The 144,179-nt window shown below is 35.8% G+C and overlaps 2 protein-coding genes across 3 annotated transcripts in view; one reads left to right on the top strand and one right to left on the bottom strand.

The window, feature by feature from the left end:
- LOC121376247 (TBC1 domain family member 4-like) overlaps positions 1-57,235 on the bottom strand; it is an 80,203-nt gene extending 22,968 nt beyond the window's left edge. For both annotated transcript variants that reach the window (XM_041504070.1, XM_041504071.1), the window contains exons 1-9: positions 56,581-57,235; positions 25,466-26,251; positions 22,360-22,479; positions 10,481-10,637; positions 9,867-9,958; positions 7,170-7,295; positions 4,528-4,629; positions 2,114-2,197; positions 679-926 (exon numbers count right to left, since the gene is read on the bottom strand). In XM_041504070.1, coding sequence (XP_041360004.1) covers positions 679-926; positions 2,114-2,197; positions 4,528-4,629; positions 7,170-7,295; positions 9,867-9,958; positions 10,481-10,637; positions 22,360-22,479; positions 25,466-26,251; positions 56,581-56,967 — 2,102 coding nt within the window. In that variant the 5' untranslated portion in view covers positions 56,968-57,235. The remainder of the gene's footprint in view (positions 1-678; positions 927-2,113; positions 2,198-4,527; positions 4,630-7,169; positions 7,296-9,866; positions 9,959-10,480; positions 10,638-22,359; positions 22,480-25,465; positions 26,252-56,580) is intronic.
- A 5,282-nt stretch (positions 57,236-62,517) lies between these two features.
- On the top strand, positions 62,518-121,873 carry LOC121374949 (ubiquitin carboxyl-terminal hydrolase-like). The gene is made up of 9 exons (XM_041502092.1): positions 62,518-62,647; positions 75,208-75,219; positions 76,631-76,759; positions 77,741-77,882; positions 78,792-78,874; positions 80,465-80,512; positions 82,050-82,125; positions 97,129-97,187; positions 120,086-121,873. Exons 1-9 carry the CDS (start codon positions 62,606-62,608, stop codon positions 120,173-120,175), a joined length of 681 nt encoding a protein of 226 aa, XP_041358026.1. The 5' UTR covers positions 62,518-62,605; the 3' UTR covers positions 120,176-121,873.
- The last annotated feature ends 22,306 nt before the right edge of the window (positions 121,874-144,179 follow it).

Below are 144,179 nucleotides of genomic sequence, written 5' to 3'. Positions count from 1 at the left end.
GGTAGTACATACCACGGCCTTTGATACTGTAGAATACTTTATTTTCGCGTGGAATTTATTTTTGCGTTTTTCGCATGTGAATGAAATTCGTGAAAATATATTCCACGCGAAAATAAAGGCCAACAAAAAAATAAATAAATATGTAGCCTCGTTCAAATATACCACATTAGTTTCCAACGTACGAGGCTAGTAGTAACAAAGCGGTGCTCCCTCCTGTCACAGAACAAACCACAAAACACAAAAGCTGTTTAAAACTTTAAATCAAGAACACGATGATAAGTACATACATGATAATAAAACAATACTAACACTAAAAAGCTCAGGGTGCATCTTATTCAGCATCGCATTGCAATTCGCTACATAGACATTGCTACATAATTCTAAAACGTTAAATAGTAGTTGCTACTAAATTTTCAACTGATCTCCAACTATCGATAATCAGAGTTATACAGTGAAATCCCTCTAAACCGGATACACTCACCCATCTAAAACGGACACCCTCGGAACCAAGACAAATGTCTGGTTTTAAGAGGGATCCGGTTTAGAAAGGTTAAGTTCTGTCTTGGTTTTTAAAAAGGGACTCTGTAAACATCCGATTTTGACGGGAATTCCAGTTTATTGAGAGGTTTCACTGTAATCTGCTACAACCCACTCCCAAAACGTTTTGTCCTGTATTACATGTTTTTCAATGGACTCCGGAGGTGGTTGTTGTTATAGTTTTCAACAGACAGCTTGGCTTCTGTCTGACGCCGCTGTCCAATGTTTCTCCGACTAGCCGTGATTGCAGGATCGGGGATAGCACCGACGGTGGAACTGCGTTTGCGGTGTCCCTCGGGGGAGTGTGGAGGACTAGGAAACTGGTGGTGAAACTCCTTGACTACTGGGGACGACACAGGTGAAGCGTCTGGGGTCGACATCTGAGAATCCTGCGAAACAATCATTACAATAACCCGTTAATACCATCCAATTTGTTTTAAAGTTATGAACTGGCCTCAGTGGCACAGTGGTTAAGCCATCGGACTACAGGCTGGTAGGTACAGGGTTTGCAGCCCGGTACCGGCTCCAACCCAGAGTGGGTTCTTAAGGGCTCAATGGATAGGTGTAAGGCCACTACACTCTCTTCTCTCTCACTAACCACTAAAAAAATAACAACTAACCCACTGTCCTGGACAGACAGCCCAGATAGCTAAGGTATGTGCCCAGGACAGCGTGCTTGAACCTTAATTGGATACAAGCACGAAAATAAGTTAAAATGAAATGAAGTTATGCACTAGATTGATCAATGAGCAGTTAGTATAAAAACAACAAAACCATTATTCTGAACATTTGTTCATGCATATAGTGAAGTTTGGTTTGATGTAAGAAGAAAAGTAAAAGTGTTTTGGAATAACAAAAAACAAACCACAAATCTTTTTGTGTGCAATTTAGAAAACAATCTGCTCAGAAATAAGTAACTTGTAGTAAACTCCATAGTATGAAAAAAGCGTTCCCCGTGGAAAGGACTATAAGCAGTTGAATAAATAATGTTTGAATTAGTCAGCTTATAAATCTGCTACAATCACACCTAAGGTACCGGTACTCTCTCTTTTTTTAAATTAATTATTACTAGTTTGTATAGCAATTTAGTCAGGTTCTAGAAATCGAAGGTAGAGTTATTGAAGTTTGTCTGTATGGTTAATTGTTGTCTAACAAATGGTTATTGTGAAACTTGGTTGAGATAATGAGAGAAAACTTGTTGCTTCCATATAGGCTACTCCATACAAATGGCAACAAGAGATCTTTTACCAACACATTCCCACAGACAAGACAGCACAACCACGACCTTTGATATAGCAGTAATGGAGCACATTTTGTGACAGGGGACTTTAAATGAGAGCTCTACCACTGAGGTACATAACACACATTTCCCAATTAGAAAATCAGTAACATGTCCTACCTTCCTGCCCCAGAAGCAACCACTGACAAAGTCAGAGACTGGGTCCGGGGCAGGCATACCTGAACCCCTGTGGACATGCGCACGTTAATAATAGAGTTCTTGTTCCGTTCCCGGTAACATGTCTTTGTGAAATAGATTGCCAACAAATAGATGTATAGAAAAAAGTTAACAACAAACCATTGATCTGGACCAGCTGCCCTCACTTTCGTTGGTTCCGCTTCTGTGTCGAAAACCGTCCATGAAATCATCTTTTTTTCTGCCCTGAAAAACCCAGTGTCATGATTATTTTATAGCCATGACTAATGCGTAAAAAATTTAACTGTTTTAGCAACCTCAAGTGTTGAATATGTTAACATCAAAATTCAGAAATTGGCCTCAGCAAAAATAAATACTGAACTAACAGTAATTTGCTTCAGCTAAAATACTCGGCCTCAGAATATTTTTTAATGCCTATAAGAATAATAAATAATAATAATAATAATAAAATTCTTTATTTTCAGAGGGTAAACACATTCAGTACAAAGTGACTGGTATCCCATGAGACCCTCTCTAATCCACACACACACACACACACACACACACACACACACACATCAACATACATGTAATATGTATAACAATGCATGAGAAACACAGATACATAATAGAAGGAACAATAGCACATATGAATATTTATATAAATTTGTTAAGAAACTTGAATCAGTGATAACTCAATAATTCATAATTATTTTAACAAACAAACAAACAAACATACAATAACATCAACAACAAAGGTATACTAGTATCTTAAATGTTTATGCACTAGTTTAAAATTGATTTAAGAATTGACCGCAATTATTTTTTGATTCATGCAAGTATGAACCGAAAAAACTAATTGCACACTGTATGATCTCGCATAGAGGGTCATACAAAAGTGTGCACATCGCTTTTTCGGTTCATACTTGCATGAACCAAAAAATAATTGCGGTAAAATCTTATAATTAAATTTATATGCATACTTTAACAATACATAACTGAATTTATTTTGTTTAGCTTTAAATATGCCTGTAGTATTGTTTGTGCAAACTTCATTGATACTTATGTCGCATAAGAATGCGAACGTTCATTCACTATTATTTGAATCGTGATGTTTTTTTAAATGACGTCATTTCCTCTAACTGCTGTGCATTTTTACGGATCATTTAGTTGTATTGGAAGGAATTGTCCTATTCGTGTTTAGTTTATATTTTATGAAAGTGAATGAAGAGAACGTGTCTAACATTTATGCTGTTGGTGGAACCGTTTAATTTTCGCCAACAGCTGTAGAACATCACTTACAAGTAAGTTACAGGCGTGAAGTTTCCTACATGATTTCTTTGACCAATGACCGAGTCTCATGTAATGATTAGCGAAGAGGTTTTTTTTTTTTTTTTTTTTTTAAATCAATGCATATAGATCGATATGTCTACTCTGCTATAGCATTTTCCATTAATTTATCGTATACATTTTTTGTAGCTTTCAAGTGTTTTCTTCAAAATATTTAAATATGATTGCCAGAATAATCCGGCTTGTTGCACAAAAGTAGTGCGAGTGTGTGTGTGTGTGTGTGTGTGTGTGTGTGTGTGGTAGTAGGCGTGGCTTAAATTTGTTTGGTTCATCGAGATATGAACGAAAAAAAGCTGGACCAATCAGATTGCCGTAAAGTGTATAGACACAAAGAAAATTTAATTATTAACATTTGAACAGTGCTTAAAATAGCTGGATTTGAATGAGGCACAATAATATGATGATTAATCTACTGCTAAACATATGGTATACCACAAATGTTATTAGGGAATTTTTTTGGGTTGACACTTAAACTGAAGTGAATCAATTTTACTTCAGCTTTTACGTCAGCAAAGCTGAATGCTGAAGTGACATGGGAGTGCTGAATATAAATCAGCTGCATGATACATCATGAGATATGAGACGACCTCTCAATCAAGACAGTTAAAGTTGTTCAAAATCACGTGAAAAGCTCAGCGCAATAATGTAGATAAGCAAGCATTGCCAAACTATAGCGATGTGGTGGACATTATATGTACCAAACAGAACTGGATCATCCATTCTAAATGCTTAAATAATAAAAATATTCCAGGGACTGCAGCTTTAACAAACAAACATACAATAACATCAGCAACAAAGGTACATCTTAATCAAATGTTTATGCATTAGCTTAAAATTGGTTAACATATGAACTGTGCTTAAAATAGCTGGATTTGAATATGATGATTAATCTACTATTAAACATGTACCACAAATTTTATTAGAGATTTTTTTTGGTTGAAACTTAAACTGAAGTTGTGTCAGCATGAAAAATGCTGATGTGAATTTTATTTCAGCTTTTACGTCAGCAATGCTGAATGCTGAAATGACATGGGAGTGCTGAATATATATCAGCTGCATAATACATCAGAAATAGCATAATGCAGTTTCAGAAATGCCTCATTTTGGTCATTAACATGATTTAACATATATGTTTCTTTCTTTTTTAAGACACTGAGTTCACAAAACATCAACATTAAATAGGTTCAATGAAAATATTGGCATTAAGAGAACTATATAAATCTTACCCTGAGTAGACTTTCAAAGGAATTGGTCAAGCTCTTCTTGGCTCTGTTTCTCAAGTTGTCAAATTTGAACATCAAATTCCTGTCATTATCCATGATGTTAAACTGAAAAACACACACATTACAAAAATACAGCAGTGTACAAAGACAGGCAATTTCAGTGTGACTGGCTGATTTCAATGTTAACATGCATGATATTATAAATGAATGAAAACCCACATACAACTGAATGTAATGTCAAGATGGTATAAAGCAGTTTAATACTGTTTTAATGTTATTTTTAGATAGACTAATGACCTCAGAATGAACACAGTTCTTTCAAGTCATAGGAAAGACCAGGTTTATGTTATAATGCAATGCATCAATTGGAACTAAAGTACAATTTTGAAGAAAAAAAAATAAATAAAAAATAAATAAATAAATAAATAAATAAATAAATACCCACCTGAATTAAACCACACACACACACACACACACACACACACACACACACACACACACACACACACACACACACACACACACACACACACACACACACACACAAAAACAAACACCAAAATGACCACAAAATTAATTAGGATCTTCCTTACCCCAAATGGAACATATATGCCAATAAAATCCATTTAAAGAACTGAAGTTATTGTGCAGAAGCTAAAGTCAGAAAGTGTAACTCCCAATGACAAATAAAGAAATCCTTGTATGTGCCCTGGTGTGCAAGTGACACATGTGTGAATATCATAGACCGACATTCTTTCTTTCTTCACTTAGGAAGTAACACTGAAAGTCAACATGGACAGAATACAATTCTAGCTTTTATTACACTGTTAGTACACTGTCAGTTTAATATCACATGACTTTATGACACATACCGATTGATTTACTGGGAGACTTCATAATTTCTTGATGTATTTTTGGATATGTTAATGAATAACAGTCTTTTGCATTCTGAATTTGAAAGGTAGTAGGTGGACAATAATTAAATGCAAGATATGGCCTTAACCCCTGCATGTTAGGGTATCATTACAGAAGCAAAGTAATTACATTCACTGAAAATACCCCAAAGCCAATAACGGTAAAAGTAGGATCAAAGACAGAAACTAAATATGAACTCAATGAATCAACTGCCCACCTATTATACTAACTTGTAATGACAAAAGCTAGATTCAATACTGGTAATTACATTGTACATATAATGCATTTCATTTTTCAGTATTATTTTAAATGATAAGCATTTCAAATAATTTCTAAATCTTTGATAACATGGTAAGTACAATGAGTGTAAAAGTGGGGTTTTTTTGTGGTTATTTTTGTTAGCATTTTGTGCAGTTATAATTTAAAGATCTACTCTTTAAACCTAAAAAAACCTCACCCAACTAGATATATTTTTAGTGCAAAATTTAAATCTTGTTTACACTGTTTTTAGGGATTTATCCAGGATTTTTTGCCAGGGTCCCATGTCTTAATGGGCTGGGAAAATTAGCATAAGTATATAATATTTGGGATATTTTTTCAGGCCACTGCAATGCACCACTGTTAAATTAATTTATTAAAACAGATACACAAAAAACCCCGATAATCCAACTGAATATGGAATTATTTAAAAAGTTAAAATTTTAGACTCATAAGTGAAATAGTATTAAAATAGCAATAGATTTAAAATTGTAAGTAAAAAAAATGTGACGCCAGATAGAAGGGCAATAAGAGTCACGTTCCATATTAAGTAGGGTTACAACTTTTTGGGGGCCACCTAATGTATAGACACACACACACACAGAAACACAACTAGTAATTTTTAGTACAGAAACTGGGAATTTTCTATGCTACTTTCTTTTGGGAAGGAGCCTATTAGGACCCACAGAACACATGGATAAATCCCTACATTTAATTGTAATCATAATTAGTAGGGATTTTTAAACAGCATCCATTACACATAAACTCTCTCCTTAGCTAATGGTTTCTAGATACATGAAAATTAAAACTACTGGTACAAAAAAATGTCAGATAGAATACAAAGCTTCAGCATCTTCAGTGAAAAGGTGAAATAAGCAATATAGTATTTCCTAGCATGTTTTGTCTTACGGTTACACACCACCATTAATTACTCCATTCAGTTCAATACAATTTCTATGTCAGAATAGATTCTGTGAAAAATACAAAACTGTTAATTTTAGGGAGTGCTCTTAACTGACAAGTACCGTTTAAAAAATCAAGATAGGTTGACCACAAAATGTTTCAATTAATGGCCCCTATGCCTGACCACTGCCTCATGATGCTGTTATACAAGTGGCACTATACCACTTGTACAGTTGTTATCAGTTAGTACTACATATAACAAGTAACTTTAAACCAATGGGTTATTTAAATACTACAGAGGTCAATCTATGTGTAATCAGCAAAGAAAGATTTCAAAAAGCATATCAGAATTTTGTAGTATTTTTTTTATGAGGAACTATTTCCTAAACTGGACTATATTAAGCTGCTACAGCAAATAACGCCATGACAAAAGGTTGTGTGTTGTCTTAAGTCACAACAACCTCAACCATTTGTGGGGTAACATTACTTCAGTACCAATTTTTTTTTTAATCAAAGTTTACAGCTGTTACCCCCGACTGATACATACAGATTTATATCTGACAGCTTACCTCTGATTTAACATTTTTTCCACCTTCAGAAATGTGCACATGTTCCTTCTGCTTGCGTTCACACAATCTTCGAAGAGAGATCATTAAAACTTCCACTGTTTCATCATAGCTCTGAGGGTTTTCATTCTGATTGTTAAAAAAATAAAAAATTCCGATGATTCAATCAGAAAATGTCACTGCTCTAAAAAAAAAAAAAAAAATCTATCTGTAAAAACAAGTATAAAAGAAACTAGATGACCTTTTTTGCTAATTATAACATCTGCTTGTGTACTCAGCATGGAGTATTGGAATGAAAAGGAAACTAATTCATCAGTTCGCCTGTAATAAGACAATGATAGAATCAGACAATAATTTTAAGCAGTCTACAAAGAGATGGGCAACAAATAAATTTCATGATTTTCATCTAACAGGCAGAAGGCCGAGATGACATTTAACTTCTAAGGATGCGGTTAACATAAATACAGATAGGTCACACCGATAAAGAACAAACTAGAAAGTCAAAGAATTTTCTTGAGTAACAACAAGCAGAGTATTGTTTTCAAAGATGCTTTGTACAGGATGAAATTACTGTTTTTTAAGCAGTGGTAAAACTGAATTAAAACCTCTATAATGCAACCATGATACAATGAATGGTCAAAAGAAGAAAAGTATCTATGACAGTTGTAGAAGATAAAAAAACAGAAAATATAAATGCTTTATTTAACGACTCACTAAAATTTTTTTATTATATTTATATACTCTTCAAAAAAAGAAACGCAAAAGGGTACAAATGGGTTATAACTCCGATTTTATGTTTCCTACCGGTTCATGCTTTGTGAATATAAGGTCATTGCATGTCCCAAACACATTCCCACGGTTACTTTCGATAAAATGCAGCTACTGTACAATAAAGTTCCAAAATGTGAATATTCGTAAAAACGCAGCCACGTGCAAACCATGTCACCACTGCACGTGCGTTGTCTGCACGTGCAACATGAACACCGACAGTATAAAAGTGCAGGGTGTTCGCTTGCCTGGCCTCTGTATCTGGCCGACAGTTGACAATCCAGGACATGCCACGTCTCAGTGAACCGCAGAGAAACAATGCCATCGGCCGACTAGACGCAGGCGAATCCAGAACGGCCGTTGCCAGGGCATTCCATGTGTCCCCAAGCACCATCTCCAGACTGTGGGACCGTTACCAGCAACATGGATCAACACGTGACCTCCCTAGATCCGGTCGACCACGGGTCACTACCCCCGGGCAGGACCACTACATCCGGGTACGCCACCTTCGGGAACAATTGACTACTGCCACCTCCACAGCCGCAGCAATACCAGGTTTGCGCAGGATATCCGACCAGACCATACGGAACCGCCTACGTGAGGTAGGAATTCATGCCAGACGTCCAGTTCGAGGTGTCATCTTAACACCACAACACCGTCGACTCCGACTGCAGTGGTGCCAGATTCATCGACAATGGCCTCAACTGCGATGGAGACAGGTGTGGTTCAGTGACGAGTCCCGATTTCTGCTCCGACGTCATGATGGAAGATGTCACAGGTGTGGTTCAGTGACGAGTCCCGATTTCTGCTCCGACGTCATGATGGAAGATGTCACAGGTGTGGTTCAGTGACGAGTCCCGATTTCTGCTCCGACGTCATGATGGAAGATGTCGCGTGTATAGGCGTCGTGGTGAACGTTATGCGGCAAACTGCGTGCAGGAAGTGGACAGATTCGGCGGGGGTAGTGTCATGGTGTGGGCAGCCATCTCACACACTGGCAGAACTGACCTGGTCCACGTGCAGGGCAACCTGAATGCACAGGGCTACATTGACCAGATCCTCCGGCCACACATCGTTCCAGTTATGGCCAATGCCAACGCAGTGTTCCAACATGACAACGCCATGCCTCACACAGCACGTCTCACAACGGCTTTCCTACAGAACAACAACATTAATGTCCTTCCTTGGCCATCGATATCACCAGATTTGAACCCAATTGAGTTGGACCGACGCCTCCGACAGCGACAACCACAGCCCCAGACCCTGCCCGAGCTGGCAGCAGCCTTGCAGGCCGAGTGGGCCACCATCCCCCGGGACGTCATCCGTACTCTGGTTGCTTCAATGGGCAGGCGGTGCCAGGCAGTTGTCAACACACGCGGAGGCCACACCCGGTATTGACTCCAGATGACCTTGACCTTGGTGGTGTGTCCTATCACTTACTCACAATGGACTAGAGTGAATTGTGAACAATCCTGCAACATTTGGTAATTATCGGACTCGCCATTCAATAATTAAATCAATTCTCCAAATGTTACGACAATGTGGTTTTGCGTTTCTTCTTTTAAAGAGTATATGTTGTCAGACATGGTTTTAAAAAACCCACACATAATGAGAGAGAAAACTACTACCGCCACTTCATGGGCTACTCTTTTTGATTAGCAGCAAGGAATCTTTTATATGCACCATCCCATAGACAACATAATACAGACAACATAGTTCATACAACAACCTTTGTTGTAGAAACCTTTGTTGTAGCACTATAGCTGGAATGAGATTCTAGCCCAGTGACCCATCACACTGTGGTTAGTGCTCTACCATGAAGCTACATCCTGCCCCGTCTGGAGAGATTTGACAATGGTTGATGATAGAACATTTGAAATTGCATTCAATGTATGTCTCGACAAGTATAATTCTGAAAATAGTAAAACTAACCTTAAGTCGTTTAGCAATTTCAGAAGTGTCCTGATCAGACAAGTGCTGGATTCGTTTCAACAGGAAGTCGTATGCTGCATGTGGGCTCATACCTACGTAACAGGACAATACACACACTGACTATTTTATTATCATGTAAGGTCAAAAATATGATTACAATCAGACATTTACAATGAAATATTTCTGAATCTTACTCTACTTTCCTAGATGGAAACCAAAGCTACTACATAGTTTTAATAAATTTTAAGTTGTAGAGTAAATACAACTTTCATCAACATACTAAATATTTGTAGTATCTTTGCATAATTCTTTAAACCCTCAAAAAAAACCCCCAGGAACCATCCTTCATCTAAGTGACATAGAAAGTAACACATTTTGTGACAAACAAAAACCTTGCAAAAAAACACACTATACCGTAGAACACAAAACAAAATACAATGAAACCGCTCTTAACTAGATCCTGAACAATCTAGAATCCTGTCAAAACTGGATAAATATTATGTCACTCAGTGTGATCCATTTTAGACAGGTTTCACTATACCATTCAGTAAGATACTTAATGACTATACTTCCATGAATTATTTGTAAAATATTCAATGTAATGGGTGTTGTACCATTTATTTCGCGACAGAGTTTTTCGAGCTGGTGAAGTGGACACATGATACAAATCTGGTTCTGCGACTGTGGTTTTCCCGTCACCCACTTGGTGGCCTGACTCTGTTTAAATGCCATGGTGAATGCAGTCTGCAGATTGGACATTATATCCGAAACCTGCAAAATTAAAATAATATTACATGTAAAATTAAAATAACATTTGACATAATACAAATAACTTCATATTAAAAACCTGCAAAATTAAATTAGTAGTCAATTGACATTTAATAAATGTATCAGAAAATTGCAAAATTAAATTAATAAGACAAAATATTAGATATTATATGAGAAATGTACAAAATGTTATAATAAACAAACAATAATTATAAGGGGAATAATTGATTTCAAATTGTGATTCTGTCATAGTAAAATGCTTAAAGCATAATAACATTGTCAATTAAATTTGTTCTATAATGACAACCCAACAAATTTCCTGTTACAAGACTCTCATCAAAGAGGCTACATAACTACTGCTTGTAATATATAAATTAATTACAAAACACTGGCGTAGCAAGCGGGGGAGACAGGGCAGGGGCACTTTTTAGCAGTAGCTATGGTTTTTATATATTTATGTGTGTGTGCCCCCCCCCCCCCGCCCCCCACTATTTAGCACCTTCCTAAGCCCATGCATAAGTATCATATTTGTCATAATACCTCAGAGATAACTCAAACTGTATATCTGTATATATCATACCTTTTTAAAATTATAATTTCAATCAGTAAATGAACATGGCATCTTGAAGATACACTAAGTATGCAATTAATTCTTCAACAACACATTTGTTTGCAATGCAGGCCTTACAAAGCAGTTGCAATAGCATTCTTATCATTTTATTTACTTTGTTACTATTTGTAATAAATTACCATCGGACAACGATCTGAATTTCACGGACTGTTGAGGTTATGTGGCATAAGTACAGGTATTTTACACACATACATACTGTATTAAAATTTCACATTAAACATGCACACTTGATTCTTTATGCGTGGTATACATCTTCCAATTAATGCAGACTCGACAGTTGAGTCAGCGTCAATCGGTAGGTATGCGGGTCAATGATGCGACAGTCGTGTCAGCGTCAATCGGTAGGTATGCGGGTCAATGACGCGATAGTCACATCTAATCTCCTGTTTGCCCCGATTAGAATTTTGAATCGGGAGTCTGGTATAGTCAGCTAGTGTGCGTCAATCAAACATGTGAGTGTCAATGCTAATTCCTAGTGTGTTCGGGATCCCCGACCCGATGCAACAGTTGGTGCTAATATAGCCAATCACAGTACAGCATTTAATCATGTGACACGTAAATGGTTGATTGGTATATCGAAGATGACAAGCAGGATTTAATTGAAATGAGGATACAACACGTCTCAACCAGGATATATCAGATGAGGAAATAGGTATGAAATACTTACAAGTTTTGCAGAACATTTTAACTCAACTGTTATGAATATATCTGGGTTTGATTTTTCATTTTATTATTGTGAGCAACACATAAACATGCTCGATCTACAGGTTATTTTTTTTGAGAGTATTATGATGTTAACTTTGAATTAGTCACATTTTGTATGATTCCCAGTAAAAAAAAAAAAAAAACCCAAACATTTCTGAATTAAATTAAGTAAGTTTGCCACCAAAAATGTTTGAAAGTGGTTCGTTTCTGTACATATTTTTGAACTGTTGGCTCTTTTATGTAATAAACTACATTTCTTACACACCCGTTGGTGAGAACATCATTCATTACTTTTGTTAACACATACTTGTTAACATATGTACGTTTGTTAACAATTTCAAGACATATGACTAGCTGCTCCTAGGTGATGAGCAGGTCACTAATGCCATACATTCAATGAAAAAACAGCACGATCGAAACAGATTACACTGTGATGTATAGTTAACCTGACAATCATTTGTTTGTGACACGTAAGTTAGCTAGGTAGTCGAAAAAGATGTTAAAATTTGATTAACACCTGGTTTTTGAGGAAATGTAAGAAATAGAATACTACTACTAATAATAATAATAGAAATAGATACCATTTATCTTACAACTCGTTTTTTTTAAATGTATCCAACTTGCTTTCACTCGATGAATACATTTTAAAACAACTCGTTTAAGATAAATGGTATCTAATGGCCACTCATGTAATATTCTCTATTTATATAATGACTATCATTTTAATGATTGTATCATGTTCTTTCAGAAAGGAAATGTTTTTATTTAACGATGCACTAAACACATTTTATTTACGGTTATATGGCGTTGGACATATGGTTAAGGACCTCACAGATATTGAGAGAGGAAACCCGCTGTTACCGCTTCATGGACTACTCTTTTCGATTAGCAGCAAGGGATCTTTTATATGTACCATCCCAGACAGGGTAGTACATACCACGGCCTTTGATATACCAGTCATGGTGCACTGGCTGGAGCTAGAAATAACCCAATGTTGTTTAAGTTCAATCTTCTAATTTGTGGGTATAATTTTGTTGCTTTATCCTTTGTGGTTAATATGTTTTGCATTATTTAAAACATATATGATCATGTAAGTTAGTTTTTTTAAATAATAAATATTATGATAATAAATATCCTTTATGAATGTCACTATATTGCACATGACATATGGAGTTATTTTAGACTCGTAAACATAACAAGAATTGTTATATTGAAGTAAATATACAAGTATGTAATACATATGTACCTATTGCTTGTAGAGATCATTTTCTAGAATGTGAATCAATGTTTAAACATAACAAGAATTGTTATATTGAAGTGAATATACAAGTATGTAATACATATGTACCTATTGCTTGTAGAGATCATTTTCTAGAATGTGAATCAATGTTTAAACATAACAAGAATTGTTATATTGAAGTGAATATACAAGTATGTAATACATATGTACCTATTGCTTGTAGAGATCATTTTCTAGAATGTGAATCAATGTTTAAACATAACAAGAATTGTTATATTGAAGTGAATATACAAGTATGTAATACATATGTACCTATTGCTTGTAGAGATCATTTTCTAGAATGTGAATCAATGTTTAAACATAACAAGAATTGTTATATTGAAGTGAATATACAAGTATGTAATACATATGTACCTATTGCTTGTAGAGATCATTTTCTAGAATGTGAATCAATGTTTAAACATAACAAGAATTGTTATATTGAAGTGAATATACAAGTATGTAATACATATGTACCTATTGCTTGTAGAGATCATTTTCTAGAATGTGAATCAATGTTTAAACATAACAAGAATTGTTATATTGAAGTGAATATACAAGTATGTAATACATATGTACCTATTGCTTGTAGAGATCATTTTCTAGAATGTGAATCAATGTTTAAACATAACAAGAATTGTTATATTGAAGTGAATATACAAGTATGTAATACATATGTACCTATTGCTTGTAGAGATCATTTTCTAGAATGTGAATCAATGTTTAAACATAACAAGAATTGTTATATTGAAGTGAATATACAAGTATGTAATACATATGTACCTATTGCTTGTAGAGATCATTTTCTAGAATGTGAATCAATGTTTAAACATAACAAGAATTGTTATATTGAAGTGAATATACAAGTATGTAATACATATGTACCTATTGCTTGTAGAGATCATTTTCTAGAATGTGAATCAATGTTTAAACATAACAAGAATTGTTATATTGAAGTGAATATACAAGTATGTAATACATATGTACCTATTGCTTGTAGAGATCATTTTCTAGAATGTGAATCAATGTTTAAACATAACAAGAATTGTTATATTGAAGTGAATATACAAGTATGTAATACATATGTACCTATTGCTTGTAGAGATCATTTTCTAGAATGTGAATCAATGTTTAAAGGGACAGACCCTAGTTTCAACCGGGGGAAATTAATACTAAATTTAGTTAATCTACAAACCTGTAACACATTTGGATAAAGTTACAATCGAGTGAAACATGAGTCTGTGACTTTGAAATGGTGAAATACCCTCTAAAAATAGATTAATTGTTACTTCTCAGACGCACATGCGTTTTTAAAAATATGAGAAATGCATTTTGCGATATTAAAAGCACCAGGATGACCAAAAACACTTCGAATGTACGGACATTGATAATCTAAACCATATAATCTAAGTATTAATGTATGATTTCAATTATCAAAAGCAGTTATAATAGTAAAAAAAATATATGCTTTAGTGTTTAAAAACTAGGGTATGTCCCTTTAAGAACATCTCTTTCTTTTCTTTTAATCCTAATACTATCAAGTGAACACGTGTGCATGACCTTTAAAATCAATTCTGCTTTAACAATGTACATTTAAATCTCAAAATAACAACCCTTTGCAAAACAAACATACACATTATCTGACAATGAAAGACATTTTCTTTCATTATAATTCTCAATGACTTCCACGGAGACAAAACTGTTCCTTACATTGATTTTTACAGACCAACCAGAATACAAGCAAAGTAGATATTATAATATTATAAGAACTAAAAAATGAAATCCTGAAATCTGAAGGAAGCAGGTTTGGTTGCAAGAAATACTTTTTTTACCTTCCCCTGAAACATCCTGGATTTACATGTTATTAATTCAGCAACAAACCGATACGAAACTGCAAAATAATCTAAGAGTATTCCATTTACCACAGACCTCTAATCCCTAGATACCTTGGGATTTGAAGGGACTTAAGGGATTGTGTAGTCAAATTAGACTGACACATGTATCAGAGAGGGACAATAACACTCACAAACCATTCTGCTCAGAGTTGATAAAACAAAACCCCTCAAAATATTACTCTAAAGGTTTGTGATGGACTTATATTTGTTAGGTTTGTGATGTGTATATACGGTTATTTCAATATATATGTGTGCAAGAGAAAGAGGGAGGAAACCCACTTCTACCATATACATATAGGTGATCATTTTATCCATGCATTGTATATTGTATGTACAATCAAACCTGGTCTAACGGTCACTTGTCATAATGGTCACCTGCCTATAATGGCCACTATAAATCCCCCCAATGCATTTCCTTCTTTATTTGACCTGTACATAACGGTCACCTGTTCATAACGGCCAGCGGTCACCTGCTATAACAGTCACAAGAAGACGTTTTTGGGTTTATTTTTTGTTCCTGGTTATGTCTTTACTTTTTCAATCATCTTAAAAATTATAAATTAAATGTGTTTATATGGAGCTATGTCTGGATTCGCCTATCGTAATTGAAAAACAAACAGGCACTCAATAAAGTCCGTGACACGTAGTTACTGGTGGTGTAATTCGATTGGTTTTCAGTGTCCACATTAAACAGTAGACAACTTCCCATTGGATGTACATAATGTAATCTGTATGTATGGTCACTCTATTAAGTCTCGAGAAACAAAACAAATGAGGTGTTATGTTAGGTTTCTGATTGTTTCTAGCCAGAAATGATTGGTAAATAAACATGAATTGCTGAAGGCAGCAGTCATTAAAGATGTCCTGTGTTAGAAATATTTAATGACTCGTGATCTTATTCTGCTGTAATCAACGGTCATACTCCACTGAAGGATTAGCGGTGACATGAAACAAACAAATGAGTTAAACAGGCCACTGGGTAATAACCATCAATTAAACAAAATATCTTCTGCAAGTCAATGTTAGTATTTGCGAAATGTATTAATTTTGAACCTGTATATAAGGGCCACCTGTCTATAACAGCCACTTTTGTCAGGTCCCTTGGGTAGCCGTTATATACAGGTTTGACTGTATATAGAAGAGGGCCTCTAAGTTGTCAAATTTCTGCCTGATTTTTTGGTTCTTTGTATAATAAAATATGTTTTCAATCAATCAATCAATCAATCAGCAGCACTCACATTGCAACAGTAATTTAGTACAAATAATAACGAACTAAATATCCAATAATGATAAAAATGCCACCACAGATAAATTTTCTAACAACATTTTTCAATGGCACTACGGATTGCCATTGCGAATTTCGAGGGCTGGCACTGTAATTTTCAGTTGATTTATTGTGGTGGGACAAGTTGACTTGTTCTGGGCAAGTGTTAACAAGTGTTAACGGCTTTGTCAGCACCCTAGTAAGGGATTCCAGCACAACTAGACCAAAACCCCCACAAACAACCAAGCATTCTCGGAGTCCTTCTATAGCAATACCTGTCCCCTATCAGGCCCCACAAATTTCAATATATCCTAAGTTCAAGAGCCATAACTCTATCAAAAATGGGTAAATCACCATTAAAGTCCAACTTGATCTCTAACAGGTACCAGACGTTTCGCCCCCCCCCCCCCCCCCCAGCCAGTTCGCCCCCAGATCTGTTCGTCCCCAGTCAGTTCCCCCCAAATAGGATGTCAGTTCACCCCCACGTGCATAACCAGTTCGTCCCTACAAAGGTACCAGTTCGCCCCCAAATAGGATGTCAGCTCGCCCCCATGTGCATAACCAGTTCGCCCCTACAAAGGTACCAGTTTGCCCCCAGTCAGTTCGGGTCATGTTCCTGGCCTGGAAAGTCATGAAATTTTTATATTGGTCATGGAACGGCCTGAGGGTAATAAAGTTCTGTTCTGATATATCCATACATGTTTGATCTGTGTTGAATACGAATGCCAGGCTAGGCAGGTCAGGTCAGGTCATAGGGTTTTACGTGCACATTTAAAAGCTGTTGTACCGCACGTCTGTCATGACAGGCCAGGCTAGGCTGGTCATACGCGCTTTTATGGCGATTATCACATGTTAACCTGTTAACTGTAATCAGTCATAGTGTTTTTATAGTTACTAATTAGTGGCCAAAAGAACCCCCGTAATAATCCGTCAATTAGAATAATGCTCACCAGAAGAGGCCATATCGAATTGCTGTTCAAAGCCCTCTTAGGTGTTAGCCAAAGATGCATAATCAGCATCAAGGTTATGTAGCTGATTAACCATTGTTTTATTTCTTTCTTCTTAAAACAGATCATATCTGGCAGGAATGGATGTTTTAATAAATGTTGATGATGTGGTTTGTGAATTTGTGAAAAAATGTCAGTGTCTATGCTTATTTGGCACCCTACGTTTAATTACATCTGAAAAAAATATAACCCCGTATTACAATTCTCATGATTCATGATCAGTCCAAATTGTGGAAGGACAACAAACCCTCCCCTTTAAGAAAAGAAACACACACAACACACACAACACACACACACAGATACACTTTAATATCCTCTAAAGAAACAGTACAATAATTGTTTAAAAGTAACAAATAATTGGGGGCAAACTGACTAAAAGTTGGGGGCGAACTGACAAATATTTGGGGGCGAACAGGCAAACAGTTGGGGGCGAACTGACAAATATTTGGGGGCGAACAGGCAAACAGTTGGGGGCGAAACATCATGGATTCATCTCTAACAATACACGATAAAGCTACATACAAAATTTCAACTCAATATCTTGAGGCATTGTTTAAAAAAGTCCAAAAACCTATATGTGTGACAGATGGATGGACGGATAGACACACAGACAAACTGAAGGATGAAGACGAAACATATAGTAAGATCCAGTTAGACTGGTAGGAGCCTAATAATAACAAGCATTCTGAGAGTACTGCTAAAGCAATACAAGTTTCCTATTGGGCCCAACAAATCTTCATATCTCCTAAATTCAAGGAACATAACTGTAAAAAAATAGGTAAATTGCCATGAAAGTTGAACTTGATCTGTATCAGTTTATGATAAAGCTATGTAGAAAATTTCATCTCAGTATCTTCAGGTATTGCAAAAATAATGTCTGAAAAACTAATTTTCTTATCTCCTAAGTTCAAGTTCATAGGGCCATAAACCGGCCTCGGTGGCGTTGTGGCAGGTCATCGTCTACAGGCTGGTAGGTACTGGGTTCGGATCCCAGTCGAGGCATGGAATTTTTAATCCAGGTACCGACTCCAAACCCTGAGTGAGTGCTCCGCAAGGCTCAATGGGTAGGTGTAAACCACTTGCACCGACCAGTGATCCATAACTGGTTCAACAAAGGCCTGCCTGTGGGAAGCGCAAATAAAAGATCCCTTGCTGTCTGTCATAAAAGAGTAGCCTATGTGGCGACAGCGGGTTTCCTCTAAAAAAATCTGTGTGGTCCTTAACCATATGTCTGACGCCATATAACCGTAAATAAAATGTGTTGAGTGTGTCGTTAAATAAAACACTTCTTTCTTTCTTTTCAAGGGCCATAACTGTGTGTTAAAAATGGGTAAATTACCACAAAAGTCAAACATGATCTGTAACAGAACATGATAAAGCTATACACAAAATTTCAATATCTCGAGGCACTGTGAGAAAAACATCCTGAAAACTACATGTGGGACAGACGGACGGATGGACAGACGGACGGATGGACGGACAGTCAGACTGACAGACAGAAGGGCGGTAGAGAACTAATAATTCATCCATTACCATACTGCTCACATAGAAACACTCATAATTATTCATAACCACAGAATAGGTTCTTGACACGCTAGCATGCCATACTATCTTCACCCTCGCAAAAATCACATAAATGGACATGAGCTGTTCTTATTGATTAGACTAACACTGGGCTAACGCATTTATAAGAATTCACTTAGGTGAAAAACATCACTTTTTCCCCGTTAATCAAATGCTGGGACCAGAAATAGCACTTGTGCATAAATAATTCAGTGCAAAATATCTATTAGGTGTTAAAAAGTAGAAATTGCATATATTCTTTTCAAATAGCAAATAATACACATACATGTAAGAGGTTTCTGATGTGTTAAGAAATACATTAAATGTTGCCTACTGAGTATTATCATGTTTCAACTATAGATTGATATTTCACACCATTGCCAATCACTAACTACATTATTTAGTTATTTTTAACATAATTTTTATTTGAAATTAAAAAAAAAAATAAAAAAAATAGTTAGGATCAAATTCTAATCTTAAATTAAATTTTTTGTAAGTCTGTGATACGGCTATCTGGTTAACTGTTGTTTACATGGAAATTTCAAAATACAGCAATTAAGAGCAAATTCTATGGAGAGAAAAGAAAAAGGTTAACCCAAGTCTCAGAAAATTGCGAGAGCAATAGTTTTGGTCGCGCATCACTCACGTAAGCATAACACACATTTCTTTTGCACATTGAATTTATGACATCATTTACAAGTTCATGATGAATTATGTAAAAACAAAATGAGTTACCTGAATTTGTTTTTGCGTAACCCATAAATGGTGAACGCAAATTTACATTTCTCAGAGGCCTGTTAACCTCATTATGTATTTTGATATTTAAAACTAAAAGTCTCAATTTTTATAGAGTCAAGTCAAATTGCAGGAAAATAACTGCAATGAGAATGTTGTCACCTCTAATCAGTGTAAGTGCATATTATTTAAACAAAAAATTATTAATGTATTTGAGAAGGAATTGTGAGTAACGTTTTCCCCCGCATTTCAAGGGTACAATCTTCATTAGGCCTGTAATGTGTATTCATGTTAATTAAAAATTATATATATATGTATATCACTAAGAAGGTAAACAAAAAACGTTTGCTATGAAGCACATTGGTTTATTAATCATCAGCTACTGGATGTCAAACACTTGGTAATTCTGACAGTCTTAGATAGGAAACCTGTTACATTTTTCCATTAGAAGAAAGTGATCTTTTATAAACATCATCCTACACAGGATAGCACATACCATGGCCTTTGGTACACCAGTTGTGGTGCACTGGCTGGAATGAAATATAGCCCAATGGAGTCACCAACAGAAATCGATCATAGACCGACCGCACATGAGGTGAGCACTTTACCACTGGGCTACATCCTACTCAAGAATATGAACATGCCAAAACCGTTTAACAACATTGGGGACTGCAAAACAGGTGAGCGCTCCATGGTTAATGACCATTAGCCATGTCTGAAGAGTCACTGACAAAATCAATACACATCTCCCAAGCTGGGAAGGCAGATTAACCAGGAGAGATATATACCTGGCATCAGCGAGCAACAATTAGCATAGTTCATCGGCAACTCAACCGGATTCACATTCAACAATGCCAAGTCCGAACAATGCATGTCCACCACTAATTTGTAGTCACCGAGTACGAGAAGCGCATGCACACCGGTAATTTGTAGTCATCATGTATTGTAAGCGTCATTTGTTATTGATCAATACGAGGTGTATTTGTCATGAAGAAAGGTTATCACAATACAAATTGAGCTAATTAATCAAGGAATGGAGGCATGTATTACTTCCCAGCACACTGTATTATATTTCAAACAAATGATCCACTGGTATGACGGTATGTTAATTTCTGTATTATTAAAGTTAAAATTTGTTTTGTTTACTATCACCACTAGAACAAACTGATTTATTAACCCATTAGCATACTGGATGTTAATTATTTGATAATTTTGACATATAAAGTCTTATGAGGAAAAAATGCTGCATTTTTCCATTAGTAGTAAGGGATCTTTTATATGCACCATCCCATAGACAGGACAGCACATACCACGGCCTTTGATATACCAGTCGTGGTGATGTTTTGTACTTTCCCATAGACAAGAGAGCATATAATACAGCCTTTGATTTCAGTTATGGGGCATTGGCTGGGATGGGATAACCCAATGGAAAGAGAAATAGTCCAATGGGCCCACCAACGGGGATTGATCCCTGACTGACCATGCATCAAATGAGTGCTTTACCATACACAGGACTACATCCCACCCCTATATACTACAAGTATGTGATATATATATATATATATATATATATATATATATATATATATATATATATATATATATATATATATATATATACACATGTATACACAGCTATCTTTGTTATACCTGTACCATGAAATTAAAGTCAAACTAGGTCAATGAATTATTGGTATAAATATCAAACATAATGAAAGTAACTTAAATACAAGTTAATCAAATGACAAATTTAAAGGTAAAAAACCCTGATATATAATAGTTGTAGTTCAATGAAGTGTGTTATGCTTATGTTTGCATTTTTAATAGTTAACATGAATTCAATACAATTCCATGTAAATGTTTCGCCTACCATAAAAATTAACATTAGAGAGGAAACCTGCTACATTTTGTCATTAGTAGCAAGGGATCTTTTATGTGCACCATTCTACAGATAGGATAGCACATACCACAGCCTTTGATATACCAGCTGTATGGCTGGAATGAGAAATAGCCCAATGGGCCCACCGACAGGAGTCGATCCCAGACCAACCATGCATCAAACGAGTGCTTTACCACTGGGCTAAGAGTCACCTTTGAAAATTAAATACCTATATCTAGACTTTTTACTTCATAAAGGCGAGACAAAAAGCAGGGCCATAAAAACATTTATTTTGCTTCACGGTTTTTTCGTGGGGTTTTTTAACCCAAGAAATGTAGTTCAAAATTTTACTTTGAAGTCTGTTAACCCATTGAGGTATCTATAATTTGGGAATACACATAGCTCTAGAAAATATGTGAACAATATTCACAATTACATCTTACTGAGTATATAACTATGTAATGTAAAAAAAACAATTAATTAAAACTTTTCATTGACAGTAATGCTGATCATTTTAAAAAATTTATTAGCCAAATTCTAATTAATATTTTATAATGAAGTACTGATCTCCAAAACTCCAAACTAGCAACATGATACTGAACAAAATAATATTACCTATAACTCTAACTTAGGAATTCTAACAGAAAATATGTGAAAAATATTCATGATTACGTTTCCTTGGGAGAAGATGGATGACAGAGTAGCTATATTAAAGCAAGTTACAAAAGTGGCCACAGAACATAGATAAAGGTTAAAATCTCTCTCACCACCGACTCGGAATGACATCGGAAGATGTAGCAGACAAAGATATTTCCATCGGACTTGTGGTCAACATCACGACTAGGTTCTCGGCTGATCACACCAAACACATCTTGCTTGGAACTTCCCTAGGGTGGACAAGAGAAGATGACAGATAATTATACATACAAAATTGTCTTATACAGATCGGCACAGCATTGTGCTGAAACAAAACAGACAAGCATTTATATCGAAACCACTCCACAAATGACCATTATAGCATCTTATAGGATTTTCTTTTAATATTTCAAAATCTTGACAAACCAAAGGTCAGTCAACATGATTTTTATCTAGGTACATGTAACTGATTGTTCAGTTACGTGAATTATATTTGTGCAACCTAATTAATTAACTAAAAGTTACATAGAACAACATTTTAATGACAGTATTTCCTGCTGATACTGTAAGTTTGAGCAAAATAAGATATAAAATTAAATATATTACTGGTAATGAAAAATGTCTTTGATACTTGATGTTTAAGCAACTTTCAGAACTGTTCACTATATAACCTATTGGGGGTGCATGTCAATTTAAAGTTGCATAACTGACACACCGACTTTCAGAACGTTTAACCGTTCACTATATAATCCATTGGAGCATAACAAACATACAGATAGAACAATGGTTCATGTTAAATATTGTGCCCTGGATGGGGGCTGGGGGGTGGGGGGTGGGTGTGTGTGTTGGAGATGAAGTTTTCTTTTGTAATCAAGATCAAAATTTGGTGGCCTCAGGCCAGACCATCAATATTTTAGGACATAAAAATGTACAGCTAGTAATATATCCATGTCCAGAATAATACACAATACCAATCCATATGAACAGCAAGAAATTTCCGATAGCCCAAGAAATAAAAGTAAGAAAATGTGTATACATTCAGATCAAATGTAAAATAATAGCTTGGTGATTAAATTCCATTCTGCTATAAACATAAATGTACCTGTATAATAATATAATTTTAAAATGCCAGAGAGAGAGAGAGAGAGAGACAGACAGACAGACAGACATAGAGAGAGACAGAGAAAAAAAAGAGACAGAGAGAGGGAGAGAGGGAGAGGGAGAGAGGGAGAGGGAGAGAGAGAGAAACAGAGAGAAACAGAGAGACACAGAGAGAGATAGGAGAGAGATTTTAGATCAGCTAAAGTACATGTACACTGTCATATAGGTTACAAGCAGCTTTCACAAGTATGTCCAACAGAACAACATGGATATTATTAATTCAGAGGTGAGTTCTGTCTGAATGATTTAAATGAGCTTTTTAGTGGTAACAGCTGATGGTTTTGACACTGATGCAGTTTTGCCTCAAGGCAGCTGCACAGAATCATTCTGGACTCTATATTGTAATTACCTGCAAATTGGAGAAAATCAGTAGAACTGATGGATGATCCCCCGAGGAAAATCGGGACACTAGAGATATTCAGACGGAAATTATTTACTACACTGTCTTGTGGCTACATCCTGTTCTCCCGAGATTGTTTAAATGATTAACTGCATTACATTACACACATTCTGTGCATGTATTAATAGGAACAAAACCTTGTGTGCAGATTGAGATTTACTTTGGTGGAAAAACGTTTCTTTATTAAAGATCAATTCACTGTTTTTCACTTTAAAAACCAGAGATGAAAATGACCATCGACAAACAAAAATCTTGAAAACTTGTACAGTGAAACCTCTCAAGACCGGACCCTCTGTAAACCAGAATTCCCTCAAAACTGGACGTTTTACAGAGTCCCTTTTTAAAAACCAGGACAGAACTTAACCTCTCTAAACCAGATCCCTCTTAAAACCGAACATTTAACATGGTCCCAAGGGTGTCCGGTTTAGAGGGGTTTCACTGTAGTTTTTTTTCAAGTAGGGGTGAGTGTGATACTGTAATTCTATCAAAGAACAAGGACAGAAGCAGCTGTTGTGTATCACTAAAATCAGAAACTCCAGAATAATAGGGTCCTTCATGTTTGATTAATTAACAAACTTGTAATATTAGGCATGTGTTTGCACACATCAAGAAGATGCCCAAATCTTTGTTTGGTATACATGGCCAGACAGTTATTTTTACTGCAATTAATATAGCTGTAGGCAGAATACACAACTTCTAAGGAGCCTTCACAGAATAGGTCAATGACTTAATTAGTGAATACAGTCAGATAAAATGCCCTTAAGCCAAATTTCAAGTAGGTTCAGGTAATAGACAAATGGTGTCTTCTTCATTCAGGTGACCTTGACCTAGTCAAGAAAATCGAAGTCATGTAAGCAGCTCCAGTATCTACTTGCTCCATTGATTGGTTGTTACATGTAATTATCTCATCTGTGAACACCACGTAGGCTATCCTCCACTGTCTTGGACATACAGTATGCCCAGGTAGTTGAGGTGTGAGCAGCGATAGAAATAAGCAGAATTTTTCATTTGTCTACTGGACAAGTACATCGAAAAATCTACTTGTCCAGCAATGTTTTTACTTGTCCAAATAAATGTTTTGTTTTATTAAAGTAGAAGGACTGTATTTTGATTGCTCATAATTAAACTACATTAAAAAGGTTTACTTGTCCACTGGACAACCATTTAAGTACATTTTGCTTGTCTGAGCAGATTTTCACTTGTCTGTCAGGACAAACGGACAAGTGCTTATTTCAAACACTGGTGAGTCCAGGACAGCATGCTTGAACCATAATTGAAAATAAAATGAAATGACCACTTCTACATCTCTGTGGCAGATTTACGTATCAGAGCTGCTCAGTCAATATATTTACAGGACCAGTTGTTTTGCCACATGAGTTATTTATTGCACACGTTTATAGTGCACAGGAATATTATACCACGAAGCTTTAGTGAGATTAAATGGGTATGTAATAAACTATAGTAACATATGTGAAAATACTATCAGGAGACAACAGTTAACCATGCCAAATATTAAAATTTATTAAATTTAGGTCAAGATATTTAGGTCAACATTAGATTGTTACCATACACTAAGTAAAAAAAGTAAACTGAGACAATGAACATAACTTCTTTAAAGATGGTTGTAATAAGATGGTAATAAAGCATCACCTTGCAGTGTTGCAATGTGAACTTACCTGAGACACGAACGAAATGTCCTTGAACTTGCGCTCCATGATGATCTGTTTCTGGTCCAAGCTGATCAGAGAGATGTCCTGCCTTCCTATCTGGAACAGCATGATGCGGTTCGTTTCCGGCTTCACCTTGAGCACCGTGTCGCAGAATACCTCCCGGTCCTGGTCCCCATCATCAGATGTCAGATTCTCCTGACTGTCTCCACTCTCCATGTTGAAATCCACCTTACAGTCCTTCCCATTGCCACTGGTCGACAATCTGGTAGGACAGTAGCCGATAAACTCGGAAGAACTTCCATTTGTGTCTCTCTCCCTGGAGTTCTCGTGACTAGAGAAAGTTCCCGAACTTTCCATGAGGTTTTCCGAGGAGCTGGCCAGATTCACCAGCTCGTCGGTGCTGCTCTCGGTGCTGCCGTAGTCAATGTGAAGCCTCTGTTGCTGACACTCCAGGTTGTTCTCGGTTACTGTGACGGCGTCGTCCAGCGAGGCCGGGAGGCTCCGGACACTGGTTCCACTAGCGTGTCTCTGTCGGATCTCCATCTGCTGTGCCAACAGCTGTCTCTCCTCCTCCCGAGCATCAAAACGATCGACAAGGTCGTCAATGAACGAGGTCGGGACTTTGCGAGTGGTCACTCGAATCCGGCCCATGTATTTGACCTCAAAGAAGGCCTTCGACTGGTCGAAGTTTCCTTCACCCATGCTTGAATGGTTGACCACCTGTTCGCCACAGTGACCGTCTTTGTTCAGATCTTTGGTCGTCTCACGGATAGTGTTGAAAATCTCAGGCACCTGGAAGATTAAATTGAACCTCTCCAGTCACTGATACATGTATTTGCTCTACACTATTGCTGGAAATGAAATTTTAAAAATCTTATTATTATATCCAAGAGCAGCTTCTAAATGTAGTTATTACATGAATGTACCTTCTGCATTAATGGCATCATATGGTAAAATTATTATTTCTAAGGACAAAAGATTATCAACTACAGATTGTTTTTTCATTATTGAAACATATTTTATTGCTTTTTAAAAAGAATAAATGAATTAGGCACAAGTTATACAACTTACTAGGCCTTGTCCATAAAAAAAAAAAACCTACAGGGTATTATCTCGAGTAATTTTTAATGTTCCTTTTGTGGTGAATTGGGAAAATAGCTAGTTATCAGATCCATATATAGTAGCATGGGTTTTGTTCCCCCATAAAAAGTTGAAATGTTTTTTAAAAAAGATGGGGTTTTTTTAATGACAGCACTAGAGCATATTGATTTATTCATTATCAGCATTTGGATGTCAAGCATTTGACAATTCTGACAGTCTTAGAGGAAACCAGCCACATTTTTCCATTAGCAGCAATGGATGTTTTGAATGTAGTTTTTTACCACAGACAAAACAGCACACATTAAGGCCTGCGATATACTAGTCATGGACCACAGGTTGGGACAGAAAACAAACAGTCAAATCCACCAAAGGTTTTATTATGTGCTCTACTCATATGGAAATAGACTTGATGAATGTGTAACGACACCAAAGAACTCTGTATAGGTCTCCGAAAATATACTCCCCTCAAAGGAATTAAGCCATTTTGACAGACATGAAATATATTTCTAATTGAATTTACAGTGAGATGTCTGTTCTTGTTCAATTTATTGTGCTGACATCATGTAGGTGTTCTGGCACAGACACATGTGTTATATATTATTGATTTTGATGAGTTGACATAAAGCTGGAAAGATGTTTTATTAAAAAAAAAAAAAATTACATTTCAAAGCAAAAGTTAATTTAAAAATATGGAAGGAAACGGCCATTATGTAATTTTAAGATAACACCTTTATGGCTGAAGGCGTAACCTCTAAGACTATATTACCAAGGCTTATGAAGTTAATGAATATGTATTATGTAATAATAATAAAATCAAATGTTTTGGTAACACTCACATGTCTGTCAGCTTTAAATAACCCATCACAAAATTCATGCTTATGAACTACAATAGGTTTATGGTAGTCTGGCATGAGATGACCAACTAGACGGTGTTTTCAATTTCATTGATCAAATAATTCCACACTGTGAACATTAATAGCCTCCAGTGTATCAGAGAACAAATATCATTATTCAGTCCCTGTTATTATTTTATTAATACGATTACTTTTTCTAATCAATGGAAATAATTACACTTTCTATGATTGAATTGTTAATGGCAATACAAATACCATTCACTTTACTGTATATTAAAGACAGGATCAACTGAAATATGAACCCGATGTGTTGGAAAGATGCATACCCGGACGACATTTTAAGAAATGAAAAACATGTAATTTTAGAGTTAATAAAAAAACCCATGATTATTCCTGCTAACTGGGGGCAGCCATTTTGTATAGCTTGGGGCGAAGTGACATCAGCTCCATCCAACGCCTTTATGCACAGTGTAAACAAACGCTCTAATTTACGATAAGGCGCTTCACTTTTCATCAACCTGACTTGTAAAACAACATAAATGACTTGATAGTATAACTATTTAACTAAATATATTTCAATTTCAATAGAACGAAATGGGGTTATAGTACTTTACTCTTTTAAAAATCCAAAGAAGAAAATGCATATTATTAGGCCTATTGGTAGGGTATGTTCGAGCAAAAATGACCACTCACGATACCCAAATGATAATTTTCTTTTCTTTAGGACTATGTAAATTGTAATTGGTCAGTTTTGTGATTTTAGATGGGAAAGTCTACTTACTCAAGGGTTTTACAGAATTACTTACAGTAATAAAGCAGGATGGCTGATAATGTCCACTACGATTTGAGGGGTGTCTGCACGGTTATCACACAATACCCTGTGATCTTAATAAAAGAGGCACGTCTTTTTAGTGTCTAGACAGTGACTGGGGACTGTCAAAATATACACCTGCCAATCAGGAACCACAGGTACAGGCCACGGAAAGAAAAGACCAGTTAACAAAGAAAACACTCCGATTATTATTTCAGTAGCCTATATGGGTTAATTTATGTACAAAACATAAGACAGTTATTTCATCACTTTGACAATGGTGGTTTATTTTGTACTGAAAAATAATATATACTTGGCTTACTTGGATGGATATTATTACAGAACATTGTGATGCATCCGCAAAAATCAGATATGTTTTGTTTCTTCAGTTGCAAGACTAATTCCTGACGTGACACGTTAGGTATTACGTAACCACCAGCTCGCCAGAGGGCATATTCACTGGGATGGTACAAAATGGCTGCACCGTTATACATAATAGCCATCACACTTAAGCATTTTATTAATTAACTATATGATTATACTTGTTGATATTAAGCAATAATGTGCATTATATATCGCTGACTATGCATACCAGGCCAAATGCCTTAATTGTCCCCTCCTTTAAAATAAAAACAATATTCAAATTTAATGTTACTTTATATATTAAAAGAAAGAAAAAATGACTAAAATTTAATGTTAACGTGTTATGAAGTTAGATACAAAAAACAACAAACCGTGTATGCATTATAATAAACTTTATCCTGCAATCACTTTATGTATTTTCAAGATAAATTATTTTTGTCGGAGTAACCAAAAATATAGCTTTTGGAACTAGTTATGATCAGCAAAGGAATGTTGTATTGTTGAAAGTATCTTATTCTTTATTTTCCAGTCGATGTTTTTAAAAAACCATTTCGATGCATCCGCAACTAGGCATTACATATGTATGGACATACTAATCAGGAATATGGTAAAGTTATAACTTAAAACGGTTCATTTGAATAATTTTTAATTTCATGTGGATTGCAGGATAAATAAAATAGCTGGATACTGTCTTAAGATATCGGCTTTATCCTACTCAGGTTGAAAACCGTTTGGCAGACCCTCATGGCTATCGTCATTCTAATCTATGCATGATAAAGCCGATATCTTAAGACAGTAATCAGTTATTCTATGTAGTCTGTAAGAAGTTTAGACACATGAATTATGTACATATTGTCAAGACATTATATAGAAATCTATATACTCTGGTTAATCTGAAATTCAATCTCGGCTTGACCGCAGTGATAGGTGAGCGAGTCAGAAAATGTCAGCAAGAATTCAAATTAAATCAAGGATGATATTATTCACTACCACAAGACTTAGCCCTCTACAAATTGGTCACATATGCGACCTTTGTTTTCATTTGTCGACTAAAATATTTCATACTATCTACATAAAAAATAGAAGTAGGCACCATCTAAATAAATTAACGTAGAGCGACCGATAGCTTCTCTAAAAAGTTTTAAAGTTTGTTTTGTTAATGACACATCTAGAACACATTGATTATTTGGTAATTCTGACATGCAGTCATCAGAGTAAACCTAATGCAGCAAGGGATCTTTTATATGCACTTTCCCACAGACAGGAAAGCATATACCACAGCCTTTGACCAATTGTGGTGCACTGCTTGGAATGAGAAAAACCCCAATCAGTTGAATGGACCCACCAAGATGGTTCGATCCAGCGACACAAGCACATCAAGTAAGCACTCAACCGACTGAGCTAAATCCTGCACTGCTTCCTTAAAATTTAAGTAAATGTTAATCTATGATTAAGAACATTATAAACATATAAATTTTAGGTAATTAAGTTATGTTTAAAAGTAGTAATACATCAAAGTACGGGTACCTATTGTCAAGTTTTTTTAGTCACAGTGTCCTATATCAGTCAGTCTCAATACAAGACTTAACTGCTACTGGTAATAGTAAACATAGATACTGGAAATGACCCCACCTCTGTACATTGAGCCCTCTCCCCTTCCCACCTTTATTGCAAGGCAAATTAATATATTACTGGTTCCTCCAGTCGCTGGCATCTCGGTATCTACTGACACCTATGTAGTACAATGAAATGTGAAATTGGCTCTGTAGTATTATATCATTGATGTACAGTGAAACACTTCTAAACCAGACAACAACAGGTCTGGTGCTTATAAAACTTTTAGTCTAGAATCGAGACTAATAAGAGTCCGATACATGAACATCATGGCAACGCCATACAAATTGTATGTGTGTGATGTCATTTAAGATTGAGTCTGGACTCTAAAAGTTTTATAAGCATGGGTCCTGGACTCCAAAAAAAGAGGTTTGTTTTGTTTAACGACACCACTAATGCACATTTGATTTATTATAGTCAGGCTCACAGTCTCCGCGGGCTTAGCTATTTTTGGAATAAACATTTGGAAGCGCCATCTAGCGTTTATTGACATATGCAAATAGACAGAAGGAAGTATGTTTTTAACAAATGCGAACAAATCAGTGTGAAATGTTCCGTTCTTTTGCAAGTTATAAAAACAAATATAAATCATGCGCCATTTTCACAAACCTTGAAATAGTAATTTATTAACATTTTGTCCATAATGGGCCTCCATACTTAACAATAACAACACCCACGGTAACTGAGAGTTCCTTCCTTTTGCGTATGTACGCCACTGCATCAAAACTGGTAGATGTTTCTTACTAATTAATGACTTGGGTGGGATTTTTTTATTTCACTATATGCATGAAAGCATGAATAACAAAACAGCAAAAACAATTGTTAGATTAGACAGAAGTTTTTATTCAGAATCCCATTTTCCGATAAGCTACGCGGTAATAGGGCATGCTACGCTAATAATCGGCTGTTGGATTGGTCATTTTTGACACGTAGTCTCAGAGGAAAGCTGTTGTATTTTTGTAATTATAGCACCAAGGTAAATTGATCCTATGATGCAAACACCTCAGGCGAGCACTTTACCGATTGAGCTAGGTCCCACCTCTCCACAGTACCAATAAACAGTTGGCTTAGTTTGTTTTGTTTTGTTTAACAACACCACTATATCACATTGATTATTAATCATCAGCTATTGAATGTCAAACATTCGGTAATTCTGACATATAGTTATAGAGGAAACACACTACATTTTTCCATTAGTAGCAAGGGATATATGCATCATCCCACAGACAGGATAGCACATACCATAGTCTTTGATATTCCACCTCTGGGCTACATCCTGCCCCTTAATCGGCTTAGAGAGGTTCTGTTCTGATATTTAAAAAGTGACTGTGAAAAACGTCCAGATTTGAATAAATTCCAGTTTACCGACAGTTCGGTTTTCAGGGCTTTCACTGTACCTTGCAGTACACAATACCATATCACTTCATGCAACGTGACACTGACCAACGCATAAAATCTGCCTCTGGCCTTTTTTTTTAAACACCAATTATTTTTCTCCAACTCAAATATATTCCAAGTTGTTTTGCTCGATGAAAAAGAAACCTAAAACCTACTGACTGACACACTTTTTAAACAGAAGAAAAGAAAACAAAACAAAACTGAATTGCATTGGCAATATACCATAAACATAACATTAAGACTGTTAGTAAAAAAAGAAAGAAATGTTTTATTTAACGACATACTCAACACATTTTATTTACAGTTATATGGCGTTAGACATATAGTTAAGGACCACACAGATATTGACAGGAAACATGCTGTCGCCATTTCATGTGCTACTCTTTCTGATTAGCAGCAAGGGTTCTTTTATATGCATCATCCCACAGACAGGGTAGTACATACCATGGCCTTTGATATACCAGTCGTGGTGCACTGGCTGGAATGAAAAATAACCCAATGACGGGGATCGATCCTAGACCGACCGCGCATCGAGCAAGGACTATTAGTAAGGCTCAAGTATGGTGTTTTGTTTTTACTTATCTGTTTTTGATTTTACTCCATTGGGCTATTTCTCGTTTTAGCCAGTGCACCACAACTGGTATACCAATGGCCATGGTATGTGTTGTTCTGTCTGTGAGATGGTGCATACAAAAGATCCCTTGCTACTAATGGAAAAAAGGATAGAAGGTTTCCTAAGACTATATATCAAAATTACCAAATGTTTGACATCCAATAGGCAATGACTAATAAATCAATGTTCTCTAGTGGTGTCGTTAAACAAAGCAAACAGGACAGGAATGTAGCTCAGTGGTTAACAGCTCGCCTAATGTACAATAGGTCACATGCTCAATCATCCTCGATGGACTTGGGGTTTTCCCCCCATCCCAATCAGTGACACATAACTGGAACGTACTGTCCTACCTAAAAGATCCCTTGCTGCTTTATTAGTAGTCTATCTCTCTTGATCAAATGTCAAAACCAAATGTTAGACACCAAATACATGTAGCTGTCAATTGTTTAAAATGTTCTTTTCTTATCCCAGGGAAAGTGCCTATAAAAGTCCTCTTGCTGTGAAGTGGAAAGAATAGCTTACATACCAGCAGTAGGTTTATTATCTACTGTGGACAAGACCAAATATCACCATAACCACAATGGGCATGCAAAAGTAGCCTACAAAATATGTGCTGTAGTACTGTAAAAACATTCCTTTCCTTTCTTTTTGGCTTACCTGTACTGTTTAACATAACATACACCAACCTAAATAGTATATATAAAATCTATAGCACTGACATACAGATCGATCCACTGACAGAGTGGACAGATTGATCCACTATATTACTTTTAATATTAAATCCACCTACTCACTAGATGACTAAATTCACACCTTTGATTTACATGACAACAAACTGTCGTTCCTGCAACTTGGCATTAATGGTAAGGCATTTGAAGAATCGATCCGCTGTCCAACAATCCATTTAAACAAGTCCGTTTCTTTGGGATACACTGACATCATCAGCAGAACACACACAAAATATCGTTTCAGAGTCAACCATCCAAAATGGCAACAAAAAATACAATGCAACAAATACCCAATGCTGTTTCTCCACAAGGTTGTTTTGAATCAGTACCAAGTCTATTAAACAATAGAAAAATGCTAATTCAGTAAGTGGCTAAAATTAATGAAGTATAATTAATGTCAATCTCATGTTTGTTAAGTCTTAACAAGATCCTCGAAAGAAGAACTTGTTTAAGCTTTCAGAACAGAGAGTGATGTCACTCCCCTTCAAGTAGCACACTCACCCATCACATGTGCATCATATGGTGAACAGAGGCTTATCTGTAAACTAATCTTTTAACACTAACGATATCCACAACTCAAGTGCAGATCTATATATACAATGTACATGTGTATTCATATCTATATATGCAAATACTGTGACCATATGAAAGATAGAAACTCTATAAACTACACTTAAATGTAGTTATACACTTAAAACAACTGATTAAAACAGTATCTAAATTTCAAGTTTATATTTCACGTACTGTATGCATCATGCAAAAAAAAATCCTTAAAAACCCCCCACATAAGCTGAACAATAACATAGTTGATTACTTCAACATGAGAAAGATCCAACTCACATCAGAGCTGATAACAAGTGTGGTTTTGTATACAGCTCTACCTACCAGTATACTGCTTTATACTATCATCTAGATTCTAAGTGTCAGTCGGTGAACTAGTTAAAATTATTGTGATGAGGCATATCCAAGCACCCTGGGCACATTTAAACAAAGTGACCGTATTTGTTTATTTGCGCATTGCTAAAGGTTATATCAACTGTCAGCTACATACATGTATAAATATGCTGAAGTCGCTAAACACAACAAAAACAGGCTTCATAAATTTGGCCTGTCATGGTCATATTAGTTCATCACATCATTGTTACAATCCAGCTTAAAGGGACATTCCTGAGTTTGCTGCAATTTTTAAGATGTTATCGACTAACAGAGACTTTTTAACGATTGTAATTACATATTAAATATATTTTTCTGCATAATGTGTTAGTGACTATATATTAAACGTGTTTCTGATCGTTCTAATATTTGTACTAGGTTAAATTTCATTTTATTTCCTAAAAAAACAACATTTTTGTACATACGAAATTATTTGAAGACAAAATCCAGTTTGGGCTTCTTACAAATATTAAGACGACAATAAACTCATTGAATATACAGACAATGATATTCTAAACAAGAAAATGTATTTAATATGTAAGTTTAATCGTAGAAATATTTTATTAGTCGGAAACATCTTATAATGTAGCAAACTCAGGAATGTCCTTTTAATAAATCATGAGCTAGATACATATACATTATATCCAGTTAGGCTGTAAGAATACTGGCATTGAAACTGCATGTATTGCGGATGTGAATATCCTGACCCCCATGGATAAAATACATTAAAGGAAGTGGTCATATTAGTTTAAGTCCTCATTGTTAAAGGTTAGCTCAGTTATGATTTAGGTAAATGCACCAAGATATCAGGCTCAGGGTTAGCTCTGGGTGATCAGGAAAGGTCGCCAAATTATCTTTAAAAAATGCAAAACCTATAGCTATTTTCCAACAAAAAATATATAAATTATTACACATTTTTTGCCCGCCAAATTAAATTAAAATTGTTATCAAAATTTGCAATTGATTAATTTGGCGAGTGGCAGAGCTAGGCCCGAGGCTAGTGTTAAAGTATAGAGCACACTGATTAATTAATCATTTGCTACTGGATGTCAAACATTTGGATTTGTTTTGGGGTTTTTGTTGGGTTTTTTATCCCACCAAGAGAAAGGAAAAGGGAACATTTTGAAAATTTTGACATGTAGGAAATCCACCTCATTTTTCCTTTAGCAGAAATGGATCTTTTATATAAACAGCATATACTACCACCTATTTATACTTGTCATGGGCATGCATTATACTTGCCTAGGAATGTCTTCAAGCTCATCTTTTATTATTTAGCTTTCTACGTAAACATATTTTTTCTAATTTCTGGAACCGTTCACCTTATTAGTCCCCTATCAGTCCAACCCAGGGGACTATAGGTTTGATCTCCGTCCTTCTGCCTGTCTTGTCTGTTTGTCTGTCCATGCATCTGTCCCACATATACTATATACTATAATAGTTTTCCGGATGTTTTGTTACAATGCCTTGAGATATTGAGCTGAAATTTTGTTTTATAACTTTATCATATTACAGACCAAGTTTGATTTTCATGGCAATTTACCCATTTCTGACAGTTATGGTCCTTGAACGTAGGAAAAACAAAACAAATCCCAACTTTGTTTTGCAATGCCTCAAGATATTAAGCTGAAATTTTGTGTATAGCTTTATCATATACTGTTACAGATCTGGTTTAAACTTTCACGGAATTTACTGATTAGTCAGCATTATCACCTTTGAATTTAGGAGATACAAACTTGTTGAGCCAGATATTCATGTATTTTTAGCAGTACTCTCCGAGTGCTTGGTTGAATTTATCATCTACTGTCCGAACCAAAATGTTAACAACTACAAAAAATTACTCTCCTACCTTTAATTACCGTTACATTTCCCCCAAATTTTGTCCACACACAAGTTGTGAAAAATCCATTACAGTGACACAGATTCCACATATGAGACTGTAACGATGTTGCCAGTATCGACTTCACTGAGATAGCATAGGGCAAAATACATGCAGTTTTCTGCCGTCTGCCATTTTGCTTTTTAATGGAATACTCTTCAAGACGGGTGAAAGCCTCCAAAGTATGTGACATAATTAATATAAAATCAATGATATTTAGTGGTATATTTAAACAAACAAATTAAAAAAAAAAAAATTAATATGATGTCATCACGTTTGCTTTTATATCATAACATGTTATGACGTTGCTAGATTAAGTCATATCCTTTCACCCTTCTTGGAGAATATTCCATAAAAAGTCAAAATGGCAGCCAGCACAAAATTACATGCGATCTCAGCGAAGTCTATACTGGTGACATGGTTATCATATAGTATGTGGAATCTGTGTCATTGCAATGGTTTTTCATAGATTTCTGTCAGGACAAAATGTGAGTAAAATCTAACGAAAAATAAAGGTAGGAGAGCAATTTTTGGTAGTTAACATTTTGGTTCGGACATTAGATTGGATTGCTCTCCAGTTATTTCCAAACTGAAACACCTAAACTCGGGTGTGAGCACTTGTGACACAGTGGTTAGGTTATCTATCCTAAAGCCAGCAGGTACTGGGTTCACATACCAATACTAGATCCAACCTAGAGTAAGTTTTATTATTTTCAGAGGAGACCACCACACAGACCTCACTCACACTAAATACTAACAATTCAGTCCTTCACATCTGAGGACTGAGGTGTGCAATCGTGCTTGTGTGCCCATGTACACCTTAATTTTTTGTTCTCAGAAGCATTTTGTATCTTCCCCCGAAACTATGTTAACAGCACGTCTTCTGGTGACTGTTTGAAAAGAAGATGTTTTAACCCCAACCAGTTCCAGTGTTTGAATACCATTATACTGATTTAGTGATTGTTCATTGTACATGTGCTATTCAAAACTGATTTGAGTCAATATGTGCAAGGTTTACGTAAGCTTTTTTTTCAATGGAACACAAATCACTCACCTGGAGCCAAGACGAGAGTGATTTATCTGGTATTTTCAAACGTGAAGGACTGACTATTTTAACAATTAACCCGTCATGAACAGACAATCCAGACAGCTGAGATATATATGTACCCAGGATAGTGTACTTGGATTTTAAGAGGCCATATAATTAAGTACAAACATAAATTAAAATTATCTTAAGAATTTTGATAGCTGTTACATGAAAATGACACATGAATCGTTTATGACAATATTAAAATACACATAAAAATAAATTCCGCTCTACCATCTAGAAATTCCATGTACATGTCAGTATAATTCATGCATAAATAAATACCCTCCCACCAAAAAAACCCAACCCACCACCAACGACCCCCCCCCCCAAAAAAAGAAGAAAAAAGAAGAAGAAAGAAACAACATCAATATAATCTAAATTGCAATCACCGAATAAAAGACAGACAGGTACTTACTGTTACCATTACACATGTACATGTAGCTAATACTAACTTGCCAAATGGACAAAATACCAAAGTTCAAAGTGAAAATGTTGTTAACGCTGATTACATTCTGGAAAAACCAAACTGAATAAATCTGGTACTGATGTCATGATTGCAACCGTCAGTCTAGTCACTAATGCCATACATGTTAATAATAACCACTTACAAAGCTGTGCTGACTACTTAGTAAACAATTAGGGCCAAATTTACAGTCTTACATGCAGATGTGTAACTGCATACATGTTAATAATAACCACTTACAAAGCTGTGCTGACTACTTAGTAAACAATTAGGGCCAAATTTACAGTCTTACATGCAGATGTATAACTGCATACATTTACAATACTCAAAGGGACATACCCTAGTTTTTAGAGCCTTTTTGATAACTGAAATCATACTTAATTTACTTAGATTTTATTGTTTAGATTATCCATGTCCGTAAATCCAAAGTGTTTTTGGTCATCCTGGTGTTTTTAATATCACAAAATTCATTTCTTAAATTTTTTAAAATGCATGTGCGTGTGAGAGGTAACAGTTATGGAGTCGAGTTTTAGTCTTTTCACCATTTCAAAGTCACAGACTCACGTTTCACTAAATTGTAACTTTATTCAAATGTGTTACAGAATAGTAGATTAACTAAACTTAGTGTTAATTTCCATGGGTTCAAACTAGGGTCTGTCCCTTTAAACACTAGCTATGTTTTTTAAAAAAAACCAGGATTCATAAATTCAGCCCATAATGAATATTCGAGAGATTGCCCTCAAATGCTGATAAATTCTAAAAATACACATAGGTAGTTAATACTGAAAATATACAACAGTATATTTAATTACTACACGTAAGAATAAGACAGTGGGTGGATTTATTATTACTATTGTTATATAACTACACACATTACCAGTGTAGTGTTTCTAACAAGGCAGGAAATTAAGTTATAACTATAGGAATTACAACAAGCAAAGTGACCTACCCGGTACATAACCCTGCTTCATATATGTAATGACGTGACATCAAAAAGTGATTCCCAGCTATTACATGAACCTGATAATAAGTATTATTACAGCCCTTACAGTGTGCATGGTAAGTTAGTCAGGTATCAGGAGTCAGTACGGTATCAGATTGCTGTGTGTTGAACTCAAAAGATGACACCCAACTAACACAAACAGTATTTTAACAAAAGATTTACAAAAATTTACCCACGTGTACTTCTTATACTGCCTCCTCTTATAAACATTAATTAAAGTTTAAAATTAAAACCGGTTTTCTTTTTTACTAACTGAGATTTGATATCTCTTAAAAATAAACAGTTAAAATTTCTATACCATCTGGGGTCGAAATTTAAATTTGTTACCACTATCCCAAAGGACATAGTACATTTCAGAAAGCACTATTCTGTCTGAGACTGTACTATTCCATTAACAGTACTTGTAAACAATTGAAGTGTATTTTTACAAAACCTGTCCAGTCCAAACTTTGGAAAAAGAGCATCTCTCACATAAATTGCTTGTTTGATATACAATGGTTATTCCATTTTATGATAAAAAATTTAAAAAAATGAAATCAAGATAAAAAGCCAAAAGAACTCACCCCTGTACTAATTATTAAAATATTTCTTGCTGATAGAAAAATATAGCGTGTTTCCTCTCTAAGACTATGTCAGAATTACCAAACCTTAGACAAGGGATAATTAATAAATGATTGTAAACCTAGAGGTGTCATTAAACAAAACAAATTTTAACTTTAAATTATTATATTAAAATGTTACTCATTGAACTTTTAATTTTTGTTTTATTAATAACCTTTTTTTTTTAAATGTAAAATATAATGCTAAACTTTAGAAAGAAATTACTTACTATATAGTAAACTTACATCAAAACACTTCTTGTTCTTAACTCCAGAATTTTGTTTGAGTTTTCCTTTTCAAAGATACATGTGTATATTTATAATGAATATTGAAAAATGAAGAGTTAACAAAAGATGTTTCTTTATATACATGTACGAAGACACTTAATTAATTTGTCATGGCCACTTAGTTCATCTCAGAAGAGCTACTTACACACATACACAAAGAACATCAGTACTGGCACACGACATCCACTGTATAACTCCTTAAAAACCAAGTGTGCTGTACTTATCAACAAAAAGAAATAGTTCCTGAAATCTAGTAAGCTCTTCAAACATTTGATACAACAGAGATATGGGCACTAGAACCACTCACATACACAGATGACACACAATACTGTGAAAGGAATCGTTATCCATTACAGAATTAATTAATCTGTTTATTTTCAGCCATGCTGAACCTGAGATCAGATCAAATTCAAAACAGATTAGAATATTCAAAAGGTATGGGTTTGTCAGATACTGTTTACCCAGTAAATCTGCCACTGTTCAAAGAATACAGATTGTCATCAAAACACTACTTCATGCCACAAAATGACAATGAAGTGAAATTATTTAAATTCACTCTGCTGGTGGTAATAGTTTAAAAAATATCTTGTTTATTTCATCCTAGTTCTTCACGTGAGCAATGCAATCATGCTAGCACATCAAAATGCACCTCAGTTTCATCTTAGGAGGATTTTTTATCATCCATTTGAAAATATGGTAACAGCAAACCTCCAGCTGATTGTTTGAAAAGAAACGTTTTAACCCCTGCTGGCACCTGTGTTTGATACATCATTCACTTAATTCGGCTCCAGGCAAGCTGCATGGAGCTCTGTTGTTTTTGTTCCAGACAATTTCTTGAAAACTACAGATCTGAGATATCTGAAACCATGAGATCTGGTAGGGTTCAGCTGAATATGTGCCATAAATAAAGCAAAAACTGTTGGTGGCCATCTTGAATTGAAAAAACATTAAAAAAAAAAAAAATCTTTGAAATGCAATGATACTTGGTACACATAATGATCTGGAGGGGCAAAATGCAGATCATAAAAAGTGGCTCACAAATGGGTGGCCATCTTTGATTTATAGTGGTTATATTGGATCTCACTTGAACAAGCATATCTGGAAAACTGATGAGCCAATCAAACCAAAACCTGGTAAAAAAAAAAGTATAAGATACAAGAGATCATTTGAATGCATTGAAGACTTTTGGACATCTGAAACAAGATGGTCATCTTGGACCAATCAGAACTGAGCCCATGTAACAAATATGGCTTTTTGTAGTAAAAATGTAGCTACATGTTTTTTGGTATGCCCTGTTTATTTATGCCATTTGTAATTGCACAGGATAAGCATATAGCAATTGTTTTGGATTACACAAAATAATTCATGCCAACATACATTATAACATATTTCAGTATTTCAAAAACAAATGAATAAAAAGTTACAATAAAACAGAAACATTTCAGACTTATTTTGATTACATTTAAAATTTTCAGTTTCATAATATTAAACCTAATGAATAAATGGTTGGACATTACATGAAAAAAAGGAAATGGCTGTGCATTAACCACTGGTGATGTAATGCACACATTCAGAACAAGCTGTTCTAGCACATGTTCTAGCATGGGTGCAGGTGTTGGCTCTCACAAGCTCCTTGTCCAGGCTAGAAAAGGGTGGAGGGGTGGGGATTCTAATAGCAATAACAAAGCATAGAAATAAGCACTCCCTTAGGTTATGTACAGGTTACCACCAGACCTGTCAACCTTTAGTCAAGAGAAAGCAGGTGTGTTGAAAAAGCAGACTTTGTCAAAAAGCAGACTTTTTAAATGCATACGATTTAACACAAAATCACAAATTTTAAAAAGTATTACAATAAGTTATATGAAGACTACATAATGGCATTAATTTGTTTTTAATAAAAACAAATTATATATATATATATATATATATATATATATATATATATATATATATATATATATTATATATTATCTTTTTTTATAGTTTAATATTATTTAATACAGTTAATACATATTTTTAAAAATAACTCTTTTATCCAAAAATGTTAAGAACACGAACAAAAAATGTAAACATTAATTAGTACATCAATGGTATTACACTTACAGGTTACATTACATCACCATTTGTGGTTTATGTAACTATTAAGTACCTAAGACAAATTTATATCAATCTTATAAATTAATATTAAGTTTTTACTATAATGAGGAACGGTGGCGTGGTACTTATTTAAAATCATTAGAACAATGCAATAAACACTGTATTTCCACTAATCATAAGTAAAACCTTATTACTAACATCATGTGAAATATACCGGAATTATACCCATTTCCGTGAATAACTTAATTTTACGTCAAACATAACATTTATTAACTGTACAAAAATAATTCCTTGAAGTGTATCTTGTTAGCAACATTTTACTTCACAAACATATAAAACTAACGGAGACAAGTATAATTGTTTACATAGCTAATTGGTCTTTTGATTGTCTAGCTGTGACATGTGATTTTAACATCGTGTGTATTGCTGTCAACTCTGGACATAGATAAGCTGAAATGGGCCAGTCTGGTACTTCAGACCCGCCATAGTTGCATTATGTAATCTAGTCGGAAGACGTCTGACAAGTCACAGGCGTTATTAGGACTAAATTGCATTTTTTTATTTTATAAATGGCAACACTGAATGTCAATACACAGCCTGCTGAATCAGCAGCAACACGTTTCATAGCCATTTAATATGACAACAAACTTAACATTATAATAACACGTCATTTTATAACTCCATGTGCTTTTTTAACAATATATCTCACAACTTTCACTTCGGCAAATGTTAAACAGTTAGGACAATTTGGCCTGTTACTTTGTCGGAAAGACAAATTAGCCAAAGTTTTCCGAATGTAAAAAAAAGCAGTTACTTCCTTTATGTTATTTTAGCGAAAGTAGATAAAACATTTTTTTATGCTTACAAAAATGTCATTTACTGGGATAATTTTTTTCCCGCATAGGATATTGCAGCAGGTTTGATCAAATACCGGGAGAATCCCGTGGAATCTGGGAGGGTTGACAAGTCTGGTTACCACAAAATAATATCTGTTAACTCATAAGATGCATTATAACTTACGATTTCCACTATTTTACCATCAGTCATTCACATATATATACATATATATACACTAATACATGTACTGTGTTAATTATATCACATTCGAAATGCTCACTGTAAGGTTTATGACAATGGTTAATAAACCATGTTTTCCTTTTGCATCAAATGGCTAGAAGTAAAATACAGCTGACCAAGTTTACAAAAGGTCAATGACCTGTGCATGAAAAAGCATACACTGCATGTGCTGATCTGTGTGATGTGACCCGAAGAACAGGATGCAAAGCATGCTACCATGTGTACTGCCAAGGGACATTCAACCTTCCATCTCGAACATATTACCATATGAACAGGCAGTTGATATGTGGTCAGATTGTTGGTGAAAGTTAATTAAGGAAAAATATCAGGCCACAAGCAGAGCAGCACAGTGCCTGGAAACCCATGTAAAACAAAATACAGGAATGAATGAAGGAAATGGTTTATTTAACGACACACTCAACACATTTTATTTATGGTTATATGGCATCAGACACATGGGTAAGGACCACACATATATTATTGAAAGAGGAAATCTGCTGCCGCTATTTCATAGGCTACTATTTTTTTTCAATTAGCAGCAAGGGATCTTTTATATGCACTATCCCACAGACAGGACAACACATACCACTGCCTTTGTTACACCAGTTGTGGAGTACTGGCTGGAACGAGAAATAGCCGAATGGGTAACAAAATACAGATAATATAGGATACAATATATTTATCTAGCTGACAATTACCATTATTTTTATTTACTATTAAAGTTCTTCACATACACACTAATAATTTGTTATTCGTTGATATTATTTTTCTAATTGTACTGATAATTGTATACTGTTAGAAAGTTAGAACACTGGGTCTTGTACACCAACTAGGGGCGGGACGTAGCTCAGTCGGTTGAGTGCTCGCTTGAGGTGCTTGCGTCGCAGGATTGAACCGCCTCGGTGGATCTATTCAGCTGATTGGGTTTTTTCTCATTCAACTAGTGTACCACAACTGGACAAAGGCCGTGGTATGTGCTTTCCTGTCTATGGGAAAGTGCATATAAAAGATCCCTTGCTACATTAGAAAAAATGTAGCAGGTTTCCTCCGATGACTACGAGTCAGAATTACCAAATGTTTGACATCCAATAGCCGATGATTGATTAATCAATATGCTCCAGTGATGTCGTTAAACAAAACAAACTTCTGTACACCAACTACTAATGGAAAAATCTAGCAGTTTTCCTCTCTGAAACTGTACATCAAAATTACCAAATGTATGACATCCCAATAGCTGATAGAACAGGGTGGCATTAACATTTCAGGTTCGGCATCAGTATTTTGGGGTTAATTTACCTCTGTATCAGTGAGGTATTTGGTATTAACAAAACCTCAATACCAATACCAATATCGAGAGGGTTTTTTAAGGTATATCTGGCTCTAAACGCATGCTTGCATAATGTTCATATTATTTCATAATTCAATATAACCACATTGTTTATGTGAAAATGTGACATGCTGGATTTTCTGTGTTAAATTTCCTCCAACTTTTATTGGAAATATGATGCCCACACGCTCTTCTTGTCAGTCAGTTTGCATTAGAATAATGTCATCGGATATATTTTTATAGTGTTTTACTTAATTATGGCGAGAACATTTTTCAATTCCAAAATTTCTGTATTTTGAGGTTTACTCAGTAAGGTAAATCCAAATTGACATGATACCGATACCAAACAGTATCTATAGTATACCACCCAGCTCTAATAGCTGATGATTAACAAATCAATATGCTCTGGTGGTGTTAAACAAAACAAATTTAACTTTGTACACCACATTTTATTCACTACTAATGTATTAAGGTCTAAAATCTAAAAAAGGTTTATAAATGAAACGTGTGACAAATATGTAGATTCTTATTATGCAGTTCTACAGAACTGGTTACTATGGATATATGTGTAGTAACTTAAAAACTGTCAAAAATAGTAGACAGTAACACCTCGGCACATTTAAATTACAGATATTTGGTATCTAACATGGTTATTAGTCCCCTACCGGTCCAACCAGAGGGGACTATCAGTGTCGTGTCCATTCTTCTGTCTGTCCAGATGGGGTCAATTCACAATGCCTTCATATTAAGCTAAAATCTTGTGCATAGCTTTACAATGTACTTTACAGCTTTACAAAGCAAGTTAAACTTTCATGGGGTTTATATCCATTTTTTGACAGAGTTATGGCCCTGAAACATAGGAGATATGGGGGGGGGGGGGGGGGGGGGGGGGGGGATTCCGGACTTTTGTTTGTCAATGCCTAAAGATATTGAGATGTAATTTTGTATATCTAGCTTTGTAATATACTATTACTTTCATGGTGATTTACCCATTTTTCACAGAGTTATGGCCCTTGAATTTAGGAGAGACACGAACATTTCTTTGCCTTTTAAAAGAATGCTTGGCTGATAGAAATGGAGAGGAAACCTTCCGCAACCACACCTGTAGGCTACTCCTATCATAATGCAAGGGATCTTTTAATTGCCCAAAGACTGGACAGTACATACCAGCCCAGTCTTGAGGAACCAATTTAGATTGGGGGGGGGGGGGGGCCCGCAAATTTCATTATGGCTGATTAATCCTACAACACAGGCAAGTGTTCTATCACTGAGCTACATTCCATCCCTGTAATGTAAGATGAATTTTTTTTCTCAAATGCTTACGCTTGCCTCTTCTTCTTTTTTGTTGAAAATGGCCTGTGTGGCATTATAGTTGTCAGGAATTTATGTGTGTACAATGAAGCTTTGTTTATCCCACTTACATGTATATGAATTAATTAACATATATATGCAGGGCAAAAGGTGACAGAACATATTACATGTTCAGAATCCTATACAAAAACAATGTTACATAATAGTAAACAAAATCTCGGCAGGACATTTTAAAGTGGGTCACTTGGTATTCACCGATAGGAATTAGTTATTAAAGCTAAAGTTTGGTTTGTTCAAGGACACCACTAGATTGGTTAATTAATCATCAGCAAATGGATGTCAAACATTTGGTAATTCTGACACATAGTCATCAGAGGAAACCCGCTACATTTTCCCTAATGCAGCAAAGGATCTTTCATAATATAAATTATATGCACTTTCCTACAGACAAAAAAGCACATACCACATACGGCCTTTGACCAGCTGTGGTGCACTGGTTGGAACTTGAAAAAAACACAATTAGTTGAATGGATTCACCAAGGTGCTTTGATCCTGCGATGCAAGCACTTGAGGCAAGCACTCAACTGACAGAGCTAAATCCTGCCCTGAATTTGTTATTACAGCTACAATCTCAAGTAAGCTATATTTCCAATACTGAATACATTTAGATCATCCATTCTTGCCCACTGGACAGGGTTATCCAGCTTTTGCATGGTGCTAGAAAAATCTGTCTGGACCCTAGGGCTAGATAAATCTGTCCGACCCGAGGGCTAGACGATTTCTACATACGCGTGACATCATAACTCATGTTTTACGACTATTGACATCATAACTCATGGTTTTCAAAATTCTGTTTGCCATTTCATGTTGTATCATTGTTTTAAAAATATTTAAACAAATTAATATTTTCAACTTTATATTTATTGTAAGTTGAACATTACATATTTATGTCGTTGCATAAGGTGGACTATATTTTTCTGCGTATGATTAAATGAGTTGGCAGGTGAAATGTATACGAATGGTTCTACAATAAACAGACCGTAGCTTACAAAATTAATGTTTTGTTACTGTAATTAAATGGGAAAAATGTTTTTGTCCCTCGGGTTGGAATAGCCTTATCTATACCTCACAACGGTGATAGATTCTATTAATATCAGGCTAGCTCTGGGTAAACTAAATTTTTTGACAAATTATCTATTAAATATAAAAATTGCTTATATAAAATATCAATTATTAATAACCAGTACATACACATGTAAAATTATTTTGCCAAATTTAAATAAAATTTGATGAGTCCCAGAGATAGCACTGAATATAAAATAAAATAAAAGCCATGGTTTTGAGAAAACATGTTTTAGCATTTTAAAACCCCCCAGAAAAATCGAAAAAGAAAGTGCTCATTTTTGTTTTTTCCATTCAAATTATACAGCTTTGCATCACTTCTCTTACATGTACCTGCATGACCTCACAAAAACTAATGTACATGAAAAAAAGAGATCACTGTGAAATGTGGAATTTTTTATCACCACAAAAAGAGTTGACAGACATCTAACCAATCTGGTTCTTGATTCCAGGGCTTCTAGATTATGGTAGCCCCACTCCCATGGCTAGTGACATTCAGTGTTGGGCTAGTAAATAACTACTATTGCCATGCCCGACGGCTAGTGAATATTTTTTGGGTAAAATGTTGCAGTTAAGTCTATTTGGTAAATATGAATATCCTGACCCCAACTCCCACACCCAAGGTTAGTGTTTTGAGCTATATTTCTCTCTTTAGGTGACATATCCTATTTTTACTGTTATTTAGTAAAATTGTATTAACTTAAAAGTAAAGTAGGGCTAGTAAATTTTTAATCGTGGCTAGTAAAAAATTTAAATCACTGATCTCATGGCTAGTGGATTTTATAAAAATTAGAGAAGTCCTGTGATTCTCAGACACTAGTTTTCTATGTTAACTATTAAAACTAGGTTAACATAAAACTACATGTATAATGTAAGCCATTATCACACCATTCGGAGTATACCATTTTCACACCATACTCAAAGTATTTAACACTTGGAGCAAAATATTCTAGGAACACAGACATTGATTAGTAAATTGGAAAATTAAATAGGGTTCAAACACTTTATATCAACCAAATTTCATGATTTTCCATTATATTTTTCTTTCTCTCACTCTCTTTTTCTATCTTTTTTTTTTTTAAATCAACATTATAATCTCAACATGTTAATATTGCAATGTTATTACCGTACACAAATTGCCAATCTCTTCTTGTGTACAATTACTTTAAAAGGGAAAAAATATAAATTAGTAACCAACTTTAATTTTCCATGATGCAAATCAGAATTCTATGACTTTCCAGGTCTGGAAAATGACACATGAACGTTTATAAATACCATGACTTTCCAGGATTTCCATGACCCACATGAATTCTATAATTACACTTAATTTACTCAACACTAGATGATCATATGACATGCACACAATTCAATCACAATATACAATGTTTATATTTTCACATTATATTCCTTGTTTTGATCTGAATTTTTCTAAAGATTCAAGACTCATGTTGTCACAAAAGTCAATAATTTAATGAAAGCATCACTGAGCCACAACACTTGGTGAGAAATCTTGTTCTGATTGTAAAACTGACACACATAAGATAATTTTATTTTAAATCATTGAATTGTACAGATCGTCAATACCAAGGTGAATGCAGTCTATCAGGAAATGTTTTATTTAATGACGCACTCAACACATTTTAGTTATGTGCACCATCCCACAGACAGGGTAGTACGTACCACGGCCTTTGATAAACCAGTCATGGTGCACTGGCTGGAACAAGATATAGCCCAATGGCCCATCGACGGGGATCGATCCCAGACCGACCGTGTATCGAGCGAGCGCTTTAGAGCAGTCTATCAGAATCATTTACCGTTCTCCAGACACTGCTTTAATTTTTCAACCAGTGCCCCATGACTGGTACGTCAAAGCCATTTGTATATACTGTCTGTTCCTTGTCCTATGGGATGAATAGCCTATGTTAGACACCAAATAACAGAACTTTAAAATGTGCAGCTGAGGTGTCATTAAACAAACCTTCCTTTCCTTTGTTAACACAGGGCTTTAGATTGCAACAAAGTCGAGGAATAAATGGTGTGCCCAAAATATGTATGTGCCCAAAATAATTACGCCCAGATTACCTACAAACATACTGACCTCAAAATATTTCAATAGCCATACTACTTCTGTCACTATTGATTGCTCATGTATTACACATGTATATTGTTTGTACCAATAAGAAAATGCTTATGGTAATAAAGAACTAAATTAGATTAAAATAACTTGAAATGCATTTCTGAATACTGACAACTCTACAGCAGCTGTACTGAATTAAATTATCTTCCTGCACTCACAAAAGACAAAAGTCCCTGTTGTGCCCAAATTAGTGCGATCTAAAGCCTTGCATACACCAGTCGTCCTGGACTGAATGCGCATCTGGCTAGCATTTCGTCGCTGGGCTACATCCTGCCTGGCTGTCTATAGTAAGCAAACTGCCATATAAATGTACATGCAGAGTGGTACCAGTACATGTACATTCAACACATTTATTACTGTAATTCCATAATCAAAATATACAGGTACAAATTTAGCAGGATTCAGTGTTTCTGAAAATCCCAAAATATCTACATTAAGATTCCAGCAGAATCCTAAAAAAAAATCTTCAAATTTAATGCCTGAAAGACATGTGACATTCAAAGACTTGCAAAAGCTGCCTGTAAAATTGATTATCAGAAAGCATGTGTTTTGGATAGTAAATGCTTCTGAGCCTTGGGCCATCTAGTATCAATTGGTTACTGCAAAGCCATACAAAAAGAATCAATTTCAGTGTGTTCCGTCTTGTGTCGGTTTTCCAGAAACAGATGCCATATAAGGTATCATCTCCAATAATTATCAAATGTACTTTAATATAAAAATATATATGCAGTTTTCTTCATGGTTATGATTTATTACATTTAAAAGTAACTATGGTTTAGATGCGTCAGCAGCACCCACATGTAGCATATTTTTTACTAAAGTTATTTAGCATCTAACAGTAGTAACATTATTGCTATTTCGACATTTAAAATCTTAACAAATGAAAAAACCCAATACTGCCACAGACCACTAATACCAAAGAGTAACAAGTGACTGTTTTGCTTAATATGCTTAGACAGAAAAGGAATGTTTAAGAACACCTGAGCACATTTAAACTACAGCTATTTGGTGTTTAATATATGGTTATAACAACATTTGGACGAAGAAAAAAAAGAAAACAATCTCCTACAGATAAAATAGCAATAATCTTTTATATACACTTTCCCATAGGTATGCAGTACATACCATGTCCTTTGAAGTATTAGTCATGGGGAACTACGGCAGTCTTTGTCAGGATAGGCAAGTAATTGCTCCCACTCTCCTAGCTCAACACTTGCCTGGAAATTTTTTAGGATAGCTGCAAATTGATTACCTTGCAATAAACTTTTGTTTAATGAATTTCTTTTGAAACTTCATGTGATTGCTCACCTGGTATCATTTAAGGAGAGTGATCTTCAGCGTGTTCCTTGATTTTGTTCACGGCGCAGACTATGTGGCAATTTTAAAGGTTTTTGTCGTAGACAAAAATTCATCTTTGGCAATTTTGAATCTGCCTATATACAGCCGTTTTAAACAAGTAACAAATAAACACAAAATTAAAAACCAAAATTATTTCTTCAACTGAAAGTGCTCAATAATTCTTATCAATCAGCAAAAGGGTGGAATGTAGACCAGTGGTAAAGTGTTCGCTTGATGTGCAGTCGGTTTGGGGTCAATCCACATCGGTGGGCCCATTGGGCTATTTCTCGTTCCAGCCAGTACACAACGACTGGTATATCAAAGGCCATGGTATGTGCTATCCTGTCTGTGAGATGGTGCATATAAAAGATCCCTTAATTACTGCATTAGGAAAAAATGTAGCGAGTTTCCTCTGATGACTACAAGTCATAATTACCAAATGTTTGACATCCAATAACCAATGATTAATTAATTAATGTGCTCCAGTTAAACAAAACAGACATTCTTCTTCTTTTTTCAATCAGCAAAAAAACCTGCCATCGGTAAAACTTCTGGACCCTGTTCCATGAAGCAATCTTAGTGCTAAGATAACCCTAACAGCATAACTGCCGTATGCACTTAATGTGATCTTAGTAGCAATATCACTTTGTGGAACGGGGCCCTGGCCTATATGGCAATTCATATCGGAGCTACAGCAAATGTAAGTGGTGCTGACATTAAGTTCAAGCCCTGCACACACCACAGACACTGAGCTAAATCCTGCCAAGATCCAGTGATGATCAATGTTCATCTCTTTGTCAACTGCTGAATCACACCAAAGTGCTACCATGCAGTCATATTATACCCGTAATAAATATTTTTCTTGCAAATACTTAACACTATACAAAGTAATATTTCTTTTGCTATATAATCTTATGATATATTAATATTGATATTGCCCCATCCAGTAATTAATCACATTTTTCAATAGCCATCTTGACATTCACTCTATTTATAACATGTTCGTCGAATGTTCATCATACAAGAAATATTTAAATGTGTGCGTAACTATCATTTTCTGCAGAGCACAAAAGACACAAACATGACAGAGCTCTAAATAGTAATAAGTATCTTAAACCTATTTAATTACTTTATTTCAGTCCACAAGAGGATGAGCTTATCTTCTTGTTTTTTGTGTTGTTGCAGAATATATATTTACAGGTTGTGCTATTTCTGTAAATTTTATATAAGTCTTACTGGTTTCAGGACTTTTTAATTAGATCTTAAAATCCATGCTTGTGGCAAATAGCTTAAAGGGACCCTCTGGAGTTTGTAAATGTTTCCAACTAACATCTAGCCTTTTAATGACTGAAATTGCATATTAAAGACATCTTCTTGTTTGAAATATCAGTGTCTGTAAATTTAAGTGTGTTTCTGATAATCCTTATCTCTGTACATGCATTGCTCAAATTATATTTTATTTCCTAATATATATTTTTCTCATATCTACGTAACAATTTGGATGTAAAATTAATTTTAGGATACTAGAATCATTAGGAAGGTTTTCTGCCTGAAAATAATTTCAGGGTATGTATGTAAAAAAAAAAAAAAAAAAAAAAAAACCCAGATAATAAGTGTCCTTTAACTAGGTGTTATCGATTTGAAACCTTTTGAAACTGGATACTGTTCTTCATGTACTTTGACAAATTTTAAACAGCAGTTCTCTTACTATAATCTTTCTTAAAATTATACTAATAGACTCCAACATGTGTGGTCATGTCGGATAGAAAAAGTACACCCTAGGTAGTGGAAATTTCGACTTGGGACAAGGCTTGTTGAGTCCCAGAGTCAAAATTTCTACCACTGAGGGTGTACTTTTTCTATCCCACATGACTGCATATGATGAAGTCTTATAGGCTTGTAAAGGATACGACATCACTGCAGTATTACCTCTTCGATAATATATGACATCATATTAATGTGAGTTGAGTCTTTCTCTCTCATCCATTGGATAAATAAGCCATTATTTTACACAAACAAACAAAAGATAGCTGAAAAAGTAAAAATAAATATTTGACAATTTTATCATAAATAAACTACACTATTATATTTTCCATGTCTTTTTCATGTGTTAAATATAATTTAACACTACAAATTAACAAGATAGCTTTTATAATGAAGGTTTTAATAACAAAATATTGATCTAAAATTAACCAATTACTCACATTAATATGACGTCATATACTACCAATGATGTAATACTCCCCATGTTAAACAGAATGACGTTATATCCTATACAAGACTATAAGACTCCATCATATACAGTCATGTGGGATAATTAAAAAAAGTACACCCGAGGTGGTGAAATCATCCATTCAGTAAATAAACTATTACTGTACACAAACAGACAAAGATGGCTGAAAAAGTAAAGTTTTTTATTTAACCATTTTATCATAAATAAACTACATTATTGTATTTGCTGTGTTTGTTTCATGTGTAAAATACATTTAACACTACAAATTAACAAGATAGTTTTTATAATGAAGGTTTTTTAATAAAAAAATATTGATTTAAAATTGTTGTCTGATGACCAAACATCACCATCTCACTTTAATATGACATCATATTACCAACGTCATATTAGGCACAAGCACAAGCACGTGATATCCCATGTGGGATAAAAAAAAAAAAAAAAAAAAAAAATTATTTCATGGGATAGCTCTGTCCCATATACCTGAGGATGAGAAAAATATTTATTTTGTATGAGCTGATGTCATGGAATGGGTTTGTCTTGCATAGCAAGGGATGGGGGAATAACCTATCCATTAATTTCCAAGATTTTAGGGTATGTAATTTTACCCTTCATACCATCTGGCAGAATCCCTGCTATGTCAACCAAAAAAACATTGACTATCAAACACTAACGTTCTAAACAAGAAAATTATGTATATAATGTAGAGTTGTAGTAATTAAACTGACTCTATTAGTCTGAAACATGTTAAGATAGAAGCAAACTCAGGACATGCTATTTAATTCAATTCCTATCACAACCAAGTGATGTTCCAATACTGACCGGTACGTGGTATAACATGTCCATTGCCGAGCTCAACAAATGTTCGTATAAATTCCTAAAATCAAGGGCTGTAACTCAGTGAAAAATCTGTAAATTGCCATGATAGTTAAACTTGATCTTGTACTTACAAGATAATGCTACATGTATATACAAAATTTCAAACAAAAAACCATATATATATGTGGGACAGATGCACAAATAGACAGACAGATAGGATGGAGACGAAACCTATAGTCCCCTCCAAATGGAGACTAAAAATTATATTGCTGATAACCGAAAGTAGTAGTTCATTTCCATATAATATGATCAATATTAAACTTTAATTTAAAAATGTATTAAAAAAACCCCCAAAACCCTATGTTTGTTTTATTTAACGACACCAGTAAAGCACATTGATTTATTAATCATCGACTACTGAATATCACACATTTGGTAATTCTGACATCCAAATAGATTTGGATGTTTTATGCTTCCACGAATCCTGGCATGAATCTATTCAGAGATTCGCACAAATTTTTAGCCCTGCAGGGACTTTGGTTGCCACAAAGCTATAAGGCAGTGAAAGGTATGCCCAACATAAATATAACCAAATTAAACTTGTACAAACAAGCCAACCTCTTAACATTTCACCTCAAAATCAATGTAATGCTAAGCTGTAATTAAATTAAAATAACTTGAAATACATTTCTGATTATGTACAATTCTTTACCAGCTATTATTAATATTGATGCATACCAGTAGGTATCGAAAATAGGGGGGCACTGGCCCCCCAACTCTGAAACTGGGGGGGGGGGGGGGGGGGCCAATATATGCACAGTATAATCTTGCATTTAATAAGTGCCCCCCCCCCCCCCCCAAGTTGCTGCCATCTTCCGACACCTATGTAATGCTCAGAACAGACAAAAATGCCTGTTGTGCCCAAATGTGGTGGTAATGTTTTTCTTGACGTATTCTCTAGAAATGGATGGTGGGGGTGAGAGTGGGTGGTATAGTGGTGCGAGGGGTTCAGTGAGAAATGCTGGCATCAATACAAAATGTAAGTGTTTTATCTGTACACGCTTTCATCTTCTATCACTGCACAATTTTGTGGTGAAAAATGAAGTACCACAAACACTCACTGTTTGCAGATATTGTGAGCCTGACACCAATCCAGTGAGACCTACCACAATAAAAATGTTTCTTTTTGCAATCTATTGGGTGTTAAGGTTTTAATATCTTGAATCTTGCATTTTGTATTGTGATATATGACATGACTGTATATTATTTGACAGATTCAACCCCTGCAATTGCCCACGGCAATCGGCAATGATGTGGAGATTGCTGTGAAGTTTTTCATTCTCCACGGCTCATTTTTTGCAGTGGACTATATTTTACAAAACAATTCACTGCTTGTTTTTTGCCATGGTTGTTTTCTTAATTGCAGGGGTTGCAGATTACTAAATTTGTGATATAACAAAATTTACAAACATTTATACCATACTTAAAACCTTGAACCAATTCTAGTTAAAGTTTTTTGTTATTAACGACATCACTAGAACACATTATTTTTAATCAATGGCTACTGGATGTCAAATATTTGATAATTCTGAAATAGATAGAAGAAACCTGCTGCAATTATCCAAATGTTGTCAGCAGGAGATCTTTTAAGCACTTTCCCAGATAGAACAGCATATACCACAGCCTTTGATATACTGAATGGTCAGTCAAAAGATACTGATTGGGATGGAAAATATACAATCACAGAATGGGTACACCAAGAAGATTCGATCCTGTGACCAAAGCACCTCAGGCAATAATATGAATCAAACCTCAGTCAAAATTACATAAACGGTAGAAATAATAACTATTTCCTTTGTTTTGTTTTTTTTATCTGCTTATTTAGTGTCAGTCATGTGAAAAATTGCAGGACTTTAAAAAGAGACATATTACCATCAGTCATACTCAAGAAACCTTCGGACTCGAATACTATATATATATATATATATATATATATATATATATATAAAAGTTACAAATCTCCTGATGACCAAACACATTTCCTTTTTCATGAGGCAGGCTTTCTGCCAGAATATAATTTGAGTACCCTATTAATTGATAATATGTTTGAAATTATTGTGCTTTAACGCATTTTAAACAGCAGTTCTCTTAACATAATCTTTCTAAAAAAAGATAGAGACTGGCTCCTCAGTACCTCAAACACCTGTTTAATCCAATACTATTAATTTTATGAATTCCATGCGCTGCACATTGTGGATGGAAATGTTAAGTTTCTGACCAAAAATAGAGCATAAGAAAAGCTTTCAATTTTTTATGGTTGGTATCAGTAAGAGTTTACCTAATGATGCTATATATCCTTGAGTAACTGTGAACTGGTCTATTAATAAGAAATGGTTTCCATGCATGCGCACTGTAATGTAGGCCTACAATCTATTAAATTTGATCAAATAATGTTTTAAAAAACATGTTTAATTTACCATTGAAATCAACCAACAAATAATATTTAATGATGAATTCAGTTTATGTTGTAAAGAAATTGCATGCTGTAGACTAATGCTGACATTCTTTAGCTAGATCCTCCCATAAACCAGGCTATTATTTTACAAGAGTGACGCATGTCACAAGACTTCACCAAAATTCTTGTGCAATGAATCTGTGAAGCAGACGTGACTTTGACAATCAGTGTAAAATTGTCACTTTGTTTAATAGTTTAATAATACACATCAATCAATATAGTGATACAAAAAAAATGGCTGTATATACATTTTTCTCTGTGTATATATATATATATATATATACATATATATATATGTTTTCCCCAGCTTGTTTTAGCATGGTGCAGCACCATGCCTCACTTAGCACTAGTCTAGCATCATCCCCAAACAAAAATGCATGCTTGCGGCAAGGTTGTCGCCAGGTAGTTACAACCTTGTAACACGGTTGTACAACCTTGTAACAAGGTTGTACATTTAGCTCGCATAAGGTAGTCAGTAATTCTGCAAGCTTCCCGCAAGTATATTTTCATTTTGCAAGCTTGCTGCAAGGTAGTCACAAGTGTGTGGCAAGCTTGCTACAACCTAGTTGCAAGCATGTAAGAAAAGCTTGCAACAAGCTAGTTGCATGGTTGTAAAAAGGTTCCAAATACTAGCTCGAAACATGGTAGTTACGCGGCTGTCGCAAGGTTGTTACCAGCTATTTAATAAGCTTGCAATTTTTGTTTGGGTCTTGCCTTAATCAGTGCCATGATGCACTGAGATTCAAAAAGGTTTTTTCAATAATTAATTCTAAAATTGCCTTGATAAACACTAAAATAATGTATTATTAATTAATAAAAATCTCTCTGTTATATATTTTGCCATTCATTTATTAAAGCATGAACATTAATTATTCATGTTTATTTCAATTATTGTTTTTGTCTTTAATGCAAAAAAAAGTGCCTTGAAAATGGTCAAAATTGTCTCCAAAGTGTTTTGTCTACCATGCCTTGCCAAATTTCTAGGGAAAACACTAATATATATATTACTATTAAGACACCCCCCCCCCCCCCCCCCCCCCCACGTGTAGATTCTTAAAACCAAGTCATATCTAAATACAGCTCTAGGTTTTTGGGATAGCCCGGTTTTCACGATACCAGATAGGCTATCTGTTTTGCTTTATGAAATTTTATATATGGCTGAGGAAAGGGGTGTTTATTATGTGCTACAATAAAAAATTTAATATATCTTTATATAATATATTAATCATAAAAAATAAATTATTTATATTCAAACTAGGAATTTTTTAGTCGAAACTTGTGATTAAAAAATTAGATTTGTACTATGTACTTTGGGGAATGGTTGGGAATGATGCCGATTATTGGAGTTTAGAAACATAGGTGACAAAACAGTGCTGATATAACTATTAAATAAACAAGTTTTCATACATACCATATCGTCATGAGCTGTCAAAAAAACATGACATTCAAAATCATCATTATTTAGTTGCTGACGAGAAAGATATGCAAAACACCTCGGGTCTTGATGGAGTTTTGCAAATCGTGTCAGCTCTTGAAGTTTATGTTCAAACAGAATTTCAGCCAAACCATCAGCATCCCAGGCTGTTGCTCGGAGTGAGTTGGATAGCACGTCCAAGGTAACGTCTCTGAACCCCTCCTTTTTCCGCCTTATTTCTGCCATCACCCAAGGTTGAATACACTGGGTGTATCGTCTGTCCATGGAGGACGAACCCAAATAAATAACACGAAAGCGCTTCTTCATCGTGTCTAAGGTCTTGCCCGTTTCGACTCTACTCGGTTCTGGCTCGGAGTTAATCATTGTTTGTTCGTTTTACCGCAACAGCTGATCTACACTAGGGCACCTGCCAGACCATGCAGGCCCAGCCGGAAGAACTCGGTCACCACGACACAAGGTTTTCTCCAATAAACAACGCCATGGGGTATAACATCAAGGAAACTGGTAATGACATTTTGCTTTGGAAGCGTATGTCACTAATTAGCTCAGTCTTAAATGTCAAAGATGTTAAACAACAATGAAGACAACGAACGGAACGTACAATTTGACCACAGAACGTTCGTACGTTTGTTTTTCCGCCATGCTTGAATGACGTCACAGTTGATTAAAAAAAAAAATGAACAAAAAAACAAAACAAAGAACACTTTGTTTAAATGGTAAAATTAATTTGTAAAGAAATATATTACATGAGGAGTTGTGTCTTTGGTACCATTTGTGTGATGTGATACATACAAGTAAATCGCATGCAGTTTTATTTCAATCAACCCGTAATGGAATCATACATTTTGCCAAATGGGGCGTCCTCTCTTGGAATATACTACTAACAGGCGCTGATTGGTTCGACACAGTTTAAAGGGACACTCCCGAGTTTGCTACATTGTAAGATGTTTCCGACTAATAAAATAGTTCTACGATTAAACTTACATATTAAATATATTTTCTGGTTTAGAATATCAGTGTCTGTATATTCAATGCGTTTCTGGTCGTCTTAATATTTGTAAGAAGCCCAAACTGGATTTTGTCTTCAAAAAAGTTGGTGCGTACGAAAAAATATTTTTTAGGAAATATAATGAAAATTAACATAGTACAAATATTAGAACGATCAGAAACACGTTTAATATGCAGCCACTAATATTCTAAACAAGAAAATATATTTAATATGTAAGTTTTATCGTAGAAATATTTTATTAGTTACCAACGCAACGGCATATATATGGCAGAATGGCGTTAAATGGCGTTAGAATGAAGTCTAACTAGACTCGGTCCGTGCCAGAGAAGGCCAACGCGTGGAGACCTTACTCAGAAACGTATATTAATTGTTGAATATATAACTCGAGTCAACTCCTGCCCTCCCCTGCATATCATATATCAATATCAATAATATAAGGGGAGGGCTGGAGATGACACGAGCTATATTGTGCGGGAATGGTTTGGGGTTTTTTAAAGTCTTTAAAAAAAATTAAAGTTTGTTTTGTTTAACGACACCACTAGAGCACATTAATTTATTAGGCTAATCATAGGTAATAGGATGTCAAATATTTTTTTTAATTTTGACATATAGTCTTACAGTTGAACCCTCTGCATATTTGCATTAGTAACAAGGGATCTTGTATATGCACGATCCCACCGATACCATGGCCTGTGATATGCCGAGGAACACTGGCTGGAACGAGAAATAATCCAATGGGCCCACCGACGGGGATCGAACCTTGACTGACCGTGCATCGGATGAGCGCTTTACCACTGGGCTACATCATTGAAAAGGATACTTTAAACGGACAGGGGATCACGGAAAACCTTGTGACACCCCCACCCCCAGATCCGCCAATGGACTGTCTAACCAAAACATTTTTTTTAATAATAAATAAATAAAAATAAATAAATAAATAAATAATACATTAAAATAATTACTACATAGGGTCGAGTTCTCCAAAACACCCCTCTTTTCTACACTTTTTTTTTGGGGGGGGGGGGGGGGCAAGTTGCATTTTCAACAAACAGTAAATCACTATACGTTTTTTTATTTCAATGGGTACATAACTAATTTCTCTGCGAACAGAAATGTTGAAAGGGCGGATTGTTTAGGCCTAAGAAAAAAAGAAAAACGAACGAACGAACGAATTTTAAAGAAATGCTTTATTTAACGACTAGATGCATTCAGTAGGCCTATATTTTATTTATATTTAGGCCTACAGGTAAATGAGGCGTCTGATTTATACGATTAAAGGGACATTCCTGAGTTTGCTGCAATTTTGAAGATGTCATCAACTAACAGAGACTTTTTAACGATTGTAATTACATATCAAATATATTTTTCTGCGTAAAATATTAGTGGCTGTATATTAAACGAGTTTCTGATCGTTCTAATATTTGTATTAGGTTAAATTTCATCTTATTTCCTAAAATATAGTTTTTTCGTACGTACGAAATTATTTGAAGACAAAATCCTGTGTGGGCTTCTTACAAATATTAAGACGACCAGAAACACATTGAATATACAGACACTGATATTCTAAACAAGAAAATATATTTAATATATAAGTTTAATCGTAGAAATATTTTATTAGTCGGAAACATCTTACAATGCAGCAAACTCGGGAATGTCCCTTTAAGGACCACACAGATTACTCTTCGAAATCGAAGACTTCGATTAGCAGTCAGTGATCTTTAATAGGCAGCTTATAGACAGGATAGGACATACCATGGCCTTAAATTAATTAACGTTGCACCATCTGTGAAGCACTAACTGGAACGCGAAATAGCGTAATGAATAAGCCAGACGGGGATCGATCTTAGATCGATTGCATCAGGCGAACGCTTTAATTAGTCCCGTCCCAGCGACTTAATTAAATTGCGATATGTCTCTGTGAAGCACAAAAAAAAATCAATTAAACAGATTTAAAGCTGATTTGCTTTGATTTTCCCTTCCTCACCCCTGATGCAAATTCACCGACAACTTTTTTTTATTTTTATGTAGTTTCATAGCATTTGGGAGATGCCACCAATTCGATGAAGGGGAAGTTGGACAGAGCTTCGACTAGGCCTATATATAACCTTTTCTTTTCTTTTAATTTGCAACCATATAATATTTGTGGATTCGACAATCTGAACGCGACTCTGTTTACATGTGCATTATGTGCCAGCACATTAATTACAATTTTTTTTATATACCCGAGGTTTTTTTTAGGTAAATAGGCCTATTATGCGTGAGATCGATTAATTTGTAGACAAAAGTAGAATAATAACTCATATATTGAATACCGTGCCAATTTTAAACAAAGAGTAAATAACATATCGATATATTAATAACATTTCTACAGGACACCATCAACATTAACAACATATGCAAAGTCCAATTCATCAGTATTACAACATAATCTCTTTTTTGGTTTTACCGGTGGTGAAAAGCAGATTCAAAATCTGTATCATGTTTCGTCAGTCTTATTTTCATTAAATTCTGCAATCTATGGCCATTTTTATTATATGAGACTGATTCGACATTCACAGTCCACGATGGAAACCGGAGCTCAAAGTAGCTTCTGAGCAGCCGATGCCACAAGCGGATAGGTCGACCTACAGTCTTAATGCACAGTTGAGCAACATCCCCAAACCCCTGTTTGACACAGTCCACTATCCATCCTTAACTGAACCTTCGGGTAGGCTGGAAAAACTCGGTATTTCCTTCTCACAATCTATCATATGTTCTATCCCCTCTCTCCCCACGATGTAATTAGCAACTGTTTGTACCGTGTCCAAGTCCGCAGGAACCGGGTGGGCGAGTCTCTTATCCTCTACTATGCCTATTGTAATTACTTACCACGGGATCAAACATGATTGTTAAAGAAGACACAGGCATGGCGGAGCGAAGGGGAGGGGAGGGGGATGGAGGGCTGGGGGCTCTAGCCCCCTCCCAAAAGAATTCTGAATAAAAAAATATTATTGGTAGTAAATCTTAAGGCAGAGATGAATTTTACTTGTACAATGCAGAAAATTGTATTTCAGAACATCTAGTTTTTAAAATTTTACCGGAGAGCGTACCCCCTCAAACCTAGGTGGCGCAGTGGCTAAGACATCGGACTACGGGCTGGTAGGTACAGGGTTCGCATCTCGGCACCGGCTCCAACCCAGAGCGAGTTCTAAAGGGCTCAATGGGTAGGTGTAAGGCCACTACACCCTCTTCTCTCTAACTAACCACTAACCAACTAACCTACTGTCCTGAACAGACAGCCCAGATAGCTGAGGTGTGTGCCCAGGACAGCGTGCTTGAACCTTAATTGGATATAAACACGAAAATAAGTTGAAATAAAATGAAAAGTTTTACGGTAGACACTCAGATACCATTTTACGATATGACGTATCATTGACTTAAAATGATGTCTGATTCATTACCTTATTTGGACTGTACATGCCTTTTTGTAATTTTGGTGAAAATCTTGTCAAATATGGACTCGATATGGCTGTAGCTTGTGCTCATGACAGGTGTCTCCGGTGAGGCAGGATATGCTCAACTTTCGCAAACACTTGATATCATCACTGTTTTACAGTGATTCATGGGTGCATGCCATCACAGCTGTATATATTCCATTATGCTATATCCTATGAAAGTCTGGGTTTTCTAAACTAGTCTTTGGAGTGGCATCTTCTTACAGGCGGTGCAGGAGGGATGAAACATCAACAAACTGATCTTCGAGGAGAGTAGCGGTTGTAAGGACAAGCACCTGATAGTAGATCATGGAAGCAATTAGGCTACAACGTTTTCCAATCTAATTAAAATTAGCTCCACTGGTTAATTAATCAGATTTAACTTCTTCTATGTTATTTCTTATCTATCAATTACATTCGTTTATATATATAAAAAAAATATCAAACAATTTTGTGTGTCTAACTTTTAGTTCATGAAAAGCATGCCATTCGTAGATGACATATACAAATATACCCACTTGTATAGTGTCCAAAAATGAACAATATCGGCTATCATTTCAACAGAAACAACATGACTGTCGTGGATATTAAAAAATGACACGATCGCAAACTTGCAATACCACATGAAAATGGTAGTTTTATGGAAATTCATTTTTGTTTTTTAGAACATCGAAGTACTAGTAGCCGTGACGTAGATGACATGGAATCTGGGGACATGGATTTTTAAACTAAAAACTTTGATTATTAAAGTTATTTAGTAGCTAACAAATTCTTTTGGACAATGAAGGATAATATTTTTCATGGGGACTTTCTGATAAAATACATGTTATTTAATACATACTGGGTTACACTTAATGGCTACCTTGTAAATTAGAAATAAGGCAATGGGGACAGTCGCTTTTTTTATTACCTTCTCAGGGAAATATTACAAGAAAATACCAGAAATTTAATTTACAATCTCAAAATAGTGTAGATATTAGAATGAATTGTTTAAGAAAGGGCGGGACGTAGCCCAGTGGTAAAGCGCTCGCTCGATGAGCGGTCGGTCTGGGATCGATCCCCGTCGGTGGGCCCATTGGGCTATTTCTCGTTCCAGCCATTGCACCACGACTGGTATATCAAAAGTCGTGGTATGTACTATCCTGTCTGTGGGATGGTGCATATAACAGATCCCTTGTTGCTAATCGAAAAGAGTAGCCCATGAAGTGGTGACAGCGGGTTTCCTATCTCATTATCTGTATGGTCCTTAACCATATGTCTGGCGCCATATAACCGTAAATAAAATGTGTTGAGTGCGTCGTTAAATAAACCATTTCCTTCCTTCCGTTGTGAAATATACGGTATCTAACGGCCACGCATGCATACATGTATTATTCTCTATTTGCTAAGGAGTTCCGAATGAAGATTTCCGAGGATTCCCGAATAACATGACCAATAAATAAAACACAACTTAACTCAACTGGTTTTCAATACATGTTCGCTTTTCTCACTTTCGTTTGTAAAACAGTCTACAGGTATCATGGCAGAACAACGTTGGGTTCCTCTTGAGTCAAATCCAGTTGTAAGTTTTATGCAATAAGACTTGTTTGGTGTCATTACTTTGTATGTAAAGTTACTTTGTCGTGTACACTATCCTTTTGAAATACTGATAAAAAGGGGTAAGTTTTATTTAGATGCATATATATGGTATTCCAGCCGCAATCTAATTAAAATTAGCTCCACTATTACATGTGGATCTAAAGACAGCCGGTTGGAGCTGGAATGCCAGACAACTCGGACCCGTGGACAACTCGGCCCAGACAACTCGGCCCACGTCGAGACAGCTCAGCCCAGAGTTCTGAGACAACTCGGCCCACCGCAAGACAACTCAGCCCGGAGTCCAGAGACGACTCGGCACATGCACAATATTGTCTATTGTTGAAAAATATTGTTGAACAAGTGTTGTTTTTTAAATTAAAGTATTCTCACAGAAATAAAAGAGTGTGTTTTTTGTTAGTTTTGAATTAGTCTCACCTTAACATAAACGTCCCGAAACGAAGTGTCATGTCGGATTGATAAATTGCTGATCCATTTATCTTTGAAGATAGTTTCCGCTGTTCGAATAATTTATTTTTGTTCTACAATCAGTGACCTAAACATTGGAGATGATCCCAGAAAAAACATGCAAAAGTTATTTATCGTTGTAACAACACTCGCAGATATAGCCTCCTGACTTACTGCTTTTAAGAAGTAATTTCAATTGGTGAGCATGATGCCATTTTCAAATAATGTATATAACCGTCCGAATTATTGGACTTATCACTTTCTAATATCACTTTCCAACAAAATGCCGACATATCCGTGTTCCTTTTGTTCCAATGAAGTTCGACCCAGACAACATGCATTACGCTGCGACGTTTGTTCACGATGGCAACACCGCACCTGTAATACTGGTGAGTATATATTATGTCGCGAAATTAATACGCACACACTATTTTCCACTTTGCTTAAAGTAATGTCTAGATTTTCTAGTAAACCATAAAGGAAAACACAAACAAAATACAGTCATAATTCAATTTATTGAAAGTTGTATTATAATGTTTTAAAAGGTAACACCACTATAGACTATGTGGACCGCAACTGAAGAAAGGAATACAAATAAAAATAAGAAAATCATTTAAAAGGTGATATTTGCCGAATAGTGCAGAAAAAAAAAAATCATATTGTCATTTGTATATTTTTTATATTGAATCCTAAGTGCGAAACGATAAACATATATACCAGCTGTCCTTGATGGCGACTAATCGTTAATTATTTTATGTAACTTCAATCGATGGCGACTAATCGTTTATTCTTTCATCTACCAAAGGGTGTTAACAGTTAACACATGAAGCTGTGAGTTGTGATTCTAATACAGGTGAGGTGGGTAGGGCCTAATCCCCTTGATGTAGGATAACAGAATATTGATTTGCAGACAGTAACTTTATAACAATTACAGTGAGCTGTCTTTATCCACTTTTTTTCTGTTTATTTGTTTTATATTGCTTGCGATATGTGATATTTGTAGTACAATATTTGAGTATTTGGGTAACATATTACCGTAAAATTTAAAAGTGACTGTTATTTTATGTTTAAGAAAAATAAAAATGGTAATAATAATTTTAATAATGCAGGAATCACTCAAGAGGATTACCGGCTGATGGTAAGGGATGACACAGAAATTGATTGGACCTGTGCACAGTACCAACCAAACAGATGCAGATGATGAGGGAAATTCTTTCAATGTGACGGCCGACTTCGACATCCCTCAGCGTATAGAGGAAAGGTAAGCATAAAGTGTTGTAATAGGTCCTTAATAAATCATAAAATAACATAAAAATATATCAGCGATAAACTTAGTATTAGGAATAACACATTTCACGTATTCACGTACCATTATATGTAGTATATTCATGACATTCCTGCTTTCATTTATAGGTCCATTGTGGAGGAACTCCCCCAGGAGCAGGCCGCCACAGCTGATGATGAACCACACTATCAAATTCTTGATGCGGTTTCTCAACGAGGGAAACGAAAATTAGTCAACAACGGTTACTCTTATCTTGGATTACGTTGACCGCACATGGATGAGGAGCAGCGTGTGGTCGGTGGACGCCTGGTCAGTTTTTAACCAGAGTGTGAGGATGAACAACGATGTGGAGGGCTGGCATCACAGACTGAACCATCGTGCCCTCGGAAGAGCCCCTCCCTTTTACAAGCTGATCCCAATGCTGCACAACGAGGCCAGGCTGATTCCGCTGATATGCCGGTTCGTGTCGGAGAGAAAGATGCGACGGCGACAGAGGAAGGCCTTTGTAGATGTACAGGGCAAAATCTTTCAACTGGGGGGACGGTACACAGCTGGTGACGTGTCGACGGTTAGGTTTTTATCAGCCTGTGGGAAACTCTACGCCCCTGTTGCCCACTGACTTTTATCACATCTTTCTATGTTCTTTTGGTGATTCTGTATTATAAAATATATGTAGGTGGTCGAATTAAAAATAAAAGAGAAAATGTACTTTCTCGTTCTGCTTCCCGGGTTTTTTAATACACCACTCTTGCATGTAGCACGTTGCAGCAGTCATTTTGATGTAACAGAAATTGGTCTGCACATGTCGTAATTTTACTGCTTTGGCATATAAATACTGTATTAATTGAGAAATACTAGGATAAACTGTTCAATTCTGCTACTTGAAAATCTGATTTCGACATATAGCCGCTTTCCGCAAGTATCAATGAACCCGTATCAATAACTCGGGGCCGAGTTGTCTGGGCCGAGTTGTCCATGGGTCCGAGTTGTCTGGTCCCCTTGGAGCTCATGTCCACCAATCAAAACCTTACTTGCAGAATCCTGCCAGTGATTTAAAAATAATTTGAAAACATTCCGAATTATCCTGAGGGTATACGACATGTTTCGTGTTAATTACGAATGCCTTAAAACATGTATTATTTTATAAAATAAATAATTTGTAATGTAAAACTGAAGACTGATTTTTTTTTTTTTAATTTTATTAAAATTTAAAACTAACAACACTGCGTAGTCCCCAATGTCCAACAGACATTTCGTCTGTAAATAATAATTTAAATATTGACCAATCACACTTCGCCTTTTATAACGTTGTTTGGGAGCATACAAATTCTAAAAATATCGGGCGAGTCTATTTTAGTGGCCGCAGTACAGCGAACCATACCAATACATACAGGGTGGGTTATCAGTCTTCAATTTTACATTAAAAATTATTTATTTATTTATAAAATTAAAAATAAATAAATCAGTCTTCAGTTTTACATTACAAATTATTTATTTTATAAAATAAAACATGTTTTAAGGCATTCGTAATTCACACGAAACATGTCGTATACCCTCAGGATAATTCGGAATGTTTTCAAATTATTTTTAAATCACTGGCAGGATTCTGCAAGTAAGGTTTTGATTGGTGGACATGAGCTCCAACCGGCTGTCTTTAGATCCACATGTAATAGTGGAGCTAATTTTAATTAGATTGTTCCAGCCGCACCCCCTTTCCTCACCATTTTAAAGATTTTTTTTTTGTTTTGTGGATTTCTTTATTTATTGATTTTTTTTTAAATCCCACAAAAAAATATTCATTGCCACAAGAAGGAAGTAGGGGGTGGCAAGAGTGTGCATGCGCCCCCAACCCCTGTAGCAACAGCGATGGTTTATAAATTATATTTATTTATTCTAGTCCGGAGTGAAGTAGTAAGGGAAAGAGTTCGACCCGTACCCCTCTATATCAAAGTCTCTAAGACTAACCCTAAGCCTAACCCTAAAACTAGCCCTAACCATTGAAAGGGAGTACGGGTCTAAGTGTGGTTTTTACTACATTCGGATCTTGTTACATACCCCAATACTCGGCTGTCGGTCGCCACAATCGCCATTTTTATCGCAATTGGCGATTGTGGCGACCGACAGCCGAGCATTGGGGTATGTAGCAAAATAATGAATGTGTGTGGCGATTTGTTTTAATAAAAAAATTAATAAATATGACCTCAGTTTTAAGTATCCAGTAAAAGAATAATTTCAACCATTATCTAATCTTCTGATCTGTCTGGCCATGTTATGCTGGTCAACTCGCCCCCTACCAACTCACCCCAATGTTTGGACAACTCGCCCCAAACTTTACTGTCCATAAATAATTGTGACAAAATTAAAAATGGATGTCTACAACTTTGGTGTCATTTTATTTATTAATATTACAGTAAAACTCCACTATTACGACCACTTATTAAATTATTTTTTATTGGGGAGACCTTATCGGATAAATAATAATCTGTCAAGCCTATTTTAACGATGTTTGTGAGTCTGTCTCTTACTTCCTTAAAGGAATGATCAAGCAAGGCTTTTGGACTCCCAACTGGTGTGCATATTCAACAATATTTAATGCACATTATTGCTTAACCTTTAGACTACTGGATTAATTTTTAACAAAAACCACGTTGAGTGGGTACAAGTTTATAATTTTTACTCACATATATTCTCTTAAATGTTTTATAAATACATGAAATAAAGTTCATATATGAATCGATAAGTATTATTTTCGTGTCTTTTTTTTGTGGTAATTTTTATTATTTTAGATCGGCTAATGGTGATTAAAATTAGGCAAAAAATCGAAAAAGTTGCGTTTACTTATGGGCATTTGTGGCCAGCTGTCCAGTATTTATGTCCATTATTCCCGATAACAGTGGTTTTCTGACCCAGAATTTTTTTTAAAACCCGAACTACGATTCATATTGCAATATTTGGTAATTTTCGTTGTTGGTAAAACGATCAAATTTATTATCAAATTAGCTGTCACAATCAGCTATCGATCCCTGAAAATGACCGCGACGTGCCGCCATTGTTGTCAAGCGAAAATACTTGCCGAAAACCACTTTTTGAACTCGAAATTTCAAGGTATTTTCATTTGAAAAAATCAAAACAAAAGCCACCATTTTGAAAAAAAATCTTTTTTCTTTAATTATATTTCCGTTTCCGGTGAGTGTCATGTGCAAAACGGCGGGAAATATGTATTGGGGAATGCACTGTATACAGTGTACAGTATATCGACTGACGTGACGTCGGGCGAGATATCTTGCCTGCAGTACTCAGAAGGTTAAAATGTTGGTATATTAATTAAGAAAATAGTAATGATATAAGTTGACAAAACAGTGTAGGGTGAGTTGACGTTGCTCTCACAAATAATTGTTTTATTGTTCTTTGTTTATTGCTACATGTAGATTTCTCTTCATTGTTATGTAATCGTAATCCAGCACCAGACACCTGTGCACAATGCATATTGTCAGAGCGCTTGACATCAGATTCTGACACGTTCCAATGGATGGTGTTCCTCATTATTGTTGACTCTCATGGCAAAATGAATCTAGGAAAAAAAGTCACAGGTAAAAAAGTCACAGAAAAAAACCCACAGGAAAAAAAAGTCACAACTTTAATAGAAAACAACATATTAGGAAATGAAAGATTTTGTTTTGTTTGTTTTGAGATATATAAGTGCTCTCCTAAACAAGATGGGAATCAGACAATATTCATAATCATATATATATATAAAACATAATAACAATGTCCAATGGCATAAAATATTTAACATAATTAATATTTTTTAATATATAGTAATAAAAGGTAGAGAGTAGATAGAATAAAAATGGGATAGTCGAGAAAAAATATAATAGTAATGATTCTATTGTTGGAGCTAACCTTATATGGGGCAGTAAAATCAGAATAATTAGCTATATATTTATGTACTGCGTTAAAAATTAAATTGTTTTCTTCAATTGGTAGGTTTATTGACCCGGATAGTAGTAGATCAATGTCTAAGATATCATGGTAATTCTATAACGATGCAAATAAATCATATCTTTGTCTGATGAACAGAGGGCAGACATAAAAATAATGAAAATTATCTTCAGTTATCTTAAAATAAATGATAGTTTAAGTTGCTAGCATAGTTACGAAGCTGAATATGGATAATGTTACATTTACAATTTCCATAAAGATAGAGAGTAGATGAAGGATTGGGATTTCCCTTTTTTATTAAATTTTTTTATAGGTACGCAGACATGGTTCATTTTGAGTTAAACTGTCAAGATCATTCCATAATTCCAAAGTATTAGGAATAAAGCTGTTTTTATATAAATTAGTGTGGCATGTTGGTGGAGTGAATGGACGTTGATTTCTGAGTGTAAGAGGATTAGTGGGATTAACATATGGCAAGATTTCATCCAGTAGATATTGAGGTGTTTCGCCTTTAAGTATTTTATGCATTAGAATTAATTTACTATTTTTGCGATGTTTATATAAAGGTTCCACTGTCACTTGTCACTGAGGAACAAGAAACCACTCTACAAATTCACCCTAATCAATAAGCTGAACAAGAGCATACTATCATGTCACTTTCTTTCAATTCATTAATCTGTGAACTCATACATTTTGATATATAAAAATTGTGATTTTTTTTCATGTGATTTTTTTTCCTATACTAAATTGTGACTTTTTTTTCTGTGACTTTTTTTTCCAGTCACTGGCAAAACAAATGAATCACCAATCAGGCTTGACCTGCATGGAACACAATGGGATATAACCCTTTGTATAATTCTGAATCAAAACTATTATTGGTAGTAAATATTATTATTGGATAGTCATTGGGGTTAAATTTACAAAAAAAATCCAACCATTATATTTCAGCCAAAATTGGCGTCCAAATCACCTAAACTTTTTGACCTGATGCTAAAATGAAATTTTAATTTTTTTTTGCTTAATTCTCCTACTGAGAAACATTGCAAAACCAGACTGCCTCCACAGTCGGAACCGACATGGCTGCAGTACTCATTTTGGGAGGGTTTTGGTGTTCAAAACCCTTGCCTGCTCAAGCAGATTTTCTTTTTTCTAAATATATTTTCAGACGAAGCATGACTCGACCCTCTTATAAATGTCGTTCACCAGTCTAGACATACCCCACCTCTTTGCTAAAAGTCCTACACATACACATGCTTGCTTATGATAAACTAATACAGTATTATTGTTTTAAGATCAATGTGTCATATATTTGATGAAATAAAATATAAAAATGTTGAATGAGATGTTTTGTTTTAGGCCTAAAAATAAAACTTGTATTTTTCCGGGAACCCAACGTTACCTAGAAAAGTAGCCGACCCTAATTATTTTTTGGATGCATTAGTTTCTCCCATGGATGGTGAATGTAATTGAAAAACAAAAGGCGACAGGTTTCTGGATACACACATTTAAAAAAAAAGCTTTAATAATTGATATATTAAAAAGAATAGTTTTGAGATTAATGTGCTTGAAATATTTATATATCTGCCATGTATTTGATGTAATACATATAAAAGTATAAAAAGACATGTTTTTTTAAATTGTTTGTTATGTAAAAAACATATGTGGCAATTTCGTTTTCTTAAAGTGATTACAAAAGTCTGAAAGTGGCGACTTTTTTTTGTTGACCAAGGTCGACCACTGATACCCTATATATACCGGGTAGCCTGTATTCAAAATTTTTGTCACCATGCTTCAACCGTTTCTCAACCGAAATAGTACAACAAATGGACACAAACCAAAAATGTATAACCTACCATACTCACAAAATCCTGATTGAAGTACTTGCATAATTATTAACAAAATAAATCTTCAACGATAACTTTAATAAATATCCCCACCATGTTAAATTTGCTAATTAGAGGGAAGCCGCTCGCCATACTCGTTAAGAAAAGTATTGACTTATGTGTCACATGCACTATATTTATACATGTATTGATATATATGTGTGTGTGCCCTCTGTGATGTTGATTTAAAAGTGCTATCTAAACTATTAAAAAAAAATGGCAAGATTTCCTCTTCTAATAAATGTTTGTAAATATATTGAATTTTATGTTATCATAACTTATGAATATTAAGGTCGCCGACAGTCACTTTTCGCACCCTTGTTTTGTCTGCGTACACAATAAATATAACATATCCAACAGTAATTTTTTGTTATGATATATTTGACAAAAGGTACTTTGCTTTTTTTCATCTTTTAAAATTTAATGTTGTGTCCAGAATTAAGAAAAATAAAAACATACCGACCTGTAAACAGCGTTGTCTGCTTGTTATAGAAGTTTGACAATGGTCATGGTAACCTGAGTACTTTGGCGGTAAGAGAGCTAGACGGACATCCGGACAGTTATCAACACTCTTATCATCGGTCAGATACCAATCTACATAAATACTGCGCAAACGCTGCTCTAATACAACAACAGTCCTATGTTTGACATTAAAGTTATAGTGTCTGGTTACCATATAATAATATCATGCACAAATATGAAATACAAGTTCAACTGCACTTTTATAAAAATTGTGTGTTCGCTATGAACGGAGAACGTCAAAAGTATACACTCAATTCGTCGCCTGTGCGGCCATTGCTCGGCAAACCACAAACAACAGCCTGTTGTCAATTTCAGTTAACAGGTGCATTTGTGGATTTAAAATTGTAGGGTTCGTCTCAAAAGATGAAATGAGAATTCTTGCGCTGTACAAAGAACGTTCGGTTGAGGATACATACTATTCTTTCGTTAAAACCGGTTTTGATCTTGACAGCGTACTATCGACAATCGTACCTTCCTATTTAAGAATTAATATTTTATAAAGTGTTAGTAGAACTTTCAAAGTTTAGTTTGTATAACACATTGATCATGTATATATTTTTAATAAAATATACTAAAGTAGAAAATGACCGTTTTCACTTTTTAATTTTACGTGTGGTAAAATCGACAAATTCAAATAAATATTATTTCGTTTGGAAAGGGTAAAGTTAGTTTGTTTTGTTTAACAACATCAGTGTTAGAGCATATTGATTTAATAATCATCTGCTTTTGGATGTCAAACGTTTGGTAATTTTTACATATAATCTAAGAGAGGAAACGGGCCCATGTGCAGGGGGGAGGGTATTGGGGGTCAAAACCCTTCCCTGACCAAGATAAAAAAAAAGATCGAAATATATTTTCTGGGGGAACATGTCCCCATATAAACTTTGCTCAACGCAGTCTATAACCCTCAACCCCACTGAAATCCATGCACACGCGCCTTGGAAACCTGATACATTTTAAAAATATTTTTTTCTTATTTTTTTTTAGTAAGGGATCATTTATATGTACCATCCCACAGACATGATATCACATACCATGGCCTTTTATATACCAGTCATGACACACTGGCTGGAACAATCCGGCTGATGGGGATCGATCCTAGACCGACCACGCATTTAAAAAAAACACCACATTTTTAGGTCTAAGTAATGAATAGAAATAACATATAGTCTTCATAAATGTTACGTATATCAAACATACCGCCCTCTTCCTCTATCCCTAGAGCGTTACGTTTTTATTAACACCCCCTTGCATGTAACGCATATGTCAACCACTGGTCACTGTCAAAATTTCAAGGCAAATCCCCCACCGACCCCTGGGACCATACCTCCATGGATATAAATATATTCTGGAGGTATGAGACGACCCCTCAATCAAGACAAGTTAAATTTGTTCAAAATCATGTGAGAAGCTCAGCGCCTGCGCAAATCGTGTAAATTCCCAGTTCTACTGGCGTACCACTAATTGAAGAAAAACAAGCTGGCCTTTGGGTTTGCAGTTGACCTAGATAATGTAGATAAGCGAGCATTGCGAAACTATAGCAATGTGGTGGGCTTTTCATGTACCAAACAGAACTGGATCATCTATTCGAAATGCTTAAATAATAAAAATATTCCAGACACTGCAGCTTTTAAATACCTTTACATCGATCATTTCGAGCTCTGTGATAAAAAAGATTAATCACATATATTAATCACTAATACACACACTGCAGGAAGAAACCCGACAGCACCCCCTTTCAGTAATGTTCCTGTTAAATACACAGATTGCACAGAATTTATATAGATTGGTCTCTGACGGTACCATTTATGAAATATGGATTACATGTCAAATTACTGTAAGATATGTTGTTATATATATTGTGTATGATGCCAAAACAAGGTTGCGAAGAGAGACTGTCGTTGAACTTAAGTTTCATTTAAGAATGGGGAAGACTTCCTTGTTTTCCCCTTTGACAAATTTTAAAATATTTCTTGGCATTAGGATTAGTTAAATATACATGTACCTGAGCACCACGTACATTTGTAGTGCTTAAAGGCATATACTACAAATATTTCTACCACTCAAAATGTGCTAATCGTTCACCTATTTATATTCTACAAGCATATCAAAACACAAATCTGCAAAACAAATTGGGGTGTCACCAGCTAGATTGTTTTAACACATCTTGACGTCGTGTCATTTTTTCCTATTTTGTGAACAAGTACCTTAAAATAGAAATTTGCCTTAATCTATACCTAATAAAGACTTTTTAAATTGAAATACATGTCAAGTTTAATTTATATTTGTGCATTATAGAAATTATTTTGGTACAAAGTAATATCCCTTAACGTTTATATGTTCTTGACAAAAATGCGGAGTTATTTCAATATATTTAAAACTACAATTTCATATTTTATTAGCACATTTTGGCGTATATAATTTTTTTCACCACTCAAAAATTCCCCCAAATCTTGTATAAAGACTACTAGCATGTCTACTTACTAAAAATTAAATAAAAAAGATAGGTCACCGGCCTATTTAAATAAATATTTCAAAAACATATCCCTACCTCTTACTATTTTTGTGTAATGCAAAATGCAATAACACCGTCTTGTCTAACTATCAACATTTCTAATAATAATAAAGTGTATATAACTTTACAAATAGGCCAGAAAGCATCTTATAACACACGTTTGTCAGGTGCGGAACCCTGCAAAGGGGATGTTGGGGGTGTTCAACACCCCCTCCAAAACATTGATGTATAGCACATGAATACAATGCATGTATTGGAATTTAGTTGGGGAACATCCAATATCTTGCTCAGCTTGATATTATTTTGGAAGATTACGTTCATATACTTTTGAATACTGTAGGTGCCCTTTTTAAATATTGCACCCCTCCCTGGAAAAATCATGCATTCGCCCTGTTTGTAATTGTGTATTTATTTGATTTGGGCCAGTATTACATAATACTCAAGTAGCCGTCTGGTACACTCGCAATTAGGACCCGTTGACTGTGTCAGTGTCTCCGGTTAGCAAGTCTAGGACGGAAGTCACTTTTCGCACCCTTGTTTTGCCTTCGTACACAATAAATAATAATTATAATATATATTACCGTAATCTCATTTCAAATCAATATTCTGTTATTTTTATTATTATTTTTTAATTATAAGATTTTCTTCTTGCACAATCAGGTGCATTAGTAATTTTCAAACAAAATATTTTTAATAGCAATTTTGTATTGGAATTTCCCCAGCATTTTGAAGATGGAAATCATGCACCCAATTTATTGTTATTGTAAGGAGATGCCAAGTGATGTCATTGTAATACTGACGTCATTCCAATTCAGCAAGCTACCGGAGTATAATATTGTCTCATTTATGCATGACAGTTGAGCACGTAAACAATACCCGAATATGCCTTTAATGCAACACTGAGATGTTTAGCTATTGAATAACATTCAATACCTGATAGGGGGCGAGTATGAAATCCATAATGTTCATGCTTCATATTCCAATATCACAGCCCAAATTTAGTATCCCAAATGCTAGCCCGGGTACTCTGCCGTTCAAGAGCTAGATGGACATTTCGATGGTTATGATCGCTCATAACCGTCAGTGATAACTAGCACAAAAACACAGAATGGCTGCTTACCACTGAGTAGGCAAAGATTCCTGCTCTAATACAACAATAACCCTCTGTTTGGCAATAAGTACCATAACATTGATCATATTCGAGTTTGTCGATAACAGATGTTTCACATATTAATCAACAGTATACACACTGCAGGAAGAAACCAGACAGCAGCCCCTTTCAATAATGTTCTGGTTAAATAAGTAGGTGCTAACGGGTTGCTTCCTGTAGTGTGTGTATTGTGAAATATATCATATAAAAAATTACCGTTGGATATGTTATATGTATTGTGTACGGAGCTAAAACAAGGGTACGAAAAATGACTGTCGTCGACTTTTGTATGAAAATGAATGTGATGAGTTGTCTAGATACTAAATGTTAAATTTATGTCGCCTCATCTGTGAAAAAATAATTTAGATGTAGGACGACATTATTCACAAATAACATTTTAAATGTCGATGTGGAATTTTAATGTGGCTCATGTTTGAACACCTCTTTATGGAAATGTTAATGTCATATATGTGTTTCTGTTAGTGGTAATCTGTCATCTGTGATGTGATTATTATTTTGAAATCCGATTAAATCCAAAACATTACTTTTCACTAATTTTATAACAAGCCACGTCAGGTAATTTTTGGCAAACAAAAATAGCTCCATTTCACTGGCTAGATCAGAGCCTGATGCTGACTCCAATTTGAAGTGAGTTTATAACAGCTGTTGTACCAACACTGCATATTTTCTTGCATTTTAAATTTTGTACCTCTTCTTTCACAAATTATTGGTTATCTACATGTACACAATTTCCTTAATAATATTCTTTTTCTCATTTCAGGTTCTAACCAAGGTGAGAAAGCTGAAATTGGTATATTTGTTGGCATGTTGGAACAAGAAACTGATACAGAGAGCTCCATGGTCTAATGGATAAGCTGCTGGACAATCAAGCTGATGACAGTGGTTCCAATCCTGTCAAAGCTGGCTCACACATTCATTCATCTTTCTCATTTATCACCCTCTTTCTATCATTCTCATTATCTTAATATAAAAAACATTACTATGAACTGTTTGACAAACATTTTAAATAGCTAGTAGTTTTGGGGAGAAATGTATTCTGTAAATCATGAAATTAATGCGAACAAGATATTAATGCGAACAATGCGTCTGATGTATTTGGTGCATTAATTATTTGACACATTTATATAATTAACATATATAACTAGCCTACAGGGATTTGTTTTTTTAGCTTTTTATCTGATTTCAGCTTTTTTGTGTAAAATAATTTTCACAAAGTTTACTATAGACTGGATTTGATCTGCATGCAATGCTAAAAAAAATGACCTTTATATAGGTATAGTACAGATGTTTCAGCTTTTTAAAATCAGTTCAGCTTTTATTTTTAAATGCCTATCACATCCCTGCATCTAGAAAGAAAAGAAACAACCAAAAGTGTATCTGTTAGAAAGTAATCATGTAATGAACAATTCAAAAACCAAATGGCTAGCTTCCATTGGTTTGACTGTCAAAACAAATGCCAACTGCTACTGTTTAATTGATGTGAGCTAAAATTATAGTACATTCTGTCAAAAACTTTTAATTTTTTTGTTTTGCAGTGTGATCTTTAAAAGTTGTATTTACCAGGCGTTTTAATAAAAATATGCATTTTAGTCTGTACCTGTCCCAATGTCATGATGCATAATTTTCATGATTTACAGTATACAGTGGAACCTTAGTCCAGATACTATTGTTTTTCCAAAAATTATCTGAATTTACACATTTCCGTAGTTATTTACCTTGAATGGTAAACCAATACAAAAAATAAAAATTAAGCAACTAATACAGATTTATAATAAATCAAATTGAATGCTCTAATGGTGTTGTTAAACAGAACAAACTTTAACGTTTACCGTCTTTATGATCTTGATCCACTATGCTATTTTATGATGACATGGGTGAGAGTTACTGATTTTTTAAAATGTGTATTAAACATGTTAAGAATTTTAATAATGCATAACCAGAAAAACTGAAAATGTTAGTGCAATAACAAAACAAAAAAAACCCCCCAAAACCCCAACCCTCACATCCTCCTTTATGTAATTTCTGGTAAAAACAAGCTACAGGGCATTTACTCTGAATCCAAATACACTTAAAAAGACTTTGTAAACCAACACTTTCTATATTTTATAATTCTAAAGAATTTTGTTCATATTTAATAGCTATATTTACAATATTATATTTTGATGATATGTTTTCTTTCTCAGTATATCCACAATCTTGGTTCGCCTGATGACTGGCAGTTTGTTGACGTGTATGGTCTGGAGGATGACTTGTTAATGATGGTACCACGGCCAGTAGCTGCTCTCATGCTCTTATACCCATGCACTAAGAAGGTCAGTATATATACTACATTATTATATATCATTTAGTGAAATATCTTAAAATATCAGTGAAATAAGTGTTATCAGTCACTTAGTGACAATAACACATTTTAGAGTGAACATTTCACTATTTCACTCTAAAATGTGTTATCGTCACTATAGAAAGAGGTATCTTCACTGTAAGAAATCCAGAACTATAGTGCTACTGGCATTTTAAAAATAAAGGTAACTGCCAAAAGTTATGTAATAAATAGAAAATTTCATGTTTTTTGTCACATATGATTTATATCTCATCTCGTGAAGTTTGCAATCATATCACACTCGTCACTCAAGCGCGACTCGTGAGATTTGATTGCAAACTTCACTCGATGAGATATAAATCATATTTAAAAAAAAAAATGAAATATCGTCTATGTAGTAGGCCAAAGAATTATTTACTTTCTGAATTGTTTATTGCCATAATAGTACAAATTTGTTATATACTTGTATCACATAAGACATTATTCCCAACAGAACAGCTAATACATATTTAAGTGGAATTATTTATGATGTTCATCATTCCGTCAATATGGGACCTCCGACCTGATGTGCCTCTCTCAAAATTTTGACAATTTGATTGCATTTTAAACTATAGGCCCGGGTACTGAATTTAGTCCATGCTTGAATGCCATGCACGTTTTCATAATAATATATTTTTAATTATAATTAAAAATTGCATCACAAATTCTTTGCTACACAAAAATGCATTTGACTAGCAAACCATGATATTTGTGTCACATTTTGCGATGCGATACCACTTATTTTGCGCCCTGCACGCGTTTATAGTGCGAAAGATTTATACCACTCGACTGCTAAGCGGTCTTGTGGTATAATATTTTTACGCACTATAAACGTGTGCAATAAATAACATGATAAAACAATTGGTATGTGCTTCTATGTATTATATAATGACATTAATGTTGCTTCATACTTGTTGTTTGTTTTTTCCTCCAGGTTGAAGACAATCCGATCGGCACTGTAAGCCCCGACTTGACAGACAGTGTTTACTTCATCAAGCAAAGCATTCGTAATGCATGTGGAACCATTGCCATTGTCCATGCCCTAGCAAATAATGCTAACAGCATTAAGTTTGATGGTAAGGTAGTGAGTGTCTTGAAACGGGCATCAAAATTAAATAATTTTCTATAGCTTCCAGAATAAGACATCTTTTTTCTTTTTTTTTAACACATTTTGCTCAAGTTTTATTGTCTTGTCTATATTCAGATTGTAATGGAAATTCCAAAAGAAATTTCAAACCCCATTTATTTATAAGTTTTGGAATTAACCACTTCATTCCCAAGCTCCAGTATTTATCTGACACCAACATTAACTCCAAAGAAGTGAGATGGACGAGGGGGGATAATCACAAAAATTTTTAAAGTTTAATTGAGTTTACTGACAAAGAAGTGTATATTGTTACTGCTGGTTTTAATGTGAAATAAGAAAACAAAGACAAATTATTTTATTTAATTACATTTCGTGGATGTTTCATAGTTGTATATTTGAAAACCCCCACAATTATCTTCTTATTTAAGCCAACTTACAAAATATTCTTCTCTTTGAAAAACGCCATGAACAAGTAGTCTTTATATATGTAAAGGTATTTACATAGGTTGTCAATTTTGTGAATTTTTATTAATGTTGGTTTCCTTGTTTGTGCTCGGGTAGATGTGAAGTTATAATTTTTTTCACAATTACTACATCATTATCAATTAAATTTGGTGGGAAGCTTACTTGACCCATGGAGAAATGAACTCATGACTTTGGTCATTCTGACCTGCTTCCCCCTCCCCCACCTACCACATCCCCCTCCCCCTCCCCTCTCCCCTTCCAGTTGATCGTTTAGGCTCATGGGCCTCATGTTTGTTTACAGTTTGTTTAATAAAATGTTTTACTGTGACAGACAATCTTGCATGATTTTCATTTATTTTTCTTCTTGTATTCAATTAAGATTCAAGCATGCTGATCTGGGCATAAATATCAGCTATCTGGTTTTATTTTACAGCTGACAAGTATTTCAGCAAGTTTATTGAAGAAACCAAAAACATGTCTCCATCTGAACGAGCTCAGTTCTTGGAAAAGGACAAGGTATAAAACAAGGAATTATTTGAGGTGTCTATAGCCGCTTGAAAGGCAATCTTGTAGACCATAACACTTTGGTTTGAACCATCTCCAAATAATTATCTGTTGAAATTTGCTAAGAATATATATAATTCTTCATGTACAGTAGATTTATAATTATCTGTTGAAATTTGCTAAGAATATATATAATTCTTCATGTACAGTAGATTTATAATTATTTTAACTTTAAATGATTTCCTTACTTGTTTTGGGAGGTTGTATATCTTGGAAAAATCTTAAGTACCGTTCACTGTATATAATATGGTCATGTGACAATAGTGGGAGTAATTATTGTTCTGAAATTCATGTTATGTTTTTTCAGTCGGTAATGTTAATAATGAGCTTAATTTATTTATGACATCACTTTACAGTTTAATGCACCCTCCCAACAAAACAATAATATTAAAAATATAATACTTGTTTGAAGAAAAAACACCCTTTTATATCTTAAATTTGCTATATGAAAGACTGGTCCCAGCACAGGTCAAACAAAGATGGCGGACAGTTGGAAAGAATACGTTTTTACCATTGAAATGACAATAAAACAAGTAATTTTTAATTATTATTCATCAAACTTATAATGCATTCAAGAACAAAAAACTGCATGATGGGGTGTTTTATTTATACTGTGCACAAATTATTGTTATATAATCTGTGAAAGGCTTAGGGTCTGATCAAAATTTATAAGTCACGGTCGGGAGTATTTTCGATCAGAATTTTATGCTCCAATTTGTTGCCTCCGTGTATAAGCCGACTCCCTTCTTTTGGAAAGTGTTTCTAGACTTCAAAAGTCGGCTAATACACGGCAATATACGGTATTTGCATTTCATGTGAAAGCAGTCGGTCTTGGATCTATTTAATTTTTGGATGTAAACTTCAAAATTGTCCTCTCAATTTTTTACTGTCCCAGGATAAGCCCCTGGCTATCCAGAGACAGGCCCCGGGATGGACATGCTCGAAACTCTAGTGGTATATGAGCATGTAAAAATTATTCGCACTCGCACTCGCATAATGTACAGCAATATTGATGCAACAGTGATTTTTGTTTATCCCTCAAAGTGTTTGACATATCTTTTTCATATAATTGTCTGTCTGTAACTCTCTCTCTCTCTCTCTCTCTCTCTCTCTCTCTCTCTCTCTCTCTCTCTCTCTCTCTCTCTCTCTCTCTCTCTGCCACCCTTCCTCCTCTCTCTCTCTCTCTCTCTGCCACCCTTCCTCCCACTCTCTGTCTCTCTCCCTCCCTCCCTCCCCTCTCTGTCTCTTTCTCACTCTGTCTCTCTGTCTCTTTCTCATTTGGTGAAATAATTTCATGCAATAATTGATATTTTGTTAAAAAATAGTCAAGTTTCTGCAATTTTTTAAGTTTAATGGAAAATTTAGTGAAATTTTCTGCTTACACAGAGCTAGCCCTGCCTCTCTCTCTCTCTCGTTCACTCTCTGTCTCTGTCTGTCTGTCTCTCTTTCTCTCTCCCCCCATCTGTCTGTGAAAAATAATAAATCTGGAAACGTTTGTAATGATATTTAACTGGACAATTTAGATTCTGTTTTCTCTTTTAGAATATGGGAAATATACATGAAGAAAGTGCGATGGAAGGACAAACAAGGGTAAGCAAAATTGTACTCATTACTTTATTGAATTAGATTGATTTCCATTATAAATAATAGGAATGTGACAATATCGGGAGGCATCCTGTCATATCTGTAATTTTAAAGATATAGTGAAGCTTGCAAACTGTATCTGGATTAACAAAGTTCAATGTGAAGAGTTGTCTCTCTTGAATTACGAACATGAAAGCCAATGCCGTGTCAAAGGTGTTTGAAGATACTAGCAACTTGCGTGGTGGATTTTTTTGGGGGGTAATTATTAATTTGAACCCATAGATCAAGATATTGCACTATTTCTAATGTAATACGAGAAAGCCTGGTAACATTGACCAATAAGTGCTATTAGAATGGAGGATTTTTCATGCCAATACCAGCTCTAACCTAAGTGAGTGCACCATTAGGCTCAATGGGTAGGTGTAAGGCCACATACACTGATTTTCACTCACTTCACGGGTGTGATTATGGGTGTGTCTTTCGAGTGTATGACCCAACATGGGGGATTTTTATCCAGCATAGACTGCAGGTTCCGCGTACCCCGGGCTCAGGTGATACCGAGATAGCTCAATTAACAGCAAGCGTGGAACATGGCCCTGTCAAGTAGTCCCATACCAAAATGGAAATACTGCCGCTTCACCATTCATTTCATCATTATCCATGTTTGTAACGTCCAAAACAACAAAAAATGTCTTTATCTCGGTGTTAAATGTTTGTGGTTTTTAAAAAAAAAGAATTTGGAGATTATAGCATCTTACAGAAGACATCTTGTTTCATGAACGGTATCATAGTGCAATTATACGTGTGCCTAGTGCTTGGTTTCTTGTAAAAAGGCCAAGTTTGTGTATTTAAATTTTTTTAAATTATTGAAGTACATTTATACTATCATATGGATCCAATCATCGTGATTTAGCTGTCTAAATCAGTTAATCATTTTGTGGACTCGGTATTTTATCATCATATTGTTTTATCTGTAATATAACAGATAATTTGCTTCGTCTTGATCTTGTTAGCTTATGAAATTGCTAAAAATCAGGGTTTCGAGAGTATGATAGCCCGACTCCCATGGCTGGTGATATTCAGTGTTATCTAGTAAATAACTACTATTGCCATGCCCGACGGTTTGTGAATATTTTGGTCATATATTGCAGTTAAGTCTATTTTGTAAATATGATTATCCTGTCCACATCCCAAACCCCCCCCCCCCCCCCCCCAATGTTAGTGTTTTTAGGCTCTATCTCTATCTTTAGGTAACATATTTGATTATTACTAGTATATAGTAAAATTGTATTAACTTTAAGTAAATTAGGGCTAGTGAATTTTTAATCGTGGCCAGTAAATTTCTAAAATCACTGATCCCATGGCTAGTGGATTATATAAAAATTCCAGAATCCCTGCTAAAAATTCTCCACCTCCCTGTCTCTCCTGCCTATTTTGCTTCCTTCCTCAAGTGTTAAGTTAACAAATGTTAAGAGTCCACAGAATAGTTTAAAATAAATTGAGGTGTCATTCAACAAACATTCCTTTCCTTTCTTTTTTGTAGGCTCCTTCTAGTGAAGAATCGGTTAATCCCCATTTTGTAGCTTTTATAAACAAGAATGGAAAGCTCTTTGAAATGGGTGAGTATTTGAATTTACTGATACTTAATCAAGTCCAGAGAAGCAGCTCAACTTAACTTGACTTCGGTGATGACAATAGTCCTAAGGACATAACCCATTCTAGTTAGACAGATGGGAGTAGGGAATAATATTCTTACAAGTAATACCGATTGTGAGAAATGAACAGAACATTGATAATTTATAAAATTAAGTTTACACTGTGACCCGAAAAATGTATTTGTGTTTTAACAAAGAATTTGTTTTAAATATGTAATAATTATAGTCAGTATGAAGGCTTGCGCTCTTTGTTAATAACATCTTTTAGTAGTAGCAAACTTAGAATAGTTTCTTTATATTAACAAAAAATTAAATAAATAAATAAATAGAGGTTATTATCAGTGTTTTTCGGTGTCATCAATATCATATATTAGGAATAAAAATTGTATTATGCGAGCCTCTAATATATGATATTGACGATACCGAAATAAACGAGGGTAATAATCTCTTTATCATATAAGCTCAAGCTTAATACAACGTGTTTTTGTAAACTGTACACGCAACTTTAATTCCAGTCCGCCATTACTAGATATTCAAATGACGTAAGAATATATGGCGCGGTGTATTTTTGAATGGAAATGACGTCAAACTTGAATCCTTACATCAAAATAAAGTTATGCCTAACATTTTTTGTTTTCTGGACACTGGACAGCTTTCAGTGTCAAATTGCCATTGAAATGTTTTTATTTGATGACTATGAATGCAGGGCTGCGTACTTGTACGGATTGGCCGTATTTTGTACGGTTAAAATGCCGACTTGTACGGCGTACGGATTTTACCGCTGATTGTACGGGTACCATCACTGCAAAAATACGGGTTTTTAATATATATAAAAAAAGTATTTTAATGTGCAAATTATGGTCAAATAAAGCTTTCGTTCATATACTTTCTCATTCTTGTACTTTTTTCATTGTCATTTCTTAAACATCCCCTCCGTTCAAAATCGCCCCCTGAAACACATGCCGCCGACCCCAGGTACACACACCTGCAGCTGGCATAATCGATCGAGTTTGCAACTTGCTGTACATGAAGTGACATCTGTTGATAGTACAAAGTACGCGAAGCAGTCTATTCTACTGTAAAATCATTTATTTTCATGCAAAAACCCCAACATTTAGTGCGAAATTTACGACCCCATGAAAAATCAGTGGTCAGTGTTCCTTATCAATGCTACATGTATGCTTAAAACCAGTCTTCAGGAATTACGAGTGTTTTGCGCCTTCGCGGTCATTAAGTCTATTCAGTACTTAATTAGTGTCTAATTATATTGATGTAGTAAACTGGGGGGAGGGGTGTCTTATAATAAATTCTCCATCGATGTCATTTGTTAATCACGTGGTATGAGTGAATGAGAGCATGGAAGTGTCGTAATGGTCGACTGGTGATTACATTTTATTGTTATCAGTGTCTTTCTGCACCTGTATCTATGCCTAAAAACAATTGCAGTCGCCGCCCCGGCTTAAGCTGGGTTTATACTTTTGACACCATCACCCGCCGTAATACGCTAGCATACGGTCGCAGCCGGCGGCTGCCGGCGTTCGCCAGCACATACATTGTAGGTTTATACTATACTTTAAACATCAGCGAGCACTCGCTGTAAACCAGCACATGTCGGCATCAAAAGTTCCAGAGATCGTGTTGAACTTTCAAGATGTGCGCTTGCAAACGCCAATAATTCAGCCAATCAGAAGTAGCCACATCATTCCACAACACATATAATATGGAATTTTACTCATTTAGGCCTACTCAGTTTACTCATTCTCTCATTGGGTTTTTCTCCGTCCCAACCATTGTTTCACAACTGGACAAAGTTCATGGTATGTTTAATCCTGTCTGTGATATGATGCATATAAAATATCCCTTGCTACTAATGGAAAAATGTAGCGGGTTTCACCTGAAACTGTCAGAATGACCATTATGTTTTTGACGTCCAATAGCCGATGATTAAACAGTTAATGTGCTATTGTGGCATCGTTAAATAAAAAGAAACTTTACTTTCAATTATAACTGCTGCATTAGCATTTATGTCAGCCATCTTAACATCTGGTAAAATTGAAATATCTCCGTGGAACCTTGAAAATAGGTCGGCGCCTGCGAGCGTTGATTTACTCTTGGGACAATGACGCTAAACGCGCGATCAAGTGACTGCCGGCAGTCGCCAGTTGGTGCTGCCAATCGGTTTAGCGTATGATGGCGTCAAAAGTATAAACCCAGCTTTGTGCTGTGCAAATTAGTTCCACAGGGTTCGTACAGTCGTGGAAATCTTGGAAAGTCATGAACTTTGTAAATGTACTTTTCCAGGCCTGGAAAGTCATGGAATTTTGATATTGGTCATGGAAAATTAAAATCTATCAAAATACATTTTTTTACTGCATATATTTTAAAACTAATCATAAGTTTTAAAATTTAAGTAGCAAAAAAACATATATATATTTAGATAAATATTCATTTTCTGTGAAAAACTATATATACGATATTAGGTGACTAATGGAAATACCTCAAGCTGTAATCATTTTCGTAGTACAAAGAATCAGCATAACTTTTATGTTTTGCACAATATTGAACAAAGCTAAGTAGCAACATTATTTACTTTACTGAAGTCATCTGATGCATGTAAAACATAAATGTTAATTAACCTGACCTTAAATACGAACTGCATTTAAATTAAAATTGAAAAGAACAATTTCCTTTTTTCTTTTTTTTTTTTTTTTTTATTTATTTTTATTTTATTATAGTATTGTTTTTTGTTTTTTTGTGGGGGGGTTTTTGGTTAGAAAACAATGTGTATAATAATCTTTATTATTAATAAAAAAAATATAATTAATATCTAAAATATCAGATGGTATAAATAGTACAAAAAAGGTTCTATTTATAAATTATAGGCCTAATCGAGTTAAATTAATTCTGTACTTTTAAATTATGAACTTAGTTGAGATATCTCACCTTCAGTACTCATTTGATGTCAGAATGAATGCATGAAACGGTTACAAAAACATGATTTAAATAATTCACGTGTAGGTAAGCCTATATCAATAAATAATTAATAAGTTTTGTAATTTTAAGGTGTTTTATTCCCTCCTCTGTGGTTTTAAGAGAATGTTGTCAATAAATCCCAGTAATGGGAAATTAGGTGATAGCCTCACTTCACCTTTGACTTTGTACAGAACATATTACAGATTGTACAGAAACTTTTATTCAATAATTACAGGAATACAGAATTTTGGGGCAAAATACAGGAAAATATCAACTATCTTACCGTAAATATTTACACAGGGTAAGCAGCCCTGTGAATGCATACGTCAGTCATGGAGTGTCACCCAAGTACGTTTGCTTAAATGTCAATAAACCTAGTGCCAAGACCTCTACTAATTTTCATATAATTTGCAAAGTTATCAAATTCTTAAAGTATGTGATCTGAAAAATATCACATACTTTGATTGCACTGAAAATGTAAGATTATATGATAAAGGGTGGTACCATTGTTAAAAAAAATAGCTTATCCAAAAGTTGACAATTATCAATTAAGTAATATATGTAAAAACACTGGATGGGGGAAATGACCATGGGAATTTCTACTGGAAGGGATTTTATTATGGTATAAGCACGTACAATGGACAATATTTAAAATTGTTAGGTAGCCAGAAGTTTAACTAGGTAACTAATTGTACGGTTACGTCATTTTTTTTTTAAACTTTTTTTTCTGGTTGTCTTAATATACTACTCAAAAGAATTTAAGGGTCAAAAATGTATAACCAAATAAGTTTCAGAGTGTATTAGATTGATGATGTAAACTACACCAAATTTTTTATTTATTGTTCCATATTTACAAAAAACCACAAATAAACGTCACTGTATACAAGAAAGTCACATGACATGCTGTCAAAGTTGAAGTTTGTCAAACATGGATTTTACACATTAGAACATTCGTTTAATAGTGTGTGAATCCACCCCTGGCGCGAATACATTCGACACATCGTTGCCTCATGCTGTTGATCAGATGTCCCGAACTCTCCTGCCTAATTCGTCCCAGGCGTGCTCTATTTGGGGCCAAGTCAGGCGAATATGCAGGCCAATCCATCCTGGCGATACCTTGTTGTCTGAGAAAGTCCGTTACCACCCTGGCGCGGTGGGGTCTGGCATTGTCATCCTGCAGAACCGCCCCGCCGCCAATCTGCTGAAGGCCTGGGAGAACCCAACGGCCGGATAATCTCATTCAGATAGCGGATTCCATTCAGATTGCCATCCACCACATAGAGGGGGGTCCTGTGGTGGATAGAGATGCCGCCCCACACCATGACGCTGCCACCACCGAACCGGTGACGTTGTTTAACGTTAACGTCAGCGAAGCGCTCCCCAGGACGTCTGTAGACACGAACCCGACCGTCGTTGAACTGGAGACTAAACCTGGACTCATCAGTGAACATCACTCGACCCCACTGAACACGTTGCCACCGCAGATGAATCGTGCACCAGTGATGTCTGGCCGTTCTGTGACGTGGTAGGAGTGGTGGTCGAACAGCCTGGCGACGGCAGCGTAGATTATTGGCTCTCAGACGATTGCGTATGGTTTGATCAGACACTCGAGTTCCAGTCGCAGTCCGCAGATTGTCACGTAATCGGTGTGCAGTGGTTGTGCGTTGACGTAGAGCCATATTGGTGATGTAGTGGTCCTCTCTATTTGTAGTGCTTCGGGGTCTTCCCGAACGTGGACGATTTCGAACAGAATTCGTTGCTTGGTACCGTTGCCACAGTCGGCCAACGACACTATGACTGACACCAAGTCTCAGAGCAACATTTCTTTGTGTATTGCCATCCTGAAGCCAAGCAATAGCCCTTCCTCGATCTTCGATAGTCAGTTGACGTCGTACCATTGTCGAATTTGGAGTGTGCACCGTACACTAACGCAAGCTCCAATTATACGGAAATTCAGCATTGGGAACATGGAATACACATGCAAAGCGTGCAAATGAAGCGCTTTGTGAAAAAGCAAGTTATGGGCACTTAGCAGACCTTTTGCTTTCGCCCTAATTTACGTGCAAATGTAAGCATGTTTTCGCCATTAGAACTAGTCGACAGTGTCAATGAGAGTGGATTTTAATTCATTTATGGGTTGCTTAGACCCACTTTCGTCAAAATGGAACAATACCATGCATGACATTATGGTCTAGCTAATATAATTGACATTCAGAAAATAATGTCGAAAATATCGTCTGACCCTTAAATTCTTTTGAGTAGTATATTTTATTATTTGTTTATTATTATTATTTTTTTATTTTATTGTCCCCAGAAATACTTGGCAGTGTCAGGGTTGAGGACCCTGAGCTCACTGACTTATACATATTTTAAATATATTTCATATATATACAGAATATTTACATGTACACAGTGTTCGTGTTTAAAACATATACTGCATTAAAAAAACTCTCTCACCCATTCACCTACTCACCCAATCCCCCCCCCCCCCCCCCCCCCCCCCATCCACACACACACACACACAAATATTACGATTATGTAAATTTGACTGCTGATGTGCTAGGCATCAGTGTCCAAAACTCACTCTGGAACAGTATAGTATAGAATAGATGCATTTTTGGAACACATGAATAACGTTCTGGTGATCCTTAAGTTTACAACTTTTAATTTTAAAATGTAAAGATTCACCACTTAGCAGTTCGTTTGAATTTAAAGGTGTGTAACTGATGGTTCGTGTGAAATATTGTGCCCTGACATACATATCTCTATTAAAATAAAAAAATATTAATGTACAAAACTTGCTGCTGTTATTATGTAATAAAACAATTATTGGCCACTATCAGTCTTTATATCAATTTTTACATTATTCATTGATTTTTTTTTAACGCAAACGGTTACTATTCAACAAAAAAAACTCCCACTATAGTTTTAATTTTACCCGTGCAGTTAATTTCCAAGGTGATAATTAGAGGGCTAGTTGAATTTGAGAAGGGCCAGTAAGATGTTTCTTCAACTAGCCCTGCTGGCGACCTTGATTTTCATGTTAATTTTCAACCCTGTCTATGGTGGGGAGATAAGCCATATTTTAACTTTTATTTATATAGAAAGGGCCTGTTATTTCTAGTCTTGTTCTGATAACAAATCAACAAGAAACCACATGATCGGGTGTATCCTGCCTTTTCACGGGTTTGTTGATCGATCGTAATTTTGTTTTGTCATACACAATTATTTTTAAGTAACTTATTTCATAAAATTCACTGCAGAGATATATGTAAATATAACTTACACCTAAATAATAAAATGATAAATGTTAACTAATATGTTTTTTAATCGTAGATTAACCCATCTGACAGGTTTTCATTTTATCATATTACCATAATTAGTAATTCACGTGAATCAAAGGAAAACTGACACTTGTAAACAGACAACTACTTCGTTTTAAACTTAAACAACAAAACAATATTTAAAAAAAAAGTTTTTAAATATAAATGGTATCTAATATAATTTGGTGATCAAATAAATTATTTATGTCAGCCGAGACATTCTGAATGGGGAATTCGGAACTCAATTCAAGATATTCCGAATATTCACGAGCTAAGACTATTGTGTTATCAAGACCATGTTTATTTAACTCTCAAACCACGATATTTGTATAACATTTTGCGATGAGACACTGCTGATTTTGTTGGGTTTTTTAAGTACAATTGTTGCTAAAAATTATGATACTGTTTTTAAAAAAATTAATTTTTACTTGTCCACCAGATAACCACTATGGTAAACTATGCTTGTCCGAGTAAATTTTCACTTGTCGGGACAAACGGACAAGCGCTTATTTCGAATGCTGATATCCTCCCAGGCCTCCCTGCTTCCATTTCTTCTTGTGATTTGCTCAGGGAAAAGAAGGAAGTTACAATCATGTGACCAGAACAGGAAGGGGTGCACAGTATAAAAATCTTGGGCCATCCCATTGGCTGTTGGGATGTTTGAACCAGACTAGTATCCTTAAGGGAAATATGCATTTGTTCATGATAGGTATCTATAAAAGAGAAAACACCTCAGTTTGTGAATAATAAATAAATTATCACAGTTGTATACATTAGTCTATATGTATACATTGAAAATATACAAATAAAGGGGCAGAATAAATTTTGACTAACAATAATTTAAGGGTACGTAATAAAATAATAACCGAACATAAGTGCCACTGCTAGGTTATATTATGGGCTTGAAATCTTGAATTTTTAAACAGAAGTTGTTTTACTATAATCTTTCTAATAATTATAAAAAGATATTCATTAATTTCCAACATTTTAGGGTATGTAATTTTACCGTTCGTACCCTTTGGCAGAAACCCTGAGACAGTAGAATTGCAAGACCTGTACATACCAGTTAGCTTCTCAGTGGGAGAGCACACTGTGGATTATGTATGTCACAATTTTGGCTTCCATATATACTACTCAAAAGAATTTAAGGGTCAGACGATATTTTCGACATTATTTTCTGAATGTCAATTATATTAGCTAGAACATAATGTCACGCATGGTATTGTTCCATTTTGACGAAAGTGGGTCTAAGCAACCCATAAATGAATTAAAATCCTCTGTCATTGACACTGTCGACTAGTTCTAATGGCGAAAACATGCTTACATTTGCACATAAATTAGGGCGAAAGCGAAAGGTCTGCTAAGTGCCCATAACTTGCTTTTTCACAAAGCGCTTCATTTGCACGCTTTGCATGTGTATTCCATGTTCCCAATGCTGAATTTCCGTATAATTGGAGCTTGCGTTCGTGTACGGTGCACACTCCAAATTCGACAATGGTATGACTTCAACTGACTATCGAAGATCGAGGAAGGGCTATTGCTTGGCTTCAGGATGGCAATACGCAAAGAAATGTTGCTCTGAGACTTGGTGTCAGTCAGAGTGTCGTTGGCCGACTGTGGCAACGGTACCAAGCAACGAATTCTGTTCGAAATCATCAGGAAGAAGACACCGAAGCACTACACAATAGAGAGGACCGCTACACATCACCAATATGGCTACGTCAAAGCACAACCACTGCACGCCGATTACGTGACAATCTGCGGACTGCGACTGGAACTTGAGTGTCTGATCAAACCATACGCAATCGTCTGAGAGTCAATCTACGCTGCCGTCGCCAGGCTGTTCGACCACCACTCCTACCACGTTACAGAACGGCCAGACGTCACTGGTGCACGCTTCATCTGCGGTGGCAACGTGTTCAGTGGGGTCGAGTGATGTTCACTGATGAGTCCCAGTTTAGTTATCAGTTCAACGACGGTCGGGTTCGGTCTACAGACGTCCTGGGGAGCGCTTCGCTGACGTTAACGTTAGACAACGTCACCGGTTCGGTGGTGGCAGCGTCATGGTGTGGGGTGGCATCTCTATCCACCACAGGACCCCCCTTTATGTGGTGGATGGCAATCTGAATGGAATCCGCTATCTGAATGAGATTATCTGGCCGTTGGTTCTCCCAGGCCTTCAGCAGATTGGCGGCGGGGCAGTTCTGCAGGATGACAATGCCAGACCCCACCGCGCCAGCGTGGTAACGGACTTTCTCAGACAACAAGGTATCGCCAGGATGGATTGGCCAGCATATTCGCCTGACTTGGCCCCAATAGAGAACGCCTGGGACGAATTAGGCAGGAGAGTTCGGGATAACCATGCCCCTCCGGCCAACCTTCATGATCTGGGTCAACTTCTTATGGCAGAGTGGCAGGCCATTCCCCAAGAGTTCTTCAGAAGTCTGATCAACAGCATGAGGCAACGATGTGTCGAGTGTATTCGCGCCAGGGGTGGATTCACACACTATTAAACGAATGTTCTAATGTGTAAAATCAATGTTTGACAACCTTCAACTTTGACAGCATGTCATGTGACTTTCTTGTATACAGTGACGTTTATTTGTGTTTTTTTGTAAATATGGAACAATAAAAAAAAAAATTGGTGTAGTTTACTTCATCAATCTAATACACTGAAACTTATTTGGTTATACATTTTTGACCCTTAAATTCTTTTGAGTAGTATATGATATTCATCTGTGAAGTGCTAACAAGATCTATATTTTGCAGAAAACTCAAAACATTTATTAATTGAACATGCATGTACAGCTTGAGATGGGAGTTACTAGGTCACAGTGACATACTTTTCATGGTTCTATAGTCCATCCCATAGTGAACATCTTTTTTTATGCTATGGAATTTACTACACGTTATTTATTTCTGAGCCAATTGATTTGTAAATTGGACCCCAAAATAGTATTTTTTAGTTATTTCCAAAACATTTTTACTTTTCTTCTTACGTCAAACCAAACTGAAATTATTTACAAAACCCCCCACATATTTATAGAATGATGGGACAGACTATAGACTTACTATTAGTAGGTCACTCACACAGACTTTTCATTGTTCTAGATAACTGAACTTTTATCATGGATAAATCACATATTTTCAACATGAATTTTCTTTTAGATTCTGAACATCATAGGAAAGTCTTGTTCAGCCTTTTAAAGGCATACTGTCACAGATTTAAGGACCTTATTTCTAAAAAAATGGATAATAAATAAATTGTTGGAAACCATCGCATCACCGTAACTGAACCATGATGGAGTGAAATCCATGTCATCCCTCTCGGCAAAATTTTAATTTTTGAATTATGGACCATTGCAATAATTCAATTATTTTTACAAAATTTGATTAATAAATGGAGTATGGTTGTTATGAAGATGGTTGAATAAAGTACATTTAGGGACAAATCAATGTATTTTTGTTCACTTGATAAGAGCAATAACTTTATTAATCAAACAGCATCTTCTCCAATGGGTGCAGTATCGTTGGTAGTTGGTCTAAAACAAAGTGTTAATCCAACCCATTACACACATTTCAATTAATTATGATCTAATCATACATGCAAAACATTCCTTAATCCTTGGGACAGGATCTATTTTAGTAAATGTTTGCCTGATGTGCTTCGCTCATAAGATCAAACAACCTCAGCAAATCAGCTGGGTGTTTTTTCTGTCCAAACCAGTGACCCACAACCGGTATGTGCCATCCAGTCTGTGGTAAAAGAAAAAAAATGGAAGTAATGTTTTATTTAATGATGCACTCAACACATTTTAATTATGGTTATGTTTTTTATTATTATTATGTTTTTTAATTCCACTGCTCCTTTTTATTATCTCCTTTTGAATTTCATCTCATTTCTTCCCGATCTAGCAGCTCCTCATATCTTTCAACTTCTTTTGCTGTCCACCTCCACATCCCAGTCCTAGATTCTCCAACTGCAGCATGTGCTTGTCTCTTGTGGCTATCTGTGCCACACACCTGCCATTTCCCATCAGTTTTAGTTGTGGGCTCTGACCACTTCAGAGAGTGTTCAGTGGTTACTTCTGGAATTTTTAAGAGGAAGTTGAGACAGGTAGGCAATATTGTGGACAGCTTAGAAGACAGAGTCTGAAGAAACAGATTGACATTGTGAGAAAAATTGGAAAGGTTTTTTTTATATTAAGATAATGAGAATGATAGGCACAGGATGATAGATGATCATGAGGAAGATGAATGAAAATGTGAGCCACTTTGATGAGATTTGAACCACAGTCATCAGCTTGATTGTTCAACAGTAGTTACGGTTATATGGCATTGGACATTGCTGCCACCATGCATGGGCTACTCTTTCTGATTAGTAGCAGATATTTTATATGCAGCATCCCACAGGCAGGATAGTACATACGACAGCCTTTATTACACAAGTTGTGTAACACTGACTGGAACGAAATACAGCCGGATAGGGAGTGCTCCTAGACCAACCAAGCATCAGGCAAGCACTTTACCGCTAATCTACATCCCATCTCTGTCTGTGGTAAGGCCACACTTTTATTTTCAGATTACGGATCCGCCAACGTTCATTTTGCCAGAATGAAAACAAAAATAAAATTCAGTTTTCAGCTGATTTTTTATTTAATTTTTCTGCCTGCTTACGACTTTTACAGCAGCAGTGTCAGGGAAAATATGAAATAAATAAAAGTACAAGCCTTGAAATAAGCTACATGTAGATCAGCCTTTACAGGCCCCATCCAATTCCAACTCCGTAAGATTTTGTCGGTGCACTTTCAGCTTCGACCCGGAAGTACATGCATTTTATTTGCTGCGGTGCAACCTGAAGGTTGCTTAGTACCAAAGAAGAGAGTTCTGTGTCAAAGTTTGAGGTGCACCGTCAAATATTTACAGAGTAAAAGCAGCTGTATGTGTGATTGGTAGTAATATGTGACATTGATTATTTGTGCAAATACTGTTATCAATTGACATTAAATAAATACACTTTTATTTGTTATACAGTTGTTATGCAGTATATACCAGAGGTTGAAACTAATGCAGGGTCCCCCCAAAAATGGAACTGCAATTTTCAGCAAAAATGACGGTTGCTATTAAAAACATTAATTAAATCTCTTAAATAGTATGTGACCCCCCATTTTCTTGCAGGTAGATTAGATGTGAGGTGCCACACTTTTTATTGCTGTACTTTCTGGGTGTGTTGATATGCTGCTTATATCAGTTTATTATTAGTAAACGTTAACATTTCGGCAATAGGAATTGATTTGGTCTATTAGAACCTGAAGTGGAGTGGTGTATAGAAAAGTGGAATTTAATCCCATCTGAAACGGAGTGCCGAAAAATCATTCTCCCCCCTAACATTTCATGTATTAATTAATATGTATATTTAAATTTTATCTTGATGAATTTTCATTAAAAATAGTGCAAAGTATGCTTAGAATGGTGTTAATATTTTATTTTATGCCCTACCCCAACTTTGCTGACATTTCGTTTCATCTGTCGACAAGTTCGGAATTTAGACCAAACGCATTCAGCGTGGCCAATCTACGTCCCAAAACAACATACATGTAGTGACGTCATTTTTTAAGAACTGAAATCAGATGTATTTTAATTACAATTTTGTTAATATCTCACCAAATACTTTCTCAAATTAGATGAAATAAAGTGCACAGTCCATTAGATATATTAAGGTTTTTTTTGCCATGTTTCTTTTGAGTGTATGTATTGCCCTTTTTAAGATTATCTCGAAATAGTGCCATTACGCAGAACGCACTTGACATTTATCAAAACTCTTTGCAGGTAAAGCAAAAAAACATAAATTAATTTTAGATAATATTATTAAAGGGCAAAAAAGAAGCCACACTATCACAATGCACTGTGCACTTTGTCGCATGTAAATTGCTGTCATAGGCTTATTCTTTTCATATTCCTTTGTGGCTGGTGGATAGTAGTTTCATCTCATACACAGCATGCAATACCTGGCTTCAGTATATCAAGGCTGGGAACCTTCTTGGATCTTTTTTATTTTTATTTCTCTTCCATCCCGAACTTCTTACTGAAAACATCCGTAATACCAAAAAAATAAAAATAACAACAGGCATTGGGTGAATTTTATTTAAATTTTTATTCCATCTTCCGACATTGAAAAAAAAATCCATAATCCTAAAGAAAAAAAAAGTGTGGCCTAAAGTGCATATAAAAGATCCCTTTGCTGCTAGTGCGAGAAATGTAGCAGATTTCCTCTGAAGACTGTCAGAATTATCAAATGTTTGACATCTATTAGTCAATGATGATTTAATCAATGAGCTTTAGTAGTGTCATTAAACAAAACCACATTTAACATTTCAACACTGTCAAGATCTTATCAAAGCCAAAATTGTTGGGGTGAGAAAAGTCTATCTCCCTCCCCACCTCTCTCTCTCTCTCCCTCCCTTCCCCACCTCTCTCTCTACCTCCCTTCCCCACCTCTCTCTCTCTCTCTCTCTCTCTCTCTCTCTCTCTCTCTCTCTCTCTCTCTCTCTCTCTCTCTCCCTCCCTTCCCCACCTCTCTCTCTCTCCCTGCTTCCCTCCCTTCCCCACCTCTCTCTCTCTCCCTCCCTTCCCCACCTCTCTCTCCCTCCCTTCCCCACCTCTCTCTCTCTCTCTCTCTCTCTCTCCCCCCCTCCCTCCCTCCCTCCTCTCTCTCTCTCTCTCTCTCTCTCTCTCTCTCTCTCTCTCTCTCTCCCCCTCCCCCCTCCCCCCCCCCCCCCCCCCTCCCCCCCCCCTATCTCTCTCTAAATTTGTATTGTAAAAACTGCAGCTGTTAAAAAAAAGTTACCAGCATTCTAACACATTATTCCTAACAAGATATTGATATGGTATTGACATGATTCTTAAAACAGGCTGTCACGATTTGTTGATATGGTTTGGCCGGGTTATTATTTTTGATAGTGTTTTGCGTCAGCAGTTGTGAAATTTACATCTGGTTTTAGGAAATCGTGCATTGATGTAAAATGACAGCTGGCTTGCTATCAGAAATAAAGTAACTGATAACAGTCTTGGTAATGTTTGTTTTTGTTTTCATTTTTCTTTTATTTGTGTGTTATGACTGTTAATCTGTTCTGCTAAAACATAATTTTTTTTTTTTTGTGTTTACCCATACCTGACTGGGTTAAATGAAAATATATTTCTTTTCTTCCCCTTTATTTTAATCCACCCAAAAGCAGCTTCTTTTGAAGTTTACACACCATAAATGATGATGAAAGTTTTGTGAACAACATTTGAAGTATTATGAAAACTGCGAATGAATATTATGAATGCTATACTTTATTCAAGCAATAATATGGTGAATTTGCTACACATACACAAGCAAAATTCAGTGCATTACTTTATTACATTATTACCATGTCATTCAATAAACGGAAAACCACACAAAACGAATTTTGATCATCATACATTAAGTTATTGTCTTAACAAAACTCGCCAACACCAGCCATGTATTTCTTTGTCTATCAACGGTTTTCTAATACAGGGAACAATCCACCAGGCATGAATGGGTTTGATTACACAGATTACACAAGTAAACAGATATATTTGTTTTTAAATATCTGCATACTACTCTGTAAATGTTCCCTATTCCTATTAATTGAAACAATATGTGTCACACGCAGCTTTTAAGCATTCAGAATTAAAACAAAAGTTTTATTGTTTTTTGAGTAGTTGTTAGTAATGCTGCAATACTTTATGTGATTGGGTATTCGGGTACATTTAAATTTGCATATCCGACATACAAACAGTTGGTGTGAAATATAATGCTCTATGTTGCTATCTGGGGGTGCAGAAAAAATGTTAATGGCCAGTCTGTCTTTGTGTAATAGCTAATGTTGCATAGCTGACATCACAATACTTTTTATCTGTAGTTTTCACTGCTGTTGGAATCTCGCAATACTTTCATGACACAATACATAATGATTCTACAGTGATATATATATAAATTTGTTTTTTGAAATACAGGTTTTAACGATCAGATAAACTTTGTAACACCAACACTGTTTTGTAACTCACTGTGGATGTACACATTTTTTATAATATGTACAAATATTTGTTACACAGATATGGCATTTATACATTGTATCTGTATGCATTGAATAGATATGAATGTAAATATGTTACGCTATATTTTATATCTTGTTCATGTGCATACAATATCTTTTACTTCATAATTTATTTAAATGTGTGAAAAACACAGTGTGAGAATATTTCAAGAAATTTCTTGGATCTCTCTATGCCATTGTTGTACTAATAGCCCTACTGGTGAATTGTGTGGGGTTTATTTTAAATAATCTTAATAACTGCTGGGGGGGGGGGGGGAGACGTAGCCATATGCACGGTCCATCTAGGATCAATCCCTGTCATTGGACTCTTTCTCATTCCATCCAGTGTTCCACAACTGGTGTATGTATTATCCTGTTTGGTATATTGTATATAAAAGATCCCTTTCTGCTAATCGAAAAGAGTAGCCCACTGCATGATGGCAACGGTTTCTGCTCTTATTATCTATGTGGTCCTTATGCCACATAACCATAATTAAAATGTGTTGTGTGTGTCGTTAAAATAAAACATTCCTTCCTTCCTTCATCTGCTTGCATTATTTCTATTGCAGATGGAAGAAAAGATGGCCCAATTGATCATGGGAAGACAACTCCTGACACCTTTCTTTCAGTAAGTATTGCTGGTTTGTTTTATACTAACTTCTTACACAGTAAGATTGATTAAAATATAACAGATAAGTGCTGTTATCAGACAATAAGATTTATACTTTCTTTTTTATAAGATTTCAAAGTATTTTCTAAGAATAAGGATCAATGTACAGTGAACAAGATATACTGATGGATAGAAATAAAGGAACACGCTAGTAGTAACATCAAATGTTTTGACTACAACCAAAATCCTCGTCCACAAGTATCAGGAAATTAACCATGTTACTGGACGTCAACCCCACAGTACTGACATGCAGTACCACAATACATCTCTGTATTTTATACAGGAATAACTACTCCAGTAGTAAATTACATTTGGTCTCAAATACCATATGTTCCCATATTTCTTTCCATCAGTATATATATATTTAAAATGGTTTTAAATTCCAACTTGTAATGTGTAATAAATATCTTGTTCATAATAATAATATACCTGTTTGTGTATAAACAAACTATTATATATTAAGCAAAATATTGAATAAATAATAATAATAATCATTATATAAAAATGGAAGGTGAAAGAAAGATTCTGCTTGGAAAAGCAAACTGTCCCCTTCCCAATCAGTGCGCCATGAGTTGTATGACAACCATATTCAGACCTTGACCTTAACTTTTTAAAGTGGTAGCCCACCAGGCTTTCCAGGTTATGAAATCTGGTAGCTCTCGGTAAAATTGGTAGCCCATAATTTTAATAAACTTTTTAAAAAGGAGAGAAAATAGCAAAATCATTTATTTTTATTCAAACGTTATTTTAGGTTGAGTTGGGGGTTTTTGTTAGGTGTTTAAGCATCTTGTTGATTGCAGAGTAACTGGATGTGCAAAACAAAATCTAGTAGCCCAGTGGACTACTGGGTTTAGACATCTGGTAGTCCGAGTGAGAAATTAGTAGCCAAAATACTCTGGGCTACCGGTAAGGTCGAGCCCTGATATTGGTTTCTGCTGTATTGTCTGTAGAAAAGTGAATACACAAAATCTCTTCTTGTTATTTGGTCGAAGTAACCTAATTGGCGACAGCAGGTTTCGTCTCTCACTGTCTGGACAAAAGGTTACAATGACCATATGTTAGACACTAATTAGGTTTTGTTTTAAAATGTGCTGAGATTTCATTAAACAAACATTCCTGTCCTTCTGTTAAGTAATTTGTGTTATTTATTTGATATATTATTATGACGACTGTCACATAGATAATGGATTTCAAGCAGTTTAGAATAAAAATAGACATGGAATTTACATTGATCTGACATGTATATTTTTGGATAGCGAGTGGTGTAAAAACCTGTTATGAAGTGTAAAAAGCTTTGATGGGTGGGGGAAACATTGCTGTCTTTTGACATCTCATGAAAATTTGATGTCTGATGAAAATTTATATTTCTGTTTTGTTACTCTATTGTTTAATCTCTGCGAGTTGATTCATTGATAAAATAATGAACTGATTACAGTGTGTGTGTATGTATGTATATGTATGTATATGTATGTATATATATATATATATATATATATATACTGTATATATACTGTATATATATATATATATATATAAATAAATCCACAATATTTGCCAGAACCTGCTTTATCTTGGTTTCCTTTAATTAACTGTGGTGAAAAGTATGTGAGGCCTTAACCTCAACATTGTTAGTGTTGGCCCATACAGGTACCAACTTTTCAGATCTGGTAGTCCTCGACAACTTCAGAGGAAGGATGCAGTTCAGTGGTAGAGTGCTTGTCTTAATGTGTGACAGGACGCAGGAATATTCATGTATACCACTTCCCCTCAACTGGTATATATATTATAGGTCGTGGTATATACTGAACAGTCTGGGAAAGTACATGTAAAAGATCCATTGCATTTTTTTTTTGCAGTATGATTAGCATATATAAAATGTGGAAAAGTACATGTACAAAATTCCTTGCTTTTTTTTTTATTATTCTTTTTTTTTTACAGTATTATTAACCTATCTGGTAGCAGCCAGTTTCTTCTCTGTTGTGTTTGCCTCCGTTATGTCTTTCTCTGTTTGTCTGTCTGTCTTTCTCTCCCTCTCTCTCCCTCCCTCCCTCTCTCTCTCTCTCTCTCTCTCTCTCTCTCTCTCTCTCTCTCTCTCTCTCTCTCTCTCTCTCTCTCTCTCTCTCTCTCTCTCTCTCTCTCTCTCTCTCTAATATCCAAATACAATGTTATACACCAAATTATTCCGTTGTGTTTTTGTGGTTTCTTTAAGGACACAAACAGTTGTTTAACCGTGACATCTAACATGGAGTTCAATTTATGAATGTTGATACTAATGCATTTATTTTAGTTGCATTTAAGGATTGTCTGTTACTTCTTTTACATTCATTGGGATATGAACATTTTTTTATCCTCAAATTGAATCGGTGAAGCCAGTCACAAAAGTTTGCGGATGATTTTTTTTTTCCAAATCAAAATACAGTTTGTTTTGTTTTAACAACACCACTAGAGCATATTGATTTATTAATCATTGAATATTGGATGTCAAACATTTGGTAATTTCGACATATAGTCTTAGAGAAGAAACCCGCTACATTTTTCCGTTAGTAGCAAGGGATCTTTTATATGCACCATCCTACAGACAGGGTAGCACATACCACAGTCTTTGATATGTTAGAAAAATGCCAATGCAAAATTGCTATTAAATTTTTTTGGTTTGAACATTACTAATGCACCTGAAGGTGTTTGAAGAAAATCTTGTGATTAAAAAATTGTACCTTTTAACAAAATATATATTTCAAGTGAAATTAAAGGCACTCTGTCACGGATGGTTGACCTAATTAATGACCTAACAAAGTCTTATCTGAAAATATATACATTTGATTTGTCGCTAAAAGTACTTTATTTAACCATCTACATAACTACCATAACCCACTTATTACTGATATTTTGTAAAAATAATTGAATTATGTCGACGGTCCATAATTCAGGAAAAACTAATGGCTATTAGGAGAGAAGAGGTGTGATGTATTATTTTTGTAGTCATGTGATGGGCAACCCCCGAATAACTGCAATGTCAAAACGAGTTGCCAAGCTTGTGTAATCAGAACGCTTGACCGTTCTCTGCGAAATAGGGTAAATTGAAAGAAAAAAAGAAGAAAATAAGTTATAAAAAATTATATAAACATGTACTGAACGATAATAGGCTTATACATTAATTAACTTAGTAACAGAAGCATTTTAAACAGCGACGATCCCGACTAGTTAGGCCTTTGCGTGTACAGGTAAATTTATCGTTTGTTGTACGCGAAAAAATCTAAACACCACATTCCTTTTTCACTCTGTCAAATTTATTATTATATAAAATATGCCATAACCCCATGGGTAACCTATAACACATTTGGATAAAGTTACAATTTAGTGAAACATGAGTCTGTGACTTTGAAATGGTGAAATGGTGAAATACCCTCTAAAAATAGACTAAAACACTACTCCATAACTGTTACTTCTCAGACGCACATGCATTTTTAAAAATATGAGAAATGCCTTTTATGATATTAAAAACATCAGGATGACCAAAAACACTTTGAATATACGGAAATGGATAAGCTAAACAATAAAGTATAAGTAAATTATGATTTTAGTTATCAAAAACGGCTTTAATAGTAAAAAATATGCCTTAGAGTTTAAAAACTAGGGTATGTCCCATTAAATATGGCGGCATTCTCAGAAGTATTATTACTATTATTATTATTTTAAATTATATATTAGCCACGAACTGTATTACATATAGCAGGTGGTTTAGTCGTAAACAACTGGAAGCAACTTGCTAGTGCATCACTAATTACACTCAAAGTGGTGGCCAATCACTATCTGTATAGTAACGGTATAGTTTTAAATACCTGCAGATAATATATATACAGGAGTGGGGGACAAGCCATATTTTTACGTTTGAAATTTGATAACTGCAAATTAGATGAATATTAATGAGGTCAATGAGGTAACTTTTTACACGACATTGTAATCAACGTACTAGTAAAGAAATAGACAAGGCTTCATTTTCTATTAACGCAAGACATTATGTTGTGTATTAAGCAAAAATGATTGTGCCACAATGTTTTTTGTCAGTGCAGGCACATACCAATCTCCTTGCACAATCAATTTTTTTTTGTGATACATTTTTTGGGGAACATGTCTTGACCCCTTGCTCACCTCCATGTAGACCCCCCCTCCCTATGCTAAAATCCCTGCACGCGCGTCTGCAGTGGTACTGTGTATGGAGCTCTGTGAAAAAGCAAAACAAAAACAAACAAGAAACCAACAACAACAAATTAAACAACAAAATAACCCTCACTCCTCCCTCCCTCCCCCCCCAATTTTTTTTTTTAAATAAAATAAAATAAATAATAATAATAATAATCGCTTGCTCAATCCCCTGCTTAGGCTAAGCAAAAAAAAATTATTTTTATTTTCCCCCGATAATTGTCTGGGGGAGCATGTCACCCCCTGTAAACATTGCCCACCTTAGTCTAGACCCCCCCTTGTTAAAATTCCTGCACACGTGCCCACAGTGGTCCTGTGTATGATAGCTCCGTAAAAAAAAACCCCAAAACACCCACCCCAAAAAACACAATAATAAAAAAAATGAAAGAAGAAATTAAATAAAACAAATAATAATAATAATAAAACAAAAATCGTGAGTTTATGTTCCAACTATTTATTATTTTATTTCAGCGTATTCACCAGGTTATTTTTTGTTTTTGTTTTTTTGTCAAGAAATAATATATTTTAAATTATTTTAAAGTCTCTATACACAGCGGTCGTGCACTGTATATAAAATTCAATGGTACTTTACACGGCTGTCATATATATATATATAGCCTCATCAATACTTGGTTTTGTCATACGTTTTAGACTCCTCATAAAAGAGTTCCAATTTTTGAAAATGAAGCTGCTCACAGGTTGTCATGGGATTCCCTCAATCATGTTTTTTTGGTGATACAATAGTGAGGTTTGGTATTCCAAATTAATGTAATTATCATTTATAATCCATATTTAGAGAAATAAGGCCCACTAAATCTGTGATTGAGTGCCTTTAAGGTAAAATATGTTTTATTTATTGCGTACAAAGCCAAAACAAGTGTGCGAAGAGTGACTGTCGTCGACCGTAGAGTCTAACTCTGGCTGTGGAAATAATGGGGGATTTTGTTATGTATCAAAGTGATAACCTTAGACCTCTGTCTTCCTTGTTGTTTATCCGAAGAAAACAATTAACATTCCCGTTTACAAGTGTATAGTGCACACCGAGATGGAGTCTTTTCACTGAAGAAATCTTTTACAGAGTTCGCAAATGCTTACGACAAAGCTGGGTATTGTTGGCGCTAATTTGACCGTGCTTGTGCTTACACAATTAAAACTGGGTTCGTTTGAGTAACATTGGGAAATTTCTTTTTTGTGTGAATAGATTGGGGGTTTTCTCTTTTCATGTAACTCATAATAGAGTATAATCCCCATAACAGAGGCTGATCTGTGATATTTGATGCTACATCAGTTGCTTTGTTACATATTTTGAACTTAATAACATGTTTGTTGCATCATTATATTTTGCACCCGGTTGAACAGTATTATTTCTGGATACAAAAAATACCCAGACTTGCACATGGATTGTTCTAGCTGTCAATCAAAAAAAGAAAGAGGAAAGGAATGTTTAACATGCCTCAGCACATTTTAAACTGGCTGTGTGTTTTTTTGTTGGGTTTTTTCTTCACAGTTTGTTTTAACAACACTTGGTCTAGACTGAGACTCGGAGAAAAAGAAAACCTGCAGAATATCAGCAAGCTATTTATAATATGCTCTTGCCCATAGGCAGGGCAGCATATACCATGACCCTTGATATACTTTAAGAACTAACAGCAAGGTATTGTTTATAATATGCTCTGGCCCTAGACAGGGCAGCGTATACCGTGACCATTGATATACTTTAAGAACTAACAGCAAGGTATTGTTTATAATATGCTCTGGCCCATAGGCAGGGCAGCATATACCACGACCCTTGATATACTTTAGGGAACTAGATGCAAGGTATTGTTTATAATATGCTCTTGCTATAGGCAGGGCAGCATATGCCGCGACCCCCTTGATATACTTTAGGGAATTAACAGCAAGCTATTGTTTATAATATGCTCTGGCCCAGAGGCAGGGCAGCATATACCGTGACCCTTGATATATTTTAGGAACTGGCTGGATCAGGGTAGGGGGAACGTAACTGGTCTGTAATTGGTTTCTAAGTTTATAACTATCAATCACCAAGTAAATGGTACTAAATGAACTTCATTTTGGTGTGTATGTTTCATAATATATTGGCAAAAATCAAATTGTCATTATGTTTAATTAGCCTTTATTGTGGTTGGTAAAATCCACTGATTTGAAGCAAAATTCACATTGTTTTTAAACTATCGTTTCATCAAATTGTGCTTGAAGTTTTGTAAACCTTATAAATATATTATTATATAATTATACAAGTGATTTGAAAATAAAATAGCTTATACATAATATACATAAAACTTAAATAATTCTCAATAATTTGATTTTTAAAGTCATCAACTTTAAATACAATTAAACTGGTGGACCATTTGTTTTCTTCCAACTATCAACTGTACTTGTTTAATTAACTTGTGCACCAAGTGACCTGTTGCCGTTTGACCCCCAAAGGCTTTGTTATGTTAGCTTAGTTGATAACAGTCTGTATTTAAACTTCATTAATCTGTGACCAGTTGGTATCCTGGGGGCAGTAACCAGCAATGTGACTACCAAGAGACGTCACAGCTACCTTGGACTGATGGGTAACTGTTATTTGATGTTTTTCTCAAAGTTAATCTCCCTTTGTTCCTTTCGTGTTTGTGACAGGGGTAATTCGGTGCTCGGCCTGTGTGAACGGGAATTAACTCTTGTTTGAAATAATGCAATGTGCACAGACCTGTGTTTGTAATTAAATAATAAAAGTGGGATTCGTTGTCATTGAGTAAGTCGTGTTGTGATTTAGCATTATTCATGACCAGCATGTTGGGCAGACGTCGGTGGCTGCAGACTAGCTGTAACTTTGCTGTACTGGAGATAGTGACAGGTCTCTTGCAAGCTTCACAGATGACAGTTGATTGTCAAATAAAATAAGCTATCACACATTTACAAATCTGTCATCTCTAATTGGGTTTTCCCTGTCTCAATCAGTGCCCCATGACTGGTATAGGAAACACTGAAAAGCCTCGGTGTTGTGAATGGTTTTCAGATATACCAGTGGCGGATCTAAGGGGGGCCCCAGGAGTCCGGGCCCCCCTAAATTTTGCAACAGTTATATATATATATATATATATACATATATACATACATGCACACACACACACACACTCACACTCACACTCACATTCACACTCACACTCACACTCACACTCACACTCACACTCACACATATACATTTTTAAATTTATTTATTTAGGTTGGAGAATACGAGAAATCATGTCATTACCCTCCTCATCCTGGATTTTCTGGATTCGCCAGTGTCCAGTAAAGGAGCTGAATATGCAGCAAACAAATGTATCATTAAATATTCTGAATTACCTATGCTTTTGAGAACTGTTTATGATGTGTTATTCTGATCAAAACAGTGTTGCACCTTGATAACCTTTGACCCCATATCTGCCCATCAAGGTCAGGTAACGTCAAGAATTTTTTTCAGATATCCTTTTGCACTTTAGCATTGGTAGATGAAATTTAACAAATAGTCTGGTCACTGAAGGCGAAAAAGTGGTCGAACCCGGGGAAAAAATTGTATAGAAATGATTTTGGTATCCATGTTTTATAAGTGTTTATATTTTAAGAAATTTTTGGAAATATAAACAAAAATATCCCAAGTGACATTACGTGTGATGTCATTTAACCAGTGCGCGACGATTGAAAATACAGTGATAACTATAGTCCATCCCATCATTCTATAAAAAAAACAAATTTGTAAATAATTTCAGTTTAGTAAAAGTTTTTTGGAAATAACAAAAAAATCCAACTATTTTTGTATCCAAATTTAGAAAACAATTGGCTCATAAATAAATAAATTGTAGTAAATTACATAGCATGAAAAAAAGGCATTTCCAATGGGACGGACTATAAGTGTATCTAAGTAGAATATGAATATCTGTATATTTAATGCATTTCTGACTATTTTAAATAAATATGGACCTACTCTTTTTCTCTCCCAATTGACAACTGAAACAACGATTGAAATGACACTTAAATTTATCTACAATATTTTCTTTCAAACATTTGCATGGATTTAGATAGGGATCCAAGTGTCCACTCCTTATTTCTGGTCAAGAAGGCCTAGTTTGCCTTTGTATTACCACAGTCTATTGCGTGTATCTGCATGAATCCTTTAACTATTTTAACAACTACAAAACCCTGTCTCTTAAAACTGATTATTATATATCAACAGATTGACATGCACAGATAAAGCAACAAAATAACATAATTTGTAAAATTTTAAAACTTAGTAGGCCTGTCATAATATTGCAATCTGTTCATAGTGGGAATACAGCACATTTGATGGATAAACCACAGTTTCTGTTTTAGTATAACTAAACATAATATTATAGGATATACAGCACTCTTGATTGAGCTAGAATATATATGGCAAGGTTTAAAGTTCATTGCATTGGCGACACAGTACGCTAAAACATAATATTATGCACATAGATTTGCTGCTGTGTTCAGAAAGAAAGAAAAGAAAGAACAAAAATGTTCACTCAAGAGTCTGTTCAGCTACGACCCATGGGACGTTAGACCTTAACATCTATTTAAATAAATAATAGTCCTACATTAGCAAATTGGCTGTTGAGAAAGTGCATGGGCGAATAAAACAAATACAACATACAGTCGACATAGTTGTGTTGTTTATGATGGGTATGAGCAGGGATGTCAACAAAAGATAACGAGCACCCGAGTAGAATTAGAAAAAGGTGTAGATATTGAGAGCATGAAGGCAAATCTAGTATCCGATTATATATGACAGATGATGATATGAACAGTTAATGATATGCTAAATCCATGGAGACAGTATCATTCATCAAGCAAAGAATCGGTTGAACCCCAGAATTTTCCACCTACAGAAAGTTTACTGGTTCACCTGCTTGAACCCTAAGCGATGGTGTCAAAAAAAAAGAGTCAATTACAAGAGAACTGGATGCAGCATCAGAGGGTTTGCTGGAGTGTTGGAAATAATGTATGCTCTTATCGCAAAATTGTTTAACAGTTTACGATTATACCATTCGTGACTAAAGTGGTAACAAGGATCTCTTGATATATTGTTTACTTAATAAATTATTTTGAGTCAACATAGTTTCTGCAGATTGTAGACAGCATGAAGGATATGAAGTCGAATCTATCAAAGGATATATATTGTGTCAAATATTTATATGTTTGAACACATCAAACGTACAATCTTGGCTGTAAATTCAGTTGTGGAATAATAAGACTTCAACAAATATAGATTTGGGGGCACAACTTAAAAAAAAGAACATTTATAGTATTCCAAAGTACACCAACCAGACATGGATCTCAATTTCTTAATGGGTGTGGGGTAACACTAATGTATTGTAGGCAAGTTTGGTGGCATTAAAGAAGTCTTATCATCTTATTTAAAAGTCAATATTACTTTCTTACCCCCTGCCAAAATTCTGCACCTGTTAACATTTGTAACACTTTGAAGATCAGGTATAAGATACACACCTGAATCCGCGACTGGTAAAGTAAATTATTTTTAAAATGTAATTAAGTTATTTTCTATATACATTGAGCCATATATTAATGGATTATAATGCAAAATGCCCAGTTTTTAAGACTTGTGCTTACATTTCCAATCCACATAAATTAAGGGTGGCCTAGAGGTTGGGGGTGGGGTGGGGGTGGGGTGGGGGTATTGGTGAGCAGCAGGCAATCCATTCCACCTAAATATATTCATGTGTCACTTTCTTTGGGTTTAAAAAAAAAATCATCAGGTTTGCGCTTTTAAGCGTTGGTCCATGTGCTCTTATTCCCTTAGTCCCCAAATATTTCCTGGATCCGCCCCTGGAGCCAGGTCATGCCTCTCCATCCCATTGATGACGAATTGAATTTTAACAACATTCTCTCGCTCATATTTAGTACCATTGTTCCAGTTAACACATGTTCTGGGGCCCCATTTCATGCCCAGTCACCCCTTCAATAAACCATGTATCCGCCCCGGAAAATAAGTAGGGAAGCTTAAAAAATGAACTAAATTTCTACACGGATAATAATTACTATCATGATTCTGACTAGTGTACAGAGTTCCACTTATATAGCCTTTGTATTCATTGAAAGTGGTAGTTTCCTAAGACTGAGCAACATCCTTAATATACACAATTACACTGGGATAGTACTAAATATGGCAAAAAATTCAATCGCTTTTGAGGGCTTATTACAATTTTAGGGGGTCATAATTTAAAGGCAACACTCTCATGATATCATAATTTGACCTCTGTTGACCTTGAAAATTATCCAATCTAAAACATCTTTATTTTAATTTATAGGGCAACTACAAGCTTCATTTTGGTGTGTGAAATGCTATGATATATTGATATCTCGCCATGAGTAATGTAATTTCACCAACCCGTAACTTTTTGTAACTTTTTCACCATGTTAATTTTGTATGAAGGGTCAAATTTCTCACTTATTGCCAGGAATCAGAATGTCCACCCTGATTTTTATGATGGCCCAGGTGGTCCCCTCACCAAATATGGAGGGTAATTTAGGGGACCTATTATGCATGCAAAAAGTCCCCAGCTCCAGGAGTAATAAGTTGTACAGTTCTTGGCAATACAAAGTGTGGTTTACAGCGCCCTCAATAGTTTAAGAAGTAGCAGGCTACAACAGTGATGATAGCAGGGGGCAAAGGGGGGGGGGGGGGGGGGGGGGGGGGGTCTGGGGGCCCTCCCCAAGAAACATTTGAAAAATCGAACCTCTGAGACTTTATTAAAGAAGAGAAAGCACTTTTTTTTTTTACCATCAACGAAAAGTAGGCGGCGGCAAAAGCTGTTTCAGGCGGCGATTTGCCACCGGAGACCGGGTACTTTTGAGGGCTCTGGGTTTAGACGTAGATTTTTGTGTACGTATAGAACTAGACTTGAGACATTTTGTGAAATTGGTTCCTCACATTTTAAGGCTTTATCTATTGCCTAAACTGAAAGCCAAGTATAAAAAAAAGAAAGAGTGGTCCAGCGATTATATTATAGCTGCTGCTGCTGATATTATTATTATTTTTATTTTTTTTAATGATGTGGTAGTCAAATTAGAGTAGTACAGAACTAAATGCATGTTCAATGTCGTGACCAATAGTGTAGGGGCATATGTAATTCTGTGGGACTTGAATGTTAATTTTTGGAACCATCCATGATTGTAATTGTTATAGTATGTAGATTACAACAAAAAAATATGGTTCTATTTTATTTTTATTTTTTTTAATGAAGGTCAAGGTTATTTTAACTTTGTTCAAGGTCAGTACACAAAATTGACTTAAAGCATGAATGTAAAAGGTGTTTTTCTTTAGAACATGGCCATGTAGTATATCAGTGGATAGCTTGTTATGAGTATTGTACAGATAAGTCAATATTATATATGAATATGGTATACAGGGTTTATAAAACATGTTAATAGCCATTTTCAGTTAAATATAGTTTTAAAAAGTCTTCTTTTTCTTTAAAAAAAAAGCTAATTTAGTTTATATTATGAAATTTACATATGCCTAATTTCTCTCTTGTTTCTTAGGTAAAATAAAGGAATATATGAAAATGTTTTTCATTTTGGTGAGCATACTAGGTATATTATCTGTCCTCAAATGTGATGTCTGCGTTTCAACTAAAAGGTTTTACTCAATATTAACATCATCATCAGACATCACCATCAAGGACAAATATGTGTCTTTGATGATAAAAACATGTCATTTTGTATTTTAGGACATCTTAGGAAATATTTTTGAAATAGGATAGATTTATTCTGTGATTGTTGTGGCAGCCAATTTTCAAAATGGCCACTTTGGCTGTCATGAAAGCCAGTGTAGGTGTCAGAATTGAACATATTTATTGTTATTTACACACTTAATTACACAGATTTACATATATAAGTCCATTACACATCTTGTAGTTTACTGCTTAAAGACAATTTGATGGGGTTTTTTTGTTTTGTTTTTTAAAATAGCTAACCTTAAAGATTTACATATTTCATACTAGACTAGTATTTCAAGGGCAGCATCAGAATTAATGCCAAACACGGTTCTTTGGAGAAGGGTTATGTCCACCGTGTCTCTGGAGAAAGTGACGTACATTTTTAATTATGTAGCAAACGTTCGCAGGATTCATATTACACTGGTTAGTACATATGCCCAATGCACTTTGCAGGCATGAACCTTGTAGGGCATATGAGCAGGGCTTGCGCTGTCGGTAGCCAAATTAGCCATTGGCTAATGTTTAAAAAAAATGGTATGATTATCAGTCACATGCACCTGGAATAATTTTTGAAATGTGTGGTGGGGATGAAGGTGAGATTATTTCGTGGGCTGTATTCCATGATAACTATCAGCCAGGAAGTACCACCCCTGAGAGGAATGTGAGAGAGGAATGTGAGAGGAATCTTGTATGCTTTTTTGTGACTGCCTATTCATCAATTAATGTGTATGGTGAAGACAGAAGTTGCCATTCTGAATCCCAACCAAATGTTCATGATCATCCTGGACCACCTTTTGTATGCCAGTGACAATTGGATTGAATGTATATGTCCATTAAGTCAGAGTGAATATCACTTAATTGTGCTTCTCGGATGCCTTCATATGAAGATGGCAGCACTCAAAATGGTAGCAGATATTCTCGATGGTAGTGAATTAGTAGGCGTTCTAGTATATGTAGGATGGAGTTGCCTCTTCAGTAATGACAGACTCCTTTCCTAAAAGCTGCTAATGTGACACATCCCTACCATCCTACAGTAGAAGGCGTGTATGATTTATATTTCATGTCGGTCAAAGACTGATACAATTACATAGCTAAATCATCAACCCCGTTCCAGGTTTGTTTTCCAGTTCTGCAATTGGAAATAAAAGTAATGGTCTTTCTCTGAACATTTGATGAGCAAACATCCTTTTGTGTATAAGTATTTTATTATTGTTGACACAAACTAGATGACTTTCAGTCCATTTGTAAAATTTGCTGACACTTAATGAATTCAATGTTGATGTACATTTATATGCTGAATTGTGGCATGGTGCCTCACAGTAAAAAAAAACCCCACCCATGATAACCATTCTCTGCTGTTGCTATTGTCCAGGAACATGAGCAGAATAGTGGTTCTATGGAAGATGGTAGTAGAGTTGGAGTCATCTATGAAGATCAGTCAAAAGTTTGAAAATCTCAGACACCATGAACAGACCGAATACACCCAAAAGACGTTTCTGAGAGATACGAGGTTGGAACATATGGAAAATATATTTAGAGAAAGCAACAAATAGATGAGGCATTGAAGTCCAAGCTTTCAATAACATAATGAGCAGACTTATTAAGATGGGCAGTGATCAGTATGATATATTTATGAAGGACACATTTTGCTTCAAGTAGGTGATGCTGTCAAATTTACACAACTGACAAGTTACCTTGGTAATATTGTTGTAGCCATGGTTTCTTTTTGACGCTGTAAACACTTTTCCTCAACTGGATGGCTATGTGAAGTGTTGAGGTCTATGTCCTGGCAGGTGTCTTTCATTGCCCATGTTCCTTTGGCTGCTGTGATAAAATCTTTTTGTTGATTGGTAAGAGCAAGAAAACATACTGGGCCACTGGAGAGGCAATACTTACTACAGATTTCTGTGCTTTAACCAGACCAGCACCCTCAGAGCACGGGAAGTGCTTTTAACCGTAAAACGGCATGCTAGAAAATGCAGTATTCCATAATTGCCATTTCCAACTAAATCGACATGTGCCTTGCGTTGCAGTGACATAGAGCTAGAAAGTTAAATGTTTGTTTTGTTCAACGACATCATAAGAGCACATTGATTTATTAAGTATTGGATAGTGAATGTCAAACATTTGGTCATATAATCTAAGAGGAAACTGTAATACTTTTCCTTTGATGTACCAGAGCTTGGGTTCAACCTAAGGGATTCAATCCTTCGACTAAAGCACCTCAGGTTAGATCCTGCCCCCTCGGAGAGCTAGAAGTCAGTGTGGACAATTCTACCGTAGGCATTTAATGCATGTCCAAAATTCCATTTAATTAAATTTTTCACGGCTTTTCTATTGTGCAGAAACATGTTAGTATGTAACACAGGCAGATCCTGGAGGTACAAGGGGTGAAAGCACCTTTATGACATACTAGTATTTGCTGTATTGTCACAGGCTGTCAGGTCGAAAACTATTCGTTATTAACACTTTTAAATTATTCGTTGTATTAATGTAGTTAGTCTTAAAGCAAGGGGCCATCTATAAACTACATTTGCCCAGAGTGGGGAGAGGGTTTGGGCATTACAAATGGAGGGGCTAAATACGCAAAAATTAATTATTTTATTGGTGTAAGATGAATGCATTCTATGCTCCTAATTGTATCCGATGTACTTTTCATCGTCGAAGATCAATTTACACCTAAACATGGGGTGGGGGGCGGGTTTGAGGATAATGATCAAATGTATAAAAAGTGTACATGGGTGAGGGGTGATAAAACAATCCCTGATTTTTAAAACAATAAATACTTCATGTTTGGTCTCCAATTAGTAGTCAAAAGACCTACCTATTTTACAATGACAAGATGGCGCACATCTCTCAGCAAAATTACTTGCGCTTTAGTCACTGTTCACACTAGCAGAAAGGTGTGTGCAGCCCCTATGTTTCAGTTACACCGAACAGACCCTTTTTGACAGACACTAAATACCCCATTTTTAACAGAAACTGCAAACTTTGTGGTGAATTTGACCAAATATGACATAACATCTAGTCCTGGTAATTAGAATATTTCACAACCCCCCTTCAAATTGCTATATCCACCCCTAACAACAACAAAACAAATATTTATGCATGTTTTAGTGCAGTTTACATGGTGTCCTTTCTTTTAACATGCTACAGATCAATATTTTAAAGACAGCCTTAGAACAGATATATAGTGGTGACCTTTGATGACCTCAGAAAAAAGAAGAAACTATACTCTTCAAAAAAAGAAACGCAAAAGGGTACAAATGGGTTATAACTCCGATTTTATGTTTCCTACCGGTTCATGCTTTGTGAATATAAGGTCATTGCATGTCCCAAACACATTCCCACGGTTACATTCGATAAAACGCAGCTACTGTACAATAAAGTTCCAAAATGTGAATATTCGCAAAAACGCAGCCACGTGCAAACCATGTCACCACTGCACGTGCGTTGTCTGCACGTGCAACATGAACACCAACAGTATAAAAGTGCAGGGTGTTCGCTTGCCTGGCCTCTGTATCTGGCCGACAGTTGACAATCCAGGACATGCCACGTCTCAGTGAACCGCAGAGAAACAATGCCATCGGCCGACTAGACGCAGGCGAATCCAGAACGGCCGTTGCCAGGGCATTCCATGTGTCCCCAAGCACCATCTCCAGACTGTGGGACCGTTACCAGCAACATGGATCAACACGTGACCTCCCTAGATCCGGTCGAACACGGGTCACTACCCCCGGGCAGGACCGCTACATCCGGGTACGCCACCTTCGGGAACGATTGACTACTGCCACCTCCACAGCCGCAGCAATACCAGGTTTGCGCAGGATATCCGACCAGACCGTACGGAACCGCCTACGTGAGGTAGGAATTCGTGCCAGACGTCCAGTTCGAGGTGTCATCTTAACACCACAACACCGTCGACTCCGACTGCAGTGGTGCCAGATTCATCGACAATGGCCTCAACTGCGATGGAGACAGGTGTGGTTCAGTGACGAGTCCCGATTTCTGCTCCGACGTCATGATGGAAGATGTCGCGTATATAGGCGTCGTGGTGAACGTTATGCGGCAAACTGCGTGCAGGAAGTGGACAGATTCGGCGGGGGTAGTGTCATGGTGTGGGCAGCCATCTCACACACTGGCAGAACTGACCTGGTCCACGTGCAGGGCAACCTGAATGCACAGGGCTACATTGACCAGATCCTCCGGCCACACATCGTTCCAGTTATGGCCAACGCCAACGCAGTGTTCCAACATGACAACGCCAGGCCTCACACAGCACGTCTCACAACGGCTTTCCTACAGAACAACAACATTAATGTCCTTCCTTGGCCATTGATATCACCGGATTTGAACCCAATTGAGCATCTATGGGACAAGTTGGATCGACGCCTCCGACAGCGACAACCACAGCCCCAGACCCTGCCCGAGCTGGCAGCAGCCTTGCAGGCCGAGTGGGCCACCATCCCCCGGGACGTCATCCATACTCTGGTTGCTTCAATGGGCAGGCGGTGCCAGGCAGTTGTCAACACACGCGGAGGCCACACCCGGTATTGACTCCAGATGACCTTGACCTTGGTGGTGTGTCCTATCACTTACTCACAATGGACTAGAGTGAATTGTGAACAATCCTGCAACATTTGGTAATTATCGGACTCACCATTCAATAATTAAATCAATTCTCCAAATGTTACTACAATGTGGTTTTGCGTTTCTTCTTTTGAAGAGTATATATTGTTTCTGAATCTGTATACAATAGTCATTATAAATATCACTGGTTCCAAAAATTAACATGAAATTCCCATGGGACCTATTTTAGCTACATATGCCCCTAGTAGGGGCCCCCTACACTACATTTTGAAAACTGCAGATTGAAAATTTTGATATGGTTCAAGTGAAAGTAGGTTGCTGTATGAAGTGTGAATGTTATGAGGTTTGTATGAGGTGTTAGTTGTCAAGAGTGACATGTGTGTTGGTGTTTGTATTGTTGGGTGTATACTACCAAATCAAATCCCAAAGATTACAATAGTAACATATGTGGCTAAAACTCCTATCATTCGACATAAACACCACAGATATAAATACTACCACCCCTCACCCTTAAAAGTAAATCAGAAAAAAAATGGGGGTCAAGCTGCTCATTTCGGAGATAACAGGTAGAGTCTATGACTACCCTAGTAACTCACAAAATTTTTTTTTTTTTTTTTTTTACAGGAACCCCATACATGTTTCAACCACAAGGCTACAGTACTTGACACAGTGCTACTAGATGAAATAAAATTGCATATATTTTTTTGTCCAGTAAAACTATTTTTTTTTACAACCAACACACAGGACTTATGGTGTTAACTTCTCTATCAAAAGTTGGGTGCACCTTGAACTTTGACCCAGCCAGAAGTTATTTGGTTTAGTACTATCTGTTGGCAGCTGTTATTCCGATATGTGACTGAAATGTGCTTGTTGTGTCCGCATGCTTTTTTTTTACCTAGGTAACCAATTGTTCCATGATGTGAATTATGTTTGTGTAACCGGTGAATATCCTAATCATAACACAGTGTGTACTAACTGTTCTGTACTACATTGACATTCGATATGTATTTGAAAAAAAAAGTGATTTGCTAATGACAGTATTTTTAAAGTATTCAAAATCAGTCTAGAAACTCTTAATTTTAATCCTGTCTGTGGAATGGTGCATATAAATGAAAAAATGTAGTGGGTCTCCTCTCTAAGACTTTTGTCAAAATTACAAAATGTTTGACATCCAATAGCCGATGATCAATAAATCAATTTGTTCTAGTGATGTCGTTAAACAAAAACTTCTTCGTTTTGTTCCTTCTGTAAAAATCTAAAAAGATCAGAAGAAAGAAAGAAGAAAAAAAAAAATATATATATATGCATGCGAGCAAAAATTGTCACCCATGATTGCTAAGAATGTCGAATAATTCATAGTGATAATTTCCTTTTCTTTAGAACTACATGATTGGTCAGTGCTGTGATTTTAGATGGGACAGTCTACTTAACCGGTAGTATTAAAGACTTGTTTACAGTAATAATCCCAATCGGTTGTGTATTAGTGGTATATTATAGGCTTATATGAATGCCATTAATTTACTAGATGACATAACTGAACAGTTTGCAATGTACCGTAAAGCAACAATTTTACTCCTTGTAAAATTACAGAAAACCTCTGGCATGAAGTAACATGATCAAGTTGAAATAGGTGATAATATCCATTACCATATATACCGGTACTGGTCACAAGTTATTTCTTGGAGAATGTTTGAAGGAAATGTTTATATTTAACGACACACGCAACACATTTTATTTATGGTTATATGGATTTCAGATTTCAAACCAGTTTTTACATGCCTATGTCCACTAGGGTTCAGGCATGTCTCTCTCCCCCCCCCCCTCCCCCCCTCCCCCAGTCTTATCCCTGGCATGGCCAGTGATTCGACCAGGGGGAGAGGGTTGAAAGGGGGATAATTTTGACTTTATACTAAACATGGGGGGGGCTTTAATAATTTAGATGTGTCATTCTAAAAAGATATATATGTTATTGGTATATAAAACATTTAGTAGACACTGGTTATATGGCATCTGACATATGGTTAAGTACCACACAGATATTGGGAGAGGAAACCTGCTGTTGCCACTTCGTGGGCTACTCTTTTTGATTAGCAGCAAGGGATCTTTTATATGCACCATCCCACAGACAGGATAGTACATACCACGGCCTTTGTTACACCAATTGTGGAGCACTGGTTAGAACGAGAAATAACCCAAGGGGATAATGCTTTGAATTTCCCCATAGCAGTAAGGTGTCATGTTAGTACCGTATTAAAGTTCCTATATTTTTTTCATACTGTTGAACAAAGACTAATAGTAGTATATGTCATGAAAATAAAATGGAACACAATACCCTGTGATGTTCATAAAGTGTGTTACTGCCCACCTGGCAGACAGCAACTGGTAATCTAGTCATCTAATCTACCAGGTTTTTGCCAGACAGAAATCACAGGGGAAGGCAACTGGAAGAACAAACAAATTAAAGGGACATTCCTGAGTTTGCTGCCATTTTTAAAGATGTTATTGACTAACAGACGTTTTAACAACTGTAATTATATATTAAATATATTTTTCTGCATAAAATATTAGCGGCTTTATATTAAACATGTTTCTGATCGTTCTAATATTTGTATTAGGTTAAATTTCATTTTATTTCCTAAAAATCCAGTTTGGGCTTCATACAAATATTAAGACAACCAGAAATACATTGAATATACAGACACTGATATTCTAAACAAAATATATTTAATATGTAAGTTTAATTTTATTAGTCGGAAACATCTTACAATGCAGCAAACTCAGGAATGTCCCTTTAAGTAATTAAACAGTAATTTTATCAATTCAGTATGTAAATTTCTGGAGTAACTATAAGAGTTGGTTCGAGTACAAAACATGATACATTGTTGGACAATTATGTCGTTTTGTTTTATAGCCAGTTTGACAACGGTGGTTTATTTTAGTTAGGAAAATCTTGTAAACATATTTTTGGCTTATTGAAATGATCATTATTGCAAAACATTACATGTACAATTATATACATGTACTATTAAATTAACAGTTGGTGGCTTTTGTGGGATTGAAATAAAATGGCTGCATCCGTTAAATATAACAGCACCCACATTTTTACAAATTTATTGTACATTAATATATCAGTACATTTCTTCATATTAAGCAGCAATGTGCTTTAAATATCACTGGATATGCATACCAATCCAAAAACTGTGCCCCGAGTATTCCTTTAAAGAGCAGTTGCAAATCTGAGAGAGAGAGAGAGAGAGAGAGAGAGAGAGAGAGAGAGAGAGAGAGAGAGAGAGAGAGAGAGAGAGAGAGAGAGAGAGAGAGAGAGAGAGAGAGAGAGAGAGAGAGAGAGAGAGAGAGACACACACACACACACACACACACACACACACACACACACACACACACACACACACACAGACAGACAGACAGACAGACAGACAGACAGACAGACAGACAGACAGACAGACAGACAGACAGACAGAAAGAAAGACAAAGAGAGAGACACAGACACAGAGAGAGACATAGACAGACAGACTGAGACGGACAGACCGAGACCGAGACAGACAGAGAAGCTGATATCATTGCCGGATGTTGAATGATTCCTGTGTTGGTGTGTGAATGATGAATGTGAAGCCAGTATCATATACATGTAGGTTATCTCTTGAAGATATTTTGTCCTCGTCTGGCTATTATTTGGGTAACAGCTAGAAAGTGCTCTGTGTGGGCCGTTCATTAAGTTGAGAACATAATATTTACCTTTCAGAAGTAATAGCAGGTTCACCCCAATTGTATCTGATATATTTGTCACTTGGTGTGGCTGGGACAGGATGTGGCTCAGTGGAAGAATGCTTGCCTGTGACGTGAAAGGTTGTAGGACCAGTCTCCATCATTAGCCTCATTTACTTTTTTCCCATTCCAACCAGTGGCCTATGGTCTATATTATCAAAGGCTGTGATACGTATTTGGTAGAGTTAATCTGTGGTGACGGATGGTTTCAATACATCTGTTACATCTGCTATCGACTGAATTCAGTTATCAAATGTAACAGACTAGTTCCTCTCTCACTATCTAGACCAAGTGTTACAACAGCAATAATATCTGATGTTACTGTTAGACATCAAATAGCTGCAGTTTAAAGTGACAGACTCTAGGTTTTAAACACTACAACATATTTTTCACTATTACAGCAATTTTACTTGTTTTGATTATTCATTTCTGTACATTCTGGTGTTTCTAATATATCACGAAATGCATTTATCATACTTTAAAAAACACACATCTTTCTGAGAAGTAACAGTTATGAAGATAAGCTCTGTTGTAACTTTACAGGGATGTGTTACAGGTGTGTAGATTAACCAATTTTAGTGTCCAATTTTCACGGGTTGAAACTAGGGTCTGCGACTTTAAAATATGTGTAGGCGTCATTAATCAAATATTCCTTTTATTTATTTTTTTATTTAAACATGAGAAAGAAACAGGAAAATCCGAGATTTTGACCCTTCTGTTTGATAGTGCAAAAAAAAGAGAAAAAAAGAAGAAAAAAGTGCATAGCTTGCGATTACTCCACAGATCATCTTCCCAAAAATCCCAGTCTAGCGTGTGGGTTATGTCCCGTGAAGGCCACTCAAAGAAAACGCATGCATGTGTTTGTCTGTCAGCCGGCTCATTCTATACATAGAGCTGATGTCATTGCATGGTGGGTCTTTGTTAACCGGCAAACCAGTCTGACCTCTGGACAAAAACCGGTTACACTATCGGAGCATATGCCCTTACACACACAAAAAAGATGTTGTAAATAAATGCTTGTATCCTTTGTTGAAGGCTAAAAAAAAAACAGAGAGGAAGGTAAAAAAACAAGACGGAAAAAAGGTCTTGGTTACTTAGTGCGTATGTTATTGGCTTAAGGGCTGGTATGGTAAAATGTAGATCTGTGTTCAGTTTACAATACAAAGAAAAACAAAACGTACTGATTCTAGACTCAGTTTGAATGGCTCATTTAATAAGGTGTAAGGTCACAGTACATGACCTAAGATCTTTACTCTTACAGACTGGTAACCTTAGTCTGAACAATCAGCCCAGATAGATGAGGTGTGTGATGCAGGATAAAATTGATTGAATAAAAACATAGAAATAATTTGTAAAAAAACCAAACCAATTTAATGCATATTTTATTTTAAATAAAATAATTAAGGTAAAATTAATCTTAGTAATTTGTTTTTTATATTTATTTCTTTTTTATATTTATTTCTTTTTACTTTTAATGTAGTAAAATCTAAATAGGTGAAATCAAATTACCATTCATTCAATCTGTAAATCTAATTTTGTTTGTCAGTTGACAGCTTGAATTTAATGGAAGTAAAAAGGTAATTTTATGTAAGGCAATATTTAAAATTTCATCTATGATTTTGAGGGGTGAAATGTAGCTTAGTGTTACTGTCAAATTTATTCTCATCCCAACCAGTGCTCCACTATCGGTATATCAAAATCTGTGGAAAGGACTTTCTTATATGGGAAAGTGCATAAAGAAGATCCGTGGCTGTTAAGTGGCAGGAGTAGCCTATGTGGCAGCAGCAGGTTTCCTCTTCCTTTTTCTCTGAATCAAGTGACGAAATAACTATATGTTAGACACTACAAGGATTTATCCAGACTTTCTATGGGTCCGAGGGGCGAGACATAGCCCAGTGGCAAAGAGTTCACTTGATGTGCAGTCGGTCTGGGATCGATCCCCATCAGTTGGACAATCGGGCCATTTCTCGTTTCAGCCAGTGCACCATGACTGGTACATCAAAGGCAGTGTTATGTGCTATCCTGGCTATAGGATGGTGCATATAAAAGATCCCTTGCTGCTAATCAAAAAGAGTAGCCCATGAAGTAGCGACAGTGGGTTTCTTCAGTCAATATATGTGTGGTCCTTAACCAGATGTCCGATGCCATATAACCGTAAATAAAATGTGTTGAATGTGTCGTTAAATAAAACATTAACTTCCTTCCTTCTATGGATCCGAACATAGGCCCCGTCCCAAAAGAAAAGGGTACTGAAAATTTCCAAGTTTTGTGCTGAAAGTTCCCAATATATATATATATACTTGTATTTAATTATGTCAGTTTTAACTAATTAATTAATTCAATGACCTAAACAATATCCCAAGACTGATTTACTTGCACTAATTTTCCGAATCCCATCAGACATGGAACCTGGTCAAAAACATCCTGGATAAATCGCTGGATACATTTTAAAATGTGCTGAAGAGTTGTTAAACAAATATTCCATTTATATATTCATCGACTGATTTTATTTTATTTATTTAAAAAAATTTTTTTTAGGATGCAGCCAAGGTTGTGCAGCAGTTCATGAAACGCGACCCGGATGAACTGAACTTCAACGTGATGGCGCTGGTGAAGACCAAAGACTGAAGTCGTCTGTAAGTCTCACCAGCCAGACATGTGTCCGGTGACTCCAGAACTAGTCAATCCGAGACCAGCGAGGCGATCATTCTGCACTGGTTCCAGTGTCTTATTGTCTCCCTTTGCTTCTTGACGGGCCTTGTGCTTTCATGAGCCACACGTGTCGGTATTGTCGCAACATTCCATCAGTGTTTTGGACATTTCTTTAAGGTTTTACTTTCCTGGTAAGATACTCAATTTCTTGTTCACATAATGTATGGTGCCAAAAAAAGAGAGAACATTATTGTGGTTAATTCAAGTTAAAATAGCAAAAACTACAAATCTGTTTTGGGTTTCTTGTTGACTTTTTTTTTATGGACTGATATTTACAAAACAATAGATACATTAATTCATTAATTGATTGATAAAGGTACTTTAGGAATGAACATATCCGACAATTCAGACAACCACAGATCAGTTTGTTTGTTTCAATAATATAAAATTAGCCATAGAGTATCTGGATTTGCAACCAGATATCCTTATTACTTATGCATACCTGGAGAAACTTAAAGTTAAAAATCAAAATGAGATAGCTTTATTTGTACTGAACTGAATGTTTGTCTTTAGTAATATAATATTATGTCATGGAAAGTCTACCTGGTGTAATATCTAGTCTTGGGGTTTTTTTTGTCAAGTTTTGTCAAGATTTGTTTTTGTTCGTTTATTAAGAAATACAAATTAAAAATATTTGTAATGTGCTTGGACATTGGATACATTTCAGCATGTCAATGAAGAGGATTTTAAATTAAGTGCATTGATTTTCCTACCAACCAGTTGATTAGCTTTGTAAGGCATACATCTGTTTTGTTCTGATGGAAAATACAGAGTTTAGTGTAACCAAATAGCAATGTGATGGTAATATCTGTAGGAATTATAAGCACCACAGACAGTATCTTTTTCAACAATACAATGACCCTTTTAAAATAATAACTAAAATGATTTTTAAAAAGAATAACATGCTAAAAGATAGTTAGGGTATATAAGGGTTACATTTTTATAATGGAAATTTTAAAAATGATTTCTGCTTGCCCAACCCCCAACCACCCCATCTCAAAACAAAAAGAAGAAGAAGAAGAAAGAAAAAACCCTGTAATGAGAAATAGCTGAAATATATCCCTATCTCTGGAAGTACAACTTTAATTCCTATTTTATAACTGTCTTATTCCTTGAGTTATTGGGCTTTAAACATGCCATCATGTTGTATGTATGTGTATGGCCATTGCTGACTCATTTTGTGCATGGCAGGGAAACCATGCTTACACATGACTTCAAAAGGACATGCATCAACAAAAGTTATTGTGTGTTGCTGTTGTATGATAAAAGTGTAAAAAGAATAATTTGAGTTGAGTTATATTTTAATAATAATGGTTGTTGTAGTTGTGGGCAGTTTCAGGGGTGAGATGGGTTGGGGTAACGTTGACATTTAGCTTATGTAATTGTAATAATATTTATTGCTGTTGTAAGCTTCATTAATATAGTGTCAAGTTACATAATTATTCACTTTTAAGCTCATTATTATTATTTTCATTTCTAATTTCAATTGAACTCAGTATCAGGAACTAACTGGACTCTGATTATTGCTTACTGTAAACATTTTCACGGACAAAATTAACAGATGCAGATATGTGATGTGTTGTCATATATATGAATAAATATTGCTTGTTGTAATGAAAGTGTTGTCATGTTTCATTGACTTGTTTCAAGTATTGAAGTGTTGTACCTGCCTCGGTGGCGCAGTGGTTAAGCCATCGGACTACAGGCTGGTAGGTACAGGATTCGCAGCCCGGTACCGGCTCAACCCAGAGCGAGTTCTTAAGAGCTCAATGGGTAGGTGTAAGGCCACTACACCCTCTTCTCTCTCACTAACCACTAACCAACTAACAACTAACCCACTGTCCTGGACAGACATACCAGATAGCTGAGGTGTGTGCCCAGGACAGCGTGCTTGAACCTTAATTGGATATAAGCACGAAAATAAAGTTGAAATGAAATAAAACCTGCAGATGGTAAAACACACATTAGATGTTCTTCTTGATGTTGACATGTTTTTGCAAATCAAGGTATGTTTTAGCATACCCACAACCACTGAGTTCAAACTTGAGTATTCTGGACCCAGAATGTGATGTCATCAGACACAGGCCTGACACTGGGATCACAGGCCCGAGAAATATGTCAGAATGACCATATGTTTGACGTCCAATAGCCGATAACAAGATACAAATCAATGTGCTTTAGAGGTGTCGGTCCTGTCATGGACGGAGGAGCCTACCAAGGTCGGCTCTTGTGCCCATGACAGGCGTGCGCTACAACAGCTTGTTCTGAATGTGCACGTAAAACCCTATGACCTGACCTGACCTGAGGTGTCGTTAAATAAAACAAACTTTACTTTTTACCCTCCTGTTTGTTTAAAGTGCCCTTTTTAATGACTTTTGATCATCTACAATATACAACACTAAATTGACCTGAAAATGCATCGGAGTATCTTTATTTTAAACATTTCCGGGGAGAATGACCCTGAAACCGCCACAGATCTCGCTCCCTTTAGAAGCTCAGCTTATTTGTGTTTGGCAGACTTAAACTTACCCTTTTTATAATTTTGTGGGACCCCCCCTCCTTACTAAATCCTGGATCCACTCCTGGCAAGCGTGACACTCGGCTGTTTCGTGATGTAATGACTAGAAACCCGATCTTATTGAAGACCCAGCGGTGAACGATTGTCGTTGTCACGTTGGCAAACATTCCATCCAGCAGTTTACAATGGTCCAAATGAAAAAAAAAAGTTATATGTTTTTTAGTGTGATCATTTTAAAACATATTTGTCGCCGAACTCTTGGTTATAATGAAAAAACAAATGTATGACACATTCATTTTCTGCAGCCTTTTACTGTACAATAAAAATAATAATAATTAAAAAAATTTAAGTAATTTTAAAAAACAAAATACAAAGAATAATTGTGAATTCTTATCATGTTTGTATTTTTCTCAAAATAAACCTCAATTCATATAAACAATGTATTATTGTTATATCAGTTGAAGTATCCGGGTAACTGGCGTGTTTCAGTGACATCTATAATTTACTATAATAATACAGTCTAAAACAGCCACATTTGTGGACTAAATAATATACTTACCTCACTACACTACAGCCAATTAAAACACCAGCTTTATGAACCAGGAACTGAGCTGATATGTCTGGATATGTCTGCATATTTATAACATGACTCTACTGACTAATATAAGTTGCTGAGTGAGTTGTCTAATGTACACGTAATGTATAGAATAATGTGGGGCTATCAAATAAAAAATATACTAGTATATATATGTATAACAAACTCCAATAAAATGCAATAGTTTGCAGCTGATTCATCAGCCTTTCGTTGATTTGCTTATAACATCCATATATATAGTTATTATGCAACAGAGAACTATGAAAATTTGCACAGAAATATATACATGTATATATATATTCTCAAGTAGACTGGTTAATGCCGCTCGGCAAATCCTTGTGGCATTCATTTTTTTTTAAAGGCGGGACGTAGCCCAGTGGTAAAGTGTTCACTTGATGTGTGATTGGTCTGGGATCGATCCCAGTCGGTGGGCTCATTGGGCTATTTCTCGCTCCAACCAGTACACCACAACTGGTATATCAAAGGTCGTGGTATGTGTTATCCTGTCTGTGGGATGGTGCATATAAAAAATCCCTTGCTGCTAATCAAATTAGAGTATAGCTCATGAAGTGGCGACAGCGAGTTTCCTCTCTATATCTGTGTGGTCCTTAACCATATGTCGGACGCCATACAACCGTAAATAAAATGTGTTGAGTGCGTCGTTTAAAAAACCCATTTCCTTCCTTTCTTCATCATTTGAACGTTTCGCAGGATAAAAGCGATATTTTAAGACAGTAACTAGTTATTCTCTATATGCATTGCTCAGTTTTAAAACAAAATATGATACAACATGTACAACTGAACTTACGGTAATCTCAGAATGTTGGTGTGTCTGGGGGGGGGGTGTAACTGTCGAAGAAAGTTTGTTTTGTTTAACGAGACCACTAGAGCACATTGATTTATTAAACGTCGGCTGTTGGATGTCAAACATTTGGTAATTTTGACGCAGTCTTAAAGAGGAAACCTGCTACATTTTTCCATTAATAGCAAGGGATCTTTTATATGCACCATCTCACCTTTGATATACCAGTTGTGGTGTACTGGTTAGAACAAGAAATAGTTCAATGGGCCCACTGACGGGGATCGATCCCAAACCGACCGCACATCAAGCGAGTGCTTTACCACTGGGCTACGTCTCGCCCCCAAGAAGTATAGAAGTGCATTTCATCCTGGAAAAACACGAAGAAGATTGTGGGCCAATCGATCAAAATTTTTAGTTTTTACTATAAACATTGAGTAGCTTCTCAGTGGTATAGCATTTTTTAACATTACATTTTCTAGTGTGCACCGTTTTAAACATGATATAATTATATATAACAAAGTGGGGAAAAAAAAAAATATACACAATGTATATATATATATATATATATATATATACTCTTCAAAAAAGTAGGGGAACTCAAATAAGAATTTACAATTGCTAAAATTGTAAGATATATTAGCTGTGGGGAATGGTTATGTGATAATGGTGAATTAATTGGGCAAACATTACAACCGGTAGTTCAGTATTACAGCAGGTTTTATGCGAAACAAGTTTAGTAGTGATAAAACTTATAAAATGCAAAACATTGAGATTTTACACAAAACCACTTTATTACATTGATAATACAATGTAATAAAGTGGTTTTGTGTAAAATCTCAATGGCAAAAATGTTAATTTTGATACATTTAAAAAAAATTAAAAAGAAGAAGAAAAAAGAAAAGAAAATTATATTTACCAATAAGAACCTACGGCACATATTAAAAATGATGGTTGATTGGCCAATCAGTTTCTCTTTCCACAAATAATCTTTTTTTTCTTTTTATTTTGAAGATGAAATACACTTCTTTATTTGTCCGCAATTTTTTTATATTTCCTTGTCAAGCTCTTCAATTTGACATGACCGCTTTTCTCGGAGAAATAATCTCGTCTTTAAAAGGCCTAGTCCAAAGGGTTGCCATCGCAAAAAAAGAAAATCTGAAAAAAAATAGGGAAATGTTTTTGTAAGCAATAAGGAAGTGCATTTTATCTTGGAAGAAAAAAAAATGCCAAGTCAGTCGATCATCATTTTTAGTACACACATTAAGATTTCAGCCTGTGAAAATTGACACTACATTTGGTTAATCTGCAAACCTTGCGGCCTGTAACACATGAATATAAAGTTAAATAAAGTAAAACAAGAGTGTGTGACTTTGAAACGGAGAAGTACCCTCTGAAAAATAGACTAGAGTTCACATCCATTTAACTGTTATTTCTCGGGGGTATGTACGTTTTTAGAATTTAAAAAATACATTTCGCAGTATTTCATAAACCAGGATGACCAAGAAAAACTCAACTGTACGGTAATGGAAAGAAAGAAAGAAATGTTTTATTTAACGACGCACTCAACACATTTTATTTACGGTTATATGGTGTCAGACATATGGTTAAGGACCACACAGATTTTGAGAGGAAACCCGCTGTCGCCACTACATGGGCTACTCTTTCTGATTAGCAGCAAGGGATCTTTTATTTGCGCTACCACAGGCAGGATAGCACAAACCATGGCCTTTGTTGAACCAGTTATGGATCACTGGTCGGTGCAAGTGGAACGGTAATGGATAATCTAAACCATAAAATGTATGTACTGTCTGATTTGAATTATCAATAACAGATCTAGATCCTAGAGAGAGAAAAAAAGAGGTAGTGTTAAAAAAAAAAATTAGGGTCAGTCACTTTAATTAGATGTTTAGTAGCTTCTCGACGGAATAGCATTTTAAAATATTATTTTTGCTACCATGCACTATACACATATATTTAAATATATAAAATACACTATCAAACTGAAACTTTTACCATCAATGCATAGCATAATAAACCTGTTTCACGTACATATTTGTGTATGGATGTGTGTCAGTATGACTCTGTAAGGGTACGTCTTTCTCTTTATCTCTGTGTCTCTCTCTATCTGTATCTGTAGACCGTGGGCCCACTATAACCCCCCTGCCCCCCCCCCCCCCCTAGGGATTTTCAAGATGAGTATATCTTTGAAGCCTATCCATAGACATATTCAAATCAGCTTGTCTGCAGGCAATCTGTTGGTGGGTGTTTCTGTAGGGCACGTTTGAGTGTAGGCACCCTATTTATTTTTAACGGGACAAATTTCTGATCAAGGTGAATGTTCCACATAATTTTCAAAAATATTTGAAAATAATTGTGGACTATATGACTGCTTTTACTTTAAAGCTGGGTTACTGGTGAATGTATTCCACCAAAAACTAATACATGTTTGGCATCTGTCTAAGTATAGTGAGTCAATGAATTTGAAATGTCCTGAGTATTACGAAACATAGTATATGAAAAAACTGCATGGCAATGTTGAAATTAACATGCAGACATATTTTGAACAGGTTTAAGACCAAATTATGAATGCTATTCATGCTAAATTACATGTTCATAACAACAAACCACAAAGCAATGCAATATATGTGGTATGGATATAGTACCGGGGGTATACTCACCAACAAACGTTAAACAGTTCCCGATATACATTATTCTCTATGTACATGTGTATATATACATACCGTACCTAAAACATTGTGATCCTTTTATTATTGTATTGTATTTAATATCTGAGGGCAGCATTACTTAAATATGGTGCAGTACATGCTGTCTAAACCATTTACATGGATATTTTGAATATTTTTATATTACACACAAGTCTTACAAACATAAAAAGTGAATTTACATACCATTCTAGGCAAGTCTGCATTACATATACAATTTATCTATCTCACAACAGTTCATCTTACAATAGCTAGTTTTTTTTCATTGCTTTTTGTAATATTTAGAATTGCAGTTCTATTTATATTATGCTTAACTTATGTTTTGGTGTATATAATTGATATCTACATAGAATATTGTCATCAGGCATATATCTAGCACTATAAAAATGTAACTTTCATTCCCAATTCTCAATCATTTTATGTGACCCAAATATGATATATGTGAAGTTTACAATTTTCTATTTCTGCATCCTTTCTTTTATTCTATAAATAATTATATACTTCTCAAAATAAGTTACTAGTAAGCAATGTATTAATATCTATGTATATACACATACTTAGGATTGCCTGAAGCTTTTATTATTGAAAAAACAAATAGACCTGGCTTTTTTTCAACATTAAAGCTTCTTTATTCAAATGTAGTTCAGTATATGGAGTTTATATACAATGTTCACAAATTTATGATGTCTCTGTTCTTAGTACCAGCCAATTATAAGTACCTTTCCTCGGCATGTGTGTTAAAACATTTACAATTCATCTATCTCACAGAAGCTTGTACTATTTTTAAAAACATATTTATATTTAAATTGTGCTTAATTTATGCTTAGGTTTATATAATTGACATCAGATATAGTCATCAGGCATATCTAGCACTTGACTTTCTTTCCTATTTCTGTCTTATCATCTGACTCAAATATAATGTCTATTATGTTCACAATATCTGTAATTTTTTATTTTTCCTCTGGGCCTTTGCTCTTGTTCCTCACTCAATATGTCAACAGCTCTTGCATTATCAGATCACAAACCATCCAATTCAGCTTCAGTATTTCTTTGGACATTTCTCAGCCATTTCTATGTGGTTGAGGAATACCCTGGACTTTGTGATGTGACTAATATGAGACCATGGCAATTTGCTCTCTTCCAATTTGCTCTATTGGTACAGCATATGTCAAATGCAAACCATGTCTGGGGGTGTTGTAAAGTACACAAGAAGATGCAGAAACAAAGATTATACTTCAATGTCTGTACATTGCTGCCAGTTCACCATCCCAGATACAACAAATTTTATACACTCAACTTGGCAACAAGAGGCATCTTATAGATGTGCACAGCATCATTAAGGATGCAGGGAAGACACCGACTAGCAATTCCAGCTGTGCTTGCCATTACTAGCTATGATACCAACAGTGCTTTTATGCAGAATGGAAAACTGGAGGTTTTGAATATTCTCAAGCAACACCAAGACTTCCTTGAAATGTTGTTAGCTCATGAAGTTCAGCAAAAATTGATGTTCATATATTTAAGAAGCAGATCATTTCATATACCTTCTCTATGGGAGTGCAGGTGCGAATAACATACAAAAACATCATGACTTGAGAAATATCTGGAAATGTTTGTTGCCAAACCAAGGATGATAATATTGAACTACAGTAGAGTGTAAATCAGCCTTCTCCACTCTACTCTAAATGTATGTATTCACTGAGAATGCTCTGACAATGCACATAAAGAGGACAAATTGCCAAGTTGTCATTTGGTATCAGTCATGCCAGGCAGTCCAGGCTATTCCTCAACCAAATTGTCATGTGGTTGATTAATTTTAGAAGGAACACTAGAGTTGAAATAATGATATTATACTATGAACGCTGATGGACATACTGATGGATGAACCAGAGCAGAGTCTGGAGAAGGAGAATACCAGAAACTGTGAACATGACAGACATATTTTAATTGCATGAAAATGCAAAAGAATATGAAAGGAAGTCAAAACTTTCCTAGACAATATTTGATGTAGAAACTAATTATATACACTTGAGCATAAGTTAAGCACAATGTAAATATAAAGGCAAATCTAAAAATATTACAAACACAGACTAGTATAAAATGAACTTTTGTGAGCTAGATGACTTGTACATGTAATGCAACAAAAATTATGGTAGGTACTCAAAACTGATGCTTTAAATTTTTAACACTGGTGTTTAGTAAAGAGGGACATATTCATAATATTGATGCACATACATGTATACTCAACAAAATTAATTAAGGACTAGTAAACTTTCTTATATTGTAATATAATTCTTTGTTACTGTCATATTATTTTAGCATGTTTTGGTCATATATATGGCTTCTATACATTGTTTCAGTAAACTTTTACTGATTATACATGCAAAAAACACTGGGTATTTCACATACTTATGAAAAATATTGAAATGAGCATTAGGCAAGTATTTGTTACACATTTGTTCAGAATGTTTTTTGTTATTGTGTTCCCTCATAATTGTTATTTAAGTCATTAAGTTCAAGAACATGCCACAATGCTGACAACTTTCAACGGAAGAAGTTGTAGTTTCCCCCATATTTAAAGAAAAATGCTAAAATATCTACTGGATCTTAATTAATTTTGTTGAGTATAGTATAGGCAGATATACTGAACCATATTTGAATAATGCTGCCTCAATATATTAAATACAGTGCAATTTTTAATAGTAAAAGGTTCAAGCAGCCCAAAATATGTGTAAATATAGAAAATAATGCATTTCAGGCATTACTTAACTTTTGCCGATGAGTATATCATTATTCATACCATTTGGTTTATTACTATTAACATCTAGTATAGGATGAATATCATTAATTTTGGCCTTATATCTGTTAAAAATTTATATAGATGACAACTTTATCACTATATTTAATTTTTCAATATAGTGTTTTTGGGACACAAAATGTGCAACGGTACCCCCATTCAAATGGCGATATTTTTTTAATCCACCAAATTTTTTGCTGCAGACAAGCAGATATTAAATTCATATATAATGAGGTATCTCAAAATACTTGTCTCCAAAAATCCCGGGGGGGGGGGGGGGGGGGTCGGTATCTGGCCCATGGACTACTGTCTCTCTTTCTTTGAAGCGAAACTTCGTGTGACGAAGAATTTAGACTGGAGTAAAACTAACTATTGTAAGTGTTCTGTTTCAAAATCCCCAGTTTTAGTAATATGTTTGAGATCGTGAATGTTCAGACAGATTCGTCTAGTACATGTTTGTCCAGATTTACATCTCTTTGTCACGACTGAGAGATGGGTTTTTTTCCCTCTTTGTTTCTTTGTTCTGTACAGAGTACCAGGGTATGTTTGCCGAAACTGTTTTCATCTGCACGTCGGCCACGTTTAGCCGCGGTTGCGATTGTTATTCAGGGTGCTGATGTTTGTTCGTGAGGGCGTCGTGAACCTGACCATACTATCAAAACAACGCCGTCGTCGTATCCGTGTTTCCCAGTGCCACTTTGTGTCCCAAGCGGGATGTAAGTCTCCTATCATTCTGACGTAAACAAAAACAGGAAAATAGCATTAACACCACAAAGGAGGACACAGAGCATGCAGAGATAAGCGAATCTTTTATTTAAGGATGGGTATTGGACGTCTTTATTTACTTATTTAGTTCGCTGTTCTGTTTTCATTCATCTTCGTAATATAAGCTGTACCAGACTTCTTACGAGTAGGATTTTGCTTGTTCAGTACAAGAAGGAACCACTGCTGACCCTCCTAATCACACCTCCCACCCCATCCCCATTTTCTATTTGCCTGTCGCCTCATTGTGTGGGTGTCTAACACCCTCCTCCAAATGTTGATCCCCGCTCTATCCTGAGTACACAATGAAACCAACTCCTTTCAAAAATGCTGTTTTAAAAAGACCAAAAAACCCCAAACAAAACAAACTAGAACACACACACACACACACACACACACACACACACACACACACACACACAGGCGTACGGGGTCCCATTTTGTAGGGGCGGGGGGGGGGGGGGGGAGAGAGGCTGGCTTTTGCCAGAATTAAACGAAAATGCCCGAATCTGGATAACAACATTTATTCATAATTAGCATTACTACCAAAACAGCTATATAGGATTGCAAACGAATTACTAAGTATTTTACACGGATAACAACTAATTTTGAGAGAATGACGGAAATACATGGTAAAAAGGCCTTAGGTTAGCACATTGTGCCCAATATCTGCAAATGTTTTGCCCGAATAGGTAGTGCTCAAGCACTAAGGGGGCAGTCCCCCTCCTTTTCCGTCTCGTACGCTTATGTCCCCCCCCCCCCAAAAAAAAAAAAATATTCCCAAGAAACAAACAAAAAACAAAACAACCCCCCCCCAAAAAAAAAAAAAAAAAAACAACAACAACAACAACAAAACAAAACAAAACAACTCCAAACCCAATCGTTATCTCGAAATGACTAGTTATCGGCTGTTTTCGGTTGTTGTTTTTTTACAGGTGAGCTTTGAAAATGCTAGCCACCATAATATTATCAGCCTGCTCCTGTGTGGAGACCGTATAGCGCGAGCGGTGTTTGTTTTGTAGGTGTATGCTAAGTGATGTAGCAGTTTACAGATGCTTCCGTCACATTGGCTTTCTGTTCAGGTCTGTGTGGGCCCCCGTCCTCACGTGATGCCCAGGTAAGTCACACTGACACAGAGCGTCGTCACAGGTAAACGAGTCGTGTCGCAATTCAAAGGGGAACATCGCTGCTGACATTTGTCAGGTGTTAACGTTGTAGAACCACTGTCACGATGAGGCAACCGAATATCCACTTAGTGCGGGGTAATGTTTGCGACAAACTGTGCGAGGTAACTAATTAACAAAAAAAAAGTCACTGAATATAACAGTTTTCGTTTTGACACCACCAAAGCACTTTAATTAATTAAGCACCGTTTTTTTAGGATGTCAAACATTTGATAATTCTGGCATTGTGTCTTCAGAGGAAATCCTCATCTTTTTTTCTTTCTTTTTTATAATCATCAAAGGTATCTTTTATTTGCACACATGTCCCACAGACAGAAAACCACATGATACGATATATAATATACCAGTCGTGGGGTACTGGTCGGGACGTAGACAACCCATTAGGTCCGACGAAAGGTTTAGATTCTATGACTCAAGCAGACCAGGTAATATAAGTACCCTATCGACTGAGCTAAATCTCGTCCCTGTATTTGACTACTGGTATTTTATGACGATCGCATTTCATATCGTCCAGTAATAACTAAAATTGTCAACATCACCAAAACAACTAACATGCTCCTAGAAAACAGTAATTGGTGTCCAATAAATGTCAAACTTGATATCCCTAACAAACTTCTCAGTGCTAAAATACTAATATTATTCGTCGCCTGAAATCGGCATAGACTGACATCATGGGCAGATACAGGGCTAGCTCGAGTCACCTCTAGCCCTCACCTTATTGATATGTTGTAGGGGAGGGCTAGAGATGACTGTGTGTGATACTTCGGCAATCGTCGACGACCAAATGGTAGCCAACTACTGTATCTAAAATACAATCTTTTTCCTAAATCTGATGACCCAAAGCTTTAGTTTGATTATTCTCGAGTCCAGTCATGACATTAAACTTTACATGTTGATAACTACTGTCAACATGTCACGTGGGCACACACTTTGCTCTACGTCACCACAAGAAAGTACAGCGCAGGGGCCTATTTCCCTAAACATCGTAAATTTACGTTTACGTGCAAAATGTAGCTTACGATGTTTAGTGAAATTGGCTCCAGGTTCGTTTCACATAGAGGCGTCGGCTTTCTTCGTGTAACGTTGGTACTGGTTAACAACATGTAAGTTTAATGTCACGACTGGACTCGAGAATTGTCAACCTAAAGCTCTGTGGCATCAGATTTAGGAAAACATGTGTATTTTAGACACAGTAGCTTGCAACCACTTGGTTGTCGACGATTGCAGCAGTATTACACACAGCCATCTCTAGCTCTCCCCTACAACATATAAAGAAATGGGAGGGCTAGAGGTTACTCGAGCTAATACAGGGTGTGCAAACCTTTTCCGTTTTTGACAGTCAATTTAGGTTATCTTGTATATACACCTTTTGAGCTATCTGGATTGTCTGTCCAGGACAGTGGGTTAATAATTAGCTGTTAGTGAGAGAGAAATCGGTGTATTGGACCTTTCCACCGAGAATTCAAAAGTCATTCTGGGTGAGAGCAGGTACCGGGATGCGGACTCAGTACCTTCCATCCTTAAGTTCACTACACTATCGAGTACGGTCCCTAATAGTATTATGACAAAGCTATTTATAATGAGTTAAAGTTTGTTTTGTTTAATGACACCACTAGAACACGTTGATTTATTAATCATCGGCTACTGGATGTCAGACATTTGGTAATTTTGACATATTCTTAGAGAGGAAACCCGCTACATTTTTCCATTAGTAGCAAGAGATCTTTTATATGCACCGTCCCACAGACAGGATAGCACATACCACGGCCTTTGATATACCAGTCGTTGTGCACTGGCTGAAACAAGAAATACCCCAATGGGCCCATCAATGGGGATCGATCCCAGGCCGACCGCATATCAAGCGAGCGCTTTACCACTGGGCTACTATTGATATAATTGATACAATACGTCATTTAAACATTATTTTAATGATGGTTATAACAGTACGTGTGGATGTGGGTGAGGGTGTTTTTATGATAGATATACCAATGGACTCTGGTGCATTGTCACAGCCATAAGGTAAGTATAATACATAAAGGAAGTGTCTGTGCATGTATTGCACAATGTATATGTTAAACGGTAATAAAAGAAAAATCGAAATCGTATTTAAGAAACTATTTATTGGCCATTCACAAACATTATGAGACGAGTTGCAAAAGTATGGTGTGTCAATCATTTACAATTGCTTTGAGACCATTGCTTTTTGTTGCACAGAATTTTTTTCGCGAGTATTAATACATGTATATCAATCATAGATGGGACGATTACTTGAAAAAAATAATCGATTACGATTACAATTACTTAAGAATGTCCTGATTACGATTACGATTACGAAGACATTCCAATAATCATGATTTCCATCATGATTACATTTCTACAAATGTGCACAGGTAGTGAAATGATGTATTATCAATACAATTTATTTATCGTTTTCATATGTTATTACATTTGAGAACTAGCTATAAATTTACAGGATATTTCGGCGCTTGTACAAAACAACAAATTTGTGACATCTGGTCACTGGATGCATTGACGTCATCACCGCGGCTGACAACATGCGGCGAGCATAAACATTTATCTGACAGGAAATATTTACAAATCTTTCAAGAGATGTTATTGATACACGTACTTCCATGGGATGTTGAATACTATATCCAGTTAATCCACATACTAGGATGTACAATGCAAGGATGGTGTCTGTCTTTGCGTGTATGTGTGTGTGTGTGTGTGTGGGGGGGGGGGGGGGGGGGGGGGGGGGGGGGTAAACCTGGATATCATTTATAGCGCATCACACGACAGTCGAAGAGTAATAGTGCAATAAGGTCATGTCTGGTGTGTCGGTTAACGGGACTGCCGTCAGTTTGCTGCCAATGTTTTTGACTAAAAGCTGTTTTTAAAGGGATATTCCTGAGTTTGCTGCAATGTTTAAGATGCTATCGACTAACAGAGATTTTTTAACGATTGTAATTGCATATCAAATATATTTGTCTGCATATAATATTAGTGGCTGTATATTAAACGTGTTTCTGATCGTTCTAATATGTGTACTAGGTTAAATTTCATTTTATTTCCTAGAATATTTTTGAAGACAAAATCCAGTTTGGGCTTCTTACAAATATTAAGACAACCAGAAACACACTGAATATACAGACACTGATATTCTAAATAAGAAAATATATTTAATATGTAAGTTTAAGCGTAGAACTATTTTTAGTCGGAAACATCTTACAATGCAGCAAACTCATGAATATCCCTTTAATTAAGATAGTTACTTAGTAATATATTTTATTGCTTAGAATGTGTTAGTGTTCGCATATTCGATACATGCGCTTCTAATCCTCATATTTTTCTTAAATCGGTCAATTATTTGTAAAATTACTGTAATTTTCAGGTAATTTGAAAAGTGACTGAATCACTCAGAATTTACAAATTGCCTAATTGCTGGTGTTTCAGTCATTTTACAAGACTGATAGTAGTAGGTGCATTGAGTTTAAAGTATACGGACAAGGCATCGATTACATCGATCTAAAACGTACCAAACTACACGTGAGAGCCAAAATCACCAAAGTTGATGGCAATGTCTTAACAAAAGATGAAAAGGTGAAACATCGAGTCATTTGTTTAACAGAAAGAAATTGCTTTATTTAACGACGCACTCAACATATTTTATTTACGGTTATATTGCGTCGGATTGTTTAACAGATTAACTGTAATGCAGTTGTTTTTTGTTAGTTTTTATTATTATTATTATTGTTATTATTATTATTATTATTATTATTATTATTATTATTTTATTTATTTATTTATTATTTTTAAATCCTTTTTTTTTTAGATCGTATTCTGTTTGTCAACAAAAACATGAAAGGACAATCACTTTATTCATAACCAGACGGTATAAAATTCAGTATAATTGACTTTTCTCACATACCATTTTATGAGAAAATCATTCGTTCTTTTTGATAGCACATACTTGTTAACACATGTACGTTTGTTAACAATTTCAAGACATACGACTGACTGCTCTTAGGTGATGATCAGGTCATCAATGCCATACATCCAATGAAAAAGCAGCACGGTCGAAATCGATTACACTGTGATGTATGGTTAACCTAACAATCATTTGTTTGTGACGCGTAAGTTAGCTACAAGCAAAAGGGCTGGAAATGCCTTTTAGTCGAAAAGATGTTAAAATTAGCCTAAAACATGATTTTTGAGGGTATGTAAGAAATAGAATGATACATTCGTGCCCGTTAAATACCAATTATCTTACAACTCATTGTTCAAAAACATACTTTCGCTCGTTAGATATTGTAAGATAACGGCCACTCATGTACTATTCTCTATAGAACTGCGTTTGTGCAATACTATACTAATAGATCAGAGCCCTAGACTGTGTACTTGATTAATCTATAGATATGTATCGCAATGCATGTTCAACTTTAAAAAAAAGTATTAAAGTGACATTCCCTAGTTTTTAAACACTACTGTGTATTTTCCCCACTATTACAACCGTTTTTGATATTGTAATCAGACCGTACTTACATTGTATTGTTTAGATTACCAATTTCCGTACATCTGATGATCAGAAGTGTTTCTGGTCACCTCGAAATACATTTTTAAATACACATTTGTATATATAGATATTATTAAATTTTTAGAAAACGCGCATACCTCTGAGAAATAACGGATATGAAAACGAGTTCTAATCTATTTTTAAGTTTATTTCCCCGTTTCAAAGTCACGAAGTCTTGTTTCACTCTATTGTAACTTTATCTAAGTGTGTCAGGCCCTACATGTTTGTAGATTAACCAAACTTAGTGTCCATTTCCACTGCCTGAAAGTAGGGTCTGCGATTTTAAATTTAATAGTTAATTAAAATACTTAAGCGTTTATCTATATGTGATTATTACCACTGACGCCTTTTAAGATTTTGGGGCGGGACGTAGCCCAGTGGTAAAGAGCTCGCTCGATGTGCGGTCAGTCTGGGATCGATCCCCGTCGATGGGCCCATTGTGCTATTTTTCGTTCCAGCCTGTGCACCACGACTGGTATATCAACGGCCGTGGTATGTACTACCCTGTCTGTGGGATGGTGCATATAAAAGAACCCTTGCTGCTAATCGAAAATAGTAGCCCATGAAGTGGCGACAGCGGGTTTCCTCTCTCAATATCTGTGTGGTCCTTAACCATATGTCTGACGCCATAAAACCGTAAATAAAATGTGTTCTTTACTTTTAATAGACATTACACAATTCATGGAGTCTCGGGAACTTTAAAAAAAAAAATTGTTACAAAGTACTTGGTGTTATCAGCTGACGACTGCTTCAAATAGACGTGATTTTTGCACTCACTGAACCCTCCATTCATACGCAAATAGCCCAGGTCTCGTAATAATTGGTCATAGCTTTGGGCTGGGAACGGCAGTGGTGTAATAAATACCCAAACTGATCCCGTTGGTCAAAGGCTGGAGACATGATGTAATGTGACTGACATAAAGCAGACGCGGAGGAATTTCATTCATGAAACTCGCGGAGTTATCCATGAATAGAACCAACTCATACTTTCGAGTTTGTAAAATGACAGTCGACATTTATTGAACTGTTTTGAGGATCCGGTTACAAATAAATACTAGTAATCAACTCAGTTCAGTTGTAAGGTCAGTCGAGCGTGGGGGTTAAAGATTAGGCAAGAAACCAATTTATTTCAGAATCTTGAATCTTAATAATTTTGTTATCCTAATGGTGGCACAAGGAATATATATACTCTTCAAAAAAGTTGGGAACTCTAATAAGAATTTACAATTGCCAAAATTGTACGGTATATTAGCTGTGGGGAATGGTTATATGATAATAGTGAATTAATTGGGCAAACATTACAACCGGTAGTTCAGTATTACAGAGGTTTTATGACCACCAAAGATCTTGAAGGACGATTGGGGTCAGAAGTGAAATTTGAAAGTTGACGTTTTTTTATCAGTAAATCGCAAATTCAAACAATAAAAATGACTAAAAACAAAACAATAACAACTGTATGATCAACAGAATAAAAAAAGATTGACAGAAATAATGTTCCAGTTATTAATCGACCTTCTTGGAAATTGTCAAAATTGAGAATGACACCCCACGCACGAGTACGAGACAACTGCGTGATGCACGTGCAAACTGGAATGTGTTTCGATGTGTTAATAAACAGACTTGAACGTTCTTTACTAGGATGTCTGTGGTCAAAACGTATGTTCGGTCTAATAGTTGATATTAACATTAATATATATATCAACGGATATTTCAATCATATCGAACAACTACTTAGAAGTTGAGACCATTTTAGGTTTATATGTAACTAAATGGTAAGATTTACACAGGCGACCTGGCACCGCGAATTGTTTCAGTCAGAAACGAATTTAAATTCCACTCCACTTTCACAAAACTCGGGATCCACCCTTGGTAATCAACTAAAACGTTTTCGCAGGCAGATTAGAAGTAGACCCCATATAAATTTATGAAGGAATCTTACTTTATGTAACCCAAATAGACAAAAATATATATGATCGAGCAGCGTTGACTCAAATCACCTTTGTATTTTGACATAAGTCGGTGGAGTCAACAACTTCCTAAATCTGTTCAAAAAAAAGAAGAATAAAATTTCATTGATAAAATTTGCGAAACAGGACACCGACGTTCATTCATTCATAAGCCGCTACGAATGAGTAATCATAACACGAAAATAGGCGTTTGGTCGGGTGGCGTGTTATTGCGCAACCTACATAGTATCCTATGTTTGTGCGTTGGCGGACTTTTTTTTCTTTTCTTTTTTCGAGTCAGGTTTACTACTAATATTTTTAAATGCGTATTATCACCCTTTAAAAAACCACATCGTTGAACATTGCATAATCTGAATGACCTGCGGCCTACATACTCGCTTTTTAACTATTCCCAACCGGAACTAACATTTCCTTTTTCTAGCGCGTTCTCACTATTTCTCCGAATTGCACTTGTGATCACGCGTTCGGTCCGTGACCGAGTTTTTTTTAGTTGGACATGTCTCTTCGTGTTTCCCCCCGTTAAGTACTGGGATACTAAAAGGTCAAGACTAACCCATTTATATACTTACTCGATTCATAAAGTTTCTTATCCCGTTTATCACCTGGATTAACAGAATAAAAGATATGGCTATTTGTAATGTCCTAAACGTATATAATTATATTTAAAAATAACTTCGCATGGCGTGGTTGCGATGTAGATTTACTTATTATATATGTATGCATGTGTTGTATATGTATGTATGTATGTATGTATGTATATATGTATGTATGTATGTATGTATGCATATGTGTTTGTGTGTAGGTGTGTATATATATATATATATATATATATATATATATATATATATATATATATATATATATATATACACACACACACACACATACACATACACATACACATACACACACACACATGTATATTCTTACGTTTCATTTTCATAAAAAAATATTTAAAGGTAGTCTCTCCATCTGTTTATCTCTCTCTCTCTCTCTCTCTCTCTCTCTCTCTCTCTCTCTCTCTCTCTCTCTCTCTCTCTCACACACACACATACATACTCTTACACACACATTCTCATTCTCTCTCTCTCTCTCTCTCTCTCTCTCTCTCTCTCTCTCTCTCTCTCTCTCTCTCTCTCTCTCTCTCTCTCTCTCTCTCTCTCTCTCTCTCTCTCTCTCTCTCTCTCTCTCTCTCTCTCTTCCTCGTTAGTATTCAATTCAGTTTTATATTAAAGAACAGTCGTTCTTACAATCCTCAAGTTATATTCTTACCCCAGACTTCCCGACCAGCTTGAATATTCGTAACAATATACTTGGTCTGGTTTGTCGTGTTTCACGAACGTGGAAAATCGCGCAATCAGGTTTATTATTTCTATATCACAAACGACTTTCTAAATGGTTCTATCCGGTGTGTTAAATGCTTCCTCAATAAACACTTGACCGTTCACGCCGCTCTCGCCGTATAACGGTATATTAACTCACCCTCGGGTGCCGTGAGCGATTTAACTGTCGATGACCTTGCACTGTTGTTCTAAGATTCACATACAATGCAGATAGGATCATGTGCGTCTAAGGAAGGCAGCAATTTGGAGGGGTGGGGTGGGGGGGGGGGGGGTATATATTAATTAGATTTTTAACTGGGGGCAGTGCATTATCTTTAGAATTGCATACCCCCCCCCCCAAAAAAAAAAATGAACCCTGACTTCTGCCGCCTATGGACAGATATTGTCATAAATTACGTGCTGGAATGGTCACAGTCGAATATTATTAAGTCACCTATGAACGTCCCTGCCTAGTAATGGAAGATAGAAGGAAATTAAGGACACTACAAACCCTCCAGATCAAAGAAGGAAGGAAGGAAATGTTTTATTTAACGACGCACTCAACACATTTAATTTACGGTTATATGGCGTCTGACACATGGTTAAGGACCACGCAGATATTGAGAGAGGAAACCCGCTGTCGCCACTTCATGGGCTACTCTTTTCGATTAGCAGCAAGGGATCTTTTATATGCACCATCCCACAGACAGGATAGTACATATCACGGGCGTTGTTACACCAGTTGTGGAGCACTGGCTGGGACAAGAAATAGCCTAATGGGTCCACCGACGGGGATCGATCCTAGACCGACCGCGCATCAAACGAATGCTTTACTCCCTCCAGATCAAAGAAAACCATATACTAGTACAGGCACGGCGGAACAAGTAGAGATTGGGGAGGGGGAGAGCAAAGTTTCTAGGGGATTCGGGGGGTATGCTTCCCCGTTAAATTTCGAAACCTTGATGTCCTGAAATGCAATTTCCTGCATTCTGCAAGTAAAATTCATCTCTGCTTTAAGATCTACTACCAATAATATTTTGATTCAGAATTATTGGAGGGGCTATGTAACAGAGTAGGTCAATTGCGTGATCATTAAAATCAATATGTGTATGTGTGCGTGCACGCGCACGTGTATATATTGTGTGTGTACCTGCTTATGTGTGTGTGTGCGTATGTTTATCATTGTATGTATTTTGAATCATCTCATCTGCACCCTTGCCTCCAACGGCCCCGTCTGTATGTATGTGTGTGTATGTGTGTATGTATGTATGTATGTATGTATGTATGTATGTATGTATGTATGTATGTATGTATCTATGTATATACCGGCCTCGGTGGCGTCGTGGCAGGCCATCGGTCTACAGGCTGGTAGGTACTGGGTTCGGATCCCAGTCGAGGCATGGGATTTTTAATCGAGATACCGATCCCAAACCCTGAGTGAGTGCTCCGCAAGGCTCAATGGGTAGGTGTAAACCACTTGCACCGACCAGTGATCCATAACTGGTTCAACAAAGGCCATGGTTTGTGCTATCCTGCCTGTGGGAAGCGCAAATAAAATATCCCTTGCTGCCTGTCGTAAAAAGAGTAGCCTATGTGGCGACAGCGGGTTTCCTCTAAAGCCAGTGTCAGAATGACCATATGTTTGACGTCCAATAGCCGACGATAAGATAAAAAATCAATGTGCTCTAGCGGCGTCCTTAAATAAAACAAACTTTACTTTGTATCTATGTATGTATGTATGTATGTTTGTACGTACGTATGTATGTATTGATGAATATGTGATGTACGTAATACATGTGTGTGTATGTATGTATGTATATGTGCATGTGTGTGTGTGTATGTGGGTGCGTGTAATAGTATATACATGATACTCATTATAAAATGAATTAAAGGCCAGTGTAGTGTGGTGATCATAGTGTCTAAACATGATAGTCGCAAAAATCTTACACATTGTGGGGTTATCGTGCATTTTAACCCCAGTCTCACATACATTATACTCATTTAAAAATGATTCTTGGATAAAGGCCAGGGGGTTCCTAAACTTTCGGGTATGTTTCTTATCTACTCCCGACTGACCGGCCTCGGTGGCGTCGTGTCATATCTAATATTGGGTTTAGCAGGCATTTTTGATCATAGTTGACGTCCTAAACATGAGTGAGCTCCGCAAAATGGGTAGGTGTCTTGCACCACATTGTCAACAAGGGGTTATCGTGCTATTTAAACCCCAGGGAAGCACAAATACACGAATTATCTCCCGAATGGGTCCGAGTAGCCCATCTTGGTGATTCTTGGATACACGTCTCAAGACCGTAGGGTGGTCCTGAACCCTGACGCCATATTCGTCAGTATGCGTCGTGAATAAAACACTTCTTCTTCTTTACTCCCGACTGTTTTGAACATGTTCAAAACTGTCGGGAGTATGACGAAAATTACCGAAATGCGCATTTGACTAGGATTCGTTACTCGATGGCTCTTAAAACTTGTCACTGCGTTCACTATAAAAAAAAAGAGAAAATTTGACTCATATGCATGATAGGCCTACCCACAATATCGTACCCCGGTGGATTTACGTGCATTTTACGGAAACTACCCAAATACGTTTTCGGCTAAAATTCGTTTCACATTAGTTCATATATCAATACTTGTCATTTTGATCGCTATAAATTGTTTTTACCATTAACATGTCACAACGACTTTTTTTTCACCCTATTAAAAAAAATAATAATAAAAATGTAGAAAAAATATCTTTTGGCCCTTAGTTAATTTTAATGTGTATAGTTATACATGTTTGTTATCCGTAACCAAGCTTTATACTTATTTATATACATAAACTTCTGTAAGTGAAAGTAGATTGAGTGAGTTGACCGGAATAAGTTGTTTTCTCTTTGGTTCGAACGGCTGGCGAGATCGGCTCGATATTTTTCCCGCACTCTAGGACATTCATTATGCAGGAATGTTGTTTGTGACCTTGTCCAATTCAACTATTTTCTACACTTCGCAAACGATTTGCCCGCGCAGACGCGTGGGTGGATGCACGCTTGATCTTCTCCGCTGGGGGTCGGGGTCACGGAATACACTCCCGCGAGCGCACGCGAAGTGGGAATGGAGGGTGTTGTGTGACGACAAAATCTCAATGGGAGATAATAAAATGCCAGTCACGTGATCGAAGATCAAAGGATATTCGAAACTGCGGATGTTTGTTCAGTTTTTATCCAGATAGTTTTGTGCCTTTGCATAATTTGAAGTAAACGATACAAAGAAGCGATCATTAGGGAAGGCATTCAGATTACTGTGTCTCTCTACACTCTAGTATGGAGGGTGCAACGGGTTTTAAAATTTACTAGGTACTCGCATGACTGACTGAGAGTAAGGAAATTCCAAGTCATGTCAGCGACGGAGAAAATATGGAGTATTTTTCGTCATTATTAAATATAGCTGGGGATTTCCCATCCCAACCAGTGGCCTTCTTTACGACTGCTACTAGTATGTATCAAAGGTCGTGGTATGTATGTGTTATCCTTCCTGTGGGAAAGTGCAGCTATAATATTTATTTATTTATTTCATTGTTAAGGTTGACCACCCTGTTAAAAGAAGAGTAGCGCAGACATCAACACATACATATGAAATATGAAGATCAATCATAATATCTATGCATACTAACCAAATGACTTGAATTAACTATTACAGAATACTTCCCGAATTCTAAGTGCTTCACAAATAAATTTACTTAAATTCCACTTCTGTGTATGACATTCTGTATTTAATAAAATTATCATTTTTAATCTACTGGGATGACACCTGTATTTTGGAGACGGACATTTTATTCTAAAATCCCTATATAATGGACATATAAACCAAAAATGAAATTCATCTTCCAATATGTCACCACAATAGTGACACTGTTTGGGCAAGTCATGTCTGTATCTATTTATATGAGTGTTAATGATTGTATAGCCCAATCTAAATCTTGTGAGTGCATTTCTAAAATGATGCAGTTATAATATAAAAAGAAAGAAATACATTTTTTATTTAACGACGCACTCAACACATTTTATTTACGGTTATATGGCGTCAGACATATGGTTAAGGACCACACAGATAATGTTAGAGGAAACCCACTGTCGCCACTTTATGGGCTACTCTTTTCGATTAGCAGCAAGTGATCTTTTATATGCACCATCCCACAGACGGGATAGCACATACCATGGCCTTTGAAATACCAGTCTTGGTGCACTGGCTGGAACGAGAAATAGCCCAATGGGCCCACCGACGGGGATCGATCCTAGACCGACTGCGCACATCAGGCGTGTGCTTTACCACTGGGCTACGCCCCGACCCATATACTATAATACGCAAGGCCGTTAAATCACTGAAATCCGCATTTCATAAGGATCGTTTTGCACTTGTGTCCAATCGACCGGCCTCGATGGCGTCGTGGTTAGGCCATCGGTCTACAGGCTGGTAGGTACTGGGTTCAGATCCCAGTCGAGGCATGGGATTTTTAATCCAGATACTCGACTCCAAACCCTGAGTGAGTGCTCCGCAAGGCTCAATGGGTAGGTGTAAACCACTTGCACCGACCAGTGATCCATAACTGGTTCAACAAAGGCCATGGTTTATGCTATCCTGCCTGTGGGAAGCGCAAATAAAAGATCCCTTGCTGCTAATCGGAAGAGT

This window comes from Gigantopelta aegis, chromosome 6 (genome assembly GCF_016097555.1).
Source record: "Gigantopelta aegis isolate Gae_Host chromosome 6, Gae_host_genome, whole genome shotgun sequence".
Lineage (NCBI taxonomy): Eukaryota > Metazoa > Mollusca > Gastropoda > Neomphalida > Peltospiridae > Gigantopelta > Gigantopelta aegis.
Note: the sequence above shows the minus strand (reverse complement) of the source record. Positions and strands in the feature narration are given on the sequence as shown.

Bases quoted from the DNA above. Each gene is read 5' to 3' on its own strand.
- LOC121374949 (XM_041502092.1), top strand. From the start codon at position 62,606: ATGGCAGAACAACGTTGGGTTCCTCTTGAGTCAAATCCAGTT. The intron at 80,513-82,049 runs GTAAGCAAAATT...TCTTTTTTGTAG, and splicing joins CGATGGAAGGACAAACAAGG to GCTCCTTCTAGTGAAGAATC. The intron at 97,188-120,085 runs GTAAGTATTGCT...AATTTTTTTTAG, and splicing joins CTCCTGACACCTTTCTTTCA to GATGCAGCCAAGGTTGTGCA.